This window comes from Sphaerodactylus townsendi, linkage group LG17, assembly GCF_021028975.2.
Source record: "Sphaerodactylus townsendi isolate TG3544 linkage group LG17, MPM_Stown_v2.3, whole genome shotgun sequence".
Taxonomy (NCBI): domain Eukaryota; kingdom Metazoa; phylum Chordata; class Lepidosauria; order Squamata; family Sphaerodactylidae; genus Sphaerodactylus; species Sphaerodactylus townsendi.
In genome coordinates, this window is record NC_059441.1 from 14,867,654 (window position 1) to 14,989,549 (window position 121,896).

The 121,896-nt window shown below is 47.9% G+C and overlaps 3 protein-coding genes and 2 long non-coding RNA genes across 9 annotated transcripts; 2 read left to right on the forward strand and 3 right to left on the reverse strand.

Moving 5' to 3' along the window:
* The first annotated feature begins 8,124 nt into the window (after nt 1–8,124).
* Nucleotides 8,125–11,492, forward strand: LOC125424717. The gene is made up of 3 exons (XR_007243265.1): nt 8,125–8,300; nt 8,402–8,406; nt 11,400–11,492. It is a non-coding gene; the product is annotated as an uncharacterized LOC125424717 (long non-coding RNA).
* On the reverse strand, nt 11,400–23,910 carry LEO1 (LEO1 homolog, Paf1/RNA polymerase II complex component). Its single transcript, XM_048482146.1, has 11 exons — nt 23,795–23,910; nt 21,342–22,139; nt 20,739–20,843; nt 20,087–20,181; nt 19,338–19,480; nt 17,918–18,002; nt 17,049–17,143; nt 15,343–15,477; nt 13,269–13,407; nt 11,887–12,075; nt 11,400–11,490 (listed from the first exon to the last, which is right to left on the reverse strand). The coding sequence occupies exons 1-10, from the start codon at nt 23,850–23,852 to the stop codon at nt 11,962–11,964; spliced, it is 1,767 nt and encodes a 588-aa protein (XP_048338103.1). The 5' UTR covers nt 23,853–23,910; the 3' UTR covers nt 11,400–11,490; nt 11,887–11,961.
* Nucleotides 23,911–26,910: 3,000 nt separating this feature from the next.
* LOC125424524 lies at nt 26,911–29,885 on the reverse strand. Its single transcript, XR_007243245.1, has 2 exons — nt 28,344–29,885; nt 26,911–28,197 (listed from the first exon to the last, which is right to left on the reverse strand). It is a non-coding gene; the product is annotated as an uncharacterized LOC125424524 (long non-coding RNA).
* An 871-nt stretch (nt 29,886–30,756) lies between these two features.
* LOC125424523 (tropomodulin-3-like) lies at nt 30,757–71,962 on the reverse strand. 4 transcript variants are annotated; one of them, XM_048481840.1, is made up of 10 exons: nt 71,862–71,962; nt 53,442–53,643; nt 49,881–50,037; nt 42,743–42,865; nt 42,084–42,173; nt 41,084–41,214; nt 39,461–39,568; nt 37,621–37,764; nt 36,011–36,155; nt 30,757–31,089 (listed from the first exon to the last, which is right to left on the reverse strand). In XM_048481840.1, the coding sequence occupies exons 2-10, from the start codon at nt 53,565–53,567 to the stop codon at nt 31,055–31,057; spliced, it is 1,059 nt and encodes a 352-aa protein (XP_048337797.1). In that variant the 5' UTR covers nt 53,568–53,643; nt 71,862–71,962; the 3' UTR covers nt 30,757–31,054. The 4 variants fall into 4 exon arrangements, with proteins under 4 accessions (XP_048337797.1, XP_048337799.1, XP_048337798.1 ...); XM_048481842.1 differs by lacking the exon at nt 71,862–71,962 and adding an exon at nt 68,148–68,171; XM_048481841.1 differs by lacking the exon at nt 71,862–71,962 and adding an exon at nt 67,994–68,086.
* Nucleotides 71,963–79,607: 7,645 nt separating this feature from the next.
* Nucleotides 79,608–121,522, forward strand: LOC125424479 (tropomodulin-2). 2 transcript variants are annotated; one of them, XM_048481743.1, is made up of 11 exons: nt 79,608–79,742; nt 90,921–91,110; nt 91,976–92,132; nt 103,576–103,698; nt 104,804–104,887; nt 110,293–110,423; nt 111,167–111,274; nt 111,733–111,876; nt 113,529–113,673; nt 116,390–116,469; nt 121,365–121,522. In XM_048481743.1, the coding sequence occupies exons 2-10, from the start codon at nt 90,985–90,987 to the stop codon at nt 116,422–116,424; spliced, it is 1,053 nt and encodes a 350-aa protein (XP_048337700.1). In that variant the 5' UTR covers nt 79,608–79,742; nt 90,921–90,984; the 3' UTR covers nt 116,425–116,469; nt 121,365–121,522. The 2 variants fall into 2 exon arrangements, with proteins under 2 accessions (XP_048337700.1, XP_048337699.1); XM_048481742.1 differs by lacking the exon at nt 121,365–121,522 and having other exon boundaries at nt 79,611–79,742; nt 90,923–91,110; nt 116,390–118,300.
* The last annotated feature ends 374 nt before the right edge of the window (nt 121,523–121,896 follow it).

Consider the following 121,896-nt stretch of genomic DNA (forward strand, 5'->3'; position numbering starts at 1 on the left):
ATTGCATTCATTTCCAGCGAGTTTAGCACCATTTTTGTTATTATAACCTCATGCATGGCTAATCAACAAACACAAAACTTCCCTGGCTAGTTTTATCTTATCGCTTCAGAGAACATCACAGACAGGACGTTCTGTCGTTCAAGTGTCTGGGCCAAAGTACAGATTTCGTCGCTTTAAGGAAGTTACCTTGAACATTCTGCCTCTTATCTGGACATCGCTTTTGGATGCTGTATCCAGGAGGCCACCTCACGCTCTGTCCGGTGGCTCCTTTCCCCTTTGCCCTATCTGTCCAAGAGGGTCCCTGAGTTGGAACAGGAGTGTGGTTGGAACAAAACGTTCCAGGAGTCCTCAAAAACACAACCTAGGCTATGATGCAGAACTTCTGACGGGGCTAGTGTTGTCTGTTACTGATGGACCGCTCAAGGATTACAGGCAACGTTAGGCAATTTCATCTGTGAACCCATGAAACTGAATCAGCCTAGTGATCTCTGCAAAGGGAGAGCCGAACAGAAGCCTAGTAGTAACTTAAAAGACTAGTGCTTATTTCAGTGTGAGCTTTAGTGAGTCACAGTTGACTTCAATTGTCTATCCAGCTCAGTGGTGAAGTGGTTGAGAGCACATGGATTCTAATCGGGAGAACCGGGTTTGGTTCCCCACTCCTCCACCTGAGTGGCAGAGGCTTATCTGGTGAACTAGATGTGTTTCCGCACTCCTACATTCCTGCTGGGTGACCTTGGGCTAGTCATAGTTCTCTCAGGACTCTCTCAGGCCCACTGGCCTCACAAGGCGCCTGTTGTGGGGAGATGAAGGGAAAGGAGTTTGTCAGCCACCTTGAGTCTCCTTACAGGAGAGAAAGGTGGGGTATAAATCCAAACTCCTCCTCCTCCTCCTCCTCCTCTTCTACTTTCTGTAGCGTAGGCACTTTGGAATCTTAAGCCTTTCCTAACTCTTTCTTGAGGTTCTTCAATAGAAGAAGCCCAGATCTGAAGAGTACTACGAGCTCTACCATCTTCCAGAACACAGGTGTCAAACTCGCAGGCCTCCAGATGTTATGGACTATGGTTCCCATCATCCCCTGCCTGCTGGCAGGGGGTGATGGGAACCGTAGTCCATAACATCTGGAGGGCCGCAAATTTGGCACCTATGTTCCAGAAGAACTGGGAAGGTGTGGCTTCCCTGACTGCTCATGAAACTGATATTCCACCTGAACAAGAGCCTGGTATAATGGTTAGAGTAGGACCAGAAAGTTTATATGATTGAAGTCTATAAAATTATGCATGGGGTAGAAAATGTTGACAGAGAGACATTTTTCTCTCTTTCTCACCATACTAGAACCAGGGGGCATCCATTGAAAATGCTGGGGGGAAGAATTAGGACGAATAAAAGGAAACCCTTCTTCACGCAACGTGTGATTGGTGTTTGGAATATGCTGCCACAGGAGGTGGTGATGGCCACTCACCTGGATAGCTTTAAAAGGGGCTTGGACAGATTTATGGAGGAGAAGTCGATCTCTGGCTACCAATCTTGATCCTCCTTGATCTGAGATTGCAAATGCATTAGCAGACCAGGTGCTCGGGAGCAGCAGCAGCAGCAGCAGCAACAGAAGGCCATTGCTTTCACATCCTGCATGTGAGCTCCCAAAGGCACCTGGTGGGTCACTGCAAGTAGCAGAGTGCTGGACTAGATGGGCTCTGGTGTGATCCAGCAGGCTCACTCTTATGTTCTTAAGATCTGGGTTCAAATGCCCACTCCTTGTTCGAGCTTGCCCCACTTTCTCAGGCCCAATGCAGCAGGAGAACTCTGAGGTCTTGGAGGAAGAAGGGGCAAAAAATATGAGATAAATGTGCTCAGTCAGTAAGCAAGTTTTCAAAATTAAAATCTGAAATGGTGTCGATGAAAACCAAAGCACCCTAAAGAACGTAAATAAATAAATGCCGGTCAAACGTGTAAGAACAGTAGAACTCTACCCTGGCAGCTCCAGTTGAAGCACCAAGCAGTAGAGCATACGTGTCAAACTCGCGTCCCTCCAGACGTTATGGACTACAGTTCCCATAATCCCCTGCCAGCATCATGCTGGCAGGGGATGATGGGAATTGTAGTCCATAATGTCTGGAGGGCCGTGAGTTTGACACCACTGCAGTAGAGTATGTGAAAGCACTTCCTCTGAGACCCCAAAGAGTAGCGGCCAGTCTGAGCAGACGTGACCTTGCTTCACCAAGGGTAGAAGTCTCAGCAGTGGCTTCACATGTTAAATTCAGATCATCTAATTAAGCCAGGTAATCTTTGCAAGTAAGTCTCTGATCCGAGAAAGGGTGCAGCAATAGCTGGATAACCTCACCCAGCCCTGAAGTCACTTTTCTAAGCAGATTACGGGGTCAAGATTCCAGCAAGTTATAAGGCAGCATTATTTGGGAGGAGGGAGAGAAATGCCGGAGGGGATGCCTGAACTTTTAGACGGTGCCGACGCTCGCGAGAAACGAAGTCACAAGGAGAGTTTCTCACGCATCTTATCAGCACACGAGTTTGGGGGAAATTGAATGAAATGCCAGACATAAGAGGGTCTCCATGCCGCTCTGACACAACCAGAGGTAATGCATGGCTATGATGGGGACAGCTCCCTCTTCCCAAAGCTGGCTGGCCTCCCTTTCTTTTCATCCTTAAATTCGTGTGCGTGTGTGTGTATTACCCTTGAGAGCCAGCGCGGTGTCGTGGTTAAGAGCAGGTGGATTCTACTCTGGAGAACCGGGTTTGATTCCCCACTCCTCCACCTGAGTGGCGGAGGCTTATCTGGTGAACTAGATGTGTTTCCGCACTCCTACATTCCTGCTGGGTGACCTTGGGGTAGTCTCAGTTCTTGGGAGCTCTCTCAGCCCCACCGACCTCACGTGGTGTCTGTTGTGAGGAGAGGGCGGGAAAGGAGCTTGTAAGCCACCTTGACTCCACACTCCTCTTAGCACTATCTTATATGAGTTTTATCGTCTGCATTTTATGATTTTACATAAATTGTATTTTACCTATGCTGTTATCTGCTCTGAGCCCACTCTGGTGGGAAAAGGGAGTTATTAAATCTAATAATAATAATAAATAACTATTACAGTGTGGGTGCTATGTGGTTTCCGGACTGTATGGCCGTGTTCTTTACTTGTTAACAGACAATGGTTCTTTCCCCCACCCTGGATACTCCAACAGGTATATATACTCCACTTGCTTTCCTGCTATCAGATCCTCTGAAGATGTCAGCCACAGATCCAGGTGAAACGTGAGGAGAGAATGCTGCTAGAACGGGGCCGCACAGCCCGGAAACCACACAGCACCCCAGTGATTCCGGCCGCGAAAGCCTTCAACAATACAATTACAGTGTGATGTCCCTGGCCCATCCAAAAGATCCCCTTCCTACACTTGGGAGAGAGAGACAGAGAATACTGCCATTCAGGCAACAGGGAGCCTCCTGAAATTTAGCTGACAGTCAACTTTACATGTGCCACTCTGAACTCCGTGGAGGACACAAACATTGCACCTCACTCATTATAACTTTCTTACTCAGAGACGCTGACTTGCTCTCTTCTCGCTGACCCAGGTCCAACGCTCTGGTCTTTACACCCCCTTGGCAGTTCAGATCCATCGAACGAACGGATGAAACACAGCTTTCTTAACACAGCAGCTATGCGTCCCTTTACACTCTGGTGCTGGCCTCCAGGAGTGTACATCGTAAACACATATCACAACAGCATGGGAACAAACAGCAGAATTGAACAAGTCAGGACAAAATGCAAACATTTTGTAGGAGGAGCCAGCGTGGTGTAGTGGTTAAAGAGCTGGTGCGCTCTAATCTGGAGAACTGGGTTTGATTCCCCGCTCTGCCACTTGGAACTGTGGAGGCTGATCTGGTGAACCAGTTCGCTTGTGCACTCCAACACATGCCAGCTGGGTGACCTTGGGCTAGTCACAGTTCTTCGGAGGTCTCTCAGCCCCCCTCACCTCACGGGGTGTTTGTTGGGGGAAGGGAAAGGAGATTGTTAACTCCTTTGAGTCTCCTTACAGGAGAGAAAAGGAGGATGTAAATCTAAACTCTTCTTTTTATAGTGCAACCTGGAGCCCTCGTCTTAGTAAATAGCCTCTTTTGGCTTTAAAGGCTGTTTGTCATTAGTACAAAGGTTTTGTTGATGATACCTTATAATGATATAAGGGAAAGGAGATTGTAAGCAGCAGTGGAATAGGAGGTTAGGAGCTTGTGTATCTAATCTGGAGGAACCGGGTTTGATTCCCCGCTCTGCCATCTGAGCTGTGGAGGCTTATCTGGGGAATTCAGATTAGCCTGGGCACTCCCACACACGCCAGTTGGGTGACCTTGGGCTAGTCACAGCTTCTTGGAGCTCTCCCAGCCCCACCCACCTCACAGGGTGTTTGTTGTGAGGGGGGAAGGGCAAGGAGATTGTAAGCCCATTTGAGTCTCCTGCAGGAGAGAAAGAGGGGATATAAAGCCAAACTCTTCTTCTTCTTCTTCAGGAGAGAAAGAGGGGATATAAATCTAAACTCTTCTTCTTCTAAAAGGACCCTGGGCCGGCCATGCTGCTTCAGATCCTGGGTTAACTTCTGGAGTTAATACTCACATAGGCAGAAAGCACTGTTCCACACTGATCGAGAGAGCTGGCAGACCAAATGTGGACAGTACCTAGAAACCCTTTTGTCTGCAAGCACTTCAATAGCTGTTACATAAAGATGACTTTAGCTGCCTCTGGTGGGCATTTCTCAGGTAATGGATTCCTCTTTTGCTGTTAAATTACATTCAGCTCTGACGAAGGACTGGATGGGGGGGTGGGGGGTGTCCATGCTGGCCCAGGAACTGCACTGAGGGATTCCTTTCAGAAACGAGCACTTCGGACCCAAAAGACACCACCTTAAAATCCTGCAGAGGGCTGGAAGAACCAGTAAATCAGAGTGCTTGGAGGGAGAGAGATCTCCTTAGCCTTTGCCTCATTTTAGCTCTTTTAACGGGCTTTTCCAAAACAAGAGCTCTGTGGCACGCAGCGGTAGGTTGAAGTCAGTGGTGGGATCCAAACATTTTAGTAACAGGTTCCCATGGTGGTGGGATTCAAACTGTGGCGTAGTGCCAATGGGGCTGGGCGGGGGGGGAGCCGCGGCGAGTGGCCGAGGGCATTCCCTGGGGCGGGGCGCTGTGGCAGGGGGCGCTTGGCAGCTGCATGCGAGATCCTTAGGCGGGGAAGCGAATCTGGTTTTGAGCAGGCACCAGCTACACCCGCAGCCGGTGCACCTCCCTGCTAGACTGCTTCAAGTTCTGCGCGCTACTGCTGAGAGGAGGGGCGTAACTAAGGCAAAAATCACGTGGCAAAATCACCAATTAGTAACCCCCTCTCGGCACACACAAATAATTAGCAACCTACTCTCGGGAACCTGTGAGAACCTGCTGGATCCCACCTCTGGTTGAAGTACTGCAGCCAAAGCTCTGCTCGCAGCCTGAGTCTGATCCCAGCTGTTTCAGGTAGCCGACTCGAGGTTGACTCAGCCTTCCATCCTTCCAAGATCACTAAAAATGAGTACCCAGCTTGCTAGAGGCAAAATGTAGATGGCTGGGGAAGCCGGTAGCAAACCGCCCCGTACACGTAGTCTGTCAGATAAAGGTCATGACGTGAAGGTCAGTAATGAATTGATGGTTGCGCAGGGGGCTACCTTTACCTTATTAAAGTCAGCCGACCTTAAACAAATCGTTGCTCCTTAGGCGCAGCTGCTTGCGCAGAAAAGCAGAGTCTATCATGTCACCCTAACTCAGTGGTGGCAAACCTATGGCACGGGTGCCAGAGGTGGCACTCAGAGCCCTCTCTGTAAAGCAGCGTTACTGAGAGTTCATCGTAATGGCGGGGTGAAGAGTAAACCCCCACACACACATCTAGGCTGGCCTGGGCCACTGGGCACAACGTGCAGGTAACCCTGTTAAGTATTGTTAAACCCCACTGATTTTCATGGGAAGAACTAAAGTGCAATCCTTTATTTGGGAGTAAAGCTCGATTGCTGGCAATGGGGCTTGCTTCTAAACCCTCCTAGGGTCATGATTCACCCATTCAAAGCGTTGCATGGTTGCTTCAAAGCAAAGCCACCGACTACCACCAAGCTTACTCCCGAGTAATGCGCACCTTGGAGTCAACCGTTTTTTCTCAACTTAAACCTCAGTATTCGGGTTAAATTGCCGTGTTGGCACTTTGCGATAAATAAGTGGGTTTTGGGTTGCAGTTTGGGCACCTGGTCTCGAAAAGGTTCGCCATCAAAGCCCTAACTTATTGAGGAGCGGGGCGGGAAACTAACTGGTTTGCGATAAGGCACTTCAAAACGGACGTTTCATTTGGCACACTGTCACACTGTCACAATGCCTTCCAGCTACAGACAAAAACCAGCACCCCCACAACTCTTCCTCCTGCCAACGCAAAACATCCCCATCCCCATTCAGTGAACGCAAGACATCGCCATCACACAAATTCTACACCCACACTGAAACTGATGCATTTTGGGTGTCAGGCTTCGGCGGCCCTCCAGATGTTATGGACTACAGTCCCCATCATTCCCTGCCACAATGATGCTGGCAGGGGGATAGGGTGAGAACTGTAGTCCCTTATCTGGAGAGCAGATGTCTCTAATGAACAATGGAATAGAAGACACAGTGTAGCCCCTTCCTATTGGCCTTCCCTGGCCAGGATGTTATTTGGATACACCAGGGGTCTTCAAACTATGGCCCTCCAGATGTTCATGGACTACAATTCCCATCAGCCCCTGCCAGCATGGCCAAGTGGTAGGGCTCATGGGGTGTGAGATCTACTAAGCTGGCTGGAGGGCCATGAACTGAACCCAGGGTCATCCCTCCTGCAGGAGTGGAGAACAGAAGAGGCCTTTCCTAGAATCATAGAGTCGGAAGAGACCACAAGGGCCATCAAGTCCAACCTCTTGCCGTGCAGGAACACACAATCAAAGCACTCCCAACGTAGGTTCGTTACTGAGCCTCTCTCTTGCTGAATGGCTACCCACAGGTCAGTCGGCCGCCAGTCGCTCCGCAGAACAGGGGCTGAGATATAGCCCCAAATCCTTCCCTAGGATCTGCTAACGCCAATTCACACGAAAGGCTTCTTTGTTAGCGAGCTTCATTTTTCTTTGGGGGAAAAGTGATAGGATTGAAATAAAACAACAAAATAAAAATGGATTGGGGGGGGGGAGAGAAGGGACCCAAAGGAAAACTGGTAGTATGATGATGTCACGCTAATCATGGTAGGGGAGGTGATTATGGTGTTTGGAATATGCTGCCACAGGAGGTGGTGATGGCCACTAACCTGGATAGCTTTAAAAGGGGCTTGGACAGATTTATGGAGGAGAAATCAATCTATGGCTACCAATCTTGATCCTCCTTGATCTGAGGTTGCAAATGCCTTAGCACAGGGGTAGGGAACCTGCGGCTCTCCAGATGTTCAGGAACTACAATTCCCATCAGCCTCTGTCAGCATGGCCAATTGGCCATGCTGAGTAGGGAAACTGATGAGTAACAGACCTGGTAACATCTGGAAAGCAGAGTTCTACTATGCTGAATCGGGTGCTGCCGGAACAGCAGCAGCAGCAGCAACAGACCCTTGCCTTTCACATCCTGCAGGTGAGCTCCCAAAGGCACCTGGTGGGCCACTGCGAGTAGCAGAGTGCTGGACTAGATGGACTCTGGTCTGATCCAGCAGGCTCTTTCTTATGTTCTTATGAGGGGCGCTGCTTCCAGTGGTCACTAGACGCAGTTCTGGTCTTGCAAGGATTGGTGCGCCATCCTGAACAGAACAGCACCCTTCTGAGCGCATGGAAGTGCATGGATTTAGAAGGGGTGTAACTCCACTTACAATTACACTGTTAGTCTCAGCATTTAGTTAAAACGATGCTCTCAGTGACGCACAAGGCCTAATAACTAGAACCTCTTGAACTTTGCTTTTGAGCCAGGAATTAAAGGGTGTTTTTTTTTTAAAAAAAGAAGAGGACAACTGAAAATCTTTATTTATGAGTGACAGATGTTGAAACGTATCTCCTTTGTTTGTCTCCCCCACCCCACCCCCACCCCAAATCCTTTTTAGGAGCTACTTACATTTGGGTAACCAGAAAACCTGTACATCTTATATATAAAGTTCTATCCTCCGGACTCCGGTTTTGCAGTGCGTGCTATGCTTCCTCATCTTCGTCTTCCTCATCGCTGATCACGTACTTCTTCTGCTTCTTGCTGGCCTTGTCGTCCTCTTCCGCTTTCCTTTTGCCCGAGGGCTCCCCCTCCTGTAGAAAAACAGGTCAACTTTAAGAGGGGGGGTCTGAGAAAAGTTGAGTCCTCCCTTTTCCATCGCTGCTGGAAGACCTCTCCTGGCCAGCAGGAGACAAGCGTGGGTGAGTCCAGCCATTCCAAGATCCCAGCCCCTCCTGTAGGAAGGATCCAGCGCTAAGTAGGAAGGGTTGGATCCAGCACTAAGTAGGAAGGGTTGGATCCAGAGGTGGGATCCAGCAGGTTCTCACCAGTTCCCGAGAGTGGGTTCCTAATTATTTGTGTGTGTGCCGAGGAGGTTGCACTAAGTGGGTCGCTTTTCCGTCTCCAGCCCTCGCTTTCCCCAAAGGGGGGGCATCCTGCCTTCAAAGCGTAGAAGGTTCCCATATAGCAATGGTGACTAATAATGTAACTCCCTGAACTGGGTCAATCCCTTCCAGGTACAGCAATTCATGGATTCTCAGCCTTTCGTACCTTTTGTCTCACCAGTCTCTATCAAAGAACCTGTGTGTTTCACCATTGCTGCGTTCAGATTTGTGAGTTGGGGGCTTTTTTCTATAATGTGATGATTTTTTAGAAAGGCCGGGGTGAAAAAAAACTTTTGGGGGTTTGGGGGGGGGTGGCCGCCCGTGGGGGGGGGGGCATCCAACTCAGGTTTTGCCCAGGGCTCAGGTTTGCCTAGGAACGCCTCTGCCCCCTTTGCGGGGGGGGGGGTGGGTGGGCTGGCTGGCGAGGGAACCTGCTACTAAAATTTTTGGCTCCCACCACTGGTTGGATCCAGCGCTAAATCCCTACTTGCACTAAAACTCTTGCACAAGGAGATACACGAAAGAGAGAAAGCCATAGCTGCTGGCATAAAGTCAAGCTGATTTTACCCCCGCTCGTGTTTCCGCTTGAGCAAGCTCTTGTGAAAACATTACCTGGTCACTATAATATAGAGCAGTGGTTCTCAACCTTCCTAATGCCACAACCCTTTAATACAGTTCCTCATGTTGTGGTGACCCCCCAACCTTAACATTTATCCATTTTACAGATGCAGAACACTGAGGCAGAGAGTCTTAGGCGACCCCTGTGAAAGGGTCGTTCGACCTCCAAAGGGGTCGCGACCCCCAGGTTGAGAACCACTGACATAGAGGGAACGAAAGCACGCGCTGGGTGTTGCGCATGGTTTTGCGCAAGTGGAATTGTGTTGAGTTGGTTTATGCTTCCCCGTGCACACCACTGGATCTGAGCCAATGGTTTTTATATTTTTTATACCTTTGTACTATTTAAAACATTTATAACTCCACCTTTCCCTACACGAATGGGACCCCAGTCAGGTGACGATAACGCCCAGTAACATAATTCTAAAAGCACCAAGAAGAAGAGTTTGGATTTATATCCCCCCTTTCTCTCCTGTAGGAGACTCAAAGGGGCTTACAATCTCCTTGCCCTTCCCCCCTCACAACAAACACCCTGTGAGGGTGGGTGGGGCTGAGGAGACCCTCCAGCTGCGACCCCAGCCCAAGGTCACCCAGCTGGCGTGGTGGGGAGTTACTGGGCTAATCTGAATTCCCCAGAGAAGCCTCCCACAGCTCAAGCTGACAGAGCTGGGAATCAAACCCGGTTCCTCCAGATCAGAGTGCACCTGCTCTTAGCCACTACGCCACTGCTGCTCCAAAATTGAAGCCCTCGTCAGAAAATGCTGCATTTGGGAAATCAGTGGTGATGAGCTTTAAAACCCCGGCAGATTCCACCACACACACAAAACAGACACTTGCGGGGTGCCCAATTGCTACAAGAACATAGCAATGTTAAGTCAAGGCCTTATTAGTTTTATTTTTAGTTTAAAGAAGCGCTACCAAGGGATCTGAGCGTTCTACGGAAGGCTCATTTTGGTTCTCCCACAGCTGTTAACACATCAAGGGGCTTGGGCAAATGAAAGGGCCGAGACGAAGTTCTTGAAAATCTCAAAAGTCAGACGGTAACAGATGCGCGTCTCTGTGTGGGGGGAAGGCTAATGGGTTTTCACAAAGCCCTCTCCGACATGCTCCTATTACAGAACAGTAGAATTTCATTCGCTGGGGAGAAAAAAAAACGAACGGCTTCTCTTAACAGCTCAAGTTACTTCATTTCCAGCACGAGGGTGGAAATTTCCAGCATTATGGCACCCGCGGCATGAGTTCTGCACAGAGGATTATGCTACCTGCTAGCTCTACCGCTGGCCCACCAGAGGTGTGGACTCTTCAATATCTAGTGAGCATCTCAACCTTTTTCCAGCTCAGAATCAATCCCCCCTCCCCCTGTCTTCATGAATTCTCTTCTGCTGCTACCAGCCAAATCAAGTTCTGAATTCTTTCCAACCATTAAAAAAAATATCACGGTACAATAAAACTGGATCCCCCCTAACAGCTTCCCTGGGAGGCTCTCGAACACATCGCCTAACCGTTTCAGGATTCGGCGTGTCGTTTGACGGGGCCTCGCAATGAATGAATGGCTAATAGGAGACACACAATTCGTGTTAACGGTTGAGAGCCGGCTCTCTGCTTTCTTAAAACTTCAAGCGCCGCCAAGTGGTGACTGTGCGAATGTCACCGGCCAAAAGAAAAGAGCTTCTTAAAATGGAGGACAGAAAACGGAGGCAGAAGGGATAATTGGCTGTTTTGTAGTCATTCGAAAACTAGGAGTTCAAGACAGGGGTGAGAAGCCGAAGAGTTTGACCGAGGCTTAGTGGAGTGCTAGAGAACCAACCGCAGTTCCCTTAGGAGCCAGCGTGGTGTAGTGGTTAAAAGCAGGTGGATCCTAATTTGGAGAACTGGGTTTGATTCCCCCCTCCTCCACCTGAGGGGCAGAGGCTTATCTGGTGAACCAGATGTGTTTCCACACATTCCTGCTGGGTGACCTTGGGCTAGTCACAGTTCTCTCTGAATTCTCTCAGCCCAACCTACCTCACCAGGTGTCTGTTGTGGGGAGAGGAAGGGAAAGGAGCTTGTGAGCCACCTTGAGTCTCCTTACAGGAGAGAAAGATGGGGTATAAATCCAAACTCTTCTTCTTCAGACCAAGAACAGGAAAACCACGGCACCTATTTTGCCAAATGTTGCCCTGTTCCTTAAGACAGCTTTTCTTACCTGCATTAAGCTGCTAAGGTTTCTTTGCCTTCAGCAACCTCTGGGCTTTATCTTCATCTGACCCTTCATGCTGTCCGAAGAATAAATCCGAGCACGCTCCTCTGAAAAGAAAAACACGCTCCGGTTGCTCTTCAAACACTCACATTCCAAGAACCGTTACGCTGCTTAAAAAGGGCTGTTCAGAAGTAAAGTGGTAAATTGAGCATGGGAACCCATAGGCAGCTGTGGCTGAGCAAGGGGTCTGCAACCTATACTGACTCTCCAGATCTTTTCGTGGACTACAAATCAGTTAGCCACTGGCAGGGAGGCTGATAGGAGTGGTCCATGAATTATCTGGAGAGCCACTGATTACCTGAGCAAACTAGTATTGGACCAGGATATGGGAGGTCCAAGTTCATTTCTTCCCTCACAACATTTTATTTGGGTTAGACAGAATGGACCTGCTACCATGGGGTAAAAATTAGACGAGAAAACCCGAGATAGGCGGGGCGAGTACCCTCTGATTCCGCTTAACTTTGTACGGTTTTAATGCGAAAATGACTAATGGCCTCCCACCATGCCGTCTTCCTGCATTAGCGTCGGGGCTCCAGGTAGCTGGCGCTCAGCCCTCGCTGGTGCTGCTTCTCCCGCATCCTCCTCTGCTGGGACTCGCGGCGGATCGAAGCCCGCAGCCGCTCCTCCTCTTTCTGCGGGGCGACAAGACACAAAAGACTCATGGGCGGGGCTCGGCTCCGCCCCTTACGGGTGCCCGGGCAGTCCATTTTGCACCACCGATTCTGTCATTAAGTGTTCTCAGTGGTACAGGCAGGCGGAGGGACCAAAAAGGTGGCAAAGGCAGATCGTGCCACTGAGGTCTGCCAATGGGGTGTGCCCTTTTCCTGTGCTTTAGTAAAACACTGTGGGGCTGGCATGGACATGGAATTATTTTGACCCCCGTCTAACTCTAGGACAGTGATGGCGAACCTTTTTGAGACCGAGTCCCCAAATTGCAACCCAAACCCCACTTAAGTACATAGGGTGCCAACCAGCAATTTAACCTGAATGCTGAGGTTTAGTTTAGAAAAAAAAAGGGTTGGCTCCCTCTTCCTCCAGCCCCACCCGGCGAGGCAGGGGGCCAGCCTGCCTCCTAGCCTCCAGCAAGTCCTAGCACCCGTTCCTGTGTCTCTCCAGCATCTCTGCCTCCTCTGCCCACGCCCCCCCCTCAGGCGGCAGCCACCTGCGAACACAGGCACCAGACCCCACCGGCCAGGTTCTCCCTGCTCACGGTCTGGCATGTTGTGCTCAGTGGCCCCAGACCAGCCCTAGATGTGTGTGTGTGTGTGTGTGGGGGGTGATTTTCCGCCCCACACATGATGAATTATGTGTGTGCGTCCCCACAGAGAAGGCTCCGAGTGCCACCTCTGGCACACGTGCCATAGGTTCGCCATCACTGCTCTAGGATCACACCCAGTGAGGATGTTTTCACACAGCAGGGGGAGATAGAGTCTTGTGCTGTTGAAGTTGCAAGGGGCAGCGTGGTGTAGTGGTTAAGAGGGGTAGACTCTAATCTGGAGAACTGGGTTTGATTCCTCGCTCCTCCACATGAAGACTCAGTTAACTTGGGCCATTCACAGTTCTCTACGAACTCTCCCAGCCCCTCGCACTTCACAAGGTGTCTGTTGTGGGGAGGAAAAGCTTGTGAGATGCTTTGAGACTCCTTATAGGAGTTTTCCCAGTGGGAAAAATAAGCACACTGCCCCATTTTTAAAACATATATAGCACAAGTGTCAAACTCGCGGCCCTCCAGATGTTATGGACTACAGTTCCCATCATCCCCTGCCAGCATCATGCTCATAGGCTTAGAAAACAGGCTCCTTTCCTTATCCGAGCCAAACAATACCTTAATCATTTCCGTACGCTGGGACTCTGGGTCGCGGCCGGCCATGGGCAAGATGCGGATCTTTTGCGTCTTTGAACACCTGTCCGCAAGCGACAGCGTCATCTTCCACCAATGGTGGCTGTCACAGCCGAGATGAGACCTGTCGAGAAAAGCGGTCACCAGTTTTAACATTTTATTTTAAGAACACTCACGCGGTTCTGAGAGAACTAACGAGGCCAGCAAATGCCAACAGAGAAAGCAAAATCAATAGCTTGCTGTTTCCAAAGGCCAGGAACGCGTGACCGTGAAGCCGAGGACTCCTTTTCAACTTCCACTGGCTGCCGGCTACCAACGTCCTCTGAAACCACCTTCAACTCATGATCCAGAAAGCAAAAACAAGCAGTGTCCTTCAACCGCCGTTTTGTGCTTGCATTAGCACAGGGGTCTGCAACCTGCGGCTCTCCAGATGTCCGTGGACTACAATTCCCATCAGCCCCTGGACGACAATTCCCATCAACTGGGCATGCTGGCAGGGGCTGATGGGTTTGTGAATCCCATGAACATCTAGGCCGCGGGTTTGCAGGGCCTACATTAGCAGGCTTGCTCCTGCTTCCTCCACTTTAATCCACAAAGCTCTTTCACACGTAAGCCCAATCCTGCCTGCGCCGGCTTATTAGCACACTGCTTGGGCATCCCACTGCTGCTGTTTGTGCCACTCACAATTTGTTATGAAACACATGCAACAGAAAATTCCTGGCGGATCATGTCATGGAATCATAGAGTTGGAAGAGACCACCAGGGCCATCAAGTCCAACCCCCTGCCATGCAGGAACACACAATGAAAGCACGCCCGACATATGTTCATCCAGACTCTGCTTAAAAACCTCCAAAGAAGGAGACTCCGCCACTCTCCGAGGCAGTGAGTTCCACCGTCCAACACCCCTTACAGTCAGAACGTTCTTCTAATGTTCAATAAGGCGTCTAAGATGGGACACCTGCCTGGGGCGATCAATTGGGAGAAAGAGTTATCCTACGAACCCACGGTATGCTACCGTGTTTCCCCGAAAATAAGACAGTGTCATATATTAATTTTTGCTCCCAAAGATGCGCTATGTCTTATTTTTCTGTGTTCTGTTACGTCGGGCATGCTTCCAAACAAAAACTTGGCTTCGTCTCTTTACTACGGGGGGATGCCTTATATTTGCACTTCAGCAAAACCTCGACTACGTCTTATTTTCAGGGGATGTCTTATGTTCAGGGAAACAGGGTAGTTGAATCCGAGGTTTGCGGGCTACAGTTCGCTGACAGATCTCAAAGGTCTCAAATTTAAATTTCTGGCATCTCAAACTTTAAGAAAAAGGGGGGGGGAAGGATTTCACGCATCAAGTGATGGGGAAGAAATCTACCCCAGGACTTTGAAGAACTGTGGTTAATCAGAATAGACAAGACTGGGTTTGATGGGGTTGGACTACATGGCCCTTGAAATCTCTTCAACTCTATATTCTTTATCATCAGAGCCAAGAAGAGGCATTAGCCAGTGATGGTGAACCTTTTGAGACCGAATTTTAAATTGCAACCCAACACCCACTTATTTATTGCAAAGAGCCAACACGGCAATTTAACCTGAACACGGAGGTTTTAGTTTAGAAAAAACGGTTGGCTCCGAGGCACGTGTTACTCAGGAGTAAGATTAGTGAAGCAACTGTGCAACGCTTCCAATGGGTGAATCACGATCCTAGGAAGGTTTATTCAGAATCAAGTCCCATTGCCAGCAACCGAGCTTACTCCCTGGTAAAGGATCATGCCCAGGCCAGCCTAGATGTGTGTGTGTGGGGGGGTGGGTGGTGATTTTCCACCCCCCTCCCACATAATGAACTCTGTCTTGAGTGCCACAGAGACTCTGAGATTACCCTCTGGCACCCGATGCCATGGAGTTAAGCCATCACTGGACTAGCCCAAAGTTATCCAAGGAGATTTATGGTATTACAGGGATTTGACACCTGAGTGTCTCAACTCCTAAGTCCGACACCCAAACCACACTGGAATGCTGTATTGGTTAATACATGATGAGTGGAGTAAGAGCCAAGAGTCTTACCTGAAAGTTAACTTGGTCTTGAACACGGCCTGCCCCTGAAGACCGGTCCCCTGTCTGATGAAGAGATGGTTGTGATCTCCCTGCAGGGGAGCTTTGTAGACGTCGAACACTTCGTTCCCCAGATGGAGCGACATGCTTCAAAAAAGGAGGGGGGCGGGCATTTCAGTTATAGCACAGGCCAGGAAGTGGTGCTAAGTTACTCAGCAGAAAATATGTTTGTTACTGGGGAGATATGTTTGTTTAGTGTTGCATATTCTCAACCGTTAAGAAGGCAAAGAGGGGTGCTGTTTCTCTTCTCTCTTTTCTTTCTTTCTTTATTTCTTTCTGCGGCTTTTATACCGCCCCATCCCCGAAGGGCTCTTTATAGGTTAGATCAGAGGTCTGCAACCTGCGGCTCTCCAGATGTTCATGGACTACAATTCCCATCAGCCCCTGCCAGCATGACCAATTGGCCATGCTGGCAGGGGCTGATGGGATTTGTAGTCCATGAACATCTGGAGAGCCGCGGGTTGCAGAACCTGGGTTAGATAATAGCAACCATGGCAGTAAATGGAAACAAATACAGTTACATGAATGTAATGTAAAATGTACAATTTATTACTGCTATTTGAAATAATCTTGAATCAGATTGTTAAGCTTTTTTCCCCCTCTTCTTTCTTCTTTTCTTATGTTTAATATCCTTGTTTATACCTGTAATCTATGTTGAAATATGTTGAAACTTAAATAAAGTATATATATATAAAAAGAAGGCAAAGAAGAAGAGTTTGGATTTATACCCCACTTTTCTCAGCCGTCAGGGATCTCAAAGCGGCTTACAATCGCCTTCCCTTCCTCTACCCACCACAGACACCAGACAGGTGAGACAGGTGGGGCGGAGAGAGTTCAGAGAGAACTGAGGCTATTCCGAGGTCACCCAACAGGCTTCATGTGGAGGAGAAGGGAATTGAACTTGGTTCTCCAGGTTAGAGTCTGTCGCTTATGTGGAGGAGTGGGCCTGGTTCTTCAGATTATTTTATTATTATTATTATTTATTCGATTTGATAAACCGCCCTACCCCCGAAGGGCTCAGGGTGGTGTACAATAGCAAATGAGAAGACAATAAAACAAATCGAATAGCCCCAATTAAAAACAATACAAAACCTTAAAACTATAGCAGCAGTAACCTACAAAAATGAATAACAACAACAACAACAACAACAACAACAACAACAATAATAATAATAATAATAATAATAATAATAATAATAATAATAATAAGAAGGTGGTGGTGGTGGTGGTGGTGTCTGGCATCAAACCCCAGTGGACAAACCCTGGGAGGGAGGGGGTAGGCAGATGGTCAAGTATATAGCCAGTGAGCAGGGCAGCAAAAGAGGGGCGGGCTCAGCGGCCGGCCCCCCCCAAAAGCCCGGTGGAAAAACACAGTTTTGCAGGCCCTGCGGAACTCTCCAAGATTAGAGCACCCCCCGCCCCTCTTATTCGCTACACACTTTCTACCGGAGCATCACTACCAAAACAAAACAAAAAAAATTACTTGGAACTTACAGGTCCTTGCAATCGGCTAGCTCACAGAAATGCCCGATTTCCTAAGCCTATCATATAGCCCGCAACCTCAAACGCCAGACACAGATGCAAGCCCACGGAAGAAATGAGCTGTGGCAAGCGAGACTCGTAACAAAAAAGAGCACAGACGCATCAGGCAAGCTCACCTCCCGTCGGACCACTTGACGATCCGCGCGTTGCTCTCTCGAACCTCAGTCCCTTCGTCATCTCGGCGGGTCCGCCAACGTATCGTGTTTTCCACCTGTTGGGATGCAGCAGCGGCAAGTGAGAAAGGATTTCTTCAGTAAGAAAAGATCAACGGGGGAGGAAATACTACTTGCAGGGACAGTGCCGTGGTCACGCCCCTGAACAGTGGCAACAGGTGGTATTAACTGATTGCAAATCATTAATATTCTGACTATCAGACAGAAAGGGAGTTTGAAAGATATCTCAAGTGCTCCTCCTTCCAGTTAAAAAAAAAAAAGGAAGAGCACCCAGGAAAGACATAAGCATCTACTGTCACAAAGAAGAAGAGGTTGGATTTATACCCCCCCTTTCTCTCCTGTAAGGAGACTCAAAAGGGCTAACAATTTCCTTTCCCTTCCCCCCACCCCACCCCCCACAACAAACACCCTGTGAGGTGGGTGGGGCGGAGAGAGCTCCAAAGAACTGTGACTAGCCCAAGGTCACCCAGCAGGCATGTGTTGGAGTGCACAAGCTAATCTGGTTCAAGCCTCCGCAGCTCAAGTGGCAGAGAAGGGAATCAAACCCGGTTCTCCAGATTAGAGTGCACCTGCTCTTAAGCACTACACCACACTGGCTCTCAAAGGGGGGTGGGATCAATCCTGCAACCACTCAGCAGAAGGTGCTGAAGGTCACGGATCTTTCTCACACTCAGTTCCCTCTCAGCAGTCCCATCCGACCCTGGGAAAGTTGACTCCTGGGGTCGCTGGGATCCACCTGATCTGACAACCATGTTGGGATCTCCCTAGCAAACATAAAGGGAAGGGAGCAGAGGACGCGTTTCGAGCCACACCTTCAGCTTCAGCCTCGTTCTGCCTTCTTCATCCAGCATCTCCTCGTCTTCAAATTCATCCTCGTAATACTGAGGATCAAACGGTCTGAAAGACATTATTGGGCATTCTGTTGCCAGGCAGCCAGAGAGGGACCTGTGCTTCAGAAACAGCACTCACGATACAGAACAGGCGGCCCACCAAAACATGGCGACAACACTGTCCGCTGTCTTAGAACAAGTCCAATCAGCGCTCTCACAAGGCCAATATTGTTGCCGGCAGCGGCTCCCCAGGGTCTGAAGCAGAGGCCTGTCACATTACCTGCTGCCTGATCTTTTTAAGTGGAGAGTGTGATGGAATAGTACTGTAAAACTAGCAAAATCACACATGACTGTGAAAAGCATCTTTGCCTTTTGATCTCCTGGAGGGAGGACAGGAAGCCATACAAAGGTGCCAGGATGAAACTTCAAAGGCCTAACTTACCTCGTGGCCTGAGCAGAGTTTTCCTGAGAAGGGGAAAACAAAAGGTTTTTGAATTCCATCTTGAGACGTGGTCAGGGAAGCATCTCTGGGCCATGGGTTCCCGGAATGGGGGCAAAGAACCAAAAGGAATGTAACTAGCTGAGCAATCACTTAACTGCATCTAAGTTTTATTTCTTTTATTTCTGTTTTCCAATAAAAATTGTTGAGACCTCAGCTGGTTGGAGTTATTGGAGAAGAGAACCCAGGTTTTACTGAAACAAGCGTGAAAGTGAGCATGACTACTGTTGTGCAATACCCTTGAGTATTGCATTGCTTATTAGTCTGAAAGTATGTATTAGTCTGAAATTCTGTTTTGTGTTAACATGATTTTCTTCCTTCTGTATTGTTGTGCTATCGTGAGGACTATGTTATGCATGAAAGGAATTGTAGTTAGCAGATCTCTGTATTAGTTAGAGGTGACTGTCCTTCTCTTAAGAGGAGTTTTAATAGCCGGATGCCATCTATTTTAAACGTAAATTGGTTTTGATAACTGAATGCTGCATTTTAAGTCTTAACTTAACTTTTATTTTGTTTTATTGTCTGTTTGTTAGTGTTGTACACCGCCCTGAGCCCTTCGGGGGAGGGCGGTATAAAAATGCAATAATAAATAAGTAAGTAAGTAAGTAAGTAAGTAAGTAAGTAAGTAAGTAAGTAAGTAAGTAAGTAAGTAAGTAAGTAACACATGTAATCTTTTCTATATGGATAGATGAAATATGTAGCCATCAGACTACAGATTTCCTTTCCAAAAGGGGACGTGTGTCTGAGGCGTGGCTCTCCCAGGCTTGCTTTCGTGATAGAGAGGGACGCTGACACCCCGTGCATAGCCACAATTCACCTGGGGACAGGACCGGAGATTTTCAACCACGCTGCGAGCACTGATTCTCGGGACCCAGGCAGGGTTAGGGGGAGGAGGATTGTTACCTGGGCTCCACACTGAGAAAGTTGGGAAGCTTCACAAAGTACAAGTCGTTTCCTAAATCGGTGTTCACTTTCGGGATTTCCACTTCTATCCGGGTCTCTGGAACTGGCTCCTCTTGCTGGTCCTCGTTTAGCCCATTCTCATCCTAATGCACGGGACAGACAGAGGCCAAATCAAGTACGGTGCAAAACAACTTCCCTGATGTTCCAGACATCACAGACAGTTCTGTCCCTTGGATACGCAGAGAAGAAGAGGAGGAGGAGGAGTTTGGATGTATACCCCCCTTTTCTCTCCTGAAGGAGACTCAAAGGGGCTCACAGTCTCCTTCCCCCCCCCCACAACAAACACCCTGTGAGGTGGGTGGGGCTGAGAGAGCTCCGAAGAACTGTGAATAGCCCCAGGTCGCCCAGATGGCACGTGTTGGAGTGCACAAACTAATCTGGTTCCCCAGATAAGCCTCTACAGCTCAAGTGGCAGAGCAGGGAATCAAACCTGGTTCTCCAGATTAGAGTGCACCTGTCCATTGGGCTCCAAGGAAGGCTTCCTGGCAGTGGGGGGGGTTTTTGCCCCCCCCCCCCCCCCGATCTCTGGAAAGGCCACTCAAAGCGGCCTGTCGTAGCTGCAGGGGTCTGGATTGTGCTCTTAGGATCCCAATCTCCATCTTGCTATTCCAGGCAAATCCAGCTGACTGAACTACAAACGGAATCACGGAGCCCCCTGAGAGAAACGTGCAATTGTCGAATGCACTCACGATAGGCTGCCCTGGTGTTGGGGGCTTGTCTTCTCCATCGCTCCCCGAAGAGATATCATCTGCGCCTCCAAACAGATCCATGGCATCCCTATGGTCTGGCCCACAGAAAAGGAAAAGACAAAAGAATTAGAGTTCTTCCTTCCTAGCAGCAGATGGAGACGCTTGCCCCATGCTGGCAGGGGCTGATGGGAATTGTAGTCCATAACATCTGGAGTGCCAAAGATTTGCCACCATGGATCTAGGAGGTCTTTTTTGTTGTTGGGAGTGTACAGTACACCTGGGATGCCCCCACTGCAAAAGATTGGTTCAAGAACGGTCTGCCGTGTGATTAAAGTGGGGCGGGGCGGATGGTTTCGGATATGGGTTTCTCATAGCACACCTTGCAGGCCACAAAATACATATCTCTGAACCAGGGTCAGCCCTGGTTAGTGTGTGGATTGGGATTCCACCATGGAATACCATGGTTGCTATGCGGAGGAAGGCAACGGTTAACCACCTCTTGCCTGGAAAACTCCATAAGGAGTTGCTACAGCTGGCTGTGACTTGGCGGCACTTTACACGCCCATTTTTGCTGTTTCCCACCAGAAGAAGTTAAGGGTAGATGGGAAAAGCCATCTTCCTGCTTCAGCAGGTGACCAAAATCAATGCTTACCTTTTTGACCTTCTGCATCGCTGTCCATTTCAGAATCCGATGCAATGTGTTTCTTGCGCTTCACCTGTTGGATTTCATCTTCACTGTCGCTGCCTCTGGCGGACTCTGTGGAAGGGAACAGCCGCCTTGAGCGATCTTAAGGTAAACGCTTACTTGACAGTTCAACGTTCACGAGTCTTATGATCCACATGTTGAATACAACACCGTGCAAACGTCAGCTATGGCTGTTAAACAGATACACGATGACATATAAAAAAGAAGAAGAAGAGTTTGGATTTATATCCCACCTTTCTCTCCTGTAAGGAGACTCAAGGTGGCTTACAAGCTCCTTTCCCCCCTTCTCCCCACAACAGACACCTTGGGAGGTAGGTGGGGCTGAGAGAGTTTGGAGAGAACTGTGACTAGCCCAAGGTCACCCAGCAGGAATGTAGGAGTGCGGAAACACATCTGGTTCACCAGACAAGCCTCTGTCACTCAGGTGGAGGAATGGGGAATCAAAACCGGTTCTCCAGATTAGAATCCAGAGGGTCCCAACTGAAGGGGTCCTCTCTGCTGCTGTAAGGGTCTTACACTCTAGGCCTCATCTTTCCCAGACTTGCTTACCAGATTTATGCTCATGCTCCTCTTCATCATCCGAGAGCCTGCGCTCTTCATCATCGGAATGTGGAGGCCTTTCGTCGTCCGAATTCTGCATCTTCTCCTCGTCAGAATGCTGCGGCCTTTCCTCTTCGTCTTCCGAGTTCGGCATGTTTTCCTCGTCGGAATGCCGTGGCCTCTCATCGTTGTCGGAATGCTGCAGCTTCTCCTCGTCCGACACCTGGGGCGGTTCTTCTTCGTCCGAGTTGTGCATCTTCTCCTCATCCGAGATCTGCAGCCGGTCCTTGCTGGGGAGCGGAGGGTGTTCCTCGTCGTCCGAGTTCTGCAGCTTCTCTTCGTCATCGGAATTCTGAGGCCTTTCCTCGTCGTCGGAATTTTGGAGCTTCTCGTCATCGTCCGACTGATCGCTCTTCTCTTCTCTCCCCCACTTCTCGTCATCCGAGTGGGCTTTCTCGGATCCTTCCGCTTCAGAGTGATGGCTGGCTTCATCTGACCGGCGTTCCTCATCCTCATCTTCGTCCCGAGCAGTTTCCGAGCCGCTGTGCTGATCAATATCTGACTGGTCGTTATCATCGTGGTCAGAATGTCCCGAGGCCTCGGAGTGATTGTAGGACCTCTCAGACCGGTTATCGCTCCCGCTATGGTGAGAAGCAGCATCGTCTTCGCTGTCTTCACCAAACAGTTCTTTGTTACTGGGCTTCACCGCCTCTCTGTTGTCATCTCTGTCACTCTCGCTGCCAGAAATGTTGCTAACAGAGCCTGCGTTTTCCTGATCGGAGTCCGAATCGGACCCAGAATCTGAGTCTGCAATTAATCACATACATCAAAATGATTATGTCAAGGGTCAGCCAGCCAATATCATTTGATATTCCTTCCGCTAGATCAGGGGTCGGGAACCCGCGGCTCGCGAGCCGCATGCGGCTCTTCCGCCGCTGTTCTGCGGCTCCATGAGCCGAGCCGCCGGGCCCATCTTCTCACCTGCCCTGCAAGCAGCAGGGCGGGCGCATTAGTTGCCCGGTGGCTGGCCAGGCCAAGCCGCCGGGCCCATCTTCACCCGCCCTGCAAGCAGCAAGGCGGGCGCATCACTCGCCCGCGGCCAGCCAGGCCGTGCCGCGGGCTTTGTCTCTTGCTCTTCCGGCGGCCGGCCAGGCTGAGCCGCCGGACCCATCTACGCCTGCCCTGCAGGCGGGGGGGTGTGAGCGGGCAGGGAGGGGGGCGTGAGCAAGCAAGTGGGCGGGGGAGCGGGCGTGCGAGCGAGTGGGGGGGTGAGCGGGGGAGGGTGAGCCAAATGGCTCTTTGAGGGGAAAAGGTTCCCGACCCCTGCGCTAGATGAAATTAGCTATTTTTTTAAAATAGGAATTAAGAACTGATTGGAAAATTAGGGTTTTTAATTAGCTACAAAAAGTTCACTGTAATGAAATCAATCCCTCTTCTAGTACAATATAACCAGAAACAAATGAAAAGTACTCCTGGAACTGTGCAAGAATAGGCAGAAGAAATTAACTGAAGGGATACTAACAGCTTGACAGTTGCTTTAGTTAGTGACATAAAAATGAAAGGGGGGGAGAGGATCAGTAGATAGAGTGGGGGTAATGCTATATTTTTATGTATTTCATTTATTATTAGAAGATTTATTTACCGCCCTTCCCTGGAAGGCCCAAAGCAGTTTACAATAATCAGCAAAACCATAAAGAAAATTACAATAATTACTTTAAAACCTTATAACAAAAATACCATATTAAAACCAAACATTTTCAACAGGATTCTAGCTGCTACTTCCCATCAAAAATTGAACAAACATAAAGGGCGTTTTGGGGTATACGGGAAAAAAAATTACATAATGGATTTGCTAATATGAGGGTATATTTTAAGGGAAATGGGGTGCCAAGGAGTATACGAGTGAAAAAAGGTCGGGGACCCCTGCTGTAGGGGAACTCATCTCTGTTGTCTCAAGACCAGTTCTACCTTCAGGATGTGTCCAGGCGAACCAACATCTCAGTCTGGCAGCCCCTTAAAAATCAGCCTCGATTTCCCAGAGCACCAACTTTAACCAATCACGGCTCATTTGACTGACCACCCTGGAAATGTTCTGCTGGTCTTTCCATTGGACTCGGATCTTATTCTGCCGCTGGACCAACTGGCCAAGCTGGCAGGGGGCCAATGGGAATCGGGGTCCATGCACATCTGGAGGGCCAGAGTTGGACCCCCTGTGTTAGACTCACACAGCTGCCCATCATTGACTAATCTTAACAAGTGACTGCACGGGAAATCAGAAGGCATTAGAAGCGCTGCACAAGCGCCAGTCTCTAGCTTTGTAGTTAGGGTCCCTGCAGGGTCACCTGGGCGCGACAGGTGGGAGGCAGGAATCGGAACAGCATCAGGGGGCGACTGGTAAGGGAAGAGCACAGCCGCTCTCTGCGCATGCGCGATCTGAGCCCCCGCCTGAGCCCTCGGTCTACCTTTTTGCTCCGGCTCGGTGTCGGCGTCGCTTCCGAACAGCTCCTCCATGTCCGCCATGGCGAGGGAAACCCGATTGACCCGGCCCCCTCCACAGTACGGGACTAAAGGCGGAAGTAGGCGCGGACCGATGACGCAAAAGCGCGGCGACGAGTGACAAAAGGCGTGGGCTCCGTGGAAGCGCCCCTTCCTGAATGTAATCAGAGAGGCGCAGAATCCGAACTTCCGGTGGGGGAAAACAAAGGGCTTTGGGCATCTCTGGGGCGAGATCTTTTATGCAGCCCCTTAAGTTTTTGATGGGAAGTAGCGGCTAGGATTGGGGGAGATCGTGCTTTTATGGCTGCGTGTATAACCTCTGCTTGTGGGTTCTGTGGGGCAGAACTTGGAAGGAGTTTGCAACAGCTGCACTTGCACCAGAGACACGGAGTTCTGGTCGAGGTTGGTGGAAAGTGAGCTCACACGCTTCAATGAGAAGGAGATGGGAGACTGAGAAGGGCAGCCATAAAGGAGCTAGCAAAAGATGATCAAGTGTAAGGATGTCCAGATAATGCATGCCACACATAGTATGAAGAAAGATCACAGGAAGAAAAGTTGATGAATGTGTTGGAAGAGAGGTTTATGGATACCGTGGACCCCCAAGAAGACAAATACGGAAGAAATATATTTCCAACAATGGGAATTCTTATGGATGAAAAAAAAAAATAACATTCACAGTTTCCCAATTTTTAAAGAGAGAATTGGTATAAGATGTTTCAGCGCTGGTGAAAATTAAGGTTAAAAAATGAGACAAGATGGGTGGGTTCTAGATTAAACCAAGCCTAAATCAAGTCCCTAGAAGCTAAAAATGATTAAATGGGACAGCATACGTTATACCTTTTCTTGTAATTTTATGTAGCACAAATATGCCCAATAAAGGTCTTTGCATTTGTATTTGATTAAGTGGGGGGGATGCCACACCAGAATCACAGTAATGCTAGGAAAGGGGGAAAGTGGCAGGAAAAGAAGAAGAGCCAACATGAGATGGATTGACTCTATAAAGGAAGCCACGGCTCTTAGGCTGATTCCGCATGGGCCAAAAACAGTGGTGTGAAAACGGTGTGAAAACAGTATAAACCCTTTTACACCCTTTTACACCCTTTTACACCAGTAAACAGTATAAACCCTTTTCACACCGTTTTCACACTGCTTGGCCCATGCGGAATCAGCCCTAGTTTGCAAGATAGGATGTTAATAATAGGATGCTTCGGAGGTAATAAGGTTACCAGAGGTCAGAAGCAACTTGATGGCACTTACACACACACACACACACACACACGCTTACTGCTTAGGCAGTCATGTTGAAAAGGCTCTTTTGATGTTTGGCTCTTCCTGTCCCCATTTTTTGTCTTTTAAAAACTCCCACAAAACTAGTATTTGGTGCAACAGATGCAAGAAGAGCAGTGATCAAAACTTCCGAATATTAAAGCCAGGGCTGCTAAACAGGGCTTCATTTTGGATGAGGCCAGGAAGGTTTTCCATCGAAACCTCTACCGTCCTGTAATTAGCCCTGGAGAAAAGAAGAGGTGCTTTTCTCCACCCCACAAACTTGGAAGAAGCATGGACGTGGTAGTTTTTTGGTGAAACCATGTGGCTGTCTGCTCCGTGGCCCCAACCTGAAGACCACCTGAAATGGCGAGAAGACCCACATACTGATCTTTCAGCATGCCTCAATTTTGGTCCAAAAATCGTTAGCTCTGTTAATGGTTATTAATTTGTTGCTAGCATTAAAACATGTATTATGCAATATTTGGTTTAAACTGGTCAAATGGAGTTAGCTTGACCGCATGCAGAAAGCTGGAGGTTAAAGTGTTATATCCAATAAAGGATGCAACAAGAAGATCTCCCCTTGGCTCATTCCGCACATGCAGAATAATGCACTTTCAAACTGCTTTCAGTGCTCTTTGAAGCTGTGCGGAATAGCAAAATCTACTTGCAAACAGTTGTGAAAATGGTTTGAAAACGCATTATTTTGCGTGTGCGGAAGGGGCCCTTTTTTGAGTTCAGGAGAGTTAAAAGAGAAATCTAAAATCTTAGGAACTAGGAAGGCATTTCCCCACCCCATTACTAGAATGTTGCAGGTATTTTTTTAAAATAGCAAGGAATAATACTTTAATGCATTAGAATGAAGTGGTGTATGGAGAAAGCAATGCCTGCAGGCAGTAGTTACGATATCTTTCAAAATCTTTTAGAAGCATCTCAAACTATTTATAGCATTCTTCCCCCCCCCTTCCCCCACATCTGGAGAACTTCAAAGTTGTATTGAACCAAATTACGTAATCCATCAAAACATCAAAAAGTTGGCTTGGAAACGGGCATCTCAAAGAATACACTTAGGAACATAACAAGAGACTTAACATAGTGTACTTGTTACGTAACAGAATGGATTTTAAAATAACTGACCTTCACGAAGGCTACCGAGCATTCCCTGCAGGTCGATTTCCTTCTCCTTCCCCTGAAGTGAAGCTGAGTTGATCACTCCCAAGGGTGATCAAAAGGAATTATTTTTTTCTGCACATACTCCAGGATCAGTCACTATTCCTAGGACAGTGATGGCGAACCTATGGCACGGGTGCCAGAGGTGGCACTCGGAGCCCTCCCTGTGGGCACTCGCACACACATCTAGGCTGGCCTGGGCCGCTGAGCACGACATTTGCGCACTGCAGTGAGCAGGAAGGACTCGGCTGGCGGGCCTGGTGCCTGTGCTCTGGGTGGCTCCTGCCCAAGGGGGGGTGGGGGCAGAGGAGGCAGAGATGCTAGAGAGGCACAGAGCGGTGCGCGCGGGACTTGCTGGAGACTAGAGCAGGCTGGCCCCTGCTTGAGTGGGTGGGGCGGAGGAAGGGGGAGCCAACCGTTTTTTTCTAAACTAAGACCTCAGCATTCAGGTTAAATTGCTGGGTTGGCACTTTGCGATAAATAAGTGGGGTTTGGGTTGCAATTTGGGCACTCGGTCTCAAAAAGGTTCGCCATCACTGTCCTAGGATATTTCTCCTCCCCACCCAGATCCGGCTTGAAAAGCAGGCCAAAAAGACATTGGATACATGCGTTTGCTTTTGTGGTAATAATACTTGGGAACAACACATCATTTGGATATTTTTATTACAATAACAGCATACAGTGCTGGCATTCTGATGCATTGCCGTTTCTTCAACAGAACAGAATCTATACTCGACAGCTTACAAATAGTATTATTTGTATCAAAAACAGAGAGGATAACATTTGTAAACAGTAGTAAGTGTGTAAGCGCATTATTTGGTAGTATAGTATTGGAAACATTGAAATTCATGATCTTAAAAGCAGGATTTAAGAGGATCGACAACATACAAGGTTAATTATCTTACAGGGTAACAGCACATTTTAAATTAACCCCCCCCCCCCCAATTTTCCTCATGAAACGTTAGGCTACGAAATACACCACCTCTTGAGAAACTAGCCCAGCTTTGTATAGGTTCTGTTCCTGAGCCAGGATCATATGCAGGGTTACGTCGTCATACATGCCCTTAATGCCTTCCTCAGCACATGTTCAAAAGTCAGAAAAATTACCTTGCCTCTTTCCAACAGTTTGGAAGCCTCTGTTTTGCACGGATCAAATAAAGATTGCATTCCCAGAGCCAGGAATTGTTAAAGCATGTCCACTATTTGAATATTCCTCCTGCCTAACTTGGAAGGATAGTTTTATGGCTAACCATGTTTTTAGCTCCGTTTATTGTGGATCTAGCAACTAGAATGAAGGATGCCTGTTTCTCTATAATACTCCTAAAGAGCCTGAAATCCTGCGTGCAAGCTTTGAATCCCTATGGAGGGCTGTTAAATTATTAGACAACCATGGCTAGTCCAGAGGACGACAAAGCTTAGCTGAACAAGTACCTTCCATTAATTTCAACTGCAAATGTGATATTGGGCTATTATTAGCAGTCGTGATACCAACAGCAGATCAGACATGATCGCTGACAACCCCTGCCCAACAAAACGGAGAGAAATATTTACTGACCGCTTTGACGACTTTTAAATAGTATTAGGCACTGCGATCAGCCATCTGGGAGTGCTGTTACGCAACGGCGGTTGACAAAACAGGATGAGGGGGAGCCCCACGCACAAGCCACGCACACGCTGGAATGAATGGAAGTTGTGCTGTGGCAGCGCTAGGTGGATCCTCTCCCCTTTTCTAGACACTGCAGTTAGTACAAGCCACTCCTATGCTTTGGTCAAAGCAGTATAGCACCATATGTTTGAGACTCAGGGTTTCCCAAGCCTGGTTAAATTGTAATGATTTCAATGAGATTTGGGTACAGAAGTATCCAGGAATGGGGCTGCTGCCCTAATTTGTTTTAAACATGGGAACCCAACCTATAGGGCAGTGGTGGCAAACCTATGGCACTCCAGATGTTCATGGACTACAATTCCCATCAGCCCCTGGTAGCATGGCCATTTGACCGTGTTGGAAGGGGCTGATGGGAATTGTAGTCCATGAACATCTGGAGTGCCATAGGCTCGCCACCACTGCTATAGGGCAACAGCAGAAACACTGTCAATCAGAGCGGTTGGTTTGTAGAGTCTGGGGCACACCGGCCACAATCTGTGGGTTAACCACCAAGGCTTGCCAAACCATGGTTGGTTAGGCCACAGAAAATAGGGATGGTCAAAGCCTTGACAGGTGGCAACCTGCATCCGGGGACACACTGTAAAAGCTGACAAGTATTTTGTAAATCAGGGCCAAAAAAGGAGCAACTTGTGGTATTAAAGGGGCTGTGTGACCCTGGCAGTCTTTGGTTTTTCAGAACAAATCATCCCAGCCCTGTGAACTGACACAGGTTGTTATTATTTCACGCACTGGACGTTTTCATTTATTGATGCAGTGGAACTATAGTCCTCATTTTGTTGCAACTGTTTTTATAAGTGAAGAGTGAATTTGTTTTCCAAAATCATTTTAAAATCAAGGAGGGTTTCTTTTAGCACGCAGGTGAGCACAATCGAAATTTAAAAGACCGATTATGTTTGCACGTTAAGATGCAACGTGATCTTGCCCCGGACTGTCCTTGGCCGTGTAGCACGACGACTCTTGCTTCGATGCCCAAGTCAATGACTTGGCAGAGAGTCCCGGCGATTTCATAGGAATTTACTTTGAAGTAAAGCAGGAGATCAGAAACCTTTTCCGCAGAGACAATGTTATGTACAATACGAAGGCACTGCCAAGTATCAAGTGTTTATAAAAAATATATGCAACTCATCTCTACTAAAAATGCTCGAGTTGCGACCTGACACTTTTGCTCTGTGCAATTTTGTTCAATACACATAAAATGGCAGAGTCACAACATTTAACCTGAAGCAAGAACCTGTCGGGCTGGAAGCGGGGGCCGTGTTTGTTGCCAAACGTTTCCCCAGGTAGAACTTTTGAACTCAAATGATGCGGAACTAACTCTTTGGCTGCATTCAGACGAAAACAAGCCTCAGAAGTCCTTAAGTCGCCTCTCCCTCATGCACGACTCTGAAAATAACATCTTCCGGGTTTACGACAAACCACAGTTTCTCGTTGTTCTCGAACCCTAAATTAGAGCTCGATTCTTGCCCACAAACCATAGTTTGTGGTTGGGGCTGAATGGGCAACTGCGGTCTGTTGCAAGCTTTATGGCAAGAGGAGCTTAATGGCAAGAGAAGGGAGCGTGTGCACGGAAAGATCTCCCAGGCTCGTTACAGTACTGGAAAGCAACGGTTTGTCTGTGGGTTCAACCCAACACACGCTGCTGCTTACTGCTCGTGTGCCAATACTGCAAAAAGACCAGTTTATATGAAGCCCTGCTTCACAGACTGTGCCCTGCACGCCAACGTGAAAAAACAGCGGTCGGCATGAACGTAGTGGCAACTCTAACCTACTTCACAGTGGCTACAAAGCTCCAGTCATAGAACTCAGGAGCCGTCTTAAATGTCAGCCTTTGTAAGGACGATCGTTCAAGAGACTGAATCAAGCAGGTGTTACTATAAAGACATACTTAAAAACCATTAATTTCACTTGCAAAATGGCTGGGCGCGCTTGCGCACGCACGTCGTTGGCGTTCTAGAACAGGGGTCTGCAACCTGCGGCTCTCCAGATGTTCAAGGACTACAATTGGCCATGCTGGCAGGGGCTGATGGGAATTGTAGTCCTTGAACATCTGGAGAGCTGCAGGTTGCAGACCCCTGTTCTAGAACATGTGATAATGCCTGCCAGAAGATCAAACGCAACAAGATAGCCCAACAGGGCTTAGAAGGTATCTGATGCTGCCATCGATGACTGTCATGTTTGACCGGAGACCCTTGAATTTCCCAGGTCGTCACTGATGCTTCAAACGGTATCTATAATCTTTACATTTCTAGGAACATAACCCGACACCATTTTAACAAAAGATTAAACAAAACGGCTACCCAAAAGATTAACCAAAAGACAAAAGTCCATAAATACATCCAGTTCAGGCATAACAGAACAAAGTGCCGAAGTATCTTGTTCTGAATGGTAACAGAAGAAGAAGAAGAAGAAAACAAGTCCCCCAAATCAGCATCAATCAGAAAATGCCACAGACTTTAAGGCCGTTCACCTCCACGTCAATCAGCACGGCTCATCCCAAAAGGCAAGGAGCAGAAGCGACCTTTTAAGCGGAACGCTCTCCTCTTGCAGGTTTCAAGTTTTTAATCTTTGCTATTGTGAAAGCATTCCAAATGGTCAGAGCACTTTAAAGACAAAAAGGGGTCAACTGTGAATGATTCGCCGTTACATAATGAACGAGGGGAAAAGAAGCATTTCAGAGACTTTCAACATACACGAAGAATCTTTTTTCGTTAAAATGCACAAAGTCAAGATGTCTGAAAGAGGACTGCAGATTTCCTGACGGACCGCCCGCCCCCTCCCGCTGCCCCATCTCACCATTTGTCAAAGGATGGTTCATTGGCTGTTAGGTAGCGACAACAGAGAGTTTAGAATTTATATTTACCTTAGTGGAAAACGCAGACCAAAGAACTGTTTTCAAAAGACAGACCTTGGGCAGGTGTGATTACAAAGGTTTAAACGTACATGTGTTGGTTACCACGCGTATCAATACAAAAATAATAATAACAATAATAATAAAAGGAATGGTGATTCCAGTCTTTTCCCTTCTACCCAGGTAAAAAGAAGACTTGAGATTGCTCAAGCTAAGCCGGCGTGCCTCCGGAAGGTTTGAATTCTCCAGTCTGTGCGGATCAAGCGCCAAGGAGATTTACTGGTGATCTCCTTCCACTCTTCTCTTCCGAACTGGGACCGTAGGAGAAAGGAAACAAGCGAAAAGGTGTCAGTTACGATTGGGTTGCTTTAGGGACATCTCTTTGCACATTTATGTACCGTGTTTCCCCGAAAATAAGACAGTGTTTTATATTAATTTTTGCTCCCAAAGATGCGCTATGTCTTATTTTCAGGGGGTGTCTTATTTTTCCGCTCCACAGTTGCATGCTCTGGTGTTCTGTTCGTCGTGCATGCTTCCAAACAAAAACTTTGCTACATCTTACTTTCGGGAGATGCCTTATATTTCGCACTTCAGCAAAACCTCGACTGCGTCTTATTTTAAGGGGATGTCTTATATTCGGGGAAACAGGGTAGCAGTAGCTGTATTTCCGAAAAAAGATTACTGCCATGATGCAAAGAGCCCCTTTGGTAGATCTACATATACTGTGGGGGCTTCCCCTACTAACACACTTAAAATGCTTTTGATATTCTCAGGGGCAGAGCGAGGGGAATGGCGCCCTGGGCACACGTGCACCCTGCGCCCCTGCCACACCCCGGAACGCCCACGCCATGCCCATGCACCAGTGTACACCTGGGGGGTCCCCCCCCCCGGCCCCATTGGTGGCACTTGGACCTCTCTCTGTGGGCACACGCACACAGAGTTTGTCATGTGGGGTGCGGAAAATCACCACCACCACACACACACACATCTAGGCTGGCCTGCGCCACTGAGCACGACATGCACGCACCGCGGTGAGCAGGGAGGACTCGGATGGAAGACCTGGTGCCTGTGTTCCTGCCCGAGGTGGGGGTGCAGAGGAGGCAGAGATGCTAGAGAGGCACAGAGCGGTGTGCGCAAGACTTGCTGGAGGCTAGAGCAGACTGGCCCCTTCTCGAGCAGGTGGGGCGGAGGAAGAGGGAGCCAACCAGTTTGTTCTAAACGAAAACCTCAGCATTCAGGTTAAATTGCCGGGTTGGCACTTTGCGATAAACAAGGGCGGTCTGGGTTGCAATTTGGGCACTCGGTCTCGAAAAGGTTCGCCATCACTGGGCTAGCTGGATCAAGGTCCCAAGTAACAATCCAAGACAGATTGGTCTCTCTCTCCACACCCTCCCTCACTATGTGTGTGGTGGGTGCGCACGAGTGCTGGAATGCTTTATTTTCCCTAATGCACATCAGGCCCGCCTCACCCTTCACGCCAGCTTTTAAAAATGTGCTGAACTTGAAAGGCTGCTGGCAGTCTAACAACGAGAAAAAGAGCATCCCCCTGGCTCCAGCACATAGAGCGCCAGTGGCATGCAGCCCGTTCCTGCAATCCTTCTCTCTGGGAGAAGATCCAAGCGGAGGAGTGGGGAATCAAACCCAATTCTCCAGATTAGAGCCCGCCGCTCTTAACCACCACACCACGCTGACTCTCCACACCACATCCCAAACAACATAAAACCATCCGAAAGGGGTTTCTTTTTTGCTCAGATAAATACAGGCTTGAACCCAAGCTTTGAACCCAGGTCGGATTATTTGGCAGCCAGGAATACTGCTGCAGCTTTTAACTATTCATTTTTTTACCAGCAAACGCAAAACAGGTTTTAGGACAAGCTCGGTATCAGTTTGCTATAATTTCCTGCTGATGTTCACAGCAGATCATGCGGTTAGAAATGAATCCCAAGCAAAACCCGTGTGCGGCACAGAGAGATAGAAAGATAAGCTTGGAGGAAACACAAACACACATTTGTCAGGGGAAACATACAGAGAAGGCGACACAAGAGACTGCGGAGCGAGGGGCATTTGCAATAACCTGCCTCGGAAGCGTCAGCGCTGAAGAGATGAAAGGGCATGGGATCTAAGTTTTACTCCTACACGCCAGACTAGGAAAGCAAAGGGAGAAAAAAGGAAGAGATCAACAGGTGACAGGAAATAAACTCCCCAGCAATGAAACAAGTTGGAATTGGTGGGAAACGGAGGAAAGCTTGAGATGAGCGAAGAAGCCATTTGATGAGGGAAATGAAGAGAAGCAGCCCAGCCCCCGGCCATAGTTGCTGGGAAGTCGGTCCTGCGTAGTTCCTTGAGACTGACTTCCTGTAAGCACAAGTCCAACTTGTTTTGTATGCAAAATCTAGGACTTCAGTCTTGTCCTCACCACACACCCTTCAGCTTTCCCTCCCACCAAGCCCTTCAGATTGACAGTCCACTAGTAGCCTATGTAAAGCTTTAACCTTCGCGGCTTGGGACCCTCATACCTTCGTGACCGTCTCACCCCATATGTCCCAGGTAGGCCTCTGCGGTTCGGCCAGAGGAGCCAATTTACTGAGTGGTCCTACTCACCCCCCTCCAGCAGCTTAGATGCGACTGGCCTCTACCCAGGCCCAGGGCTTTTCACGGCCCTGGCCCCTGCCTGCAGTGGAGACACCCTCCTATCAGATGTCGCGGGCCCTCGCAAAGGGAGTCTTGGTAAATTCCGCCGGGGCCTGGTAAAGCTGGTTTTGTTCCCATGCCGGGCTTTTGGTGAGGCCGGCCGCGGATTCCCCCTCTGGGATGCCCCTGTGTTGCGTGCCATTCCACCATCGGCACGGCCAAGATAACATCTAATCTACACTACCTTTGCCCCACCCGGCCTTGGGTTAGGAATTCGCCATTACACCCATATACTTCTATGATTCTGCTATATTCTTGCTGTATTGTACTGCATTGTACTGATGCTGCTATTTTTATGAATTTTGTAAATTGTTTTTCACCTGATTTAATTTATTTTATTCTGTGTACTGTTGTTTTGGCCTATTGTGTGTAGTACTGTTTCTGGCCTAGTGTACGCTGCCCAGAGCCCTTCGGGGGTGGGCGGTCTAGAAATTTGATAAACATACAAACAAACAAACAAACAAACCTAGATGGTTCTATCAGGACACCAGTACCCCAAATGCTTCCACTTGGCATTAACAGCACGCATTTAATGGAGCCTCGCAAAAACAATATACACTCAACGCCCGTTAACACGAACCGTGATCTGGAGTTGGCTTGCTAGGCATAGGTTCTAGTTCACCAGTCAACTGCAAACCGTGTTTTGCCAACTGAGATATCAAACCAAACCACAGTTTGTAGGGAGAGGAACAAGCGGCTAGGTGCTCCATTGGAGAGTACCCTTTCCACACCTCCCAGTGATGAGCTTTACAGGAGGGGAGGACGCAGCTGAGCATCCAAAAATCCTCTTCACTGGGAAACGAGGCAAATAATCTTCATGTTATTTATGTTTGGAATTGGAAAGTCTTCAGTATCTGAGAAGCACATGAAGATGAGGAGAGAGTGTCTGCAAGCTTGACTCGCAAGACTATTTCATATCAAATTAGTTATGTCTCCATGAAGTTTATGTTTTCATATGAACCACCGAAAAGAACTGATTTTAAAAAGCAACATTATTTACATTATTAAGGGCAAAGTTTTATCAGGATGCAGAACAACTGTAGTAGTCTCTACCAAGGGTTATTCCTTTTATACAGCAGAAATTCCTTTCATGCAGGGATACCCAGCCTATTATATTACAGCGCTCACAAACCCCATATACAGGAGAGCCTATATGCTGGCTAGATTTAACATCATGCCATCTCCGCTACACAGAGGAAGACTTAAAGGTCTTCCAAGCGACAAGAGGTTTTGTCCCTGTAGCATAGGACAGCTGGATTCCATCCCACACATTCTCCTGAACTGCTTATTATACCAAGAACTCCGATCCAGTTTGTTATCCCAAGTTATAGACTCCATGGTTGATTATACTGAATCAGATAAAGCAGTCCAAGCTTTTTTTAAATTGTCAGGATTTTCATTTGTTTTGCCTTATAATTGTGGACATCAAAGTTTTTTTGTCAGAAGTTTTATGCCCCAAACTGAATGTACGACAAGCGTAAAGGTGACCAGATGGTCACCTTCCCTCACCAGAGACCTTGAGGGAAGTGGTCAGCGCCAGCGCCCGCATCAAACACCGCACGGGCTTCTGGGGCCAGCGGTTTTGCAGCCCCTGTCACAGCAGGCTGACAAAGCACTAAGCCCCAGGAAAGCCATCGCTATAACAACTTCCAGCGTCTTTACAGGATTGCCAAAGCATAAAGGCTTCTGGGGCTCAGCCCGGTTTGCCGTCCTGTGACAGAGGCTGGCAAAATGCAAAAGCCGTAACTAAGCCAGCATACGTGGCTTCTGAGGAACGCTGGAAGCTTCTGGGGCTTCCAGCTTGGTTTGCCGTCCTGTGACAGAGGCGGCAAAACGCCCAGCCAGAAGCCAGCGCCACTGCTTGACTACAGGACCGCTGCAGGCCTTCACTGGGGCTGCAGCGTTTTGCCGTCCTGTGACAGGGCGGCAAAGCGCTGTAAGGCCAGAAGCCGGCGCTTATCGCGACTGCAGGACCACCACCGGCTTCTGGGGCGCTCAGCGGGTTTTGCGCGCCCTGTGACGAGGCGGCAAAACCACAAGCAAGGAAGCCCATGCGCGCTACTAACGACGTAGCGACGCCGACTTCTGGGGCTGTCGCGGTTTTGCCGCCCTGTGACAGAGGCTGACAAACCCGCTGGCTTAAGCTCAGTAACGATTGCAACACCCACACAAACCACACTCCCCAGGCGGAGGAACGGGGAAGCGCCCCAGAAGGCACTTTCGCGGCAGCCCGCCGGTGCCTTCTGGGCGCTATCTCCTACCGAGGCGCCAGCATAAAGGCAGTGTGCTCCACTACAACCAGCGTGTCTTGTGCGGCCGCAGGAGCACATTCCCTAACCGGGACATTCCCCAAAGACCGGCGGGACGCGGGACACCTCACGCAAAAGCGTGAGTGTCCCGTGAGAAGCGGGACGGATGGTCACCCTAGACAAACGTGAAGTCTTTTACTTTTCACTTTTTAACTGGAATGGTATTTTATACTATTGTGTTATATGCCAATAAAGGCTTATTGAAATTGAAATTACAGCAGAAATACTTTACCTAAATCATTATTTTTCGTAATGGCAGCCGCTGCCCTGGTTCGTGGTCCCTGTTGCGTGAAGTGGTATCCGAATTTAAGTATCTTTGTGTTTTCTTCAAGCATCTTTGCAATTTCCATTTCTACAGGTGTTCCAAACTGCTGCCTCTGGAATAATAAGCAGACGTTATAATATTATAAAGTAGCAAATGATCAGGCAGTGACAACAGGCGTGTCCAATGGTGGGATTCAGGGATCCCAACCACCTATGTACGGCCTTTCAGTAATGATGGTAATGAAGTGACAGATCTAGTCAAAAAAGGGGTGAGAAAGAAGCAGGCGTGGTAATCATCTCCTTGATAGCAGAAGGAGTCTTGGAATGCATCTGCTGTTCACAAACCTCCCGTGGGCGTATCAACATACACAACAGCCACAAAACCTTCAGGCAATTAGTCTTTGTCATGTTCACTAAAAGCTGTGATAAACTATTTCGTCATGTGTTTTAAACGTGCCTTTTACTCTAAGCGTATGTCTAATTAGAAAAATAGGTAGCAGAAGACAGGTACGGGCAGTTCTGTCAGCAAACAGAGATTGCAAAACACAAGTGTGAAAAAAAATACTTCCTGTTTCAGCTCTCAAAACAGATGGGAAGGGCAATCCAGAGCGGGGGGCCTGAAGCCCACCTGGATGCAACGCATGCTTCTGCTGCCACAAATACCCTCTCCAGGGCACTTACGCTGGCAGAGGGGCAAATCTGCTGGCACCCGACCACGGCGATATCCCAGAACATTTGGCCCCACCACCAATCCTAACCAGTATAGCACACTGGCTCTCCACACCACTGTGGAGAGGATTAACAACCTCTGAAAGACAACAACTTCCCAATCATTTCATTGTGGAGATACCCTGTTTCCCCTAATATAAGACATCCACGAAAAATAAGACATAGTACAGGTTTTGCTGAAGTGCGAAATATAAGGCATCCCCCGAAAGTAAGACATAGCAAAGTTTTTGTTTGGAAGCATGCCCGACGAACAGCACAGAAAAATAAGACATCCCCTGAAAATAAGACATAGCGCATCTTTGGGAGCAAAAATTAATATAAGACACTGTCTTATATTCGGGGAAACACGGTAGTTGAGAGTTCTCAGTAGAAGGTACTTGTTGTGCTCCCCGTGGGGCCTTTTTATCTATCATGCATTCATGCATTTGCTCCTGATTTATGTATTTGTTTCTGACTATGCCAATAAAGGCTTAGGTAGGTAGGTAGGTAGGTAGGTAGGTAGGTAGGTAGGTAGGTAGGTAGGTAGGTAGGTAGGTAGGTAGGTAGGTAGGTAGGTAGGTAGGTACAACTCCCCAATCTGTGTGGTTATGCTTCAAGGGGAAAATCGAAAGAAGAAAAATGTCAAATGCAACATAGCCCGTGTCTGGTTGCAACTGCTTTGGAAAGAGCCTTCTGTTTCCAACACACTCTGCCGCGAAGGAACAACGGGGTGCCCTCTGGGATACAGTCACACGCTCCTGACGCTCCCTCTCGGGCTCGCAGAACTAGCTTCATCATTGTGTTCAGTCCTCGTCACCCATTTATAGGTATTTCACCTTGAGCTATAGGGGAAAAAAACGACGCTGTTACCTGGTTGTCCACTTTGATTTCCGTCAGGGTTTCGTTCTCTTTCAGGGCATCGATCAGCGCCAGCATGCCCGCGGCAGTGATGAAGTTGGATTCTATGTTGAGGCTCTTCAGCGTTTGGTTCACTCGCAGCATGTCCGCAAATGCCTAGAAACATGCAGTGCAGCAATGAAATCTAATGGAACACGGTGCCCACGGGTCAGTGGACAAAAGGTCTCACACAGCAACACCGTCACAGACATTCCACCCACCTGTTTGGGGTTTTTTCAGAGGTGTAGCTCCAAGGGGGCGGCGGGGGCGGCGGCGTGCACAACGCACTGGGCGTGCGCCCCTGTGGGGGCATTCCGGGGGCGTTCCGGGGGGCAGAGGATGAACTAGTGCACCGGGCGCTTCCCCCTTTGCTACGCCTCTGGGGATTTTTTGCTTTTCCTTTTTAAAAATCTGGGCCCACAACAGCTTCCATTTCAACAACGGGAGCTTGTGTTTAAAACCGGAAAATCAGTGATTTGAAAACGGGTTGCAGTCGGTCATTCTTTCACCCACTGAAGTGTCCCCCTTGCTCAGGGTTCCGTTTGCAAAGCTTTATTATATTGATCTTGACCAAAGTCTCCCTTTTGCCATTAGGGTTGTGAGCGAGGAAAGAGGAGAGGGGAACTCGAGGGAAGTTCTTGTTTATCTAAGCATGGGACTGGCAGCAGGCAGGTCACAACTTCTGGCTATCAAAACAACCGCTCTTGTTTGAGCTTGGAGGTCTCTGACTCTAACAGTTCATAAACGCCACAATAAGTATATGAGAGCTCTCGGTGAAAGAGATATCAGAGTTCATTAATTATGAGACAATCATTGAGTTTCCTAATTTTTTTAAAACCCCTGCTGGATGTCAATTTTTTTCATCCAACCAGGAAGAAACAGCCTTGTTCTGTAGGTGTTTCAAACCCATTTACCTTAACTAGGTTTTTTTTAAAGAAGTCCACCAGCACCATCATAGAATCACAGAGTTGGAAGAGACCCCAGGGGCCATCAAGTCTAACCCCCTGCAATGCAGGAACACACAATCAAAGAACTCCTGTCAGATGGCCATCCAAGCCTCTGTTTAAAAACCTTCAAAGGAGGAGACTCCACCACACTCCGAGGTAGTGCATTCCACTGTTGAACAGCCCTTATTGTCAGGAAGTTTTTCCTGATGTTTAGGTGGAATCTCTTTTCCTGCACCTTGAACCCATGACTCCTGGTCCTAGTCTCTGGAGCAGCAAACAAGCTTGCTCCCTCACCAACATGACATCCCTTCAAATATCTAAACACGGCTATCATGTTGGAGAGGAGGCGTCTGAGGGGGGATATGATTGAAGTCTACAAAATTATGCATGGGGTAGATAATGTTGACAGAGAGAAATTTTTCTCTCTTTCTCACAATACTAGAACCAGGGGGCATCCATTGAAAATGCTGGGGGGAAGAATTAGGACTAATAAAAGGAAACACTTCTTCACGCAACGTGTGATTGGTGTTTGGAATATGCTGCCACAGGAGGTGGTGATGGCTACTAACCTGGATAGCTTTAAAAAGGGCTTGGACAGATTTATGGAGGAGAAGTCGATCTATGGCTACCAATCTTGATCCTCCTTGATCTGAGATTGCAAATGCCTTAGCAGACCAGGTGCTCAGGAGCAGCAGCAGCAGCAGCAGAAGGCCATTGCTTTCACCTCCTGCTGGTGAGCTTCCAAAGGCACCTGGTGGGCCACTGCGAGTAGCAGAGTGCTGGACTAGATGGACTCTGGTCTGATCCAGCTGGCTTGTTCTTAGGTTCTTATGTCACCTTTTCACCTCCTCAGGCGGCTTACTTACCACAGCAACTGGGTCGTTACTTCTTGTAGCAGCAAGGCTGAAGTTCTTCACGTGGGTATTTGTTTCCAGGGCCTTGGCGAACTCTTTTAGAGTTGGAATGGGGATGTTCTTGAGTTGTAATAAAGACACAAAAATATTTTTTTTACTAAAAATCTTACTGATAATGACATGTTCCTTCTCCCCACATCGGCTTTTCCCAAATCTATCTTTTAAGGCACAGGTGTCAAACGCGTGGCCCTCCAGATGTTATGGGCTACAGTTCCTATCATCCCGATGGGAACTGTAGTCCATAACATCTGGAGGGCCACGAGTTTGACACCTATGTTTTAAGGGAAGAAAGGGGGGAGGAGCCTAGCATCAGGCTCTTGCCTTGTGGTTAAGAACACTAGACCAGTGATGGCGAACCTTTTTGAGACCGAGTGCCCAAATTGCAACCCAAACCCCACTTATTTATCGCAAAGGGCCAACCCCGTAGTTTAACCTGAATGCTGAGGTTTTCGTTTAGAAAAAACCGGTTGGCTCCCTCTTCCTCTGCCACACCCATTTGAGCAGGGGCCAGCCTGCTCTAGCCTCCAGCAAGTCCTGCGTGCACCGCTCTGTGCCTCTCTAGCATCTCTGCCTCCTCTCTGCCCCGCCCCCCCCTCCCCCGGCAGCAGCCACCCAGAGCACAGGCACCAGGCCCGCCAGCCGAGTCCTCCCTGCTCACCGTGGTGTGTGCACATCGTGCTCAGTGGCCCAGGCCAGCCTTAATGTGTGTTTGTGTGTGGGGTGTGTGTGTGATTTTCCGCTCCCCACATGATGAACTCTGTGTGCGCGTGCCCACAGAGAGGGCTCCGAGTGCCGCCTCTGGCACCCGTGCCATAGGTTCGCCATCACTGCACTAGACTCTAATCTGGAGAACTGGGTTTGATTCCCCACTCTTCCATACAAGCAGTGGACCCTTATCTGGTGGAATGGATTTGCTTCCCCATTCCTACACATGAAGCCTGTTGAGTGACCTTGAACAAGTCGCGGTTCCTTAGAACTCTCTCAGGCCCACCTACCTCACAAGGTGTCTGCTGTGGGGAGAGGAAGGGGAGGAGCTTGTAAACTGTTTTGAGACTCCTCACAGGAGAGAAAGGCGGGATATCAATCCAAACTCCTCTTCTTCATTGATAAGTGACAATGTGAGCTCCTTCTCTCACCATGGAAATGTGTAGGAGCAGCAGTGGCGTAGGAGGTTAAGTGCTCGTGTATCTAATCTGGAGGAACCGGGTTTGATTCCCAGCTCTGCCGCCTGAGCTGTGGAGGCTTATCTGGGGAATTCAGATTAGCCTGTACACTCCCACACATGCCAGCTGGGTGACCTTGGGCTAGTCACAGCTTCTCGGAGCTCTCTCAGCCCCACCTACTTCACAGGGTGTTTGTTGTGAGTGGGGAAAGGAAAGGAGTTTGTAAGCTCCTTTGAGTCTCCTACAGAAGAGAAAGGGGGGATATAAATCCAAACTCTTCTTCTTCTATATGTCGCTCTATAGATTTCCAGTCGACAATTTCAAACAGCGTTCTCACAAATGCAAAGTTATTTGCAAAATGCATCATTTATCTTGAAAAGGATATGTAGAAGAATAATCTCTCAACAGTTACCTTTATATTGTTCAGATTAACATCAAGGAGACGAGGATCGTTCTCTTTTATCCGTTGCAAACTCTCCTCCACGTTTGTGGGATTGGGGGGTTCATCAAAGACGGGCACGATCTTTTCCCCTTTGACCACATCTAAAGGAAGAGAGAAGGGATGTGAATCAATTGCGTCACAAATAGCGCTAGTTCTTAAATGCAGACTTGGACATGATACTACCTTTCCATTATAACAACACTTCCCACCATTTTACAGGAATAAGATAGAAGAGCGTGGAGAAGAGACTGTACTATGGAAGGGTAGTTGATAAAGCAAGATAAATAAGAGGTAGTCAGAACGATTAGCATAACGGTTATAGAATCAGACTAGAACTGAGGAGAAGAAGAAGAAGAAGAAGAAGAAGAAGAAGAAGAAGAAGAAGAAGAAGTAGTAGAAGAAGAAGTAGAAGAAGAAGAAGAAGAATTGGATTTATATCCCCCCTTTCTCTCCAGTAAGGAGACTCAAAGGGTCTAACAAACTCCTTTCCCAAGATCAAGGTGTCTCTCCTGCCGGGTTTGATTCCCCGCTCTGCTGCTTGAGCTGCGGAGGCTTATCTGGGAATTCAGATCAGCCTGTGCACTCCCGCACATGCCAGCTGAGTGACCTTGAGCTAGTCACAGCTTTTCAGAGCTCTCAGCCCCACCCACCTCACAGAGTGTTTGTTGTGAGGGGGAAGGGCAAGGAGATCGTAAGCCCCTTTGAGTCTCCTGCAGGAGAGAAAGGGGGAATATAAATCCAAACTCTTCTTCTTCTTCTTACTGCATCAGAAAAGCACATCCGCTAGAACGTTTACACTGATACCACATCAGTCTTAGCTATTTGAATCGACGCTGTGTGGGTTACAACAAAGTGCACGACAGGTTTTTTTTTTACAGTTTATCATATTTTGCAGCTTTTAGTTCTCAAATGATCCAACGGGGAAGAAACAGAACCCTGTTTTATCTAGATCCCTAGCGTGAATACTCACTTGAGAAACTTTCGCTGCCGACACCGTTGCTACCTCCCATTATATCACGCAGCTGAGCTTCGCTGATCAAGTTGTGCATCCCTAGGATAGCTACCAGGAAAAGAAAAGAAATATTTATTTGTTTTGCCGTTCCCTGAACAAGACAGACGAGAGTTTGCAGCGGGATTTTCAAAAGCTCACCCTTGTGGAAACTCTTAAAATGCCATACCGAAATGTAGGACAAATGCGCCTTTTCAGCATTGGTCTTAATGAGGATTTTTTTTGGGGGGGGGGGGGGCAATCTTCAGGGTTTTTTGAGAGGGGAAATGAAGCCTCTCTTACTGGCGGCCACCTTTCTGAACACCACAGTTCCCCATTCATTGAAGGAGACACTTCATTGAAGACACTTCATTGAAGAAGACATTCATTGAAGAAGACACATTCTCCATTCATTGAAGAAGACATTGAAGTGCCACACTTGGGACCAGAGGGGTGGTTGGGTTCTGGTGGCCATAATTTCTTACAATGTGTAAGAGGCATGTGGACTACTGGGGAGGGGGACTGCAAGGTTTTTGAGGGGGGTGGCGCCTTCTCGGCTCTGCTGTCCCGGGTTCCGTGCCAGACCCGGCCAGAGGCTTTCAAACTAACAAATCAAACAAACAAAAACGGCAACCGCCAACCTGCAAGGTCACACAGTTCGGTGTCTGTGGCGCTGGTCAACGCTTCTTCCAGTTCTGGATCGAGCGTCACTTTTTCTTCGTTGTAAGACTGGACTGGTTTCTGTTTGGGGATAAATATTTTCCCTGGGCAGAAAGACAACAAGAAAACACAACAGCTTAGCCTCAATCATAGGAGCAGCAGTGGCGTAGGAGGTTAAGAGCTCGTGTATCTAATCTGGAGGAGCCGGGTTTGATTCCCAGCTCTGCCGCCTGAGCTGTGGAGGCTCATCTGGGGAATTCAGATTAGCCTGTGCACTCCCACACACGCCAGCTGGGTGACCTTGGGCTAGTCACAGCTTCTCGGAGCTCTCTCAGCCCCACCTACCTCACAGGGTGTTTGTTGTGAGGGGGGAAGGGCAAGGAGATTGTGAGCCCCTTTGAGTCTCCTGCAGGAGAGAAGGGGGGGATATAAATCCAAAAGTCTTCTTCTTCTTCAATCACGCAGTGGAGGTGTTGTGGTGGCAGCTGCTGCCAAAGCAATATTTAAATAAGTCTGCCCAGCCAATCAAATCTCCAGTAGTCAATCAGAAGCCTTCCCGGGCAAAAGCCCTACCTGGTCTCACCCCCTTCCTAAAAGCACTTGGTGCTGGGTGCCATAAAAGGGCACTGTGGCACTCACAGGCACCCTACTGGGAACCCCTGGGTTGGAGTGGCAGGCTACAATCTGGGGAACACAGGTTTGGATCTCCACTGTGCCATAGAAGCCAGGTTGGGAGACCAGTCGCACACAGTCAACCTGAGCGACACCACTGCACCCCTGGGTTGTTGTGAGGCTCAAACAGAGAAGAGAACAGTGTAAGCTGCTTTGGGTCCCCAACTGGGAAGAAAGGTAGGGTATAAGTGAAGTAAGAGAGGCAGCAGTGGCGTAGTGGTTAAGAGCAGGTGCACTCTAACCTGGAGAACTGGGCTTGATTCCCCGCTCTGCCACTTGAGCTGTGGAGGCTTATCTGGGGAACCAGATTAGCCTGTGCACTCCAACACATGCCAGCTGGGTGACCTTGGGCTAGTCACAGTTCTTCGGAGCTCTCTCAGCCCCACCCACCTCACAGGGTGTTTGTTGTGAGGGGAGAAGGGCAAGGAGATTGTAAGTCACCTTGAGTCTCCTTACAGGAGAGAAAGGGGGGGGGGGTATAAATCCAACTCTTCTTCTAAATAAATCCCTGCCGCTACATGTTGTATAGGAACACGCTGCCACTCGCTCCAGGGACATACGTGAATGATCACAGCAGGACTCGCTTTTCTGAGCACTCCCTTTTCTGAGCACAATTTTCTTAACAATTGCTTTTCTGTCCCATCTGATTGGAGCCGATATGATATGCAATAAGGATAGATTCAATTACGAACACAGAACTGGCTTTAAAAAGGATTGCTCCAAGGTAATTCTCTCTCTCTCTCTCTCTCTCTCTCTCTCTCACACACACACACACACACACACACACACACACACAAACACACAAGCTGCCACCCCTCCACAACAGAATGGCAACTGTGCAATTGGGCTCAGGAAGTTTCTTTCCAGCAACAACGGCCAGCGCCCAGCCCTGCACTCTTCCTGTTGATCCCTCTCCATTCTTTAACTTGGCAACGCGATGACCGCTGCCTAAGAACGGAAGTTTCACAACCTGTCCCCCTTTCTCGCGTCCCCCTGCCAAAGTGCTCCCAGTTCTGTGAAGACTGTAGTTCGAGCAGCTCTATGCAGGCCAGCCCAGCCCAGCCCATAAACTGCCTCAATGTGCTGTTGGCTTTCCCTGCCAGAGGACTCCGAACTGCCTTGGCAAAGCATAGCCATCACTTGCCCTGGCTAACAACAGAATGCTATTTGCACAGGGCACTTGAAGTGGCAGGCAAAGGCCTTCCTCCTCTTCCTCCTCCTCCTCCTTCTTGCTGAAGCAGAAAGCCACTTGTATTGCAGTGTGAGCTCTACCACGGGAGGAGTCTGGGCGCCTTCGGGCAAGGCAGGCACACTCGAAACGAGGGAGGGGGCACAGCCCTCCCCTAGAGTTGTAGCCAGCCCCCCTCTTTCATCTGCACAGCTTCCCTTCCATCCTGAACGTCTGCGCTGCCCATGTCACACCCTCAGCAAGTCCCATGAGGTGGCACCCCAACGAATGGCAGCCGCCGCCATGTTTTGCATCCCACACGAAATCTTGCGGCTGCAAACGCGGCAGAGGGTCTTGCTTCCAAGGAAGCCTCCTGGGGGGAAATCGGGGGGGTGTGTATGCGTGCGTGCGTGCGTGCGTGCGTGCGTGCGTGCGTGTGTGTGAGAGACCTACAGAGCAATGCCCAGACTTCTAAGCATTCAAACTGAACCATCCTCCTTCCCAGGTAATGAACAGATAGTTGAATAATTTTTTGTTCGGCCTTTCGATAGGGAAGATCTCCTCAGTCTTTGGAAACAATGACCTCGCTTTTGGGCAGGGGGCCAAGAGCACTCCGGGAGAGCCCTCTTCCCCCAGCACATACCCGCATGAAGGATTTTCTAACAGGACGTGAGCTCAGAAGGGGGCACAGAAGTCATTTTTCCAGACGATTTCGGAACAGTTCATTTACTTCGAGAGGAGATCACGCGGGGACACATGACCGGCTGTTCAGTTTGAAACCGGCAAAACACTTCTGACTCTCACGGACTCTTGTGAGAGCTTTGGAGTGCCAGGGAGGCTACGCACAGCCGAAATACAAATAAAACTTTAAGTGGGGACATGAACATATTTTAGGGAGCTATGAGACAAATCCATCTAACCTCCCCTCCCCCCCCAAATTAAATAGCAAGGCTAATCCAGTGAAAGCAGGTTTGCAGAAAAACCCACAACACTATAAAAATTGGAGAGGGAACCCCTCCTATTTAAAGCGACAGTATCTTGTGCGGACATCACAGCTGGAACAACAAAAGGCAACCCCCACAAAAAACAATTACCAGCTCTATAAAAAGAGGTGCAGGGCCTTCCTTCCTCGTGGTGCTGGCCCCATTCCAGCAGTCCCTACAGCAAGGAGAGGGGTTTTGGCCCTCAACCTCCCTGATGCAAGAGTCTGCTTTGAGTTGCCCCTCACCTGCCCTGTGGAAAGGTGGGAGCTTGAAGCCCCAAAGAGATGACCCACCCTGAAACGCCTTCAGGCACTTAAAAAACTAATCTTCAGAAGGTATTTTTAGGAAGTACCCAGTTCTCTTCTGACTTCACTAGTTACCTGAAAGCTCTGTTTGAAAAAAAAACAAAAACAAAACAGACCCGTGTGGCTGAAGTAGAAATTTGGCTACCGTTGCCAGCTGGGGTTTTTCCAAAAGAACAATTCCTAAGGCTTAAAATATGTAAAAACGGACCGGACGCTAAGCCAGCTGACACCGGGTCACTCCAGCTATGCAAACATAGACAAAAAACAGCTTTCAACTTGATATGCTGAAGTTTCTAAGAGAACTGAGAAGCGAGATTCAGAAAAACAATGGGATCGAGATGTGTTTGAAGCAAGGCCGAGTAGATAGCAGAAGCAAGACAATGGGTGAGCTGGAATAGCCCATCCAATAATATGTTGTTTCATAACCATTAGTACCTAAAGCAGGGGTCTGCAACCTGCGGCTCTCCAGATGTTCATGGACTACAGTTCCCATCAGCCCCTGCCAGCACGGCCAATTGGTTGCAGAGCCCTGACCTAAAGCTTCACAACACATCCATCCAGCCTCGTTTCCCTCATCAGCCAATCAGATGCATGAAGGTAAAAGCCATCCCATCCCAGTTGCTGGTATTCAGAGATACTCTGGTGCTGAGCCAGAAGAGTCCGGTTAGCCATTATGGCTAACAGCCATTGCTACCGGTAGCTCTACCCTCAATAAAGTCATGCAGTCCCCTCTGAAAGCCTTCTAACGCTCAAACTGCAAGTTACAATTTGTAATGCGTAAACTTGGGGTGGCTACAACCTGACTTTGCCGCCAACCACCAGGAGTGCAGGGAACTTGTTTCTCAGTTTCTGTGCCCAGTCTGGTTGCTGGTTCGGGGACAATGACTTAACCAAGGAAAACTGCAGGCCCGTCTACTAACCTAGCACAGTGGTGGCGAACCTATGGCATGGGTGCCAGAGGTGGCACTCAGAGCCCTCCCTGTGGGCATGTGCAAACAGAGTCACCCCCACCCCCCCACACATCTAGGCTGCCCTGGGCCACTGGGCTCGATTATTAGCATTAAGCCTAAGAACTAGTTTTGGGGAAGCAGTGTAGGTAACCCTGTTAAGCGCTGTTAAACCCCACTGATTTTCATGCGAAGAACTAAAGCGCGATCCTTTACCTGGGAGCAAGCTCGGTTGCTGGCAATGGGGCTTGGTTCTGAGTAAACCCTCCTAGGGTCGTGATTCACCCGTTGGAAGAGTTGCACGGTTGCTTCAAAGCTAAACCACCAACTACCACCAAGCTTACTCCCGAGTAACGCACGCTTTGGAGCCAACCGTTTTTTTAAAACTAAAACCTCAGTATTCAGGTTAAATTGCTGTGTCGGCACTTTGCGATAAACAAGTGGGTTTTGGGTTGCAATTTGGGCACCCAGTCTCAAAAAGGTTCGCTATCACTGACCTAGCACTTCTTCAGGGGCAATCGTCTGCTTTCTTACACAGGACTAAGCCCCAGTGAACTTGCTTCCAAGCTTCGTCCGCAGCATTCCCTTCATCTACCAAGCCTGTCACTCTATCAAGGTGAAGGAGAAGAGACGCCTCCTAAACATCAGGAAAAACTTCATGACTGTCAGGGCTGTTTGACAGTGGAATGCACTACCTCGGAGTGTGGTGGAGTCTCCTTCTTTGGAGGTTTTTAAAGAGAGGCTGGGTGGCCATCGGTCAGGAGTGCTTTGATGGCGTGTTCCTGCATTGCAGGAGGGTTGGACTTGATGGCCCTTCGGGTCTCTTCCAGCTGGACGGAGATGCTAGGGTTGAGAACTCTTGGTTGTAGCTTGCAATGAAATTCACACGCCACCCAGATATTTGCTAACTGCAAAGCCACAAAGCGACCATTGTTGAATTAATGAAATTTACATTTTTTTAATGTCATTTCATGAAAGGAAGTTAGTGACATCAGTCCTCTCTCGGGCAACAACGCCCGATTGTACTTTTCAACCGGCAACTGGGGCAGTACCAGTTATTGGAAGTAGTTAATCACAAAGAGGTGGGGGGGGGGTGTTTGCTCTTGGGGAAGTGAGAGCCAAGAACCGGAAAGATCCTGCTGTACTCCTTTAGTGTGTTCCCTTTTTATCTTTTTTTGCAGTTCTACGACACTACATTTCACAGAAGCAAAGATGTATACAATAATTACCTAAACTGCCCGGCTTTCAGAACGACAATACGCTAACATTTCCAGAGACTAAGAAACTATAATGGTCACCCAGACAATTGCAAGCCATGTAGAAAGCTAAGCTATACATTCGTTGCCATTGCTCGCATGGCTTCCACTGGGCAATCGGCCTGGGGGAAACCAACACAATCGGAACATTCACAGGTTAGCAAAGCACCGACAATGACTAACGACAGCAGAGCAGCAGTGGTGTAGTGGTTAAGAGCAGGTGTACTCTAATCTGGAGGAACCGGGTTTGATTCCCCACTCTGCTGCCTGAGCTGTGGAGGCTTATCTGGGGAATTCTGAGCTCCAACACACGCCAGCTGGGTGAGCTTGAGCTAGTCACAGTTCTTCTGAGCTCTCTCAGCCCCACCTACCTCACAGGGTGTTTGTTGTGAGGGGGGAAGGGAAAGGAGTTTGTGAGCCCCTTTGAGTCTCCTATAGGAGAGAAAGGGGGAGATACAAATCCAACTAACTACTACTACTACTACTACTACTACTACTACTACTACTACTACTACTACTACTTCTTCTTCTTCTTCTTCTTCTTCTTCTTCTTCTTCTTCTTCTTCTTCTTCTTCTTCTTCTTCTTCTTCTTGTTTTTGGCCCTCAAATCTCAGCCGACTTCTAATCTGGAGAACCGGGGTTGATTCCCCACTCCTCCACCTGAGTGGCAGAGGCTTATCTGGTGAACCAGATGTGTTTCCGGACTCCTACATTCCTGCTGGGTGACCTTGGGCTAGTCACAGTTTGTTCAGAACTCTATCAGCTCCATCTCCCTCACAAGATGTCTATTGTGGGGAGAGGATGGAAAAGGAGCTTGTAAGTCACTTGAATCTCCTTACAGGAGAGAAAGGTGGGGTAAAACTCCTCCTCCTCCTCCTTCATAGTTTCTAGAGAAAACCCCTCCACAAAAGTAATGTTTGACTCGGGCGGATAGCTAAGTCTCTTCTGAAGAAGCAATCTGTACCTACTAATCACTGTCCCAATTACTGCCCGCTCTTTAATTTCCCCATCCAAGGAAAAGTAATGGGCAGGTAATTACAGACCAACATCAAACCTTTCCGCAGGAGACAACTTTGCTTGCTGCAGATCAGTCTGGCTGCTGGCGTGGGTCTGAGGAGACGTGGCAAGAGCTGCCCTGGCCACTTTGGATGTTCACGTCCACGGGAAGTGAGTTACAACTTTCTGAATGTAGCTGAGGCTCTTGGCCCTGTATAAAGGGCCTTCTCCCGCATGAAACTACCTGTCCGCTCCAAAGGCTCTGCTTTGGCTGCCTCCACCATCTGAGCCACCCCAGAAAGGGCATGGGCCCAGAAGAAGAAGAGTTTGGATTTACACCCCACCTTTCTCTCTTGTAAGGAGACTCGAGGTAGCTTCCAAACTCCATTTCCCTTCCTCTCCCCACAACAGACGCCTTGTCAGGTCGGTGGGGTTGAGAGAGTTCTGAGAGAACTGTGACTAGTCCGCGATTACCCAGCAGGCTTTGTGGAGAGCAGTGGGGAAGCAAACCCAGTGCTCTGGATTAGACTCCACCGCTGGCTGAGTTAAGACTCCGTTTGCGTGGTAGAGGAACACGTACCACTCCCTTCATTGTGCACGCAGCAGCATTTATGAACCAAGTGTTTCACTTCAACCAAGCGTTTCACTCCAGTTGTGTGGGCACCACATTTGCATGACTGCAGGAGATCCTGCATGCACACAGTTTGTTTGTTCATATCCAGGGCCTACACTGCAAGTGACATTTTGCATACGGCGGGAGGAAATGTGCGGGACCCTTGTATAAACAATTACCTTTCTTTTCTCCCGTGTACGGGACGACGTCTTCTTTGTCTTCATGCTCCAGAGCTTGTTTCTCCAGATACGCAAGCAGTTTCTCTCGGTCAAAGGGACCAGAGGGCTTTTTCACAGTCTGGTCCTTTTGCCGAAATCCAGCGGGCAGAAGCGCGTTCTGCAAACAGAGAGGAACAGTAATAGTCAGTGGTGGGATCCAAAAGTTTTAGTAACAGGTTCCCATGGTGCTGGGATTCAAACTGTGGCGTAGTGCCAATGGGGCTGGGCGGGGCATGATGGAGGCGTGGCCAGGCATTCTGGGGGCGGGGCGTTCCTGGGCGGGGCTGTGGCAAGGATGCAGCCGCTGCCCCGGTCCTTGGGCGGGAAACGAATGCACGCAGGCGCAGGCTGCCACGCACGCCGGTGCACCTCCTGCTAGACTGCTTCAAGTTCTGCGCGCTACTGCTGAGAGGAGGGGCGTAACTAAGGCAAAAATCATGTGGCAAAATCACCAATTAGTAACCCCCTCTCGGCACACACAAATAATTAGTAACCTACTCTCGGGAACCTGTGAGAACCTGCTGGATCCCACCTCTGGTCATAGTGCTGGAACATCTTTACACAACAGTGACTTAAGTAACAGGCTACACTGGCTGTTCGTTAAAGGGGCTGCTCCAACTGAGAGAATGGGGGAAAGGAGGCTATTTGCTTGTACTCTGGATTTTTGGAGGAAGAAAGACAATACAGTTTATGGAACAAACTGTCTTGGAGGGCTGTGGATTCATCTTTGGATAGTTAGGGACCGAGATTCTTAAAAGGTGGAGGAGCCCCGCAGATAACGTCCGATCAGAACGGCAGCCGGAACCGGAGGATGAGCACCCGGGACTGAGATTCAAGAACCTTAGAGAGCAACCAGATTTTCAGGGTATGAGCTTTCAAGAACAATCCCTAAGTCCAGCGGTGGCGAACCTATGGCACGGGTGCCAGAGGTGGCACTCAGAGCCCTTTCTGTGGGCACACATGCACAGAGTTCATCATGTGGGTGGGGGGTGGAAAATACCCCCCCCACACACACACACACATATTGGCTAGCCTGGGCATGATCCTTTACCTGGGAGTTAGCTCGGTTGCTGGCAATGGGGCTTGCTTCTGAGTAAACCCTCCTAGGGTCGTGATTCACCCATTCGAAGCGTTGCACAGTTGCTTCACCAAGCTTACTCCTGAGTAACAAGCACCTTGGAGCCAACAGTTTTTTCTAAACTAAAACCTCAGTATTCAGGTTAAATTGCCGGGTTGGCACTTTGCGATAAACAAGTGGGGTTTGGGTTGCAATTTGGGCACTCGGTCTCGAAAAGGTTCGCCATCACTGCCTTAGTCTGATACTTTTGAATCTTGAAAGTTCATACCCCCATGTGAAGGAAAAGAGGGGTTTGCCATAAGCCGGGGCCCTCTTTCCAGTAACGCCCCAAGAAACAGGGGCTCATTCCGCACATGCAGAATAATGCACTTTCAAACTGCTTTCAGTGCTCTTTGAAGCTGTGCGGAATGGCAAAAACCACTTGCAAACGGTTGTGAAAGTGGTTTGAAAATGCATTATTTTGCGTGTGCGGAAGGGGCCAGGGTTCTTTATCCAGATACTCCCAAACAGCTGAGTTTTAAAAATGTTATTAAAAAGAAAGAAAAGAAAAGAAGTGCCAAAATACAAAAAACCATGCAGGGCTCTTTAGCCCAAAAGCAGATGAATGAATTTTGTAGCAAGTCTGCCACACTCAATTTCTAAGTCTGAAATCTGAACTTTATAGCAGTTTTTCCTGCAGTCATCAAAGAGGGAGATGACTCCCTCTCCCACTTGATCACTCTCAGTGATTAGAATCTCTCTGTCAGGTTTTAAGATGCGGCCTGGTAAAATCCAATTTCCGCCATGTAAACATAAACACGGATTTACAACTTTAATGAGGGCGTTGTTTAATGTTGCATTGTTTACTCTAAGGCCAAGTGGTTGCCGTGCAAGATGAATTATCTTTAATTAAACTTAAAGGAATGCATGAATGCACTTTCTTCACACCTCAAAATCTGGCTGGTCTCCAAGGTGCCAGGGACTTGAACCATGCTGCTCTCCTGCAGACCAAAATGACCACCCTCTGGAACTATCATCCTTGGGTGTTTACTAGGAAAGTTTGGTTGAGCTAACGGTTTGGTTGTGTTAATGGCAATCTACTGACAGTCATGAGAGTGGTCAAAATCTTCTCCCAGTAACTGATTGTTTTTCGTACTGAGCTCCCCTTCTCCGGTGATTTGATTTTGTCCTTTTATTTGCAGATTTAATTCAAAGTCTAAGAACTACTTTACTTTCCAGGTACTTTTAAGCAGTGGCAAGATCCAAAAATTTTAGTAACAGGTTCCCATGGTGGTGGGATTCAAACTGTGGCGTAGCGCCAATGGGACTAGGCGGGGCATGACAGGGGCGTGGCGGGGCATTCCTGGGGCAGGGCTGTGGCAAGGACGCAGCCGCTGCGCCGGTCCTTGGGCGGGAAACGAATGCACGCAGGCGCAGGCTGCCACGCACGCCGGTGCACCTCCTGCTAGACTGCTTCAAGTTCTGCGCGCTACTGCTGAGAGGAGGGGCGTGACTAAGGCAAAAATCACGTGGCAAAATCACCCATTAGTAACCCCCTCTCGGCACACACAAATAATTAGTAACCTACTCTCGGGAACCTGTGAGAACCTGCTGGATCCCACCTCTGCTTTTAAGGTGCTGACTTCTGGTTCCTACCCTAAAGACAGTTGGTGTATAATAGTGGCAAAGGAAGGGGGTGCAATCTAGAGGTTCCAGACTCAAAATTCATCTCACTCGCAAACTCTGTGAATGACTCAGCAGGCAAACCATTCCCTCTCTTTCAGTTTCAGCCCCTGTCCCACCCCAACATCATATTAGCCTACCCTTCAGGACTGTTGTGAGGGTTACAATGTGATGTGCTTTCAATACTCAAAAGGGCTGGGAAAATGCTGGGCAATTTTACATATAATATGAAACACTTCTTCACGCAACGTGTGATTGGTGTTTGGAATATGCTGCCAGAGGAGGTGGTGATGGCCACTAACCTGGATAGCTTTAAAAAGGGCTTGGACAGATTTATGGAGGAGAAGTCAATCTATGGCTACCAATCTTGATCCTCCTTGATCTCAGATTGCAAATGCCTTAGCAGACCAGGTGCTCAGGAGCAGCAGCAGCAGAAGGCCATTGCTTTCACATCCTGCATGTGAGCTCCCAAAGGCACCTGGTGGGCCACTGCGAGTAGCAGAATGCTGGACTAGATGGACTCTGGTCTGATCCAGCAGGCTCGTTCTTATGTTCTTAGTTGTTCCTGGGAGGCAGCAGAAAACTGCATAAATAAAAACGGTATTGTTTTAATCACTACATTGGGGCCTTACTAGAGCTTACTCGCCTGTCCTTTTCATGCCAGCAAGCAGAGATGCAAATAATCTAAGTTAGTGGCCGGATGGAAATATGGATGCAAATAATCTGGATGGAAATCATCTGAGTTCGTGGCCGGGAGCTAGCCTGGCTGGCTGAAAGCGCACCTCTGGATCCAGGTCGTCCAGCACCGATTCCAGCTGCTTCAACTCCTCTTCGGTCAGCTTCCCCAGGATTTCATCCTCATCTAGGTCCTTGTACTTCTCCAAGTCTTTCCGGAAAGGGAGTTCCATGACTCTGGCAGCGGAGGGAGGAGCGGCTTGTCCGGACGCACAGCAAGACCAGAGGCTAACGTGATATTAATTGGAGCTGTGAAAAGAGGGGGGGAAAACACTCATTAGCAAATGCGTTCCTTCGGCCAAGTTTTTGCTTGCTGACGGATGAGCAAACGGAATCCATTTGGCCCGCAGGATGTTGCAGAGCAGCAGTTTTGGTGGCAGAATTCCATCACTGCAGTGGAAGGGTTTTAAAAAAAATTTATTTAATGAAAACAACATACGACATTTCAAATCTCCTTGAGAGGGTGAAAGCAGAAGGCTGGAGGCTTTCCGGCTTTCTGACGCAGATTGGAATCTCCAGTCCACTTATGAGTAAGCATCGATCACATGGAACTCGGTGCTACAGTCATACCGGCACAATTTGCCAAAGCTGCGACAGGGCAAGGAATTTTGTAGCATCAGTGATGAAGCTCAAGGCAAGGATCGGCTCAGCTGCCTGCTGGTCACAGGAAGATTTGGTCATCCAAATCCCCTACGAATGCTTTAACTGAACGACCATTTTCCTAAGGATCACTGCTTCCTCAGACCTTAAGGCAGTGATGGCGAACCTTTTCAAGACCGAGTGCCCAAACTGCAACCCAAAACCCACTTATTTATCACAAAGTGCCAACACGGCAATTTAACCTGAATACTGAGGTTTTAGTTTAGGAAAAACGGTTGGCTCCGAGGCACGCGTTACTCGGGAGAAAGCTTGGTGATAGTCAGTGGCTTTGCTTTGAAGCAGGGGTCTTCAAACTATGGCCCTCCAGATGTTCATGGACTACAATCCCCATCAGCCCCTGCCAGCATGGCCAAGCGGTAGGGCTCATGGGAATTGTAGTCTATGAACATCTGGAGGGCCATAGTTTGAAGACCCCTTCTTTGAAGCAACCGTGCAACGCTTTGAACAGGTGAATCACGACCCTAGGAGGGTTTACTCAGAAGCAAGCCCCCCTACATGATGAACTCTGTGCGCGCGTGCCCACAGAGAGGGCTCTGAGTGCCACCTCTGCCACCCGTGCCATAGGTTCGCCACCACTGCCTAAAGGGGTGTAAGGCAAGGCAAGAACTGAGGCAGAAGAGAGAAGGACCAAGGGGGGAAACTGACATAACAGAGCAGAGCAGGTTAGGACACAGGTCCAGAAAGAGGGGAAGATGGGAAGGCGAAAAGAGACACAGAAAAAACCTCTGGGGATGAGAATGGGCTGAAAATGCAACATAGGCACAGAGTTGAGCAAGGCTGAAGATCGCATTAACCAGATCTTAGGCCTCACGCCCAGTGGTGGAATTCAAATAATTTAACAACCAGTTCCGGGGGGTGGGATTTAAATAATTTAACAACTGGTTGTTTACAAGCACCATTTTTAACAACCGGTTCTGCCGAAGTGGTGCGAACCGGCTGCTGTCCCACCATTGCTCACGCCCCTAGTCTGGAGGAAGACGATCACGCGCAAGAGTTCCAGGCCCTTCCACGCACCGATCCCTCGCCAAAAGGAACAGCGTCGCGCCAAGCACCGTCGACAACACGTCGGTGCCTTAAGCCCCATCTGATAGCGCTCAAGGATCTGTCTGCAGATTTGTGGAACGTGTTGGGTCAGATTTTTGTCCTCGACTGGAAAAGCAGATCTCGTAAAAACAGGCAAACAAGCCTTCCCTTGCCTCGTAACACCGACTTCCCCTCCCCGCTCGCCCAGCCCATTTCCAATCCGAGCCGGGATCTTAAAATGAAACTGTTTCCTCCGACCCATTACGCAGAACCCTCCATTGCCAAGGGACAGGCTCCTCTGCCAAGTGAACATTATGTCGGGTCTCTTCCCCCCCCCCCCCACCCCCCAGCATTAAGCAGATCTGTCTGTAGTCAGAAGAGACCAGAATTGGGATGCTGTGTGGTTTCCGGGCTGTATGGCCGTGTTCTGGCAGCATTCTCTCCTGACGTTTCGCCTGCATCTGTGGCTGGCATCTTCAGAGGATCTGATGGTAGGAATGGAAAGCAAGTGGAGTATTTATAGTGTGTGTGTGTGTGTGAGTGTGTATAACTGAACGGCCATATACTCCATATATATATGTGTGTGTGTATAACTGAATGGCCATATACTCCATATATATATATACTCCACTTACCAGTATATATACTCCACTTGCTTTCCATTCCTACCATCAGATCCTCTGAAGATGCCAGCCACAGATGCAGAAGAAGAAGAAGAAGAAGAAGAAGAAGAGGAGGAGTTTGGATTTATATCCCCCCTTTCTCTCCTGTAGGAGACTCAAAGGGGCTTACAATCTCCTTGCCCTTCCCCCCTCACAACAAACACCCTGTGAGGTAGGTGGGGCTGAGAGAGCTCTGAAAAGCTGTGACTAGCCCAAGGTCACCCAGCTGGCGCGTGTGGGAGTGCCCAGGCTAATCTGAATTCCCCAGATAAGCCTCCACAACTCAAGCGGGAGCTGGGAATCAAACCCGGTTCCTCCATATCAGAGTGCACCTGCTCTTAGCCACTACGCCACTGCTGCTCAGGCGAAACATCAGGAGAGAATGCTGCCAGAACACGGCCATACAGCCCGGAAACCACACAGCACTCCAGTGATTCCAGCCACGAAAGCCTTCGACAATACAGAGACCAGAATTGTCTTTAGAAAACTTCAGAACGGGAATGCCACTGACTAGGTACCTACAGAGAACACTGGTAAAGAGTGTGTGTGGGCGCGTACTTGCCCCACCTGACCAGCCCAACAAGGTCAGGAACCCTGCTCCCATTCAGCCAGCCTGAACTAAAGTTTGTAGCCCAGCCAGGGTCTGCTTTATTTATTGAGGCAACTTAACGTGGAAAAAGGAAACAGCGATCCCCTTTTCTTTTCTTTTTTTACAACAACATCCCAGCATCTGCCACACAACAGCTCAATGTGATCTCCGGCCCTATCACATGCTTCCGCGCTTCATCTTTTCCCTGTGCGCGTTTCCAGTCGCATGAGACGTCCGCATGACCGGCGGAAAACTCAGCTGGCTCCGGGGATTGCATGTCAGGCGGAGACGCAGCCTGCCAAACTGATCGGGTCACGCTCCGCTTGCAAGGCCGACGCACCGGAGACGCAGTTGCGACACGGGCGCTGCCAAGAGTGCGGCTACTCCGCGGCTGGCTTTATGGCCGCTAAATATCATGCCCTGAAACATCCTATAGAAAATATCTGTATGCTACATTCTGGTTAGTGCGGGAAAAGGGAGGGGGAATTGGTGCAGAGGCGTAGAATGAAACTCATGAGCAGACCCTTACCACCATCACTAGAACGGATGCTTTTTAAAAAGGTTTCGCTCAACCAATTGGATGAGCCAACTAAAAATAAGGAAGAGTTAAGCACGGGCTTATATCTCTGACACTGCCCCGCATCTGACAAAATACGTTGCAGTCCAAGAACGTTTAAGCCACGATTTAAAACGCCGCAAGGCTCCAGCATACTACAAAGTCCCTTAGAACAGTGATGGCGAACCTTTTCGAGACCGAGTGCCCAAATTGCAACCCGAAACCCATTTATTTATCGCAAAGTGCCAACACAGCAATTTAACCTGAATATTGAGGTTTTAGTTTAGAAAAAACAGTTGGCTCCGAGGCGTGCATTACTCAGGAGGAAGCTTGGCGGTAGTCGGTGGCTTTGCTTTGAAGCAACCGTGCAACTCTTCGAACAGGTGAATCACGACCCTAGGAGGGTTTACTCAGAAGCAGGCCCCATTGCCAGCAACCAAGCTTACTCTCAGGTAAAGGATCGCGCTTTAGTTCTTCACAGGAAAATCAGTGGGGTTTAACAGCACTTAACAGGGTTATCTACACTGCTTCCCCAAAATTAGGTTTAATGCTGATAATTGAGCCCAGCGGCCCAGGCCAGTCTAGATGTGTGTGTGTGTGTGGGGGGGGGGGGCAACTCTGTTTGTGCATGCCCACAGAGAGGGCTCTGAGTGCCACCTCTGGCACCCGTGCCATAGGTTCGCCACCACTGCCTTAGAACATGCACCGAGGTACCTGTGCCTCTCTAAACGAAACAAATTATTTATGAATGGGTGTACTTCATTGACATCCGCCTGTTCTCTAAATGAGGACCCAAAGCGGCTTTCATCTTCTTTAGCAGTGGCGTAGTGGCTAAGAGCAGGTGCACTCTTATCTGGAGGAACCGGGTTTGATTCCCAGCTCTGCCACTTGAGTTGTGGAGGCTTATCTGGGGAATTCAGATTAGCCTATGCACTCCCACACATGCCAGCTGGGTGACCTTGGGCTAGTCACAGCTTCTCGGAGCTCTCTCAGCCCCACCCACCTCACAGGGTGTTTGTTGTGAGGGGGAAGGGCAAGGAGATTGTAAGCCCTTTGAGTCTCCTATAGGAGAGAAAGGGGGGATATAAATCCAAACTCCTCCTCCTCCTCCTCCTCCTCCTCCTCCTCCTCCTCCTCCTCCTCCTCCTCCTCCTCCTCTTCTTCTTCTTCTTCTTCTTCTTCTTCTTCTTCTTCTTCTTCTTCTTCTTCTTCTTCTTCTTCTTCTTCTTCTTCTTCTTCTTCTTCTTCTTCTTCTTCTTCTTCTTCTTCTTCTTCTTCTTCACTGTATCCTCCCAACAACCCTGCAGATTTGGTGGGGCCCATCAAACATTCTCAGCCTAAGGCCAGCAAATTTCCCCAGCAGAGCAAGGATTTGAACCAACCGGAGTCTCCCAGATCCTAGTTTGGGCACGGCACCGGATAGAGACCTAATACACTCAACCGTTCAAGATGTCTTCAGAGGTCAACCCAAACTGTGAATGTCCAGCTAAGGCAGTTCTGCCCCCCCAAATGAATCTGTTTGAGGTGCCCTGTTCTTGGCTAGGACAGAATGGGGGAGACACAAGCCAGGTTCAACAGTTCTTACAATGGGTTTATTACTGGAGAGAAACAAGACCCTAACTCAGGGGTCTTCAAACTATGGCCCTCCAGATGTTCATAGACTACAATTCCCACGAGCCCTACCACTTGGCCATGCTGGCAGGGGCTGATGGGAATTGTAGTCCATGAACATCTGGAGGGCCATAGTTTGAAGACCCCTGCCCTAACTCCTTCCTTGGGTCTATCTAAGTCAGAGTACTTGCTTGTCTTGAGCAGGATCTTCTCTTGGTTGCTTCCTTTTAGCTCTTTCAGTCTTTTTCTAGTTCTAACTGCTATTAAACTTGTCTTGTACTCTATAGACCACCGTATATTAATATGGACCTCACGCGTATTCCAGTTTCCAACTACCCTTAACACCTCTCTCAGACTGACTGGCTAGAACTAAAACAGGGGATTGCTGTTTTAGTAAAGAAAGGAAACTGCCTATTGGGAAATGTCTCAAAGCAGTGGTGGCAAACCTTTGGCGCTCCAGATGTTCATGGACTACAATTCCCATCAGCCTCTGCCAATTGGCCATGCTGGCAGGGGCTGATGGGGATTGTAGTCCATAACATCTGGAGGGCCAAAGGTTCGCCACCATGGTCTTAAAGGGACAGGGGCTAACTAAAATACCCTCCCTTAGAAGACTTAACAATGAACTAAAACCATGCTAACTATGGGGAAACTGAAGCTTAAAGGGGAAATAACAAAAGCCTCTGTGGGGGACATGACAGCAGTCCATGAAACAATCTTGCCCCTGTCTAGTCAAAGACAACATGTCATCAATTCACCCAGCTGTTGTCTTCAGATGGCAAATGGTGGCACACAGCCAGCGAGCATCAGTCGATGATCTGGAAGACCCAGATTCAAATCTCCGCTGTCCAAAGAAGCTCGCTGGGTGGTAAATGGGCCAACCACCCTCTCAGCATAATGTACCTTTCGAGATCCCTGTTATATGGATAACGTGGAACGGGAGAGAGATTTGTAAACCACCTTCCGCAGTTTCAGGTGAAAGGTCAAGCCAGGACAATTGTCCTGTGTTCTGCGGGCAGGGCCAGTCAGGTCACCGCAAGCGGCAGTGCCCTTGATCTTGGACAGGGAAGCTTGAGCGTCAACAGGAGCTGGATATGAGGAGGTAGAGGGATGCAGGCTTACACCCACCAGCTCTGGAAGCAGTGCCTGAGCCTCACCTTGCAGACTTAACTGGAGCTGGAATCTGGCAAAGGATTTCATCCGCGTATTATCAAAGGCTTTCAAGGCCGGAATCAGAGGTAGGATCCAGCAGGTTCTCACCAGTTCCCGAGAGTGGGTTACTAATTATTGGTGTGTGCCGAGAGGGGGTTACTAATTGGGTCTGCTTTTCCGTTAGAAATTTCATTAGGTCCAAAAATCATAAAGTCCTGTTGTTTCCTATGTGGCTGGCTAGCGAAGGTAGAAAACGGGATAATTCTCCCTGTTGGGCTGTTTTAAAAATATGGTAAAGTTCCTTGTTTAAGGAAAGGATCCTTCTTTTGATTTCTAGAAACAAAATTAAGTATTTGAAAGTATTAAGTATTTGACAAGCAGTCAATTAGAGGAGAAGTAGTTGTTTCTGTTGGCAGTAGATGATAGGACTTGCTATAATGAGTTTCAATTATGGACAGAAAGATACCAGCTGGAAATTAGGAACTTTTTTTTACAGTAAGAGTTTTTTACAGTCACAGATAAATTATTAATGCCCCGCCCCCGGAATGCCCGGCCATGCCCCCGTCGTGCCCTGCCCAGCCCCATTGGCGCTACGCCACTGTTTGAATCCCACCACCATGGGAACCTGTTACTAAAATTTTTGGATCCCACCACTGGCCAGAATCACTAGGGTGCTGTGGGTTTTCCGGGTCGTATGGCCGTGTTCCAGTAGCCCTTTCTCCTGACGTTTCACCTGCATCTGTGGCTGGCATCTTCAGAGGACCTGATGGTAGTAAAGCAAGTGGAGTATCACCCTGGACACTCCAACAGGTACATATACTCCACTTGCTTTACTACCATCAGATCCTCTGAAGATGCCAGCCACAGATGCAAGTGAAAAGTCAGGAGAGAATGTTACTGGAACACAGCCATACGACCCGGAAAACTCACAAACTCCTAGTGATTTCATCCACAAGAAAAAACAATTGACAACAGCGGGGTCAAAAAGCCAAGAAACGCACACGGATGTGCTTATCTTGTACGCCTCTGAACTCTGCGCAGTAATAGCACAGATGCCATTTCTTGCATTTTGTAGACCTTTGATCCCATGGTTTGCAATATTTCTTTCCATACCCGGATCGCTAACTGAGAGCAAACTTCCCAGGCCCGATGATCTTCAAAAGTTTACGCCACAAGAAGCCTTAGCAGCAAAGGAGGGAAATGTATTGTTGAAGGCTTTCAGGGCTGGAATCAACTGGCTGTTGGGGGTTTTCCAAACTGTGTGGCTGGGGTCTGGTAGTCTTTGCTCCTAACACCCCGCAGAGAGAAACACATCTTGCCATGACACGCCTCTGAAGATGCCAGCCATAGACGCAGGCAAAACATTAGAAGCAAAAACTACCAGACCACAGCCAAATGAGGGAAACTTGCGACACTTGTAAACACAAAAGCAATATATCCATAATAAACAACAGAAGTGTTCTTGGCCTGAATGAAGAGCTAAAGTAAACATTTGAGCAGATGTACTGTCGAAGGCTTTCACGGCCGGAATCACTGAGGCGCTGTGTGGTTTCCGAGCTGTACGGCCGTGTTCTAGCAGCATTCTCTCCTGACGTTTCGCCTGCATCTTTGGCTGGCATCTTCAGAGGATCTTCAGAGCCACAGATGCAGGCGAAACGTCAGGAGAGAATGCTGCTAGAACATATAGCCCGGAAACCACACAGCACCTCATTTTAGCAGATGCCGGCAAAATACATGTACTCTTGGGACCTCGTGGTTCTGTCAAAAACTGTCGAGACTGTGACGAGGTTATCAGAAAAAGCAAGCGGCCATTTTGAAGTATCTTGTTTCTTTCTGGCCCCCAGGTTTCTTATGTAGGAGGGTGGGACTTCAGGCTTACGGATGGCCTTTGTAAAAGGATCGTCATTACTCATATTTTAAAATAGAAATTACATCATACGAAAACAAATGGAGTTGGCCAGAGCATACACAGCAAGTTCAGTTTCATCCCCTACTTTTTCAACTCTTCTGCCAAATTGGCCTTTGGCTGAACCTAAACGAGAACAGGGGAGGCCACGAGAAAAAGAGCTTATCAGTTTTCCACGATCAATCAAAGGCTTGAAACAATTCCAGTTGCCTAAGGGAGACACATTCCAGCTTTCTCCCCAGAGAATCCGTTGTTACAAAAAGCAAGGCATTCCCTTTCAGCCGATTTGCCCAGTAAAACGTGCATTTGCCACTCACTGGGTGCTGCATGCCTTACCGGCAGATGCGCACTTGTGTTGCGATTGCATTTTGCATCTGGAAAACAGATGTCTCGACGGGGGCTAAGAAATCGTGTCTTAAAATAGGCCTCATGTATTTCAGATATGAAAGCTTTTTCCCATTAGCTACTGTAAAATGTGCGTATACAAGGAGTCACAAACACGGGCTTTAAAAGTGTCCCGGGAAAATGCTCTTTCGATGGTGTGACATTGTAAAAAGAACCATCTGTATACTGATGTCAAGATTACAATCTTCACAAACTACTGCCATAACGTTACAGAACACACACTGCTCAAAGATTCTTGAGGGGTGTTCCAGAAGATGATTTAAAGTAGCAATAACATCGAAATGAGCACAATAAAACTGCAGCGTAACAGCCAGCCGCACTAAACCATAGTTTGTCCCTGATAAAAAGTAGCCATTTAACTTTAATATGAAAAAATACACGCACTGGGCTAAATATATCGCTTAAAAGCAGCACTCCATTGTAAGACTTGCAAGAAAATGACATACTACCTGTTCGTAGTTTCCTAATTCCAAGACTATCTCATCCAACCGGGGACCACGGAAGAAAGAAGGATGCCGGGTTACCACGGAGCAAAGCAGATCAGGCTGTGCGACGTCTCAGAGCCAAACGCTAATGACCTGCCTTCTGAGCAGGTAAACGTTTTTTCAACCCTCTTTTGTAGTCCCGCCCCCCAGCCCCTGGGAACAACGGCTGAAATGGGAGGACAGCTACTTCGCAAAAGTGAGGCAGGTCGTGAAATATGCTCCTCCTCGGTTTGACTCAGCCCCGCTCCAGGCCTCATTAGGGCTTCCTGGTTTTATTTGTGCAAATGGTCAATCGATGAACTCAAGCAGAGGTGGAAGCATTTTTCACGGGAGGGGATGTGACTCAAGGTGGAAGAATGGACAGGGAAGGGATTGTTTAGGATCATTGTGGGTCAGCGTGAGGGGGGGGAAACACAAAATATTATTGCTTGAAGCACGGGCAGGCTAAACGTGCCAAGATCCTCATATCAGCGATTCCCTGCATGAGGTACGATCCTCACCCCACCCAGTCCCAGACTTGCCAGCCCTTGCAGCTAGAAGGCAAGTTGTTACCAAGCCTTCCCCTTTCCTTTCCTCCCTCTTTCATCTCCACTGCCATCAAGACTGCAAATTCCTCCAAGCTGGAGGCCTGCCCCTGCCAAGCTATTTGATAAAGGGCTCCATGCACTAAGAGGGTGCTAGATAAACAAAGCAAGCAAACCAACAAGGACGCAGAGTAGATTTTTAAAGCTAGCAAACAGAGATTGGTGTACACCAGTGATGGCAAACCTATGGCACGGGTGCCAGAGGTGGCACTCAGAGCCCTCTCTGTGGGCACGCGCGCACAGAGTTTGTCATGTGGGGGGCAGAAAATCACCCCCCACACACACACATCTAGGCTGGCCTGAGCCACTGAGCACGACATGCGCGCACTGCGGTGGGCAGGGAGGACTCGGCTGGCGGGCCTGGTGCCTGTGCTCCGGGTGGCTCCTGCCCGAGGGGGGGGGGGCATAGAGAGGAGGCAGAGATGCTAGAGAGGCACAGAGCGGTGCGCACGGAACTTGCTGGAGGCTAGAGCAGGCTGGACCCTGCTCGAGAGGGTGGGGCGGAGGAAGAGGGAGCCAACAGTTTTTTTCTAAACTAAAACCTCAGCATTCAGGTTAAATTGCCGGGTTGGCCCTTTGAGATAAATAAGTGGGGTTTGGGTTGCAATTTGGGCACTCGGTCTCAAAAAGGTTCGCCATCACTGGTGTACACGGATACTTCACAGTATAGACCGACAGGCCCTGACATGGATAGCCCAGGCTAGCTTGAGCTCTCCAAGTCAGTCAGGGTCAACTTTGGCAAGTATTTGGATGGGAGACCTCCAAGGAACACCATACGTAGGCAATGGCCAACCGCCTCTGAAGGTCTCTCGCCTTGAAAACTCCACCAGGGATTAGCGTAGGTCAGATATGACTTGGCAGCGAAAGAGAGAGAGGGAGAGAGAGCAACAGATGCTCATCTCTGCTCTAAGGTGTCAACAATCTAACCTTCAGGCAACAGGAAAAGCAGGAAGGAGAAGGCAATAAGTGGCATTTACAGTATGCTTTCACTCTTCCGAGCATATCACATGCACTACTGGTTTGAAACCCTTGCAACAGACCTGGAGATAGGCCAGGATAATTACCCCTATCACAGAAGGAGAGGAGTCAGGTTGGTTGGCCACCTATTTGGGAGTTTGTGGCAGAGGCGACACTTGAATCAGGGATCTCCCAAATCACAGATGGTCCTCTTACCTGCTGAGTTACTGCAACCCCCCAAAATGACATTCCCAAGGTATACGAGCAAATCGAGTTTGTCTCTGCTGGGAAGCCAGACTGAGGAGTTAAGCCGAAAACTTTGCTTACAAGTTAGTATGAAAAACGAAACTGAATAAACTTACCATATAACCAGAGGTGGGATCCAGCAGGTTCTCACCAGTTCCCAAGAGTGGGTTACTAATTATTTGTGTGTGCCGAGAGGGGGTTACTAATTGGGTCTGGTTTCCATTAGAAATTCCATTAGGTCCAAAAATCATAAAGTCCTGTTGTTTCCTATGTGGCTGGCTAGCGAAGGTAGAAAACGGGATAATTCTCCCTGTTGGGCTGTTTTAAAAACATGTTTTAGAAATATGGTAAAGTTCCTTGTTTAAGGAAAGTATCCTTCTTTTGATTTCTAGAAACAAAATTAAGTATTTGAAAGTATTAAGTATTTGACAGGCAGTCAGTTAGAGGAGAAGTAGTTGTTTCTGTTGGCAGTAGACGATAGGACTTGCTATAATGAGTTTCAATTATGGACAGAAAGATACCAGCTGGAAATTAGGAACTTTTTTTTTTACAGTAAGAGTTTTTTACAGTCACAGAGAAATTATTAATGCCCCGCCCCCGAATGCCCGGCCACGCCCCCGTCGTGCCTCGCCCAGCCCCATTGGCGCTACACCACTGTTTGAATCCCACCACCATGGGGAACCTGTTACTAAAATTTTTGGATCCCACCACTGCACATAACTGCTATTTAACTGGGCATTTCTTTCCCCTTCCCCTTCTTCATTTTCTGATTCAAGGCTTCGTAGTCAGGGACGAAACAGGGCAACCGAAAGCCACTCTCTCTCTCTCTCTGCCTCACACACCTCAGAGTGTTGTTGGAAGGAAGAAATGGGTGAATAAGAGAACCACACCTGCCGCTTTGAGTTCTGCGGTGGACGGGTCAGATAAAAACGTAATAAATATAACGTCTATTCTCAGTTGGCATGCACACACAGAAGAAAAATGTAAGGAGGATTAAAATGTGATCATGTATTATCCATTGAAACAAACTAGCTTCTCCCATTTTACCCTTTCCTTTCATAATAGCCTGCTTGTGGGAATTGGTATGAGATAACCGAGGGTATGTTAGCTACTAGAAACCCCAGGCATGCGCTGCTCAAACATTTCTGCAGAATGCTTTCACGGCCGGATTCAACTGGTTGTGGTGGGTTTTCCAGGCTGTGTGGCCGTGGTCTGGTAGGTCTTGTTCCTAATGTTTCGCCTGCATCTGTGGCCGGCATCTTCAGAGGTGTATCACAGAGGGAAGTCTGTTACTTCTCTCTGTGATACACTGGACACAGTGTGTTACAGACTTCTCTCTGTGATACACCTCTGAAGATGCCAGCCACAGATGCAGGTGAAACGTTAGGAACAAGACCTACCAGACCACGGCCACACAGCCTGGAAAACCCACCACAACCAATTTCTGGAAACTCAAAATGAAAGCACTAAGATAAACATACATTGCACTTGCAAGAATGCCTGTCTTCTCCACCATTCAAAATGGTGCACAATAGTTACAGCAAAGATCGGGGAACTGGGTTATGACAGTGACTCCTTCAATATGCTAACCTTTACTGAAACTTTTGCCCTCGTTAAAGAGAGGCTGTTAGCAATGGACTATCAACAACTGCAGAGCTTGGCAAATAAATCTTGTTCACCAACAAATATGTCAATTCCTTTCACGCAGGGAAGCCCAGCCTATTATATTACAGCGCTCACAAATCCCATTCACAGGAGAGCCTATATGCTGGCTAGATTTAACATCATGCCATCTCCGCTACATAGAGGAAGACTTAAAGGTCTTCCAAGCGATAAGAGGTTCTGTCCCTGTAGCATAGGACAGCTGGATTCCATCCCACACATTCTCCTGAACTGCGTATTATACCAAGAACTCCGATCCAGCCTGCAATCCCAAGCTATAGACCCTATGATTGATTATACTGAATCAGATAAAGTAGTTATGCTTTTAAATTGTCAGGATTTTCATTGTTGCCTTATAGTGGCAAAGTTTTTTGTCAGAAGTTTGTAAACTGAATGTATGACAAACGCGAAGTTTTTTACAATTCACTTTTTAACTGGAACTGTATTTTTTTATACTATCGTGTATATGCCAATAAAGGCTTATTGAATTGAAGAATGCCTGTCTTCCCATTCTCTTCCGACAAGTTTGCTTGTTCAAGACAGTTTGCTCTGTTTGTTTTTAAACAAACAAATTTATCTCCCAATAGTCAACGCAAACACACTGGCAGCAGAAACGCCCTGAGTATGAGGGAGGTATTTTGAATATGTTCATATTTACAGAACCAGGGGGTGCAGAGGAGTTACATCACTCCGGTGCCATTTCTGGATGCAAACAAACCTTATTTCCTGTTTCTACTCCCGAGACGGGTTTTACTGCACTCGTCAGGCCTTTAACATTAGAGTGACGTAGCGCGCCTAACCTTTTATTAACCACAAATTACACTTGGATAATCATTCCTCAGTAATGATACTTCTAAAAATCGCATACCTCGGCAGCTCAAAAAAAAAAAAAGTCAGGAGGCATGAAACACAAAACCTGTAGGCACAGCAAGGTTAAAACGTGAACGAACAAAGGAAGGACACGCACAGGACGCCCATTGGCTGCTTCCCGCCCTCGCACACACACCCTTGCGTAGAATTTTAAATGACACAAAGGCTAATTTAGGAGATTCCATAACTATCCAGGACAGGGTTCCCCAAACTTTTTGAGCCCGAAGAAGAAAAATAGTTTGGATTTATACCCCACTTTTCTCAACGGAAGACTACTACTACTACTACTACTACTACTACTACTACTACTACTACTACTACTACTACTACTACTACTAGTAGTAGTAGTAGTAGTAGTAGTAGTAGTAGTAGTAGTAGTAGTAGTAGTAGTATGGATTCATAGCCCCACTTTCTCTCCTGTAAGGAGACTCAAAGGGGTTTACAATCTCCTTGTCCCTTCCTCTCCCCACAACAGACACCTTGTGTCTCTCAGGGGGGACTGAGAGAGTTCTGAGAGAACTGTGACTAGCCCAAGGTCATGCGGCAGCTTTCATGTGTAGGAGCAGGCTTAACAAATCCCGCTCACCAGATAAGAGTACCGGCGTTGGTGTGGAGGGAGTGGGGAATCAAACCCGGTTCTCCACATTAGGTCTCCACTATATCACACTGGCTCTCAGGAACATTTGGAATTCTGATACAGTTTGTTGACTGCAGCTGACCAAATGGTTGCCACAGGACGAGGGAACCAGCCACAGAAAGATTGCCTGCCACAGCTTAACTTCCAGTAACAGGTGCAGATTCTTGTTAATGCTACCAGCTGCTGCCAAAGCAACACTGTAAAATTTGCCCAGCCAATCAAATCTTCAACAGTCAATCAGGAAGACTTGCTGGGCTCTACCTGCCTTCCCTAAGAACACTTGGTGGGTGCCATAAAGTGTCGGGGCGGGAGGATGGGACCTTGGCACCCATGGGTGCCACTTTGGGACCAGTGGCGGGCGGCAAGGGGCGGGGTGTGTGTGCGTTGTGCACGGCGACGCCTGGGGGGCGGAAATGCCTCGCCCCGTCCCTCCTTTCCTTGCACCCCCACGCAGCCCCCCCCCGTCCCCTCCCCACATTAGTTCCTTTTCTTTTTCTAGTACCCTTTCAGGCTGAAAAAAGTGGCCTACAGTTCAGGCTAAAAACTGCCTGAGGAACTACAGTTCCCAGGAGATCTTTAGCACACTCGCGCGACCGGGCTTAGTTTGGTCCAGTTGGTTACACTCTCTGTTGGGGATCCCTGCTCCAGGAAGTTTGTTGTTGAGTGTAAAAGGAGATGCCTTTTACTCCTGATGAAGTAGGGTCTTGCCTCACAAGCACAATGAGGATTGGCACCAGCCCACAGATACCGCAGAGCAGGTCTCTGGATCCAGCCATTGGCCTATATGTCTGTGGGGGGGTTCAGATTTGCAGCCAAGCTTTGAGAGAGACAGGCATCCGTCCATCTTCCTGTTAAAAGATGGCAGAATTAAAGGCACAGGCTCCAAACCACAGCAAGGATTCTGAGTTTTAAACACTGATCCCCCCATGCTTCAACACCTCCAGAAGATACTTCTAAAACTAAGGGAAACAGACTGGGAGAATATAGAGTAGGGCATGCTGTTCGGAGAACAAGTTGCTTAACTGGGTTGGCTACACCCAAAAGACACATGGACACAAGGACAATATCTCTGCTCAGTCAGGTCAATGGATCCATGCAGTCTAGCGCTTTTTTCCTACAATAGCCACCCGAGGAGGGCTCCAGAAAGCCCACAGCTCACGCACGGCTACTAAAGCTGCTTTCCCTGTCGCTGACCCATACCAACTGGTATTTAGGGATAGAATGCTTCCAGACATGGAGGTTCCCTTTGAACATCATGGCTAACAGCCAATGGATAGACCTACCCTCCAAGAATTTGACTCCATCTCCTTTGACAGCACACTAAGGTAAGCCCAGCATGTTCCACAAATTAATTATACACTTTTGAAGAAGCACTTCTTTTGCACTAAAGCTATTATTACTTTCCAAGCTTCTCCTAAGGTTTGATTACATTGGCTTCTATCTGGATCACAGCACTCATGAATCCTAATACGCAGGCAGCGGCCACACAGGAGGACCTGTATTCAAATCCAAGAGGGACCCGTGCTGGGCGGCCTCAGACAGGCTGGTTTCTTAGCTCTTCATTTTGCAACAGAAAAGAGTCGTCAGACAGAAGCTACGCAGGACAAATTGCTTTGCATGCCCAACAGGTTATACCCATTTTAATAAACAAAGCAGTTGGGGAACACACTCATGCTTTAAACCACAGGTGTCAAACTCGCAGCCCTCCAGATGTCGTGGACTACAGTTCCCATCATCCCCTGCCAGCATGCAGGGGATGATGGGAACTGTAGTCCATAACATCTGGAGGGCCACGAGTTTGACACCTATGCTTTAAACAGTGGTGCGTGGCGTTTATGCCCTTCAAGGGGGATATCAACATGCATTCAGCAAGTCTGCTAGAATTCAGACGCGCATCTGCATGAAGAAGTTTTAAACCTAGCAAGCAGTGGTGGGATCCAAACATTTTAGTAACAGGTTCCCATGGTGGTGGGATTCAAACAGTGGCGTAGCACCAATGGGGCTGGGCGGGGCACGACCGGGGCGTGGCCAGGCATTCTGGGGGCGGGGCATTAATAATTTCACTGTTACTGTAAAAAACTCTTACTGTAAAAAAAAAAGTTCCTATTTTCCAGCTGGTATCTTTCTGTCCATAATTTAAACTCATTATAGCAAGTCCTATCGCCTACTGCCAACAGAAACAACTACTTCTCCTCTAATTGACTGCCTGTCAAATACTTAATGCTTTCAAATACTTAATTTTGTTTCTAGAAATCAAAAGAAGGATACTTTCCTTAAACAAGGAACTTTACCATATTTCTAAAACATGTTTTTAAAACAGCCCAACAGGGAGAATGATCCCGTTTTCTACCTTCGCTAGCCAGCCACATAGGAAACAACAGGGCTTTATGATTTTTGGACCTAATGGAATTTCTAACGGAAAAGCAGACCCAATTAGTAACCCACTCTTGGCACACACAAACAATTAGTAACCCACTCTCGGGAACTGGTGAGAACCTGCTGGATCCCACCTCTGCTAGCAAGGGATGAATGCAAAAACCCCAGTAGCATCCGCTTGCGGGAGTGCGACAGATATTGAAAAATTACAGAGCTGTATTCAGTTGAAACAATCAGGGTAGGAAATCTCTTTTAATTTGTCCACAGGTTACGGGCTGTCCGCTGGAGCAACCGACTTTACATATCTTGACTGCAGGGTGCTGTATATATCCAAAGGTCCAGCTGTTTCCATAACTGTAGGGGGAAAGCTCAGCTCTATTGGCAATTATTTAATCGGTATGAATTCCCCCTACAGTTATGAGTGCAGAAAAGGACAGCGTCTTTTCATTTGGTGCACTGGCAAACGACAATGTTAACAGAGCCAAATTCACCTGTACAGCGCCAAATTCACCTGAGGTCCAGGTGTCCGGACAAACCTCCCAGGTGTCTGGACAAACCTCCCAGGTGTCCGGACAAACCTCACAGGTGTCCAGACAAACCTCACAGGTTTTGTCCCAATCTGGACAAACCTTCCAAGTGTCCGGACAAACCTTCCAGGGATCCGGACAAACCTCCCAGGTGTCTGGACAAACCTACCAGGTGTCCAGACAAACCTCACAGGTGTCCGGACAAACCTCACAGGTGTCCAGACCAGGGGTAGGGAACCTGCGGCTCTCCAGCTGTTCAGGAACTACAATTCCCATCAGCCTCTGTCAGCATGGCCAATTGGCCATGCTGGTAGGGGCTGATGGGAATTGTAGTTCCTGAACATCTGGAGAGCCGCAGGTTCCCTACCCCTGGTCCAGACAAACCTCACAGGTTTTGTCCCAATCTGGACAAACCTTCCAGGGGTCCGGACAAACCTCCCAGGTGTCCGGACAAACCTTCCAGGTGTCCGGACAAACCTTCCAGGGGTCCGGACAAACCTCCCAGGTGTCCGGACAAACCTCCCAGGTTTCTGACCTCCCAGGTGTCCGGACAAACCTCCCAGGTGTCCAGACAAACCTCCCAGGTGTCTGGACAAACCTCACAGGTGTCCAGACAAACCTCACAGGTTTTGTCCCAATCTGTTTGTCCCAGGGGTCCGGACAAACCTCCCAAAGGCGTACAGATGGTTAAGACACCATGCATCGCAAAAGGGTCACACAACCGATGAACTCCAGATCACGGCCACAAAGAAATAAATAACGCACACCTGGTTTTTTTTGTGGGGAAAAAAATCTGAAGTTCTTTGGTTTTGCTATTCTGACAGATGCACAGACATGAGAAACCGGAGCCTGCTCCGTTACATTACACGGTCTTGTTCAGGAAGTGGGGGAAACCTCCTGGCAAACTTTTTTTTAAGGACAGCCCCAAAACCCCAAACCGCAGAAATGTTACAAGCGGCAGAAATGACGTTTCCCCGGGGAGCAGCAGTCATGATAAATCAGAAATGGAGGAAAGCAGGAAAAGAAAGTTTGCTCGCTGTGACAAGGGGCGGCACCAGAGCGTTTCCTGGGTGGAGATTTAGCCCATTATCAGACTCAGGGGGGTGAAGAGAGGAAGAATGAGAGAGGGGTTTGGTTTTGTTTTTTTAACCAAAAGGAGTGAAGGAGTCCGATCCCCCGCACAAGCCAGACTCCTGCTAACTTTCCCCACTGCCTTTTCCCCAGGGATCCCCAAAGAGCAGCTACAGAGTTCTCCCTAACTTGGTGCCACTCCTTCCGGCAAGCTTAGCTCCCTCCGTCCCCCCCCCCCCCCCCCCAGCAATAGGGAGGTTCATCCCTCCCCCCAAACTTCCACCCGCCCTGACTGCAGTGCGGCCCCTCTGAACGCCAGTGGGCAATCGGAAGTGGCTGCCTGTTTCCCCAGATCCAGCTTGCCTCCTCTCTGCCCCACCGCACATGGCCTCGGCTGCAGAGGAGCGGCGGGGACTCGATCCCGGCCCCGATCCAGCGCCCTGGCCCCGCCCACGCGCCCCCCGACTCTGTGCCCGCCGCAGACTCACCTCGCCAGGAACAGGACTGGCGCTGCCCAGCCTGGGAGAGTTAGTGGCAACCCTGCGGTTTGCAGTCCCCACCCGGCGACTGCGGCTGCGCGCCCTTCCGCTGGGCATCCTGGGAGCTGTAGTCCGTAAGCGTTGGGTGCGAGGGACAGTTCTTGCCCCCCGAGGGGCAACGGGCGCCTTTTGTCGGCCTTCCGCCGCCTCTTTGTTGCGAAACGCTTTTTGGGGTTCTCACTGTGTGCTTTTTGGGCGGGGCCTTTCACAATATGGGGCTTTCCAAGTGCGTTTTCCTTGTTGGAACAGTTGGATGATCTCTGAGTTCCCCTTCTAGCGGGCAAACCTGCCCTTGAGCATCTCCTTCCCTCGTTGGAATCGCGAAAGTCCAGCCTGATGGCCATTTAGGGATGCTTTGTTGAGCATCTTTACCGGGAAAAATGCGCAATTGCACAACGCAAGGGATATTTTCGAATAAAATCTATCAGCTCAGCAAGAAGAAGAAGAAGAAGAGGAGGAGGAGGAGGAGGAGGAGGAGGAGGAGGGGCTGCAGCGTTTGAGACTCTTTAGTTTGGAGAAGAGACGTCTGAGGGGGGATAGGATTGAAGTCTATAAAATGATGCATGGGGTAGAAAATGTTGACAGAGAGAAATTTTTCTCTCTTTCTCACAATACTAGAACCAGGGGGCATTCATTGAAAATGCTGGGGGGAAGAATTAGGACTAATAAAAGGAAACACTTCTTCACGCAACGTGTGGTTGGTGTTTGGAATATGCTGCCACAGGAGGTGGTGATGGCCACTAACCTGGATAGCTTTAAAAGGGGCTTGGATAGATTTATGGAGGAGAAGTCGATTTATGGCTACCAATCTTGATCCTCTTTGATCTCAGATTGCAAATGCCTTAGCAGACCACGTGCTCGGGAGCAGCAGCAGCCGCAGAAGGCCATTGCTTTCACATCCTGCAGGTGAGCTCCCAAAGGCACCTGGTGGGCCACTGCAAGTAGCAGAGAGCTGGACTAGATGGACTCTGGTCTGATCCAGCTGGCTTGTTCTTATGTTCTTATGTTCTGAAGAAGAAGAAGAAGAAGAAGAAGAAGAAGAAGAAGAAGAAGAAGAAGAAGAAGAGGAGGAGGAGGAGGAGGAGGAGGAGTTGTTTGGATTTATATCCCCCCTTTCTCTCCTGTAGGAGACTCAAAGGGGCTTACAATCTCCTTGCCCTTCCCCCCTCACAACAAACACAACAAGGCTGGTTTGCAATCATGCGCACCACCCTGGGTCAGATTTCCAAAGGTTCTCATAGGCTCAAAAAGGATTGGGATCCCTGCTGTAGGAATACAGAATTTAGAAAATTTGGAGACAAAGTCACCAGACCTGAATAGCAACTGCAAGTGATCCCCAGATGGCTATGTACTTTTTGAGCTACGGATCATGTTATGATCTCTCCTTCTGATGAAGCCAGTTGAGACAACCAAGGAGGGGACAAGAACTTTTGGAAGAGGCAAAGCCCAAAGGTTCCACCATCACCAGGCCAACAAGGGGCCCTTCTTATCTACCACCCTTGCTTGTATAGCCAGATGAAACATCTGCAGATGGAGAACAGTGCGGTTTCTGTACTTTTGAAGTCTCCGGAGTGACTCCCACATTAAAAAAACCCCCTAATAATACATATTTATTCAACTTGAACAGAGGACAAAACAGCAAAATAGAAGAAGACTTGATTTTATACCCCATTTTTCTCTTTTAAAAAAATAGAGATTTATTAATTTTTCATTAAAACATTACAAACAAAGAAATACAGAAAATCCTCCCAACCGTTCCCCTTTCCCATCCCATCACCAACCCCCCTTTAACACACAATATAACACACATTAACTAATAATAACTTATTCAACCTTATTCGATATCATCTATGCTGACTTCCCCTAATCTGTACCTCGTTCCAAAAGGAAAAAAAACCCCAAATTTTGTTTCAACAGAATTGATATCTCTACAAATAATTATAAGCTTTCCCTCAAAGCTGTAACTTCCTCTATAAATAGTACAACTGTTAATCTACTTAATTGTTACATATTTTGCAAAATTAATTTTGTTTTACTATACCCCACTTTTCTCTACCTTAAGGGAACCTCAACGCAGCTTACAATCATTTCTTCCTTCCTTTCCCCACAACAGACACCTTGTCAGGGAGGTGGAACTGAAAGAGTTCTGAGAGAACTGGGGACCGGCCATCGTCGCCCGGTAGGCTTTGTGTGGAATAGTGGGCAGACTCAAAACTGGCTCTCCAGATTAGAATCTGTCGCTCTTAACCTGATGCAATCAGCAACAGTTTTGAAACAACAAAATAAAAATCAAAGCACAACTGAGTCATGAAAACTTGGCATCTAAAGACAGATAGGTTTATTGTTGTCATCGCAGGGTCAGAACAAGCGTTGAATCAAAAACAGAAACGTGAGCATCTAAAGAATAACACTGGACAGATCTGTTGGGAGAGGATATTCCATAAACTGGACTCTACCAGTGAAAAGCTTGGCGTTCCCCTTTCTGTGGACTCGGAATGGAAAGGTCCAGCGGGAAAGCCCAGGGTATCTGAGACTGCTTTGTTTGCCACAGTATGAAACAGTGCTCTACCAGGAGTGATCTTCGCAGACTGTACAATGGCTGCGAGAGTTTCACTTGAGAATCGTTGGGAGTGAGAGTTGCCTTAAAGCAAAGCTGTTTTGGCACCCTGCCCACGGCTTGAATGAAGGGAGACTTTTGTATGCCCGAGAGCACGCCGGCCATTGTGCCGGGGTCTATTATAATTCTGCAGTGCTCCTTCGAAGGCTGGCCTTTCACAAACGGAGAGATAAATGCTCCAGCGAGAGGGATGGAAGACAACATTCCTTCTGAAAAGGCCGGTGCAGTTCCCGGAACCCCTGATGTTACAGAGGACAGCAAAACAAAAATGTAGCAGCGCTTGGAAAATGCAAAATATTGAAACGTATGCACGAGATCTGTCACTGGTATAGTGGCCAGTGTTGGGCTGGAAAATTCCTGGAGACTTGGGAGACTAGGGATCTAGGTGCCATTCAGGCCCCTTCCGCACATGCAGAGTAATGCACTTTCAATACACTTTGCAACTGGATTTTATTGTGCGAAAGAGCAAAATCCATTTTCAAACAGTTGCGAAAGTGGACTGAAAGTGCATTATTCTGCATGTGCGGATGGGGCCTCAGTCTACCCTTCAACGCATCCATTTTCTCAAGGGGAACTGATCCAGTGGTGGGATCCAAAAATTTTAGTAACCGGTTCCCATGGTGGTGGGATTCAAACTGTGGCGTAGCGCCAATGGGGTTGGGTGGGGCACGACGGGGGCGTGGCCGGGCATTCCAGGGGCGGGGCATTCCTGGGTGGAGCTCTGGCAAGGACACAGCTGCTGCGCCGGTCCTTGGGCGGGAAACGAATGCACGCAGGTACAGGCTGCCACGCATGCCAGTGTACCTCCTGCTAGAGTGCTTCAAGTTCTGCGCACTACTGCTGAGAGGAGGGGCGTAACTAAGGCAAAAAGTGGCAAAATCACCAATTAGTAACCCCCTCTCGGCACAAACAAACAATTAGTAACCTACTCTCGGGAACCTGTGAGAACCTGCTGGAACTGATCCCTAGTTTGGGCCCCAGTTATAATCCCACCTCTGAACTGATCCCTAGTTTGGGCCCGAGTTATAATTCTGGCGGATCCCCAGCTCCCACCTGGAGAGTAGACTGAAGTACCACTGTAGCACTGATCACCATTCCCAAAACTTTCCCCATCGGGTTGCTGCTGTCCCACAGGATATGTGGAGTGGCGACATCACCATGGCTCAAGCTCCTGCCCGGAAAACAGAGAATATATATATATTTTAAGCAAGCTCCTATTCATACTTGCCACACATTCTGACAAATCTGAGTGTCAGAGAGAGCTGGAACCAGTGGGAGGGGCTGGGACTGGTGGAGTTTCAAGCACCACCAGAGGGCATCAGCCAACACCCGGTATTCGGTGCTTACTGAAGCAAGTAATAATCTGGTTTATGGAACATGGCTTTCTTAGGATTTTTTTGGGGGAAGGACATGTTCAAAGGGCCTGTAGGGAAATGGCCGGTTTGGACCATCGTGCGATGCTGAACACTCTCTGCCCCAAAGCCTGACATCCGGATCGGATGCCTACGAATCCCCCAGAGTTCGTTTGCCTTGACTGCGTGTAGGATGGCTGCCTTGAACCTACTGTTATGGCAAGAGGAGGATGAAAGGGTTTAAATAATTCAATGCAATGGGTGATAGAATCACAAAGTTGGAAGAGACCACAAGGGCCATCCTGTCCGACCCCCTGCCGTGCAGGAACACACAATCAAAGCACTCCCGACATAGGTTCATCCAGCCGCTGTTTTAAAAACCTCCAAAGAAGGAGACTCCCCCACTCTCTGAGGCAGTGAATTCCACTGTTGAACAGCCCTGACAGTCAGGAAGTTCTTCCTAATGTTTAGGTGGAACCCCTTTTCCTGCACCTTGAATCCATTACTCTGTGTCCTAGTCTCTGATGCAGCAGAAAACAAGCTTGCTCCCTCTTCAACATGGCATCTCTTCAAATATTTAAACGTAGCTGTCATGTCCCCCCCTAACCTTCACTTCTCCAGACTAAACATCCACAGCTCTCTAAGCCTCACTTCGTAGGGCATGGATTCCAGACCTTTGAGCATTTTGGTTGCCCTCTTCTGGACACGTTCCAGCTTGTCAATATCCTTTTTACATGGCAGTGCCCAGAACTGGCCAGAACTGAACACAATACTATAGGGGAGGTCTGACCAATGCAGAGTAGAGTGGTACAATTACTCCCCTCGATCTAGAAACTATGTTCTTATTGATACATCCCAGAATTGCATTGGCTTTCTTGGCTGCCATGTCACCTTCTCGAGCTCTTCTATGTCTGGTCACACCTTAGCATATGAAATGTGTGGCCACTGAAGACAGAGGTTAAGAACATAAGAATATAAGAACAAACCTGCAGGATCAGACCAGAGTCCATCTAGTCCAGCACTCTGCTACTCGCAGTAGCCCACCAGATGCCTTTGGGAGCTCACCTGCAGGAGGTGAAAGCAATGGCCTTCTGCTGCTGCTACTCCTGAGCACCTGGTCTGCTAAGGCATTTGCAATCTCAGGTCAAGGAGGATCAAGATTGGTAGCCAGAGATTGACTTCTCCTCCATAAATCTGTCCAAGCCCTTTTAAAAGCTATCCAGGTTAGTGGCCATCACCACCTCCTGTGGCAGCATATTCCAAACACCAATCATGCGTGGCATGAAGAAATGTTTCCTTTTATTAGTCCTAATTCTCTCTCCCCCCCCCCCCCCAGCAGTTTCAATGGATGCCCCCTGGTTCTAGTATTGTGAGAAAGAGAGAATCTAGCATTGTGAGAAAGAGAGGTTCCTCCAGTAGGGAAGCTGTCCACTCAGCAGGCTACCTGGCACCTGATCTACTCCTCTTCAGAAATACCAGGTTCAATAATTTTTTGCTTACCTAGTGATTTCATTTATGTATTTATTTTCTGCCTTCTCCCAGGCTAGTGAATTGATAATCTTTTAATCCTGGTGATTGGTATTTTGTCCCGTCCCGCACAAATGCAGCTAGACTGATTTTGTTGGCATCGATGATATTTTATTGGGTCCCGGTTTCAGAAGCAAGCAAAAAAAACGAAGGGCTGACGCGCAGTCCACGTGCTAGACATCAGCACATTTCACAACCTGGGTGGGGAAACCCCTTCTCAAGCAAATCTGCCTCTTAATGCCCGAAGATCTGCGTGAGCGATGAGCTGCATATCTTACCATAAATCCTAGATGTTATGTTTAAAGATCTCCCTCGTAATGAAGCAATTTATATTGTGATGCTATGAAGATGCATACTGTTTAATTAAATGAATGCATGGTTCATTATACATAAATGAAAAGGGAGGGTTAATTTGACGCTAACCGGTCTGGTTCGACGTGCGGTTCCAGCTTCGAAATGGAACTGCTACGAGGGCGGGCAGATTGAAGCGCATATTTTGGATGGGCCCCCTTAGGCAGAGCTTTTGGAGAGGAATATTTGGCTGGATCAGCGGTGTGATCCAAAGGCTATCTCATTATGCTGCTTGAATGGAATTATTCATAGAAACCTAATTTGTTTTATGATTTCGATTTCGAATACCTTTAATGGCATATAAATAGTTGAAGATTAACATTGCAAGATAATAACAGCCTTTACAACTTCTGACGAGTTAAAATAACACCATTTAAAAATTTAGCCACCGCTTCCAACAGCTCGTAGTTGTGGCTGTTTAAAAGATATAACCTTCTGTTTATCTGTAAGGCCTTCACTTCCATGCAGGAAGGGGATTATGTGCTTCTTCCTACCTATCTCATAAAAAGGACAATCCAACAGCATATGAGATACTGTTTCCACAGAACCCATGCCACACGGGCATTTCCTTTCTTTATGTGGGATGTGGGATTCCAAGGTGGCGTCCAAGGCTAAGGGAAGAAGGCAGGGCATTACACCTAGCTAAGGTGATTTGTTTTATGAGTAACCGCTCTGACCTCAACAAAATAAACTGATTGAGAAATGGATGTTTGTAATGTGTTGGAGTCGTAAGTTCCAAGATAGGTGGTGAGCTGTGACTTCCGGGGAGGATTTTGGGGAGACCTCTCCTCAGCCTGAAATCTCAGAGAGGCGTCACTAATCACAGTGGACATTTCTACGCAGGATGGACCTGTGGTCTCTCATTCAGTGAAAGTCAGCACACGTCCAAAATGGTCAGCCACAGGAGTTTCCTTCTGCATTATCAATTCATTAATCCGCATTTATTGATTTCATTTCATTTATATTCCACACAGCTCGAGGCAGAGGACACAGGGTTCGGGGAGGGTGGGGGGGGGGGGAGGAACTCCTATCTGAGCAGCACGGGCTAGAGTGGACCCTGACGGGTTTATTTTCAGCAAGCTGGTCGCGCCCTTCTTTCGTCGCTTTGCTTTTCGGTGATGCATGCGTATGGAAGCTCTCTGGGTGACTTTGGGCCAGTCATTCCCCCAGCCGAACCCACCCCACAGGGTTGTTGTGAAACTACAGTGGAGGAGAGGAGAATAATGTCAGCCGCTGGGGGGAAAAGTGGGGTATAAATAAACTAACTAAATACATGGGCAGCTGCCACACGTAAAAAGGCATTCACTGCAAATACTTATACTGAAAGCGATTTGATTAATCTCAGCAATGTCAAACGTTGCAGCCCTTTTATTATTATTATTATTATTATTATTATTATTATTATTATTATTATTGCAATAAGATATGCCTTGCAATAAGATACGCTTTAAAAACCTAAATATTTGTGGGAGGGTGAAATGGGATCTTGGGTTGCCAACCTCAAGGTAGGGGCTTGAGAGCATCATACCTCGCTGAGGTCTCTCCTCCTTCCCTCCCCTTTGCGACACTTCACACATCTCCAGGTGTGGTAACCTTACACCACCTGCCTGGCCTTAGACTGGGCAGAAATCCAACAGGTGCAGCTTTCCCAGGCATAGAGAAGATGGAAGCTTTCCGCCGCAGATGCAGTTGCTGGAGATGCCTGGAAGGCAAGGCGGCCAGCCTTCCCTGTTGGACAGCGACCTCCCCCCCTCCGGATCCAGAGACCTCGGGAGGCTCTGCGCGGCCTGGAACTACGAGTCCCGTGGTGCTCAGCACTCAGGGGTGGGAAGGAGGCTGCGCAGCCGCCGGGCTCAGGCGTGACCTGCCTGTTGACAGTCCTGTTTGGGGGGAGGCTAAACCGAAGGGAGAGCGAGCGAGAGAGAGAGAGAAGCAGGCGGGTGGACGGACGGACGGTCGGTCGGACAGGCAGAGCCGCGCCGGGTAAGCCCGCGATCGCCCCTCCCGCCCCGAGAGTCATGCAGGCTCCCGCCGCCTCCCTCTGTGCAGGATGCCCGAGGGCGGCGCGCATGATCTCCCCCAGCGCCCTGCAGCCGGAGCCGTGCCACGCCAAGAGCATCCCTTTCTCCCCCCCCCACCCCACCCCACATCCCAGGCTCCGGCCCGGGAGGGGCGCCCCCAGATCCCCGAGGGGCGCCTCGCCTGGCCCCAGAGGCTGCGATCGGCGGGGTGATGATGACGATGACGATGATGATGCTCCGTGTAGGCGCATTCAGCCGCTCGCCTTGGCGCGCCCCGCTCGCTGCCCGCCCGGCCTTGCCATGCAGCCCGTGCAAAAACGAGGCATCCCCCCTGGAACTGGGTCGGCCGCGATAGCAATAGGGCTGCTGTTATTGCCATTTGGCACCGATCTATTCTTTGCGTGGCGATAAAGCTGCCATCCTTTAAGGTGCCCAAGTCTTTTAATACCGCCCCCCCCCCCTTTGCAAAAGGCTCCCCCTTTGGATCACCGCTCTGCCTTTTCAGCCTCCCTGGGGAAGGGGCGGGGGACCCCGGCATTCGTTCCAGCCGCCCCCCCTCCTGTCTCTTCCGACAGCCCGGTGAGGTCATGTTGAGAAAAATCAGAAGATCTATTTAAAAATGGTTGAATGGGTGGAGGGGGAAAGAAAGAAAGAAAGAAAGAAAGAAAGAAAGAAAGAAAGAAAGAAAGAAAGAAAGAAAGAAAGAAAGAAAGGAAAAGGACTGCCGCTGTCCAGCTTCCCTCCCTCCCTCCCACCCGGAGACAGGACTCGCCCCACCCAAGCGTCTCTTCCAGATGACCCCCACCCACCCTCCCCACCCACCAGTGAGCCAGGCTGGAGTTGTGTAACTGGCAGAGGTGAAAGATCGGGAGAAGCGCAGCCTGCCAGATGTCCACGCCAAAAGAAGCACGCCAGGAGGAGAGCAAGGAGCTGAGTCAGGAAGGATGGGAAAGGACCAGGCGAGAGAATCGCGCAGAAGGCGGCGAGATGCTCTCAGGAGTCAACCCACAGCCCATGAATTCCCCCTGAAAACCTGGCACTGCTTGGCCTTATGCGTTGAGGAGGTGCCTGCTTCTCTCCAGCCCCACCGAGGAGAGAACATTCCTCTGAGAAATGATGGTCAGAGATGGTCCACAGATGATGGTCCTTCACTCGATGGTCCACAGATGATGGTCCTTCACTCGATGGTCCACAGATGATGGTCCTTCACTCGATGGTCCACAGAGATGGTCCTTCACTCGATGGTCCACAGAGATGGTCCTTCACTCAATGGTCCACAGAGATGGTCCTTCACTCGATGGTCCACAGATGATGGTCCTTCACTCGATGGTCCACAGAGATGGTCCTGCACTCGATGGTCCACAGATGATGGTCCTTCACTCAATGGTCCACAGAGATGGTCCTTCACTCGATGGTCCACAGAGATGGTCCTTCACTCGAAGCCTTTGCGGGCTGGGGAGGCAGGAGAAGAGATCCAGGGCCCAGTGGTCTCCTTCACCCCCAGGCGTTTCCAGATTCAGTCCCCATCTCCTTCCCTCAAGAAGAGGTGGCCTGCAAGATTCAGTTTGTTTAGGGCTGGTGTGCCAGTCGATCAGTTTTTCTTTTTAATATGGCGACTATTACTTGGCAATGTTCAACCACAGCCAAAATGCTGGTGGAACGTGCTCTCGAGTTGTTATGGCGACCTCGTAGGGTTTTTCCCAAAGCAAACGTACCACGGTGAAAATATTGTCAGAAGCCAAAGAGTGCCCTATTGTAGACAAAGGTTAGATAAGAGAGAGAGAGCATGGTGTGTTGTGGTTAAGAGCAGCAGTGGCGTAGGAGGTTAAGAGCTCGTGTATCTAACCTGGAGGAACCGGGTTTGATTCCCCGCTCTGCCGCCTGAGCTGTGGAGGCTTATCTGGGGAATTCAGATTAGCCTGTGCACTCCCACACACGCCAGCTGGGTGACCTTGGGCTAGTCACAGCTTCTCGGAGCTCTCTCAGCCCCACCCACCTCACAGGGTGTTTGTTGTGAGGGGGGAAGGGCAAGGAGATTGTCAGCCCCTTTGAGTCTCCTGCAGGAGAGAAAGGGGGGATATAAATCCAAACTCCTCCTCCTCCTCCTCCTCCTCTTCTTCTTCTTCTTCTTAAGAGCAGTGGACTCTAGAGAACTGAGTTCAACTCCCCATTCCTCCACATGAAGCCCACTTGGGCCGGTCACAGTTCTCTCAGAACTCTCTCGGCCTAGGCGGAGGCAGGTAGTAGCAAACCGCCTCAGAACATCCCGTGCCTTGAAAACCCCGTGGGGTTGCCACAAGTCAGCCGTGAGCTGATGGCATTTCCCACCACTAGATAAGTAAACCAGAGGAAGGATCAATGACAGAATGGGAGCAAATATCTATATATGAATGCGCCATTGTGATATCATACTGTATTTCTATCTTTGGCAGTATATGATGCATCATGGGTGAGACTTCTGATTCATTTTTCTGATTTTTGTATGTTTATTAGATCTCTCGTGCAGGCGCAGTATTCAGTTCTGTTGTCTTATACCATGTGATCTGCCTTGAGTCTCAGTGACAAGGGTGGTCCAAGTAAAGAGAGTAAATAAATAAAGTTAATAACGGCCAGATTGGTGAATTGTGTCTGCATAAAGAAAGCAGAACATATTTCTTTGTGGACAATCCAATCCAAAAACCTTTATTAGGCCTACAATCGAGAAAATGTCAAACATTTCCAGATGCATTAAAAATCACTCACTGTTACATAACCTGTGAAACACACCTTAAAAATACGGCAACTGCTTCCGAAATTTCTACATTAGAATTGTTCGGGAGCGTAAGCATTTCTATTTTATCTGAGAATAGCGTGAATCCTGTTGGTAACAGAGCCCCCAAGTCAATTCTAATGTTAAGAACATAAGAACATAAGAACTAGCCTGCTGGATCAGACCAGAGTCCATCTAGTCCAGCACTCTGCTACTTGCAGTGGCCCACCAGGTGCCTTTGGGAGCTCACAGGCAGGATGTGAAAGCAATGGCCTTCTGCTGCTGCTGCTGCTCCTGCTGCTCCTGAGCACCTGGTCTGCTAAGGCATTTGCAATCTGAGATCAAGGAGGATCAAGATTGGTAGCCATAGATCAACTTCTCCACCATAAATCTGTCCAAGCCCCCTTTAAAGCTATCCAGGTTAGTGGCCATCACCACCTCCTGTGGCAGCATATTGTTGTTATACTTCGAACAATACAGCAAAATATGAGAGATTGAGTCCGTCGTATAGGGACAGTACCAGCAGCGATGTTCATTTTGTGGAATATTGAGAAAGCGACCTTGGAGGTAGACTGAGGGAAAAGAGTTGCACCTTGCTCTGGTTATGACCCATCTACTCTTGTAGTCGACTCTTTGTGGACAACTGAATGTCCTTTACTGAGTCTGCAGGAATAAATGGCAGGGTATGATAGATCCATTTAAGTTTTTATAATGGAGCCTTACATTCTCTCTCTCTCTCTCTCTCTCTCTCTCTCTCTCAGTGGCGTAGGAGGTTAAGAGCTCGTGTATCTAATCTGGAGGAACCGGGTTTGATTCCCAGCTCTGCCACTTGAGCTGTGGAGGCTTATCTGGGGAATTCAGATTAGCCTGTACACTCCCACACATGCCAGCTGGGTGACCTTGGGCTAGTCACAGCTTCTCGGAGCTCTCTCAGCCCCACCCACCTCACAGGGTGTTTGTTGTGAGGGGGGAAGGGCAAGGAGATTGTCAGCCCCTTTGAGTCTCCTGCAGGAGAGAAAGGGGGGATATAAATCCAAACTCCTCCTCCTCCTCCTCCTCTTCTTCTTCTTCTTCTCTCTCTCTCTCTCTCTCTCTCTCACACACACACACACACACACACACACACACACACACACACACACACACACACACACATATAAGTAGATTCCTGCAGGATTATACCAAGGATCCACCTGTCTCAGTATTCAGTCTTTCAAAATGATCAACCAGATGTCTCAGGAAAACTTGCAACCAAAGAATGAAGACAGAAACCTGCCCTACTGCTGATTTCCAGTAGACCAGACAAAGCAGGTGATTTATAATTATGACATCTGACAGCAGTGGTGGGAAGGAGGGCTTTTCACTTCCCAGCCCTGCAGGAGTCCCGTGACGTTTGCAAAAACACCGACGCAAACATATAGACCCAGTTTTAATTGATTTATTTCTTTGTTTGTTATTTATGTTGTCTACAGTGGTTTTTAAAAGAAATGAGCGTGCCATGACATCTGATTTGTTTTTTTAATGTGCAACTTATTCTTTGGACAAGAGGATACTGTTAGGACAGAATGTGGAGAAACAGCATGGTTTCCAATTAGCAAAAGTGTCAGACAAGGATGTGTTTTATCTCCCTATCTATTCAGTCTCTAGGCAGAAGGTATCATAAAGAAAGCTGGATTAGATTTAGATTAAGGTGGAGTGCAAATTGGTGGAAGGAACATGAACTTGAGGTATGCAGATGACACCTCATTACAGGCAGATGATAGCGAAGGCTTGGAATGATGACCGATGTATGCTGAATTAGGAAGTGCCAAAGTAGGCTGAAAGTCAAGAAGATGAAAGCAAAGACTGCAGGGGAATTTCACAACCGTAAGGCGGACCATGAAGAAATTGACATTGTCCGAGACGTTCTGTTCCTTGGCTCCTCCATCAGCCAAAAAGGAGACTGCAACCAAGAAGTGAGAAGGCGATTGAGGCTGGGAAGGACAGCCGTGAAGGAGCTAGAAAAGATCCTCAAGTGTGAGAATGTGTGGCTGGTGACCAAGATCAGGTTAATTCATGCCACAGTATTCCCTGTTACTATTTATGGGTGTGAAAACTGGACAATGAAGAAAGCTGACAGGAAGAAAGTTGATTCCTTTGAACAACAAACCAGTGAGTTCTAGATCAAATCAAGGCTGAACTTTTCCCTAGATGACTAAACCGAGCCTACCATACTGTGGTAACATTACGAGAAGACAAAACTCACTGGAAAAGACAATAATGCTAGGAAAAGGCAGCAGAGAAATAGGAATACGCAACATGAGATGGATCAACTCAATAAAAAAAGCTGAGCAAGGCTGTTAATGGTAGGACATTTTGGAGGACATTAATTCATAGGGTTGCCCTAAGTCAGAAGCAACGCGATGGCACTTAACATATACACATGCAGTCTGCTTTTCTTGCAGGGACACAAGCAGTGGTGGGATCCAAAAATTTTAGTAACAGGTTCCCATGGTGGTGGGATTCAAACTGTGGCGTAGCGCCAATGGGCCTGGGCGGGGCATTCCAGGGGCGTGGCCGGGCATTCCGGGGGCAGGGCATTCCTGGGCGGGGCTGTGGCAAGGACGCAGCCGCTGCACCGGTCCTTGGGCGGGAAACGAATGGATGCAGGCGCAGGCTGCCACGCACGCCGGTGCACCTCCTGCTAGACTGCTTCAAGTTCTGCGCGCTACTGCTGAGAGGAGGGGCATAACTAAGGCAAAAATCACATGGCAAAATCACCAATTAGTAACCCCCTCTCGGCACACACACAAACAATTAGTAACCTACTCTCGGGAACCTGTGAGAACCTGCTGGATCCCACCTCTGGACACAAGATAGATTAAACGTAGTGAGTCATTGGGATAGAAGTTGCTGAAAAAACACAGCAAGTTTTGGGTGGCATTTTATGAAAACCAGTTTGGTGTGGCTGCCCATCTGGAGAGTTTGTGTAGTAGATGCCTGGCTTCAGTTGCACACTCAGCTGGGATGCCTACCAAGTGGGCAAGTAAGGTTACACGTAGGCACACTTGCAAATAGAAGCTATGTGAGTTCTTCTATTGCAGGATGAGCTCTGCTTCTCTGTGTCCTTTCTCCAACCTGTATACCAAGTGCAAATTCCTTCCTTTCCTCCCGCCATGTTTCAAGAAAGAGCCAACCAGCATTGTGCCGTACAGGCAACGTCAGGATTGCTCAAGACACGTACAAAGAAATATCCTATCCGCACTGTACACGGGTTTGACTTGTGTTCCTTGTAGCCTGTGAGCAGGGCTCTCTTTCCTAAAGAGAGCCAGCGTGGTGTAGTGGTTACGAGCAGGTGGATTAGAATCTGGAGAACTGGGTTTGATTCCCCACTCCTCCACCTGAGGGGCAGAGGCTTATCTGGTGAACCAGATGTGTTTCCGCACTCCTACATTCCTGCTGGGTGGCCTTGGGCTAGTCACAGTTCTCTCCGAACTCTCTCAGCCCCACCTACCTCACAAGGTGTCCGTTGTGGAGAGAGGAAGGGAAAGGAGTTTGTCAGCCCCTCTGAGTCTCCTTACTGGAGAGAAAGGTGGGGTATAAATCCAAACTCTTCCTCCTCCTCCTCTTCTTCTGATGTATTTGCTGTGGCTTGTGACCAGGGCTGTTAACTATCTTAGCCCCGTCTTCTTTACTAAAATGTTGTCCTGAGGACCTTGGAAGAAGCAAGAAGGCTGCAAAAGGGAACCCAGGACAATTGGCCAGTGCACGAGCTTTGTGAAACGATAAACTAGCTTCCTCATTTAATACTACTCTGTCTGACCTTAATTGCCACTTCTATCGCAACATCAGAGGCAAGAAGGAACTCTTCCCACCAACCGCTTGCACCCATCATTACGGCTGTCTGTCACTTAACACTGCTGGTTGTCACAGACATGTCCTTCTCCCCTTGGTGTTGGGAGAGTGTTTACAGATGACCAAGGCCCAGGAAGTGGTTTAAGTAGTCTTTGCTCATCAGGCTGCAGAAGCAGGGGAATTATGTGAATTATCATTCTTGTTCGCTGCATTTTTAAAGGGTGTGTGCAGATGCTGCCATTCCAATAAAACTTGTCTCTGTTCCCATATGGTCTCGGGGGATGGGGGTGGGGAGAGAAGGAATTGACTAGCACGATATGGGGCACTCCCCACAGAAATGATTCCAAGGTTACCTTGGTTACCGAGGCATTTTGTTGCTGTTTGAAACAGATTCTTTCTGAACAGAAACAGCTATTCTAAGGATAACGCTGGAGTATCCATAATGTCACTAGCAACTGCCTGGGCATGTTTCCATATTTTTATCTTTGCGTGCGCGCAGGTTTTCTCGTATGCCGGGCTGGAAGGAATGGAAGTGTGTCAAGCGCCATCAAGTCACTTCTGATTTATAGCGACCTTGCTCAGGTCTTACAACTAGAGGACCATGGGGCTTCCTTTGTAGAGCCAACCAATCTCACACTGCATCTGCCTCTATATTTGGTCATTGACTGTAAATACATTCTTCTTCTTCTTCTTCTTCTTCTTCTTCTTCTTCTTCTTCTTCTTCTTCTTCTTCTTCTTCTTCTTCTTCTTCTTCTTCTTCTTCTTCTTCTTCTTCTTCTCCTTCTCCTTCTCCTTCTCCTCCTCCTCCTCCTCCTCCTCTTTCTTTTCCTAACATCACTGTCTTTTCCACCGAGTCTTGCAGGCTGGAAGTTCTTTGGTTGCACGTGCTTTGGGCCTCTGTAACCAAGCTCGTTTGGACTTATCTGGAAATGTTATTAAAGTGCAATGAAAGCCTACGAACTGTTTAATATGTTTCTGAAAAGCCGTAATCTTCTCTAAAGCCTTTTAGCCCCGTCAATGGCTGCCGTCTAGAGGACTAGCGTTTAATTATGTGTTCACGTTTTGCATTTGATTTTTTTAAAACGGGGGGTTCCTGAAGATTTAAGCCCAGTTGTGCTTTCCCGCCTCCCAGGTGGCTGTTAGCAGTCCGAATGTAATATTTCAGCACATATCTCTTTAATTTTAAAAAAAAAGGACTCACAAGGTAGCTTTTGGCTCTAATATGGATCAAGTCAGCTTTTGCCTCACTAATGCTGGTGTTTAGCAGCACAAAAGGGCAAAGGATTATATTAATTCTCTTCTGCTGTTGTTTTTGCAGAGGGCGGTTCACAAACTGAGATTTGGACTCTCTGCTTTTAATTACTTCCATCTGCCTCTCTGGAGGGACAGAACGCAAAGGCCTCCTGACTGAATATGCTAGTTAAAGTGCTTTTCAGCTTATCTTTAACTCCAACTGCACGTGTGAAAAAGGAAGGCAGTTTTGAATGTCCCTTGTTCTGAACTGAGTGACCGCCTCAACGGAAGGGTGATTTACTGTTACACACTAGCCTTTCGGCTGTTTACAACGCAGGTGGGAGTTTTGGCCTTCAGGAGGCAGAACATCTTGTCTGTTCCCAGTTTCCCTGCCAGCAATATTCGTTCCCTAGGCAAACATTTCATTGGCAGAATTTCCAAAGGAAATGCTGAGCATAGGCAAACTGGGGTGAATATTTATTATCTTGCGGTATTCTAGGGTTAGATAAGAAGCCCCCTACAAATGCTACAATGCTAGCTGCCCAGCTTTCCAACTAGGTGAGCAGGACCTGATTTGGGAAGGAAGGGGGAGAACCAGCGCTTCACCCCGCAACGGTCAAGATTGCTCCTCTTAAAAGCTACATCTGTCTCCGCCCATGGTGAGAGAGGATTGAATCGTACTCAGACATAAGAACATAAGAACAAGCCAGCTGGATCAGACCAGAGTCCATCTAGTCCAGCTCTCTGCTACTCGCAGTGGCCCACCAGGTGCCTTTGGGAGCTCACAGGCAGGAGGTGAAAGCAATGGCCTTCTTCGGCTGTTGCTCCCGAGCACCTGGACTGTTAAGGCATTTGCAATCTCAGATCAAAGAGGATCAAGATTGGTAGCCATAAATCGACTTCATAAATCTGTCCAAGCCCTTTTTAAAGCTATCCAGGTGAGTGGCCATCACCACCTCCTGTGGCAGCATATTCCAAACACCAATCACACATTGCGTGAAGAAGTGTTTCCTTTTATTAGTCCTAATTCTTCCCCCCAGCATTTCCAATGGATGCCCCCTGGTTCTAGTATTGTGAGAAACGTTACTGTACAATGTGGTCTTGAAGTAATCTGTAGCTGCTGTTCATTTTACCTGTAAGAATAGAATGGAGTGTGTGTGTGTGCATGCCACGCCCTCACCAGGATGGCCCAGGGTTGCCCAATCTTGGAAGCGAAGTAGGATTGGCCAAGGAAGTCCAGGGTTGCTATGCAGAAGGCGGCGCTGGCAAACCGCTCGGTTAGCCTCTTGCCTTGAAAACCCGACTGGGTCCCCAGAAGTTGGGTCTGCAACGTGGGTGGTGCTTTACACTCGTATATATGATCCAATAATTTGGGTCCATTGTGTATATATGTACAAAGAAGTTTAAAAGTGATTTTTAAATTCTATGGAAATGAGTAGGCAGAGGATTTATACTTGAATACTGTAAAATAAGTGAGCAGCTCTTTGTGGTGGTAAGTGTCTTTAGATGTGCTCTGTGACTGAATATATACAGAAGCTGAAGGAGACCAGTAGCTGAAATATGTTCATCTCCTGGTAAAAGGCATTTTACCGGAGGACTCCTACCTTCCCCCCTTCAGTAAAGGGCTACCAAGGTATTTCTATAATATATCTTCACCACACCTCCGACGTACCTTAATGCTAGCCCAACTGAACGTCCTACCCTCAGCAGTCCTGAGCGGCAGATTTCTCCAGATCCCATACCAACAAAGAACGTGTCCCTGCTCACAAAAAGCCATCGAAACAATCGAGCAGAACCTCCTAGATTGCGAACTATATGCTTCATCTAGAAGACAATATATAGACCCGTATACTGAGAACTATGCCTACTCATCAGACAAGGTCAAATCTTTCTATCTGCTTTGTGATCAGTCTCCTCAGAGATCCCTAGACGTTGCCAAATTCCTGGCGTTGGCACAACAGAATCGCCACAGATTTTAGTTTATTTATTTATTTATTGTTTTAACTGCTGGAAATGTCTGAACCTACTTATTTTAACTTGATTCTCCTCAACCTCTCTGTTGTATTTTAAACTCATGCCAATAAAAGGTTGATGATGATGATATTTATCTCCTGTGTGGTCATTTAATTAAGAAATATTTTTAAATTTATGATTTTAAGAAGAAGTAGAAGAGTTTGGATTTATACCCTACCTCCTGTAAGAAGACTCAAGGTGGCTTACAAACTCCTTTCCCTTCCTCTCCTCTCAGCGAAAACCCTTGTGAGGGAGATGAGGCTGAGAGAGTTCTGAGAGAACTGTGACTAACCCAAGGTCACCCAGCAGGAATGCAGGAGTACGGAAACACATCTGGTTCACCAGATAAGCCTCCGCCACTCAGGTGCAGGAGTGGGGAATCAAACCCAGTTTTCCAGATTAGAATCCACTTGCTCTTGGCAACTACACCGCGCTGGCTCTCCGAATATTTTATGAACATAGAATAAATATCACGTTGCAGTTTTTATTAGAAGGGTACATGTTAATAAGTCATCGTTGCTGCAAGATACTTTTTTTTATCTAGCTGAAGATTTTGATGGCCGCTAACCCCACTTTTTGTAGCCAAGTTATTGTTCGTTGTTTTGCCAAATGGTCTTATCCAGTGATGGCGAATCTATGGCACGGGTACCAGAGGTGGCACTCGGAGCCCTCTCTGTGGGCACGCACACACAGAATTCGTCATGTGGGGGGCAGAAAATCACACACCCCCACACACATCTAGGCTGGCCTGGGCCACTGAGTACAACATGCGCTCACCGCGGTGAGCAGGGAGGACTCGGCTGGTAGACCTGGTGCCTGTGCTCTGGGTTGCTGCTGCCCGGGGGCGGGGGCAGAGGAGGCAGAGATGCTAGAGAGGCACAGAGCGGTGCGCGCAGGACTTGCTGGAGGCTAGAGCAGGCTGGCCCCTGCTCGAGCGGGTGGGGCGGAGGAAGAGGGAGCCAACCGTTTTTTTTCTAAACTAAAACCTCAGCATTCAGGTTAAATTGCTGGGTTGGCACTTTGCAATAAATAAGTGGAGTTTGGGTTGCAATTTGTGCACTCGGTCTTAAAAAGGTTAGCCATCACTGGTCTAATCAACCTTCCTTTCTTTCCAATGTTCTGTCTTGCAAGTGGACCTCCATGTCTCAGCTGCAACTCACATTAAGCCCTGGGGTGGTTTCTTTGTTAGCTCTGAAAACAAATAACACTAATATGGAAATACGTGGAACTGGCCGCTGTTACGTCACGCTGTTTTTGTCACTGGGGCAAATAATCATTCAGACAGAACTGACAATTTCTCATTCTCAACAGAGATTCAGAAGACTGATTCCCGAATGGTGGGCAGGCCAACTTCACAGGACGCAGCTTAGCAGCCATGGCGGTACCATTCCGGAAAGAGTTAGAGAAATACAAGAATATCAACGAAGACGAAATTCTCAGCAAACTCTCAGAGGACGAGCTGAAACAGCTGGAAAGTGTTCTTGATGACCTGGATCCAGAGGTGCGTGTTCAATAGTTGCGGGGTCGCCTGCAAACAATCTTCATCAGGCTCAAAGGGATACATACAAAGCATTGGGGTGGTGTCAGTGGTGGGATCCAAAAATTTTAGTAACAGGTTCCCATGGTGGTGGGATTCAAACTGTGGCGTAGCGCCAATGGGGCTGGGCGGGGCACGACGGGGGTGTGGCCGGGCATTCCGGGGGTGGGGCATTCCTGGGCAGGGCTGTGGCAAGGACGCAGCCGCTGCACCGCTCCTCTGGCGGGAAACGAATGCACGTAGGCGCAGGCTGCCAGGCACGCGGTGCACCTCCTGCTAGACTGCTTCAAGTTCTGCGCGCTACTGCTGAGAGGAAGGGCGTAACTAAGGCAAAAATCACGTGGCAAAATCACCAATTAGTAACCCCCTCTCGGCACACGCAAATAATGAGTAACCTACTCTCGGGAACCTGTGAGAACCTGCTGGATCCCACCTCTGGGTGGTGTATGTTTAGCGTTAAAAAGAACAGTTTTGAAACAACACAGATTTTGTGCCTGGAAAAGCTGGATTAGAAACTGAAAGAAATTGTATGCATGTATTTGCCTGCATGGCGTCATTTTTCCATACTCTCCAAGGCTGAGACTCGTGTGTGTATGTGTGTGCGTGCGTGCGTGCGTGCCACCTTATCAGGAAGCTAATGGGCATGACTATGATGAACCTTGGGACCAGAGCACACGGCACCAGTTCAGTAAGGGTAATTCACTGAACTGGTGCCATGTGCTCTGGTCCTTATTCACAATCAGACCTGAGTGGGGTCTGGGGATGAAATTATAGATGTGGAAACGGCTTATTTGGTGACTATTTCTGTTTCTTGCCCCCCCTTTGGTAGAATGCACTCCTGCCAGCAGGCTTCCGGCAAAAAGACCAGACCAACAAATCTGCCACTGGACCCTTCGACAGAGAGCGGCTCTTGTCCTACTTGGAGAAACAAGCCTTGGAGCACCAAGACAGGGAAGACTTTGTCCCTTTTACGGGAGAAAAGAAAGGTAACCGCTCCTCTGCAAGCGTGCTTGAAAGGGTGAGGCGTGTAAACAAAGCAATTGATGCTGTCTGCCTGCTGAAGACAGATCAAAGGCCAAATTGCAGGGCTTTATGTACAACTTGTGAAAGCAAACCCAGATAAATTGCTAGTTTTGCCTGTGGTCCGCCCACTAGTTCAGAAGCCAACTATACCAACGTTTTGTGGATTCCCCCCACACCCAGCTTTCCCCGAAGAAGAAGAAGAAGAAGAAGAAGAAGAAGAAGAAGAAGAAGAAGAAGAAGAAGAAGAAGAAGAAGAAGAAGAAGAAGAAGAAGAAGAAGAAGAAGAAGAAGAAGAAGAAGAAGAAGAGTTGGATTTACATCCCCCCTTTCTCTCCTGTAGGAGACTCAAAGGGGCTTACAATCTCCTTTCCCTTCCCCCCCTCACAACAAACACCCTGTGAGGTAGGTGGGGCTGAGAGAGCTCAGAAGAACTGTGACTAGCTCAAGGTCACCCAGCTGGCATGTGTTGGAGTGTACAGGCTAATCTGAATTCCCCAGATATTCACAGCTCCACAGCTCAGACGGCAGAGCAGGGCATCAAACCCGGTTCCTCCAGATTAGAGTACGCCTGCTCTTAACCACTACGCCGCTGCTGCTCCTATTGCCGCTCCTATTGCAGTATTTCTCAAGATCAGACCCCAGTGAGCGCAGCGCAGTCCCCCAGTCTTGTAGGCTGCTTTATTCAATCTTCCAGGCTGTCTCCCTGGGGTTTAAACATTGTAGGGGTTATTTAACTTGCAGTTTGCAAAGCATGAGTAAAAAAAGCCATTTTTTTACTCGGCTGTGCAGGCTTGGGCAAGTCCTTCGGGAGGAAAAAAATTCTGCTTTGGAGGATATGTTTGTTAATCTCTTAATCCCAGCCGCGGCCACCACCACCACCACCCAACCACCGTTGCTCAGCTGTTGCCTTGAAAACTCCACAAAGGGTCATCCTAAATTGGTTGCGATCTTAATACATTTAATGGTTAGGTCATGTTAAGCAGCAGCAGCAGCACCTGCTTCAAAAGAGACACAACCCCCTGGGCCTGTTAATACATATTTATATTTTTAACATGTAAATTCATGCTTTTATCTTTAATATATTTTATAGAAGATTTAACTTCTATTTCTTCCTGATAATCTGTTTTCCTTTTGTCAATTTGTTGCCACCCCATTGAACGGTTTCTGGTCTGATCATAAACAACTTCTTAATTTATGCCTAATAAAGGGGGTGCCATCATCTCCAGATGATACCCTGAAATTTTGGTGCCGATACATCCAAAAATGCACCCCCTGCAGGAACATCCTAGAAATTTGCCCAAGAATCTTTGTTCTGCATTGAGTTTTCTGCATTGCTGTCAATGGGGGTTGCAGGCTGTGGGAGGGGGGGGCACATTTCTGAAGGCACCATCTCAAAACTTTCAGGGTCTCATCAGGAGACTGCCCTAATGATACCCCCCAGGTTTGGTGCAGTTTGGTTCAGGGGGGACAAAGTTATGGACCCTCAAAACTGTAGCCCCCATCTCCTATTAGCTCCCATTGGAAATAATGGGGGATAGGGGCACCCCCTTTGGGAGTCCATAACTTTGGACTCCCTGACCCAAACCTCACCAAACTTGGGGGGTAGCATAAGGACAGTCTCCTGATGGTACGCTGAAATTTTGGTGCCACTAGCCTAACAACTGCACCCCCTGCAGGCCAAAAATGGAAAACCACTAAAATACCCAAAAATGAACCCAGCATTTTGATGCCCCCCACAAGGTGATGCCCTGGGCAGCTGCCCACCTTGCCCAATGGGCATTACACCAGTGGACCAGAGTCCAGCACTCTGCTACTCACAGTGGCCCACCAGATGCCTTTGGGAGCTCACATGCAGGATGTGAAAGCAAGGGCCTTCTGTTGCTGCTGCTGCTCCCGAGCACCTTGCTTTCTTTTCCATTCTCCTTGCCTCTTTTGTATGTTTGTCCTTTTTGAGTACAAACCTGAATATGAATTGATGTTTGTCTTTTCCACATCTATTGTACAGAGCCTAATAACTTCAGATGCCTGATTAGATACCATCTCACATTTCAGCGGGAGTTGAGAGATTTTTGTGGGAGGAAAAGTACATTCGTGGTAACACTGAAGGTTATTTTTTTTAAAGAAGTGCATTTAAAGAGCTTCAGTTGTTTGCGTGTGCACATCTGTGTACTTAATGCATCACAATAATCACAGCAGCATTGACTAACACAGGACAAATGGGCCCCTCTCAATCCTCCGCATTCCTAGTACATCGGCCCAATTTAATTGCATGTTTAATTTAATTGTATGTAACAATGGTCACTCTGTGTTGAACCAGTGAACTGGCCAGTGATACATGCATTTCTGAGGCATTCCGTCTGAACTGCATGGTACCCAGTTAATAATAATGATTATATCCCATAATCCTTCTCATAACTCTCCCTTCTGTATGCTTCCCATGCTGGATCCAGGCAAAGTTTGCTGTCCTGCAGACATGACTGGCTGAACCTTGTTGTCAGCCTTCCGGATATGGCAGGTCTTGGCTTGGTCCTCGTTTTTGGCTTGAGCTGCATATTTATTTATTTATTTATTTATATCCCGCCCTTCCCAAGAAGGGCTCAGGGCGGCAACTGGATCCCAATGAACCTCGCCTTACTGAGATGACCCCTCCCCTGTACAGAAATGAGCCCTGTGGGGAACCTCGGGCTGTTAGGAGACGAGCGTTCTGATTCAAAGTTGGCAACACATTCTAAGTGTTGCATAAGGGTCAGGCGTGAACGTTGGCTGGCTGTACATGCGAGACGCAGCGTTTCTAAGCCCAGCCTTTGCTTTGGCAGGCGCTAGCTAGGAAATAGCCATGGGATGGTTATTTTGGAAGCTTAACAGCTCCTTCTCGCTGGAACCAATTTGATGCCCTTTACGCTGGCCACAGGGCTACTGAGAAGCACAGAGAGGCCTTTCCTGTACATGGGAACCAAGCTATAGGTTTCAGGGCTGGGGCTCTGGGGACGAGCAGTTACCAACCAGGCAGAACAGCCAAGGGCAGGAAAAAGGGGGCAGCCTAAGAGCTGCTCTAAGTCTGCATGAACTTTATGGGGGGCCAGGTGGAACCCAACTGGAAGATTCCATCCGATGGTCTCAGTACAGCCTTGTTTACTCATGCACAAGCCCTGCTGACCTCAACAGGACTTTATTCCAAGTAAATATGCACCCTTAACTTATTTAGCAGTAGCCTGTGCACATATGTCCACTGGTCTCAGTACAGCCTTGTTTGCTCATGCACAAGCCCTGCTGACCTCAACAGGACTTTATTCCAAGTAAATATGCACCCTTAACTTATTTAGCAGTAGCCTGTGCACATATGTCCACTGGTCTCAGTACAGCCTTGTTTGCTCATGCACAAGCCCTGCTGACCTCAACAGGACTTTATTCCAAGTAAATATGCACCCTTAACTTATTTAGCAGTAGCCTGTGCACATATGTCCAATGGTCTCAGTACAGCCTTGTTTACCCATGCACAAGCCCTGCTGACCTCAACAGGACTTTATCCCAAGTAAATATGCACCCTTAACTTATTTAGCAGTAGCCTGTGCACATATGTCCACTGGTCTCAGTACAGCCTTGTTTGCTCATGCACAAGCCCTGCTGACCTCAACAGGACTTTATTCCAAGTAAATATGCACCCTTAACTTATTTAGCAGTAGCCTGTGCACATATGCCCAATGGTCTCAGTACAGCCTTGTTTACCCATGCACAAGCCCTGCTGACCTCAACAGAACTTTATTCCAAGTAAATATGCACCCTTAACTTATTTAGCAGTAGCCTGTGCACATATGTCCAGGGTCACTGGTGGTCAGAATCACACATCTGCTAACCTATGCTCCACCAAAACATTCCGACCATGGACATGTAGCCCACGGACAGCTCCTATTGATGTTCCAAGCTCAACTTGCCTGTGAAGTTCTTCACAGTATGGAGATGAGCTTCATTATACTGTTTTTCCATCTGGACTTTCTTATCTTTCTACTCCCGTTCTCTGATCCTCACAAAGGGGTGCTCCTGGGGACCAGGAGAGCCTGATGAGTAACGTGAACGGGGATGGGAGTCAGTGGAGTTAGTGGAAATTGCCAGGATACGACACAGTGTCTGTGGAGCAAGGTGTTATTAAAGGCAGAGGAGCAGGGGCCAGCAAACCAAGTGTGCAGTGCTTGCTTCTATTCTGAGACATGTTTGGAGGTATGACTGATCTGAAACAGGGAAGGAAAGGGGAGGGGAAATTCTTCCAGATTATTTGTAATTCAAAGGTTTCACCCTTCACACATGGGATAGATCAGTGGTGGCGAGCCTATGGCACGGGTGCCAGAGGTGGCACTCAGAGCCCTCTCTGTGGGCATGGGCAAACAGAGTCCCCCCCCCCCCCACACACACACATCTAGGCTGGCCTGGGCCGCTGGGCTCGATTATTAGCATTAAACCTAAGACCTAGTTTTGGGGAAGCAGTGTAGGTAACCCTGTTAAGCGCTGTTAAACCCCACTGATTTTCATGCGAAGTACTAAAGCGCGATCCTTTACCTGGGAGCAAGCTCGGTTGCTGGCAATGGGGCTTGCTTCTGAGTAAACCCTCCTAGGGTCGTGATTCACCCATTGGAAAAGTTGCACGGTTGCTTCAGAGCAAAGCCACCGACTACCACCAAGCTTACTCCCGAGTAACGCACGCCTCGGAGCCAACCGTTTTTTCTAAACTAAAACCTCAGTATTCAGGTTAAATTGCCGTGTTGGCACTTTGCGATAAACAAGTGGGTTTGGGGTTGCATTTGGGCACTCGGTCTCGAAAAGGTCCGCCATCACTGGGATAGATGTATCTGCCTGTGCACACCAAATCTTATATTGGAATCAGGCCCGAGTTTGGTGTAGCTCATCATTGGAGCAAGTGGGGGGGGGGGGGGGAAACCATCAGAAACTTGACATTAAATCCCAGTCCCTCTAATTCTTCCTGGAGAAATCTGCACTTGGTTATTTTCCCCCCACCCTGTTTGTTTTGCTTTTGTCTGAAATGGATTGCTTCACTAGGGAGTTTTTGGACAAAAGAATTATCCAACGTCAACCAGCTGGCTGAAATGTGAAAGATTCAGTTGCTTGAGGTGGTCCTTTATATATGTATGGTTTTAATTAAGTTGCGAAGCAAGAAAGGGAGTGGAGAGGGGTGGGTGTGGGTGAGTATGTGGTTGGGCGAATTCCAAAGCTTAGCAGGGAGATAGTGGAATCAGGAAGGAATTTCATGTCTTCCTCAGCCACTGATCACATCTTCTTAGAAAGGATTATTTCACACTTTGGAAACCACGGCCTCGGGAAACGGTGTGTCTAGAGAGCTAATTGAATGTAGTGGCTAAGAGCGTGAGCGTGAAAATCCCTTATTCGGATCTTCTCTCAACCACAAACACACTAGTCAGATTAGACAAAGATAATGCCTCCTCCTTGGTCCTCTGTCGGTAACGTCTGATTGCAGAGCTGTTGTGGCTTATCAGTTAGGATGCTGGACGAATACTGAAAAGTCTTAGGTTCAAACCTCCTCTGTGCTGTAAAACTTATTAGGTGAACTTGGATCAATCGTTCTGGGGTAGAAAATGTTGACAGAGGCCCCTTCCGCACATGCAAAATAATGTGTTTTCAAATCACTTTCACAACTGTTTGCAAGTGGATTTTGCTATTCCGCACAGCTTTAAAGAGCACTGAAAGCTGTTTGAAAGTGCATTATTCTGCATGTGCGGAATGAGCCAGAGAGAAATTTTTCTCTCTTTCTCACAATACTAGAACCAGGGGGCATTCATTGAAAATGCTGGGGGGAAGAATTAGGACTAATAAAAGGAAACACTTCTTCACGCAACGTGCTTGATTGGTGTTTGGAATATATATACCACAGGAGGTGGTGATGGCCACTAACCTGGATAGCTTTAAAAGGGGCTTGGACAGATTTATGGGGGGGGGGTCGATTTATGGCTACCAATCTTGATCCTCTTTGATCTGAGATTGCAAATGCCTTAACAGACCAGGTGATCAGGAGCAACAGCCGCAGAAGGCCATTGCTTTCACCTCCTGCATGTGAGCTCCCAAAGGCACCTGGTGGGCCACTGCGAGTAGCAGAGAGCTGGACTAGATGGACTCTGGTCTGATCCAGCAGGCTCGTTCTTATGTTCTTATGTTCTTATTCTGTCAGCCTAGCTCAGAGTCCACATTGTGGTGCTGTGGTGCCCACTGAAACCTGTCCTGGTGCCCACCAAGTATTTTTAGAGAGTGGAAGGGGCCACATGGGGGATCTTGCTCAGCTGGGCTTCTGACTGGCCACTGTACAAATTAAAATAGTATTGTCGAAGGCTTTCACGGCCGGAATCACTGGGGTGCTGTGTGGTTCCCGGGCTGTATGGCCGTGTTCTAGCAGCATTCTCTCCTGACGTTTCGCCTGCATCTGTGGCTGGCATCTTCAGAGGATCTGATAGTAGGAAAGGAAAGCAAGTGGACTATATATACCTGTGAGTAAAGGTCAGTAGGTGAGGGCATCTGAATAGGAGTGGCCTGGCAAGTGAGTAACAATGAAGTGTAGCATGTGAGTAACATTGGAGATACCAAGGTCAATAGGTGAGGGCATCTGAATAGAAGTAGCCTGGCCTTTGTTCCCTTTGATTGTTTATTGTCTATAGTCATCCTGTGTTTGTGTGGAGCTGATTAGTCACTGTCTTGACTCTAGCGTTTTTCAAAACTGGCAGCCAAGTTCTGTTCATTTTCATGGTTTCTTCCTTTCTGTTGAAATTGTCCATGTGCTTGTTTCAGTGGCAAACTCCACCACAGTATTGACTTTATTTTCTTTCACTCCACTTTCCCAGGGTGTTTTTGAAATCAATCCTTTTCTCTCCTGTACTTCTTCCCCTCTGTGTATGTGGCCCCACCTCCTGCAGCAGCCATCTTATGGTTAGTTGCGTGTTCTGTGGCACTGGCAGCCGTTTTGTGGTTGCGCCCACCACTGTGTGTCCGAATTCCCGCAGGCTTTAGAAGGTCGGGGACCCCTGGCTTGACCTACTCACAGAGTTGGTGTTAGTTAGATTAACATGGGGAGGGTCAGATATGCTGCCCAGAGCCCTTTGGAGGAAGGGCAGGATAACAATGGAATAAATAATACGGCTATAATCATGCTGACCTACTTTATAAGGCGGTTGTTAGGATTACTAAGATATCTTATGTAAAGTTATTTTGTAAAATCATTATTTAAAATACAGTACCTGTCATCTTTTTCGACCATAGGTGTCAAACTCGCGGCCCTCCAGATGTTATGGACTACAGTTCCCACCATCCCCTGCCAGCATCATGCTGGCAGGGGATGATGGGGACTGTAGTCCATAACATCTGGAGGGCCACGAGTTTGACACCTGTGTTTTAGACGCTCCACATCTGAGAGACACCTGACAACATACTCGAAGCCACACGTAGTTATTGGTGGAGCAGGATAAAGGTGTTTACAAAATGAACAAACAAACCACCTTCCGTCTCAGCACGGCAGATGTAGGGCCCTTAATCAACAATGAGAAATCATGTGGAGATGACTTGCAGCGAATGCTTTTGGGTGGGATCTGTGGCTATGGCCAATTCCAAATGTCGACAAACAAGTTTTATTTCCCTAATATACAATATAAGCAGCTGAATGGCAAGGGAATTCTGCGGGGTTTTTTTGTTTGTTTTTAAGCAGCCTCGTGCTGTCTCAGGTCATGTGTCCGTCTAATCCAATATTGTCTGTTGTGACTGGCAAGCAGCTCTCCGGGATCTCAAGCTGGCAAGGACCTTTCTGAACACCTGCTACCTGAGATCTGTTTAAACTGATTTGTGACGACGGAAATTGAACTGGGGATTCTACAGATGCAAATCAGGTGCTCTGCCACTGACCCGCGGCTCCTTCTAGGTCTTAAAGGCTCTTATTTCAGTCATGTTACTGAGATAACCCCTTTGGTGGTGCTGGCGGAATGGTTTTGTTAGCACGGCAGATGCTTTGTGCCTGATTTGTGGAATTCCCACTGAAGGGATCCCGAGAAGAAGGAATCGAGAAAATATAAAGTTTAAACGCCCCACTGTGTTGTTAAAGGCTTTCAGGTCCAGAATCAACTGGTTGTTGAGGGTTTTCCAGGCTGCGTGGCTGTGGTTTGCTCATAACATTTCACCTGCACTTGTGGCTGCCATGTTCAGAAAGATGTCACGGTAAGATGTGTTGAAACACACCTTACCGCAACATGCGTCTGAAGATGCCTGCCACCTGTTATCTAAAGCTACCAGACCACAGCCATGCAACCTGGAATACCCAGAATAGCCAGTTTAAACACCCTAGTTCAGTGATAGCGAACCTTTTCAGATACATACGAGTACAATTTTCTCAGCGTTTTTGTATCTGTGGAAAACAAGAGCCTGAGGATCTCTTCCATTACATACTCTCCTGTCCTTTATATTCTGAAATAAGGAAAAGGTTTTTGGAGCCAATACTACCTAGGACAGCTTTTTTGTCCGATGATGAGAAACTGATTTTCTTATTATCTGATATGGATTCCTATGTTTCTTATAAGATGGCTCATTCTCTTTGCCCTAAGCATTTGAGAAGTTACGAGAGCAAAGCATTTAAAGCGCTGTTTGAACTGATGTTCTAAAGTACTGGAGATTAACTTAGACGAGCTGAAGAAGCTGCTGCAAAAAAAACATCTGACGTATTTGTTGGGGCATTTTAATTTAGAGATTGGGAACACTAATAATTTATATTTTAATGTAAAACTACATTATTGTTTTAATTTAAATTATTGTTTTAACTAAGTTACTGTTTTAACTGCATGCATTTCCGTATTGTTATAGCCAATGGCTCAAACAATAAAGACTTGACTTGACTTGACTTTTCAAGACCGAGTGCCCAAATTGCAACCCAAAACCCACTTATTTATCGCAAAGGGCCAACACGGCAATTTAACCTGAATACCGAGGTTTTAGTTTAGAAAAACGGTTGGCTCTGAGGCATGCGTTACTCGGGAGTAAGCTTGGTGAAGCAACCGTGCAATGCTTCGAATGGGTGAATCACGACCCTAGGAGGGTTTACTCAGGAGCAAAGCCAGCCTAGATATGTGTGTGTGTAAAGGGTGTGTGTGTGATTTTCCGCTCCCCCTACATGACCAACTCTGTGTGCGCGTGCCCACAGAGAGGGCTCTGAGTGCCACCTCTGGCATGCGTGCCCTAGGTTCGCCACCACTGCCCTAGTTCAAAGGAGGAAGCGCATTTGGGGTTTTGTGTTTATTTTACAAAACAATGTGATCAATTATGTATCTCTCAACGTAGTGTTTGAAACTCAGCCTAGTCCTGTAATCTTCATTCTTTTGCTTCTGTATTCAATCACAAGTTCATAGGCTATATTGCCTGCATGTTTGCCCCAATGGGGAAAACAGCAATGCCCTGGAGCCATTCCAAGTTGGGGAAATGGTGCATCCTTCCTCCTCTATGCTGTAGTTCCAATCCAAACTAGGGCACCGCATAATCTTTTATGTACTTGGAGGCACTGGGCATGCTACACTGAGGAAAGCAGCCCTGAAATAACTAAACCTTAGACTTGTGTGTGAAAATAGTAATCAAGGGCACGGCAAGGGAAATGATACATATTACAGAAAAGGGAAGCGGTGCAAGGGCAAAAACGCGGAGGAACTGTGAATGACTCAAAGGAGCAATTGTCAAGACAGGCATCTGGTAAAGATAACAAAACAGTAACTCCAAACAGGGTAACAACAAAGTAATTTTAGAGTGATGTTTGCACTATCTAGCAATACTCAAAGAATTTCATTTTTTTAATGTCAGAAGCTGCCAGACAGTTGCGAAAATTTGAGGCTGGCCCAATCCACCTGCATCTGAAGATCACGGCAACCCTAGAAAGGGGGTCTGCAACCTGCGGCTCTCCAGATGTTCAAGGACTACAATTCCCATCAGCCCCCTGCCAGCATGGCCAATTGTAGTCCTTGAACATCTGGAGGGGAACCGCAGGAATTGCACACCACCTAAGGGCTCTAGAACAGCGGGTTTTAGATTAATGCCTGATTGAAAGTAATGTGCTTGTTCTCACGAGACTAAAAGTTGCAGCTGACCCAGAGCACTGAGTTTTGCGGCTGCTATGGAAGTTACAGAAAGTAACAAATGGAAAACGTCAGCCTATAACAGTGGTGGCGAACCTTTGGCACTCCAGATGTTATGGACTACAATTCCCATCAGCCCCTGCCAGCATGGCCAATTGGCCGTGCTGGCAGGGGCTGATGGGGTGAGCAATCCACTTAACATCTAATTATCTGGAGTGGGAAATTCACCTAAGACCTATAAGATAAAGGCTGATTAGTTCTTCACATTCATGGCCAGACATCACTGGTGCATAAATCTACAGGGCAGATGTGGAGGAGTGGGGAATCAAACCTGGCTCTCAAGATCAGAGTCCCCACTCTTAACTGGTACACCATGCTGGCTTTAGCTCACATACCAAGCCTTTGCAGATCGCTCTGCAAGATCAGACCTCCTCTGGATCACAGCAATCAGCAGGCAACTGCGTGGGAAAAGTTCTTGAGCACTTGTGTGGTTTTTTTTGCAGGCTTCTGTATAGTGGGAAAGTTCCTGTGGAGGGATGCGCCTTGAACAGCTGCCAGGCCCTTGGAAGGCATTTCTCCACGAAGTGGAAACTGAGTAGCTCTCAATGTTGTCCCAGCTCTGCTATCGTCAGAATCGATGGGGGTGGCGTCAGAGGGAGAAGTCAGGCCGACTCTTAGAATCCTCATCATAAAAACCAGATGTTGGGCGTTTGGCGCAAAGACAGGAATAAATTGCATCAATCTGCCGCTGAAGGGCTTTCAATAGGAGTTTTCTTTAAAAGGCCGAATGTATCGGGGTGTCTTTTTAAGTTGGGATTTATGAGCTGGATGTTCAGAAGGCAGTTCTGGATGATTTATTTATGTTACAATGGCTGTCTGAAATTTGAGGATCGATGATCAAGAGAAATTGTGTTCCTGCTAGGAAACACAGCCTTCACTGGTGAATGTGGGCAATCAATTAAATGTAGTCATTACCATTTTCTGGTACATGAATGAGAAGTAGTAAATACACACACACACACACACACACACACACACACACACACACACACACACACACACACTTTTGTTGTGGGGAGGAGGGACAGTCGCAAAATTAACATGCATCTTTTAATATTCACTTGGGAATGATAGTGTTGATCAAATGTTGGAATTTCACAATATACATTTACGGCCTCTTCCCCTGAACAGGTTCCGTTAGGTGGAACTGATGGATTGTCCAGGATCCCTGATTTTGTTAGTGTCTGCGTCATTGCCACGATATTTAATTTGCTTTACTTATTATTTATTTCAGGGAAAGTATTTGTCCCCAAAGAAAGGCCCATAGAGACCCGCACAGAAGAGAAGGTGACTCTGGATCCAGAATTAGAAGAAGCCCTGGCCAGTGCTTCCGATACTGAGCTATACGATCTGGCAGGTCTGTTGCTATCCTTAAACTGTAAATTCTGCCTATGATGTTATTTCTATTTGGCAGCAGTTTCAGATGTCTCAGAATGGAGTTAATCTCTTTGGATTATTTGGCACTTTAATCCAAGCGGCTATGATGGAATCTGGGAGGGAAGGCCTAGATCAGTGATGGCGAACCTTTTCAAGACCGAGTGCCCAAATTGCAACCTCAAACCCTGTAGCCTCCAGCAAGTTCCACATGTGCCGCTCTGCGCCTCTCTAGCATCTCTGCCCACCCCCATCCCCCGGGCAGCAGCCACCTGGAGCACAGGCACCAGGCCCACCAGCCGAGTCCTCCCTGCTCACTGAGGTGCATGCACATCAAGTGCAGGGGCCCAGGCCAGCCTAGATGTGGGGGTGATTCCCCCCCCCCACATGATGAACTCTGTGCACGCGTGTCCACAGAGAGGGCTCTGAGTGCCACCTCTGGCACCCGTGCCATAGGTTCGCCACCACTGGCCTAGATAATAGCCGGAAAGATGTACATACTGCAGCATCTGTTTAGATCTCCAGATGGATTTGTGGAGGTTGAGAAGTGGTGTCCATGAACTAGATTTCCCATCACTTCCACTTGCTGAGGAGGCACATGCGACTGATATGGGCTTCGCTCTTTTTTCTACACACGCGAACTACTTTCCACGGGACAAATTCAAAATAGCCGAAGCAGCCATGGGAGGTCAAACATCCCACCAAAGCTGCATTCCCCTTTCGTCATGGTTGGATGGGGATAGGAAAAAAATGTTCCCTACTGTTGCCTCTAAAATTATTTCTACCAACCCCATCATAATCTTCCTTTTGCAGTTGTGTGCTTAAATTTGTTGTTGTAACCACGTGGTCGTAACAAGCGTAAAATAAAAAGCAAAAACATAAGCGTAAAATACAAATAAACCAAACAACTGTAAAAATACAAAATGCCCAAAGTGGTTACAATTGCCTGATGATTGTCAACACAGTTTAAGAATGCTACTCAGAACAAATGTGTGAAAGAGAGAGAGAGAGAGAATTTGTAAAGATCATCTTTCTTTTGAACTTAGATTTTGCTCTAAATTCTTGTTGATATTTTTTTTTGCTTACAGCTGTTCTTGGGGTGCACAACCTGGTCAACAACCCCAAATTTGATGAGGGAACCACCAGTAAAGATGGTAAAGCAATTGTGAAAAGTAAGTAGGTGCAATTCCTCAGTATCAATCAATCATTTATTTACAGTCAACGACCAGTTCAACAAAACAAATATGCATCAATTTCACAGTGCCATTAGCATAAACGTGTACAAAAAAATACACTAAAAGCACAGATCAAGGATAATATGGAATCTAGGGTATATACAAAAGGGATATTCGTGTGAACTGAATATTATTGTTATTATTTGTTTACAGTCCAAGTCATGTAAGAGGACACAGGGGACAGATGAAATGGACAATGACAGAAGCCCACAATTGCCACTTGGAGAGTGAAATATACTTATTTAGCTATCTTTGTGCCACTAATCCATTTTCTTTAGAAAGTAAAAAGTTACTTGGATGTGATAGAATAGTGATGGTGAACCTTTTCGAGACCGAGTGCCCAAACTGCAACCCCAAACCCACTTATTTATCGCAAAGTGCCAACATGGCAATTTAACCTGAATACTGAGGTTTTAGTGTAGAAAAAATGGTTGGCTCCAAGGTGCGCGTTACTTGGGAGTAAGCTTGGTGGTAGTCGGTGACTTTGCTTTGAAGCAACTGTGAAACGCTTCAAACAGGTGAATCACAACCCTAGGAGGGCTTACTCAGAAGCAAACCCCATTGCCAGCAACCGAGCTTACTCCCAGGTAAATGATCACGCTTTCGTTCTTCCCATGAAAATCAGTGGGGTTTAACAGCACTTAACAGGGTTACCTACACTGCTTCCCCAAAACTAGGTCTTAGGTTTAATGCTAATAATCTCCCTGGAAGAATTACACTATTATCATGTGATGAACTCTGTGCATGCGTGCCCACAGAGAGGGCTCGGATTGCCACCTCTGGCACTCGTGCCATAGGTTCGCCACCACTGTGATAGAAGTTACATTTTTATCCTGTTCTCCCTCCAAGAAACTCAGGGGAATATAAGTAGATCTACCCTGTGAGGTAAGCTACATTGAGAGACAGTGGTGGATCCAAGGCAATCAATGAAATTCATGGCTTGCTTTGGGGATTTGGTGCTAGTCCAGAACTCTAACTAATGTATCATTTGCCTGACATAGGCCTGGTAGACGCATGCATTTACTACTGTGCTTGTTGTTATAATTCAGTACCAATTGGGCCAGATTCAAGAATTAGACACCTGTATTGAATATGCTAGAAAAGGTGTATGAAGAGAGGCGGGGTGTGTATTTGGGTGTCAGTCCAAAGAAAAGTGAGTACATGTCAATCCCATTGAAATCTGTGGACAAACTAATTGCAATAACAGTGAGTTCCGTTCATATCGAAAGCCTGACTTTTTTTTGGTACCGGGAACCTTCTGTGTGAAAGACTGGGGGCCAAGGGAGCTGCCGTGCCTCTCCCCACACTTCTAATGAAGATGCCCAAGGGAGGGAAGGGAACAAGAGGCAGAAAACTTGCAGTCTATTTTTCCATCTGAATCCCGGCTGATCTTTAGCCTTCCCAGCTGGAGGCTGGCAGGCCGTAGCGACCAGATGCTGACACTGCTAATTCACGTGTCTCTGTGACCTAGTTTTTGCAAATAAGGCCAACCATTTCCAGCAGTGGTGGGTTGGCTAAACTCAGCTGCTGCCAGGAACGCAGCAACCAGGAATTTGCTCTGTCAGGTCACTTTGTTCCAAAAACAATACGTTTCCTTAGCCTGCGTGTGTGTGTTTTAATTAGAAGGGGGTCGGAGGGAGCATTTAGTTCAGGCGTTCCAGTGATTCGAGAATTATGGTTAAAAACGTAGCACATCATGTCGGGTCACTCGCACAGCAGTACAAATGAGCTGGTGCTACTTTCCTATAAGAGAACATAGAAGCTCTAAAGACTCCACCACCCAAAGTTAACTGTGTGGGATCTTATGTGTTTAAAATGGCTCTTCTGCTTGCTGATATAGAATTAGCATACTAACACAGAGTAGTCCTGAATAGGATGTTAATTGTATGGTTTTCTTGTACATCTTTAGAATCACTTCTAAACCAGACCTCAGATTCTCGTGGTGTCCATAATCTATCTATCTATCTATCTATCTATCTATCTATCTATCTATCTATCTATCTATCTATCTATCTATCTATCTATCTATCTATCTATCTATCTATCTATCTATCTATCTATCTATCTATCTATCTATCTATCTATCTATCTATCTATCTATCTATCTATCTATCTATCTATCTATCTATCTATCTATCTATCTATCTATCTATCTATCTATCTATCTATCTATCTATCTATCTATCTATCTATCTATCTATCTATCTATCTATCTATCTATCTATCTATCTATCTATCTATCTATCTATCTATCTATCTATCTATCTATCTATCTATCTATCTATCTATCTATCTATCTATCTATTTTCTTAGATTTTTATACCGCCCCATCCCCGAGGGGCTCTGGGCGGTGTACAACACAGGAAAACAATATAAAATAACTAAAACATTTAAAAGCAGCGACAACTAATAAATATCATAAATCACAGTAAGATAAATGGCGTTCAACAGTCTATTATTAAAATTCCCTCCCCTCCCCTAGAAGGGAGGAGTGGCGTCCAATATTCTAATTCTAAATCCCCTCCCCCTCCAAAAGGGAGGAATGGCGAGCCTCAGATGACAATTGGCCCAGATGTCAAGGGCCAGAGAAGGGGGGGGCACCATCAGCGGCCGGTTCCTCCGAAGGCCCGGCGGCAGCTCTAATAGCAGCTCTACCTGCCTTTCCCTTTTTCTCGAGACAACAAAACTGCTCTGACATAGTCACTTAAGGAATCACTGTATGGACTCTCTCGCAAATAGGGGCAGTCCAGTGAGAAGGGCAAGAGACAAAACCCATCCTTCCTGTTTGTGCCAGCAGGCATTGCCCACTTCTGAATGCCAACAGACAGCCCAGTTCTTAGACAGCTTGGGTGGGCTTCGCCTGTTTGTTATTCATCCCATTAGTCTAATGTTGAAGCATCATAATTGCAGATTAGTACTGTAAGCCATGATTTATGTTCCGGTCCAGGAATAGCCGGTGCTCATCTACAGCTCCCTGCCCTGAGAATTGTAGGTCTCTCAAGTAAGGTTACCCTATAAAGACTTAATAAATCACAGGCTGTCTGAGAAGCGGTTTTTATGGTTTCATGGCATGCAATGTACACATTTTGCAATTTCACAAACGCTAATCGACTTTGCAGATGGACTGCTAATGTAAGAGATGATAGTGAAGGCAGATCCCCCCCCCCCCCCCCCGGTCATATTTAGTATGTGTTCCTTAGGCATTGTCGAAGGCTTTCACAGTCAGAATCAACTGGCTGTTGTGAGTCTTCTGGGCTGTGCTCCTTGTCTTTGCCTGCATCTATGCCTGGCATCTTCAGAAGCATGGGGGGGGGGAGGGGGATCAAACCACCGTATCTCTGGCTGCTGAAAGATGGCACGAAAGCCCACGGAGCTCCCTCTGAAGATGCCAGCCATAGATGAGGGCAAAACGTTAGCAGCAAAAACTACCAGACTGTGGCCACACGGCCCGGAGAACCCTCAACAGCTACCTGTTCCTTACTTCAAACAGCAGAGCTGCACAGAGCAAAAAGGAGGATGAAACCATTTGTGGGTTTTCTTAACAAGCCTGAGATTTATCAGAGCTGCGCTACCTGTCTTGCAATGCTCGCATAGGTGTCAAACTTGCGGCCCTCATAAGAACATAAGAACAAGCCAGCTGGATCAGACCAGAGTCCATCTAGTCCAGCTCTCTGCTACTCGCAGTGGCCCACCAGGTGCCTTTGGGAGCTCACCTGCAGGATGTGAGAGCAATGGCCTTATGCTGCTTTTGCTCCCAAGCACCTGGACTGTTAAGGCATTTGCAATCTCAGATCAAAGGGGATCAAGATTGGTAGCCATAGATCCACTTCTCCTCCATCAATCTGTCCAAGCCCCTTTTAAAGCTATCCAGGTTAGTGGCCATCACCACCTCCTGTGGCAGCATATTCCAAACACCCATCACACGTTGCGTGAAGAAGTGTTTCCTTTTATTCGTCCTAATTCTTCCCCCCAGCATTTTCAATGAATGCCCCCCCTCCACATGTTATGGACTACAGTTCCCATCATTCCCTGCCAGCATCATGCCCTCCAGATGTTCATGGACCACGATTCCTAGCAACCCCTGCTAGCATGGCCACTTGGCTGATGGGAATCGTCGTCCATGATCACCTGGAGGGCCTGAGTTTGACACCTATGCTCTAAAGCATTTCGTGTGATGGTGAAGCCTCTGGCAGTGATTGGCTGAGCAGCCCTAATATCACAGAGGTGTTGGAAATGTTCCATGGCTATCCCTGGCTGATGATGGAATGGGCCTTGAGATGGCAACAGATTGAGGACCTAACTACAAGTTACGGACTCCCAGCGTCCTCGCAATCAAACATGCATTGCAGGTTCCAAGCTGGGAACTTGCTCACAGGTACATAGGAGAAGATGACAGTCACTGGACGAGAAGATAATGCTATGAAAAGCTGAAGGCAGCAGGAAAAGGGGAAGACCCAACTTGAGATGGATTGACTCAATGAAGGAAGGCACGACCCTCGCTTTGCAAGACCTGAGCTAGACGGTTAACACTAGGATGTTTGGGAGATCATGAATGCATAGCGTCACCAGAGGAGGAGGAGGAGGAGGAGGAGGAGGAGGAGGAGGAGGAGGAGGAGAAGAAGAAGAAGGAGAAGGAGAAGGAGAAGAAGAAGAAGAGTTTGGATTTATATCCCCCCTTTCTCTCCTGCAGGAGACTCAAAGGGGCTGACAATTTCCTTTCCCTTCCCCCCTCACAACAAACACCCTGTGAGGTAGGTGGGGCTGAGAGAGCTCCGAAGAACTGTGACTAGCCCAAGGTTACCCAGCTGGCATGTGTGGGAGTGCACAGGCTAATCTGAATTCCCCAGATAAGCCTCCACAGCTCAGGCGGCAGAGTGGGGAATCAAACCCGGTTCCTCCAGATTAGAATGCACCTGCTCTTAACCACTGCGCCACTGCTGCTCCTAACAAAGTCAGCTCCTATGAATAATAAGTCAAAAGGTTTTATAGTTTGTACAGCAAGCACAAACCACAGTTTGAGGGTCACTTAAGCTACATGCATATGGGGCTGACTTGGATTGGGGCCATGGTGTGCAAGGAAACGGGGGAAGGGGGGCTTAAACCTTCCTCCCGCACAATTTTTCGAACCTGCAACAACCTTGTGGGGGTTGAGGGGGTGCTGTTTGCCCCTTTGGGGCAACATATCAGTGCCCCAAATCAATAACCAGTCTGGGAGTACTGGTTTTTAAATATATCTCCAACATGTCTCGTAATAGGCGTTCATGCAGATTGAAAGAAAATGATATGTATTTCCAACAGTGCATGGATGGCATCCCGATTCAGAACTGATTTATGCTTTTCAGATGTGGTCAAAGGCGAAAAGGTCAAGCCGGTTTTTGAAGAACCTCCAAACCCAACCAATGTAGAAGCCAGTTTGCAAAGGATTAAGGCAAACGATCCTACGCTCCTGGAAGTGAATCTGAACAACATAAAGGTACTGAAATGTACACATTTGATTTGTTTTCTGAGGTATTTCTTCACTCACTCTGAAAGGATAGAGCAGAGCCCCGAGAACCGATTCTAATATTCAACAGGATGGATGCCCTTATAGTTGCTGGGTGCTGCAATGAAGATCTTTGTGAGTGGGCAAAATCAGCGAGAAAACAAGACGTGAAGGCCCTGAAGGGAAATCTCAGCCAGTGACTGGAGTTGCTGGACCATTGATAAGATCAGCCACGTCCATTATGCTAACAAAGTCAACTCCTATGAATAATAAGTCAAAACGTCTTGTAGTTTGTACGGCAAACACAAACCACAGTTTGCCAGTTTAGATGTAAAAACAAACAACGGCTTCCTCCCGGGGGGAGGGAATCGGACCACGTGATGGAAGGAGACAGACAGAGAAAAGAGTACGGGCATATGAGTAGGGTTACAGAAGGGTTACAGACTCCAGGTCGAGAAATTACTGGAGATTTGGGGTGGAATATGGGGAGGATGGGGACCTTCATAGAGTGTACCCTACAAAGGAGCCATTTTCTGGGGGTCGGTTTTAATTCTGTGTCCAGTTGGAGTTTGGCAACTCAACCTATGAGACTTGATCATGTAATGCTGAATCACGGTCTGACTTTCCCTAGGAACTGCCCTCCCTGTTCAAACACTTCCTTTATTTTATTAAAACTAAAACCCAACGTCTATGTCATGTCATTAATCACTGCAATTGTCCCCCTCATAATGCAGAACATCCCAATCCCAACACTGAAAGAGTTTGCGAGAGCTTTGGAAACCAATTCGCACGTGAAGAAATTCAGCCTGGCAGCTACGCGGAGCAACGATCCCGTTGCCATTGTAAGCCGGACAAAGCGTTATTTGACAGACCTTATCTCTTGGCTAAAACGAGCGGCAGTCGCAAATGCTGAAATTCGCATTTGTCAATAGCTTTGGGGTTGTGCCATTTTTGAGATTTTTGTCTCTTTCTCTGTTCTGTTTGAGGAATGTGCTCTTTATCCAGTATTGTCATTATTCTCCTGGCTGCGCCCCTTTGTGCTTAACTAGAACTGGACAACCAGAAATTCAACAGACGTCAGAAAACTTCACCTGTTGAATTACTGCTGACCACACTGTTATTAAAGACACCAGAGTCCCAACAGAAACAAAGATCAAGGCAGCCTATCCATCCAACTATAAAGGGCACATTCTCAGCTTTAGGATATTGCCACACCAAGGACATATATTGGGACATTTCATACACTGTGTTGTGGATAATCTTGAGATCCTAATTTACGCATCTGTTCTTATGCCTGCAGGCTTTTGCTGATGCATTAAAAGTGAACAAGACATTGAAGAGTCTAAATATAGAATCCAATTTCATCACCGGGACGGGAATCCTTGCCCTGATTGAGGCCTTAAAAGTGAACGCGACACTGACAGAGATCAAAATTGACAATCAGGTAAAGAATTGATTGGCTTTGGCTACAGAGAATATATGGCTTGGTAACATAAAATCAGGAGCCGCGTGGCGTAGTGGTTAAGTGCTTGCACTGCCACTCACACGGTCAGGAGTTCGAGCCCCCTGTGGGTCAGATATCCTGGCAGCTGGCTCCTGGTCAACTCAGCCATCCATCCATCCCTTGGTCGGTAAATGAGTACCTAGCACATAGCTAGGGGGTAATGAATAGCCCGGGAAAGCAGTGGCAAACTACCCCACAAAAACGGCTGGCCTACGAAATCACTGCTTGCAGTGGTACCCCAGGGTCGGACACGACTGAAGGGGAAACTTTACCTGTTTTAACATAAAATCAGCAACAAGGAGCTGTTCGAGGTGTGGTCAAGAGGTATTTTGGAAGCAAGACAAAGATGTGAGTAGTAGAGATGTGGCTTTTGATTTCCTTGCAACTCCAGAAATGGGGTGCTGTGTGGTTCCCGGGCTGTATCCTATCAGATCCTCTGAAGATGCCAGCCACAGATGCAGGCGAAACGTCAGGAGAGAATGCTGCTAGAACACGGCCATACAGCCCGGAAACCACACAGCACCCCAGTGATTCCGGCCGTGAAAGCCTTCAACAACTCCAGAAATGTCATGCATCCCAAGAAGACAGATGAACCATGGCCTCGTTCCACGGAACGGTGCTGCTGCTGGGTCAAACCAAAGTTTCATCTAGCCTAGCATTCTGCCGTGGCCTGTTTCTACTGATGGTTCATTCATAAAAACAGATTGCTGTTGGGTGATGAGCACGTGTGAATGAGGTCCAATACTGTTGCCTTCTGCCGAACTGTGGGGCCCCAGCTTTTCACACATCTATCCTTCAGCATTCATTCCCAGTACCTCGGTCTTTCTACCCCCTTCTTTTGCTGTTTACCCTTCCCTCCATGCCTAAATCTAGATGGCAGGTTCTTTGGGAGAGGTCTATTTTTAACTCATCATTGCTCTGTAAAGCAACATCATTTGTTCTGCCCCCCAAGTGACTCTGTTTGAGGTGCCCTGTTCTTGGCTAGGACAGAATGGGGGAGACACAAGCCAGGTTCAACAGTTCTTACAATGGGTTTATTACTGGAGAGAAACAAGACCCTAACTCCTCCCTTGGGTCTATCTAAGTCAGAGTACTTGCTTGTCTTGAGGAGGTTTGAAGCTGCAGACTGTGTCTTCTCTTGGCTGCTTTCAAGATATTCCATTGTCTCTTGCTTCCTTTCAGCTCTGTTAGTCTTTGTCATATTCAAACTGCTGATAAACTTGACTTGGGCTCTTTGGACCACCATATAATAATATGGACGTCACGAATATTGCGGTCACCAGCTACCCTTAGCACCTCACTCAGACTGACTGACTAAACTAAAACAGGGGATTGCTGGGTAAAGAAAGGAAACTGCCTACTGGGAAATGTCTTAAAGGGGTAGGAGCTAACTAAAATACCCTCCCATAGAAGACTTGACAATAAAGTAAAATCATGCTACGGGGAAACTGAAGCTTAAAGGGGAAATAACAAAAGCTTCTGTGGGGGCATGACATCATTAAAAAATGACGTGATACCAAGTGATGCTCATGCAAGGTGTCAACCAGGCCCGCTTCCTTCTCCTTTGCTTCTTGTTTTGATTCATTCCTCAGAGACAGCAGCTTGGCACGGCCGTCGAGATGGAGATGGCCCAGATGGTGGAGGAGAACTCCCAGATCCTCAAGTTCGGATACCAGTTTACAAAGCAAGGTCCAAGAACAAGGGTAGCAGCAGCCATCACAAAAAATAATGACCTAGGTAAGATGCTGAATTTGCCAGACTCGTCGGAGTGCTGGTGCACCCCAAAGCCTCCATGAGGACCAGATGGTGCTAATAGGCCAGGTGTAGATTTAGGCTACAGAGATGCTTCTTCAGAACTGTAATTTTGTACAAAGTGGGGACAACCCACCTCTTGTACCTAAGTTTCAAACTCGACTGATGCTACTAGGACACAGCACTCTCCTGTCTCTTTTTTGGTCACAGCAACGTGACATGGGATGGAACGACGGACCCCTGCACAGAGCCTGAGGTGAAACAAACAGGAAGGTCTGGCAGTAAACGACCGCAGCTGTAGAATGACATGGAAATACTTCTCTCCAGCTGTTAGGGAGGATCGCTTCAGACACCCACACTGAACTCTTGGGAGCCATCATGCGTTGCTCAAACACGTTCATTCCTGCCTGTAAAACATAAGGATTTTTTTCTGTGCGTTCACGGCATTACACGATGCTTGTATCCTCTGTATCTCTGTTCAGCAGTTAGTACAGTCGCTTTGTAATGCATCCCAAGAAGATAGATGTTCGGGTAATGAACCATGGCCCCGCTCCAAGGGTTGAATCTTGCCTCTCCAATCCCATAAATACCTGCCATCAAACACCTCTGTTACCTTTGGGTTGGACTGGTAACAGGCCAGTCAACTACTGACAGCAGAGGCGCACCATAGGTAAATGGTGCCCAGAGACAAATTGTCTCCAGGATGCCCCCCCAGGCTCTGCCCCACCGCCACCCTGGCTCTGCCGCCAGATGCCCCCAGGCTCCACCCCCCACTGACCTTGACCCCGCCCATGTCACCATGGACATGGGCAAGGTCTAGGGTGCCCACCTCCCTCCCCCTGCCAGCTGGGCTCCCAGCCGGCAGCCTGCAGTCTCTTCTGACTGGGAGGGGAGGAAGAAAGGGAGGGGGGAGTCCAGGGGGGTTGAGGGTGCTTGGAGGCAGCAGGAAGTCCTGCTGCCTCATCGTTTTTGCGTGCCTCGACTGACACGGATAGGTAGAGGCACGCAAAAACGACGAGGCAGCAGGACTTCCTGATCACGTGGGGGCCCAATTTTGCGCCCCCCACGTGACCAGAAGAGTGGCGCCCAGGGACAAGGGGTACCCCTTGTCCCTAGGTAGATACGCCGCTGACTTCCAGATACCCAGATTTGGCCCAACAGTCCAAGTTGCTTATTACTTTTATATAGCTGCCAGCACACAGGGGCAGTAAAGGGGCATAAAGTTGAGCTATGGCTACCAATCTTGACCCTCCTTGATTTGAGATTGCAAAGGCCTTAGCAGACCAGGTGCTTGGGAGCAGCAGCAGCAGAAGAAGGCCATTGCTTTCGCATCCTGCATGTGAGCTCCCAAAGGCACCTGGTGGGCCACTGCGAGTAGCAGAGTGCTGGACTAGATGGACTCTGGTCTGATCCTGCAGGCTAGTTCTTATGTTCTTAAGGGAAAAGTTAAAAGAAGAGCCTACTGGCATAGACCGGTGGTCCATTTAGTCCAGCATCCTGCCTCACATGTTCTTTGGATGGCCAGATTAATTATACTGTCAGAAACATCTCAGTAAAAAGAGCCAGGATCTTGTTCTTGGTATTTCAGCCATTTTTCATGCGTGTTTATTTGGTTTCCCTGACATGTCCATGAAGAAGTCAAAGCAGGGATGCCGAACATTCCACAGCAATCAAAAATGCTGTGTCCACTTGTCGGGGCTGAGTAATATGAGACAGAAAAGAAAGACGGGCCGTGTGATTCTGACATCCCTTTCCTGTACTTCTGACCACAGGAACACTGAGTATTTCCAGTACTTTGTTTAAGGGCTCATGCACCTTGGATTATACGAGTCTTTTTCCCCAGAAATGTAGTATCAATAATCGATGTTTACAAAAGGAAGGAATCCTAGAATGTGTAGCATTCTGAACTAGGACTGCCAAGTTAGGGCCAGCTACCACCCCTCAAACCCAACTTTCCGTCAGGGCTGCTGGGATTTTAAGGATAAATATTATCATCTAACTCCTCAGAGGAAGGGAAAGCTGTAGATGTAATAAATACAACACCATTTATGCTTCTGCATGACGGTGTGTCTCTTGAGGAAGGGAAGGCTATAGATCAGTGATGGTGAACCTTTTCGAGACCGAGTGCCCAAATGGCAACCCAAAACCCACTTATTTATCGCAAAGTGCCAACACGGCAATTTAACCTGAATACTGAGGTTTTAGTTTAGAAAAAACAGTTGGCTCCGAGGCGTGCGTTACTCAGGAGTAAGCTTGATGGTAGTTGGTGGCTTTGCTTTGAAGCAACCGTGCAACTGTTCCAACGGGTGAATCACGACCCTAGGAGGGTTTACTCAGAAGCAAGCCCCATTGCCAGCAACTGAGCTTACTCCCAGGTAAAGGATCGCGCTTTAGTTCTTCGCATGAAAATCAGTGGGGTTTAACAGGGCTTAACAGGGTTACCTACACTGCTTCCCCAAAACTAGGTCTTACGTTTAATGCTACTAATCGAGCCCAGCGGCCCAGGCCAGACTAGATGTGTGTGTGTGTGGAGGGGGGCGACTCTGTTTGCGCGTGCCCACAGAGAGGGCTCTGAGTGCCACCTCTGGCACCCGTGCCATAGGTTCGCCACCAGTGTTATAGATGTAATAAACACAACACCATTTATGCTTCTGAATGACGTGTGTCTCTGACCAAACTGTTTTGCCCCCTCGTTTTCCAGTGCGCAAGAAACGAGTGGAAGGAGAACGCCACTAGCCCAGCCTCTGTGGACACGAGTCAGCTGCCCATCAAAGAGAACGGGTCAGTCAGAAATCTCAGAAAACTCACTACTCTGAAGGGAAGACACTGGAAAGCCTTTAGAAGAAGACTGCTCGTGCACCATGGTTCTCATTCTCTCCTTTTAAACACAACAATCAAGTCTGCTTTCCTTTTAAAACGTTCATCTAAAAAGACAACACACACAGTTTGGATTGACTGGTGGAAAGCTGGCGGGCGCGCTGCTGCGCGAGTCAGACGGGCTTTGCTGTGGAACTTCCGAAACCACGACGAGCCTTTCTCGGTCCTTTCCCCCCTCCCTCCTTTTAAAAACAAAAACGAGTTACAAAGGTGCTAGATATAAAAATGGGGTCCTTCTGATGTTGAGCCTTACTAAGTAGGATAGGTCTTTCTCGGGCAAGTCGTTTAGCTAAATTCCGCTCGTGCAAGGGAGGGGCGGTCAGCGCAAAGAAAAAACGTGCTGGGCTGCATTCTTGGTTTCTGGTCCGGCAGTCTACGGCCACACCTCTGAATGCGGGTTGCCCTGATTTTGGTGCTGAAAACTGACAGCTGGGTGTCATCCCCTCCCCTCGTAACTAACCTGGGGCACAATCCACTGGGAAATTCTCACACTCATCGAGCTGCCTTACAGGGAATCAGGACATTGGCCCATCAAAGCCGGCGTTGCCTGCTCAGACTGGCAGCCGCTGTCCAGCGACTCAGGTGGAGGCCTTTCACGTGACCTACTGCCTGGTCCTTTTTCACTGGAGAGGCTTGGGGGTGTCCAAGCAAGCCCGTTTGAACCGAACGAGAGCAGCCCTGTGGATTGTGTCGGGTGCGTCTGTCTTCTGTTCTCCCACCTTTAACATTTGACACCGCTCCTCGTCCCCATGTTAGGACCAGCGTCACTCTGCACCTCGTTAAAGCACTGCTCGCCTTACTGGGTAGCACTTTCTGTGGAGCGTAGAGTTATCACACTTGAAAGGGACCAAAAAGTCATTTCAACCAACCTCACGCTGCAAGGCTGGATACCCCCTTTCCCAACCCCCCCCCCAATAGATGGACCTACGAAAAACAGTCTACAAAGTGCCATAAGCATAAACGCAGGCGTACCGCTGGAGAGCGCTCGTTGAGCAAACAGTTGTTAGAGTAATCACAGAAAGAATCGAGCTCCGTGTTGCACAGAGGGCTACAACTAATCCCCTTAGATTACCTGGAGGAAATTCTTCCCTGATCTCAAAAGTGGTCACTACTCAGACCTTAAGTGCAAATAAAGCCCAACTCGGCAGGAAGGAAAATTGAACCGGGTGCAGACCACCTGTTCCTCATCGAGATTAGGTTGTGAGGCCCCCACCTGTGGCATCTGGACTAAGGTTGTAAGTATTGTCGAAGGTTACTTGTTTACATGTGTTTAAGTTAAGCTAGCTAGGTCCCTGGTCTGTCGTCCGGTGATCTCATGCAACAACTAGTTTTGCCAAACCTAGCATAGCTTCATGTCACATATAATTTAACAATAGATATATATAGATATATATAAATAGTTGTTTTTAACAGGAGGCCAATGTTGCCGCCAGAAATCTCTTTAAGCTAAACCAGTGTTCTAACAAGCAGGGGCTGCTGTATTTTTAAACCACTTCTAAAAAATTCTTGTGAATTTATTACTGCTACTGGTTATTGGGATTTGGCGATTCCCAAATAGTGGGCGTGGACCTGTCTGTGAGCCATAATAGGCTAGTGATTGGGCTACCAAATTGCAGTCCAGGGCCATTAATGTGTATCCGCCGCAAAGAGGGAATTCCATTTCTAGACGAGCAAAAATGGCATCTGACTAAAATCACAGTTCCATCAATGAAGCTGTTGAGCTGTTCTACGTTTTTTTTAAAAAGCACGAAAATAATAAATACAGCAAAAGTTGCAGGTTTTTCTCCAATAAACAAGAAAGGAAGGCATTCGGAAGCAGAAGACTAAGGTCTGTTTCACGGTTTATGGGCTCAACACCAAGCGGACATTCAGCAGGGGGCTACAACCAAATGTGCTGAGTGTTGTTTATGTTATAGGCGTCTGCAAGCATTCTTGACGCGCATTCTTTAGATGTGCCCTGAACCTTGCAGCTTTAGATGTGCACTCAAAAAGCCTCAGATCGTTCATTTAAAATCCCTTCCCCGCTGCTGAGTGAGGAAAGGAACAGCCACAGGTGTCAAACCCGCAGCCTTCCATATGTTATGGGCTACAGTCCCCATCATCGCCTGCCAGCATGTTGCTGACAGGGGATGATGGGAACTGTAGTCCATAACATCTGGAGGGCCGCGAGTTTGACCCCAGCTAGCCACTGGAAGATTGACATTAGCACTCAATGCTTTGGAAGCCCTGCTTGGGTCATTTCTCTCTCCTACAAAGGCTTGGAGAAATTGTGGGTATGGATATCTCCTTTAGACACTGCCGTGAATGTCCAGATTCACGTGACGTTTCCCCTTACAAGCCTGTGGCAAGAGGACTGCTTTGGGCGGGGCAGTTTAAATATACTGGGTGAGGTACTATGTTCCTCTGTTCTTTTATCAGGGCTTCCTGTACGCAAAGTGGTGTATAACTATATTTGTAACCTCTCTATATGTGATGTGGTATTGCGTGTGGTGATTCGGCTGTGGGCATCTTGGCTGCTTATTAGAGTATGGCAATTTGTTGTGTTTGTCCTTTGAGCCGAGCCATATGATGGGTGTATCGTGTACAGGTGCACAACACTTTTGTAATGTCCCGCTTGGTTGCCTAACCCAGCCATGTCGCCTTGGTAATCATTCATTTCCTTCATCTCCATTTGCCACTTCTGTCCCATTCACGAGAGAGTGACAACAGACCGTTATTTATGAATGGGTAGGTTCTTGCAGCATGCATTTCCAGACATCTGCCCCCAACATCGGGTAAAATTCCTTTGCAGGATAATGCAGACGACCATGTTAGCCTTGGGCAATAGTTCACACTGGGATCATCTGAATGGGCTCAGAGCGGTGAGAAGAAGTTTCAACTGGTGAGGAGAATTTTTACCCGGCATCCACACCCAGTCAGAAATCTGGGGCCGGTGGATAGCATACTGTAATTCTTAACACTTGCCTGTCTTCAGAGGTATGAACCAGTTGTCCGTTTCCTGTGAATAGCTGAGGACAAGTTTAGCAGACTTCTTCTGCAGATGATAAGGAGTTTAGAGCAGCCAGGGAACAGTTAAATCTCCTCAACAGTTGCTGGGATTATAGAGGTGACCTTTTTAAAGATGTCACGACATGCACAATAATGACTGGTAAATCACTTGGTAAATGACTGTCTGTACAGTCAGGTGCACCTTCGGACCACCATTTGAAACAATTCAGTGGTTTGGGGTGGGGCTTTTTACCCGTTGTGGGAATGCCGCATCACTTACAAGAGTGGCACATGGCCATATTGCTCCCCAACGCTTACAAGATGTGATGAGGAGATGTGCTGAATGTTTCACAAGGTCATTCCATGTAAAAAAATTCCATGTGTTAATTTCAATGTGACAAACATAGAAGAAGAATTTGGATTTATTCCCCACCTTTCTCTCCTGTAAGGAGGCTCAAGGGGGCTTCCAAGCTCCTGTCCCTTCCTCTCCCCACAACAGACACCTTGTGAGTTAGGTGGGACTGAGAGAGTTCAGAGAGAACTGTGACTAGCCCAAGGTCGCCCAGCAGGGATGCAGGAGTGCAGAAACACATCTGCCTCTGCCACTCAGGTGGAGGAGTGGGGAATCAAACCTGGTTCTCCAGATTAGAATCCACCTGCTCTCAACCACTACACCATCTCCTCTGGGACAATTCTTGATATGGTTTTACATACAGGCTCCCCTGCTTCCAGGGAAAACACAGGAGTCGCTTCTGTGCCCAATAATTTGACGAAAGCTTCTCAAGGTGGCAAAGGTTCCCCGAAACCTACGCAGCTTGTCTGTTTATAGTAAGATCTGGCCTTAAGTCCTTCAAGCGGGACATAAGGATAATCAATACGAGGTGAGGAAGGTGCAAAGTAGGTTCATAGAAACAGGTTGGTCTTAACCTTCCCAACTTACAAATGAACCCTGAAGGCAGCAGATCCGAATAGTAAGTTGAAGCATATTTCCCTTGTCCTGATACTGGTATGTAGAAATTAGTAATGGGATTTAATATTGTTCTAAGCACAGCTTTCAAGCACATGAGAATCACATTTAGAATAATGTGATAATGGCACAGAAATTGGCACTTCCTTTATTTAAGGGGGGGGGAAGGCAAATGGTTGGGGATTAGCTAACCAATTGTTTTGCACATTGCTGTTTCAGATTGTTAATTTTTTAAAAAAAAATAACGTTTTCCATGAACGCTGTTGGCCATCGTGTGCAACGTCTCTGCGTTTTAGAGTGCACCAAATCTATGTACATGTTAAATGGTAGCTGTCTGGTTTGGAAAAATGAGTAATGTTGCATGTTCTCGGCTTTGCAGCAACGGGAATTGCTGGAAGATGTGATGTGGACTTCCACTCGTCAGTTGTCCCTTTTGTAAATAAAACTTTTGTAATAATTTGGTTTCCTGTTATTATTTGGTGCTGTGGGACTCAAGGGTCTCTCCTCAATGCAACGAAAAAATTCACCGCCACCAGAGATGGTGAGGTCGCCAGCTTTAGGATGTTAAAAAAAGAGGATTAGACAAAGGAGGAGAGGTCAGTTTGCTATGAATGTGGCATAGTCTCTTATACGGGTGTCAAACTCAGGCCCCCAGTGGTTCATGGACTACAATTCCCACCAGTCCCTCCCAACATGAGCATTGGCCATACTGGCAAGGGCGGATGGGAATTGTAGTCCATGAACATCTGGAGGGCCTGAGTTTGACACCCCTTACAGTATACCCTTGAGCGCTTTTCTGGAAGTCAAGGAGCCAAATGGGCTACTTTCATCTCCTTTTTATTAGCTTTTAGAGGAATTTGCCTGGGCAACGGTGGAGCAGAATATTGGACAAGATTGGGGACAAGATGCTGGAGGAGTCCGGATGCCCTAACCAATCTCCTATGGATCCCAGTTTCTGCCGAAGAATGAAAACTAAAGAGAAAATCCCAAATGTTCAGATATTATTATCCACGGAACTGGACTTAAGCCAGCCTACTCTCCAAGAGTGACAAGCTGACTAAATGAATTCCATGCAAAGCCAAATCTCTGATGTTAGAAGCTACTGTACAGTCCCCTCCTCCCCCCAAGCATCTGGCAATGGTTGAACTTCCAGGCCAAATAGGTGGTCTGGTTCCAACCAGGATTGTCCTCTGTCCAAAAAGGATGAAGTCTGGCAGGATGGTCCAATGCTGAATGGAAATGAATGGGGGCTTTTCTAATGAAGACCCCAGGTCTTCGGATGTCAGTGTTCTGCCCACCCATTTTCAATAGCACCCCGTCAGACTGCACACAGATTTGTTGTGCTCCTAAACTTTTTTCACCCTGAGCAACCATAT

Bases quoted from the DNA above. Each gene is read 5' to 3' on its own strand.
- LEO1 (XM_048482146.1), bottom strand. From the start codon at position 23,852: ATGGCGGACATGGAGGAGCTGTTCGGAAGCGACGCCGACACCGAGCCG. The intron at 20,182-20,738 runs GTAAGCATTGAT...TCTGTGGGCCAG, and splicing joins CGATGCAGAAGGTCAAAAAG to ACCATAGGGATGCCATGGAT. The intron at 12,076-13,268 runs GTATTGTTTGGC...GTCGCCCCGCAG, and splicing joins AGCGTACGGAAATGATTAAG to AAAGAGGAGGAGCGGCTGCG.
- LOC125424523 (XM_048481840.1), bottom strand. From the start codon at position 53,567: ATGGAACTCCCTTTCCGGAAAGACTTGGAGAAGTACAAGGACCTAGAT. The intron at 41,215-42,083 runs GTGAGTATTCAC...CTCTTCCTTTAG, and splicing joins CGGCAGCGAAAGTTTCTCAA to ATGTGGTCAAAGGGGAAAAG. The intron at 36,156-37,620 runs GTAACAGCGTCG...TTATTATTCCAG, and splicing joins AAATCAAAGTGGACAACCAG to AGGCAGCAGTTTGGAACACC.
- LOC125424479 (XM_048481743.1), top strand. From the start codon at position 90,985: ATGGCGGTACCATTCCGGAAAGAGTTAGAGAAATACAAGAATATCAAC. The intron at 103,699-104,803 runs GTCTGTTGCTAT...TTTTGCTTACAG, and splicing joins TGAGCTATACGATCTGGCAG to CTGTTCTTGGGGTGCACAAC. The intron at 111,275-111,732 runs GTAAGCCGGACA...TTATGCCTGCAG, and splicing joins GCAACGATCCCGTTGCCATT to GCTTTTGCTGATGCATTAAA.